Below are 142,690 nucleotides of genomic sequence, written 5' to 3' on the forward strand. Positions count from 1 at the left end.
TCAATTCCTCCCAGGGACGCCAACAGCAACCAAGGCTCAACTACAACAGGACAGTGCACACAGCCCACACAGGGGAGCACCTAGAAGGCCCAGCTCAGGTGACTGGGGAGGCTGAGCCACTGGACCCTACAGGACACCTACTACACAAAGCCACTCTACATATTCCAGAAGACATAGCAGCTCTACCTAATACATAGAAACAAACACCTGGAAGCAGCCAAAATGGGGAGGCAAAGAAACATGTCACAAAGGAAAGAACAGAAGAAATCTCTAGAAGAGGAACTAAATGAAATAGATCCAAGCAAGCTAACAGATACAGAGTTCAGAATTTTCTTTATAAGAATGTTTAAGCAGACTATTAGGGAAATAACTGAGAAAATCGATAACATAATAAAGTACCAATTTGAAATGAAGGCTACAGGAACTGAAATGAATAATAATTTACATAGAATCAACAGTAGAGTAGAGGACGCTGAGAATCAAATCAGCAATTTGGAACATGAGGAAACAAAAAACACCCAACCAGAAGAGCAAAAAGAGAAAAAAATCCAGAAATATGAAAATAGTATAAGGAGCCTCTGGGACAACTTCAAGAGGCCCAACATTCGTATTATTGGGGTGCCAGAAGGGGAAGAGACCAAGAAATTGAAAACCTATTTGAAAAAATAATTACAGAAAATTTCCCCTACCTGGGGAAAGAAATAGACATACAAGTCCAGGAAGCACAGAGGGTCCCAAACAAGAGGAACCCAAAGAGGCCCACAGCAAGACACATCATAATTAAAATGTCAAAGATTAAAGACAAAGAGAGAATCTTAAAAGCAGCAAGAGAAAAGCAATTAGTTACCTACAAGGGAGCATCCATATGACTGTCAGATAATTTCTCAGCAGAAACTTTGCAGGCCAGAAGGGAATGGCAAGAAATATTCAAAGTGATGAAAAACATGGAACTACAACCAAGATTGCTCTACCCAGCAAAGCTATCATTTAGAATTGAAAGTCAAATAAAGAGCTTCACAGATAAGAAAAAGCTAAAGGAGTTCATCACCACCAGACCAGCACTACAGGAAAAGTTGAAGGGTCTTCTTTAAGAAGAAGTTAATGAACAAAAGAATCTGACGAAATCAATAGATCCAGAGACATTGACGCATGCCACAGATGATCATATTTCAGAGGAAAGAGGGAAGGGGGGTGGAGGGTGGGAAGAGATTAACCAAAGAAGTTATATGCATATATGCATAACCCATGGACACAGTTAATAACGGGGTGAAGGCCTGGGGAGGGGGTGGGAGCAAAGTGGAGGGGGTCAATTGGGGGGGAAAAATGGGACACCTATAATACTCTCAACAATAAAGATAAATTTAAATAAAAGAAGAAAAAAAAGAAAATTTCCCAGAGTTAAAAACCATCAGACTGAGGGTCCACAGTGTCCTAATGGAGTGAGACAGAACACCCATACCAGACTCACCTGGGGAAAATGTGGAGCACAGCAAGGAGATTCTATAGCTTGGTAAGGGAAAGGACAAGCTTTGTTAGGTTGTCCTTTGTTAGACAAGCAGATGTTAGATTTCTCTGAAAGCGTCTCTGGGCTTCTGATAATTAGGGTTTTAGAACCCAGAATTCTGTACCCAGCCCAACAGGCCACCAAGACCGACAGCAAAGTAGAGACGTGTAGACATGCAAGTGCTCAGCCACGCACTCCCATCTGACTTGAAACAAAATTTGAAAAAAAAGAAAGACATGGGAACTGAGGAAAAGTGGCCCTACCCTAAAGACAAGAGTGCAGAGAGGGATCTGGGTTGATGGATGTGGCCCAGGTCCAGATGGCAGCACCCACGTGAGGCAGGAGTCAGGGCCTCCCAGCAAATGTCCCCTAATGCAGGCAGAATCCTTTCAACAACAGAATAATTAAGAAGCAAAATGAGCTGGGTGTGGACATATTTCTGTCATCAAGAAAAAAGAAATGCAATTAGAAACTCTGAGATAAACACAACTTATCCAAGTAAGTCGACATCCAAATATGAAGCCAACTCAATGTGGCAAGAGTCTACAGAGCTGTGAGGTGACAGAGCCCGCCTGTGCTCCGGGCTCAGGCATCTGCCTCTTATGACACATGGCCATGTCATGATTCAAATGAAAGCATGAAAAGACGTGAGCTCCTCAAGGTCATGGTCTGAAGTAAGAGTGAAACCAGCCCTCTCTGTGACAACGGACATTAGAACACCGGGGACGCAAGCCTCACTTTCAAAGGCAAACCTGGGATGAATCATTTGGGCCTGATGGTACTTTGTTGTTTTTTTAATTAAAATGTAAATCCCTTTTCTGTGCTGATTAGAGAAGCTATAGGTGAAGAAAGCTTTCTGGCCCAGGGAGCTAACCAGAGAGGTTCTGTGACAAGTGGTCGGGTTGAATGAGGACCTGAATAAATGTGAGGCTTGCTCCCTGCCTGGGCGGCTCAGTTGGTTGGAGTGTCATCCTGTACACCAAAAGGTTGCGGGTTCAACTGGGCAGGGCACATACCTGGGTTGATGGGCTCGAGCCCTGCTTTGGGCATGTAAGGGAGGCAACTAATCGATGTTTCTCTCTCTCTCTCTCTTATCAATGGGAGACATATCCTTGGGTGAGGGTTAAAAAAAAAGTGAGGCTTGCTCTGCTCTGCATCACAGGTGACAGCCTGGCCTCACTTCCAGAATCCCCACCAGCTTCCACCCCAGCCACACTCTTAGGGCTAGGGAAACTCCGGGGTGGTGACTCGCTGGGCAGAGGTGCTCATACCTCAGAGTCACTCCACAGGGGCTGACAGGAGCGGGGCACCTGCCTCTCCTTCACGCACATGCTCCCTCTGGACCCGGATTCCACATTCGCTAGAAAAACAGCCCAGTTTGTGGGCACAGGACGGTGCTGCTTTTCGTCTCCTGGCTGTTGCACAAGTGATACCAAGCTCGGAACAATAAGGATGCGCTGGCAGCTCCAAACCTGAAACGCAAAGCAAAGGTTGGTACTCCTGGACGTACGAAGGAGTGTAAGGAGTGTAAACCTAGAAAATGTAGTAGTAACATTACAGCTAACGAGAGGGGAGGAGGCAGAGTGGGGAAGAGGAGGAGGGGCAGCCTGTCGTGTCCGCACTCAGCATGCGACGAGCACGTCCACAGCTGTCCTGGCTCCGGAGCTCCGGATCCCACGGGGCTCTTCTCTTGCTAGAAATCACCCAAAAGCAACAGGAGGAGATATAAATATGCAAATTCCATTTGCTTAAACTGAGGAACAGAGAATTGCCCTGACCTCCCGATGACAGGCCCACCTGTCTTTTGAGGCTGTCACCAACGTCCCCTTCGCCATGAAGCACCCTTAATCCCCCCGGTCTACACTCTGCTATGGCTCCAGAGGCCCTGTGCCCTCACCCTGTGCCCATGTCCCCCGTATGCCATGCCCTCCTGGAGGGGGTGGGGCTCACTGCCCCCTGCCCCCACCCCTGCAAGGCTGCCTTCCCATGTGGCACCCACGGGCACTTCCCAAGGCTCCAGGACACTGGGGTCACCCTGGGCTCCAGAGGGGACAGGTGAGCCAGGGGCCCTTCAGGTGTGTGTATGGGAATGGGGAGAGATTGGCCTGAGAGTTCTCTTTGAGCTGATTTATATGATGGGTTAAGATTTTATTCAGGAAAAAGGGTGACAGGCCACCTTGTGCCTGGTACACAGTGGGTGTGCGGGTGGCTGAGCGAACAGAGCACAGTAGCTAGAGGTGGCTTCTGGGAGCTGCCAGATTCTTGTCTTTATGGTGACGCCACCAAGAGTGTGTGCCTGTGGCTTCTGTTCGGCACCCAGTACAGAGGCCTTTCTATTTGTGGATGGGAAGGTGGTAATTAAGGTGGAAACAGCCCTCACACAGTCGCTTTTATTTTAAGGCTCCACAAATGTTTATTTTCAGCCTGAAGATTTCTGTCTAAATTCACATTTTAGAGTTGAACTGAATTACTTTTCTTCATTTTAAAATTTATGTAAGGCGATGAAATTCCTTGCTTGCACTTTAAAAGCATCTTATTTTGCCTACAGAGAAATCAAAACAGCCAAGACTTAAAAGTTGAAATTTTTCATTTGTCTGTCTTCTCTGTGAGTCCTCCTGGGGGATTCTGCGAAGAAAAAGAAAAAAATAACAAAATTATAAGTAACTGAAAACTCGCTTGGCCACGGTGAGTTCGGAATCTCACCAATGCCCGAGCTGTTTGTGCTGGTGGAGTTTTGCGGTAACTGTCATGTCCCCTTCCGGAGGCTGACACAACCGATTCGGGTCGGGTCTCCTGGGGTTACAGAGCAAAAGGACACAACAGCCCCCCTTCACGCCTGTCCATCCCTTCCCAGAAATCCACTTTAGGAGAAAGAAACCAGGAGAATTAAACCAGGCTCCGGCCCTGCCAAGATGCTGGACTGGCCCGGGCTGCTGCTGGCTCCTGTCCCAACCAGCCCTGAGGGACTGTCACGGGAACGTCCTGTCGCCTAGAAAAGCACCACGGAGAAGCCGGGAGAGCCCAGTGGTGTCTGGGGCCCGAGGCCAAGGGGTCGGTCACACTGCTCCTGTTTGCGTCCCCTATGTTGATATTTTGTTCTTCAATGATTCCTTATATCCAATTTGGTCTTGTAAAATATTGCATTAAAACATTATTTATCCTGATTCCTGAGTTTTTGGTGCCCCTTGACATTTTGGGCCTTTGCCTCAGCCTAGTCCAGGCCCTAGTGGGTCAGAAGGCTGCACAGTGAACTTGTGTGCATGCATGGTTGTGCATGTATATATGCGTGCACACATGGGTATGCATGTATATGTGTGTGCATTATGGTTGTGCACATGTACATGTGTCCACACATGGGGGGTGTACCCATTTGTGGTGACTACAGTCTGGGGGGGAGCAAAGCTGTAGGAAGATAAAATTGGGGAAAGCAGTCTGAGTCCAGCCTTTGTTTCCACATCAGTCTCCCCACTTGGGACAGTGCCCTTGGGAGTCAAATGCACAGACGCTGACACAGGCCAGGTGTGGAGACAAGCCGTGGGGCTGGAACTAGAAATAAAAAGGCTGCCTTATCCTGATCAAGTGTGTCTACCACGTGCCTTCAGCAAACATTACACTCAATGAACAAACACCTTCCCTTTCAGCTTGGGAAAAAAATAAACCAAGGATGCCCAGTGTTGCTGCTTCTGTGTAACACGGGCTACAGGTCCTGGCCCACACGTGGAGAAAAAAGAAAGGAAATGAGGTAGGTAGGGTTCAGAAAAGGGACTGAAACTCACTATCTACAAGCGAATGATCATCTATGGTGGGCAGCTAACAGGACAGACACACGACAGAACTCAAAATAGACTGCAGCACAGTTACCAGATACAAGACCAACTTGCAAATGCAGTAGATTTTCTCTCTGCTAATAAACTAGAAAGTACACTAGACAGAAAGTAATAAACTAGAAAATACAAGTTAAAAGATCCCATTCAAATAAGCAGCAAAAATTATGACAACTCTAGGATTTAACCTGATAAAGAATGCACATTTCATCACTTGACAGTCTCTGGGAGGCCTTTGTGGGTGTGACGGCACCACTGTGTAATCCGTGTGAGCCCACTTAGCAGCTAATGTAAAATCGCCTGCTCAGCCGCTTCTCGGGCGGCCTGGTTTAGATGTCAGGGTCCTGCATGCCAGGACCACCCCGCCCCCCTGTGGGAAGGCAGCGAGGCTGGTCTCCGGCAGGTGGAAGTGCTCAGGCTTCTTCAAGGCCCGTTTCCTCCCCTGAGACTCCCAGCCGACTCAAAGCCAACTGCAAAATCCTTCTGTGTCCCTGCCACACTGCAGTTTTCTGAAGTAGACACACCTCCTTGATTAGGGAGGAGATGAGACCCAGGGGAAGACAGAGCAAAGATGATACAGGCTCTGCCCAGTGCTGGGGAGGCTGGGAGGAGCTGGAAGGGACCAGAATCTCCATCTGTGATCTACGGAGCCTGGGCTCTGGGGCGAGAGCAGCAATGCTGAAGGTGGGGATGTTCAGCTTTGGGTTTTCTTTTCCGTCTTTTTTTAGTGAATTTAACACCCAGCCAAAGGAAAGTGGAAAATAGCAAGTCAGATTTGATGTATCCCAACAGGGCACATGAGGCCACAAAGCTGGTGACTACCAAACACCCCTTTCTGTCCCAGCCATGGCCTCCCTGGGAATGCGGAGCCCTGAGTGGATGTGACAGAGCCCGAGGGAACCTGCCCCCGCCCAACACTTGAGCTATGGAAAGGTCTTTACTGTCATTGATATAAAGATGGGTTAGTTGTCAGTGTAAATATAAGTCAGTCAACTATTTTCAACATTAAAAATAAAATGTCAGCTGCTTATTTGCACCTGGAGAAATTCGGATGTGAACTTATAAAGATTTGATCGGGGACATAATTCTTCTCTGAGAGATTTCAGACACTGGCTGATTTTCCCTCTGATGGTTTTACCTTAACATTTAGAAATATTTTTGTTGTGATCTTGTGAACAAAAGAAATTTAGCAGCTCTGATTTTAGTCCAGGCAGCTCCTAATCTGTCCATCCCAGTCCCAGATGACAACTATAAACTCAGATGATAGATGAAGGCAGCTCCATGAGGGCACCGAGTAGTGACCCAAATCAGGCAGATGTGGAGCAGGCGAGGGGACACTGGAGGAAGGTGAATTTTACAATCCCCAGCCCCAGAGCAGGCCCTAGGTCACAGAGCCTCAGATATATAATGTCATTGATCACTTTTTAATGTGCTTATCCAATCAGAGGAACAGACACAGAAAAAGATTTAGATAATGAAGTGCGTCTCAAGGGCCTGTAGGTAATATTAAAAAGTACTGTATAGTAGTATACATTAATTATAGTCTGAGAAGGAAGAGAAATAACAGCTTATAATTTCTCAATTTGGGTGGAAAACATACATTTATAGATTTAAGAAGCTCAGCAAACCCCAAGCAAAATAAATATAAAGAAAACCACTCTTAAATACATCATAGTCAAATCGCTGGAAACCAAAGATCAATAGAAAATCACAACAGCAGCCATAAGAACACAGCACACTGGTAATAGCAATTCAGATAATAGGCTCAAAAAATGGAGCCTCCATCAGGCAGAAATCACCAAGGTCATTGTTGAACTCAACAACACCATCAATCAGCTAGATACACTTGACATCTACTGACTCCATCCAACAACAGCAGGACACACATTCTTCTCAAGCTCACATAGGACATTGACCAAGATAGGCCACATTCTGGGTCAAGGACACCAAGAGTGAATGAACTCTTATGTAAACTATGGACTCTTGGTGGTGATGTCAGTGTAGGTTCATCAATTGTAACAAATGTACCCTCTGGTGGGGATGTTGAGAGTGAGGAGGCTGTGCCTGTGTGGGGGCAGGGGATATATGGGAACTCTGTATTTTTCATTCAACCTTTCTGTGAAACTAAAACTGCTCTAAAAACTAAGTCTATCAAAAATTGTATTTCTAAGATCTGTGCATCTCAATGTACATACATTTACACAAAAGACTAATCTAGTAATAATAACTGAGTGAGGAGTGAGAATAAGTGGAAGTATAGATTACTCAAGAGTGACAGAAAGTTAGTAAATATTGCAGGGGTGGACAGAGAAGTCTGTTGCAACATCTTGTGTACTCAGACACGTTTGAAATCTCCCACAACAATGTTTCCTTTAAAAAAGCAATTGAAGAGAAAATGTTCAACGTGGAAGACAGTCAAGCGAGATTCAGCATGTGCACAATTAGAGCCCCAAGGAAGAAAATTACACTAATGGGACAGAAAAAATATTGAAGCATGTAATTCATGAACACTCTCCCTAATGAAAGAAGCCAAATGTAGAGATTTAAAAAGAAACATTGGAGCTCAAGAAAAATGAGCACCCCACAGCATTGTCAACACTATGACACCCCAGAAACTTTCCAGACTACAAATAATTAAAATATAAAGTGTTTTTAGCAGCCTAGCAAGAATATAAAGTTAGTTATAGAGAGAGAAATCAGTCTGGCCTCAGACATCTTCACAACAGCAATAGATACCAGAAGGCCGCAGAGCAATGCCCATGAGACGCTCAGGGAAAAACAGTGTGAACACAATTTTATAGCCAGCTATATTGTCATAAGTGAAAGGCAACTACGAACATTTTTCAACATGCAAAACTCAGGGGATATGATTCTTATGAGTAGAGGGTATATTTCAGCCAACTAAAAAAATGAATTTTAAAACATTATCAAAATAACTAACAGTGAACTGTGAATTTGTTTAACTATAGGACTCAGGCCAAAACAAATGTGACTACAATCAATCTGTGAGAACATAAGGTCATAAATTTTTGACCATAGAGAAATTCTAATTAACACTCACAAGCATTTGGAGTAACAGGGCAAGCAGGTGGGTAGGAGAAAGAGTGTGCTGAGGTCCACATCTGGCCAGGGGCTCAAAGACATTATGTGAAGTTAATAACGCAGGTAATGGAAGTGCAAGGATATTTATAGTGAAACATTAGCACCAAAAAAGGTGGCAGAGGGCGGTGAGGAGGGGAGGGAGGCCAGGAATCTACATCCCTCTGTGCACTGCTCAGCGTGTAAGGCTGATGGTGGGAGAAGAGACTCATAAAGTGCAAAAATTAATCACTTACATTTTAAAAGTAAAACAAATATATCCAAAGTTGCTCTTGAAATATTAGGTGTTTATTTTACACAAAATGTGATGAGAGTAAGAAATATTGTCGGAATGCAGATCATTCCATTCCAGCTGGTCTTTTTCATTTTGTATCCAAAGTTGTGGTGGTTAAGACTGGTAGCCAGAAGCTGTAACCAAAAAAAGCCACTTCCATTATGTGATTGCATAATTTTACACTCGGAGGAGCTCAATAAAATAGAAGTCTAGAGTTGCTTTTGTTTCTTTCCTAAAGATTAAGTTTCATAGGCCAACATGAGATTGGATGGTTAACATTTAAGATTTTTCTGCAGAATACATCTCAGCATTTTAAAATGCCTCAGACTGAGGAATTGGCCGCCTGCTACAGTAAAACCAGGATCTGGTTTTCTCCATCTGTTCGTGGACTCCAGGCATTCCACTGGGGAAAAAAGTAAGCCCCTAAAATAGATTCCCATCACTAGATGACATAGCCCTTTGGTAAGAACTAATTTGCAAGGAAAATTCCATATTTAATAGCTGCACTTTAACATTTTTATATTTTGGGGTTTCTCCATATTAAAAATAATGTTGAATGGAAATTGTTGTCAATTAATAAGGTAATTATTATGCTTACAAGCTAAATGTACCTTCTTCTGATCAGGATTTCCCACCTGATGTCCTTCAACCTGAAAGCGGTTTAGATAGAGGAACGGTTTCTTCTCGTCATTTCTCGATGCAGGCTGCTGTAAGGGCAGGAACACCACCTTGCCCCTACCCAGGCCACCTTCAGGAAGCTTCACGACCCTCTGGGCAGGGGTCAGACCCATCCTGCAGAGAAGGCCACATGTCAGCCCATCTGGTGAGCATTAGCCTCGGGACTTCTTGGTCGAGGTAACTTTCACATAGTTTTGGTACAAACTGAAAATACAGGATTCGATTACAAAAGCATTTGGAAAAATAAGTGTGGTCAGAGCAAAGCTGTACGGGAATCAAATTTAAAAAATACCAGAAAAAAATACATTGGAAGAAAAACAGGAAAATGTGTTTTAAAAATCAGAAGCCATTCAAAGATATGTGATGTTCGCCACAAAAGCTCTTTTTAGAAACAAAATCTTCAAGTCAACATTTTTATGATATTTACATTAATTTTGGTTGAAAAGAACCACATAATTAAATACTTTCAGTGATTTTTGAGTCTAAAATCATTGTTTCTCTGTATGTTCATAAAACAATGATACTACTTGTATTTTCTCTTTTAAAGGAGAAAAGTAGTTGATAAATGGCAGATTTGTGGGTCCAGAAATGTCCTTGCTTCTTGCCTTCAGTGGCAGAGTTAAAGTGACCCACTGTGTCTAATGAGAGGGCCTCTCATGAATTTATAATTGTCCTTGCCACATGCAAACTTTTCTTAATTATTTTTATTCTAGAAAACATTGCAACTTCTCAAGTGTCAACATAATCAAAGATGAACTATTAATGCAGGCAGATGCCAACCGCTGCTTCACAGACCCTGTCACCCTTCCTGGTCCGCACTGATGACACCCCAGCCTCCCATGGCCAGTGGGCTGGGATGAAGTTGCAGCCAACACACTGTGGGGAGAAGTGATGCTTCCAGAGGCCCTCGCCTCCCCGCTGTCCCCCTCGAAGCAGGCTGGGGGGGGGCAGCCCGGTGGCCTGGGAAGTCCCTTGTGGCAGACGGCAGCCTGGGCCCTAGACGTCTGAGTGGGGAAGGGGCCCCCGTCCTACTCGAGCCCTCCTGCTGCCTTATCAGATGAACCTCTTTCAACTTTTCCAGGAGCAGTGACCACGCTTGTCCTGTGCTTGAGCCAACGCAGCGCCTCTGTGACCGTCGGTTAGAGCAGTTAGCCCACCCCACTCGCCCAGCCAATTGTAAGGGTTCTTTTCACCCCTTTATCCTGAGATCTCGCGGAGCATTTCTGGAGTTTCCATTCAGCTCGTGGTACCAGCTTCTGTTCTGTGAGTGGAATTCTCCAGAAACTTCATTCCCAGACGCTGAGGTTGTGTTCCCGGCACCGCGTTGTTATCACTGTCGCCCCAGCAGCCATCGCCGAGCTCAGCTCACACTTGAGGTTTCCTACGCGGCCTGTGTCAGAGCTCCTGCTATGACCTGCCGCTGCACGTCCAGCACTTTCCATCCCCCGGGTGTCTGAGCACCTGGCAGGTGCTCCACGGGGCTGAGCTACCAGACTCCACACAGATGTGCTCATAGGAGAGTCTTTAATTAACTGCAGAGTCTTCTAGCAAAGGAATCTTGCAAGGCCTTTCCTTCCCGAAGGCTTGGCTCACTGGCAGAGCTCTGAGCAGGTACCAGGGCAGGAGCAAGACTGCAGAGGGTCTGCTCTTCTAAACCACATTTTCCAGAGACCTGAGACCTAAGAAATGGAATAGCAGTCTGCTCACACCATGGGAAGCACCTCTTCCATGTTTGCTGCATGAGCTACACATATTCATGGCAAAAAAAGGAAAGAGAGACTCACAACACCATCCCACAGAAAAATGCCTCATATACCTATATTTATATGAACATAGATAAATTACATGTTGTCCTATATGAGCATGTAATACATGATCTGTCGTATAGATTTTTCATTTAATAATTACACCAGTAGCAGTTTTCAAGGTCAGTAAATGGAGAGTTGTGTAAAATGGCGTTTGAATAATACAATTTACTGACTAATTCTTCATTGTTGACCATTTAAGTTGTTCAGATTTTAGCTTTTATAAGAAAGCTGTGAAAACACTGTTGTGCATATATTTGGGGACATACTCTTATCCTCGGGACAAATTCTAAGAAGTTAGACTCATTTTTAAGTTTCTGGTAAGTGACATCCAAGTATCCCACAGAGACAAGTGACAAAAGCTCCAGTGTCCCTGAAGTCCCGTCCCCTCCACCCCAGTGACATTCTTTTTAGTATTTGCTAGTCTAGTAACTGAAACCCGGTGCCTGGTTACTCCTTTAATTTCCAGTTTCACAGCAATGTTGACTGATTCTCATGTTAGTTGACCACTTGCAGTTCCTCCAACTGCCTGTAGCCCTCCACCAGCTGTTTTTTTTAGTATGTCTTTTCCTAATGGCCATACTATGAAAATATTAGCCCTTTGCTTGCTGCATATGCTGCAAACATTTCTGTCGTTCGCCTTTTCACTTTGCTGCGTGGTGCTTTTGTTACTGTTGTGTGTCAGTGATCCCTCCCTTTCTGGCTTATGCCCGTCCCTTTGGCTGTTACTGTGAGAGTGTACTGTGTGTGCGCATCGGCCTTCACGGGCTGCTCTGTGAACGCTGGCACTTATTTTGGCTCACGGTGTGAGGTGAATTCCCTGTCCACGGGGAACATGTGAGTGGGGGACCGGCCCCCTGTGCCCAGCCCCCTTCCTGCCCGTCTGGAAGGCTGCTGCTGCAAGTGCCAGACCGGAGCCCAGCTCACCCACTGGCTCCGTGACCCCATGAAATGCTCTGCCAGTGGGAACATAATCACGGCAACCTCGTGGGTTGTGCTGAGGATCAAATAGGCAAGTATATATAAATCATGTACTTCTTTTAGTGTCTGGCACATACTAAGCACTATAGAAACCTTATTATTGTAGAGCCTGGTCTTAATTTAATTAAGATATATGGTTGTTTCATTGCATACAATTACAACTTAATATTTTATAAGCTCTTCTTAAAATTCTCCAAGTCATTGGATCCAAAGAGGCTGCACTGGACACAACTGGAGCCTAATGGTACAATTGGAGTTTACACTTTGATAACCATTCCTTCCAGGGCAAGACCCTGGACCTAGACTGTGGATCGAGGAGGGGACACTCTGAGCTGCAGGTGGGTGGGTCCCCAAGGACTAACTGCCTCTTGGTAGGAAAATGGTTGGCAAAGATGATGTCCTGAGGAGGGGGAAACCTACAAGGAGAATTGGAGCCCTCCAGAGACTGTCCATTAAATAGAGAAATATGCTTTGGGTGCCAACTTGGCTCTGCAGTCCGGATGGTAACAGACTAGAGCCTTGAGCATAACCAAGCAGGCGGGTGTCCAGGGGCCTTAATGCAGCCACCGCTCATCGACCAAGGTGGACACAGGCCACTCAAGGAGTTGTTAGGTTGTAGGATTTTGTTCAGTTTGTCATCTTAATGCAATGAGCTCAATTCATACAGAGCTGGCAGGAGTTCGTATGCTGTCAGATTCCAAATGAGCATGCCCTGCCCTCCTGCAAGCCACCGCTGGCAAAGACAGAGGAAGTGGCGTCAGGTCCTCAGGTTATGCTGTTTGTAGAAGAAAGAACTAGAAACTAGGGACAAGCCCTTACAAGACAAGAAAGCATCTCTGTATGCTGATGACGTAGAGGACACTGTGGGCTCCCCCACTCTCCCCTCCATCTGCCCTGACCTCATCCTTCTGTGCACCCCTTTGCTTTTCCTACAGCCACTCCCATGGGATCTCATCTTGCTAAGGTGATAACCCAGGTTTGCTGCCCACACCTCTCTCTGGAACTCCAGGCCAGCACACCTGTATTCCTCAGGGCTCTCCAGAGAAACAGAACCAACAGATGTACATATAGGAAGAGATTTATTACAAGGCATTGGCTCACGTGATTATGGAGTCTGACACTCGTCAGGACCTGTAGGCTGAGTCAGCAGGCTGGAGAATCAAGAGAGCTGATGGTTTAGTTCTAGTTGAAGGCTGGAAAAGGCCAATATCCCCATTCGGAGGCCATCAGGCAGGAGAATCGTTTCTAACTTGGGGGAGGCCAATCTTTTTGTTATATTCAAACCTTCACCTGATTGGTTGAGGCCCACCCACAGGGGAGGGCAATCTGCTCACTCAGTCTACCTATTTAAATGTTAACCTCATCCAGGAATACCCTCACACACACCCAGAGTGATGTGGAACTAAATGTCTGTGCCCCCTGTGGCCCAGTCTAGTTGACCTGTGAAATTAACCATCACAGCTCCTGAGCGGGATGGTGTAGCATCGTCACCTGCCAGTTTGGGAGTGCAGAGGGGAGGGTCCTCCCCAATCTGGACGAGGGCTGTTAGGAGCCATCTAAACCAGAAGTCAGCCTCTGAATCTTCAGAGCTCAGGGTGGCCTTCAGGGAGGGTCCCAACCACAGGGAGTGGCTGGAAGCCACCTTCTTATCTCGTGCCCCACTGCCTGCCCACTACGAAGGGCCCTACGGTCCCAAGAGCAGGTGAAACCAGGGGGCTGCAGGTGAGCAGAGCGTCCCGTCGGGCCCAGCAGCCTCGGGTTCCAGGATAGGAATGGGTGAACATGAGGGTGGGAAGGAAGGACATTTCTAAAGGGGTTGCTGCCAGGGAGGCTGACAGGAAGACAGCGCAGGAAGGGAAGCCAGGCTTATCCCTTCTTCACTCACACCTTGCCTGTGGGTCATGGTGAGGACACAATGCTCAGGAAGTGCTGTGAGCCCAAGCCGACCCTCAGGTCAGGAAGGAAAGTGCACCTGTCGGACGCGCCCCAGAGAGTCCTTCACAGCAATGTGGGCGTCCTAAGCCCCTGGGAGATGTGGGGGAGGCACAGCATAGAAACTGGCCAGCGTGGCAGCCCCCATGACTCTGGGAAAGGAAGCTGCTGCAGAGCTGAGACAGTATTGGAGAATTCCCGGAGCAGAGGGCAGTGCCAGGGGCCCTGATTTCCAGAGACAAGCTGCAAGGGCAGGAATAGTGGCTATGGCCCCAGCAGCCATCCCGGGCTATGGCCCCAGCAGCCACCACACCACAGCAGTGTAGGTACCCACCCTTCCTTAACCAGATGCTGTCAACCTAAGGGCCCTGCCGCTTTTATTGAACAGGAGCCACTGTGATGGGGAGAGTATTTTTAGACTATTTTCTGCCAAGTGGCTCGAGCAGGATTAGCAAAACCAGGCATGAAAAGCCCACACAGCACACAGCAGCAATGCCAGGACCGGGTTCCCACATGCTGAGAGGCCTATAAGGAAACCCCTCTCCAGTCCAGATTTGGCACCCACTTCCATCCCTTAAATAAGCAGGATCTCAGATTAGTCATGAGAAATAAACAAAATAAAAAGCCATGTCTTTGTTGTCAAAAGGAAGACAAAGCTCAAAAGCTGACATGTGGGGCAGAGGCTGCTCCGTTTGCTGACGTTTATCTCTCTTCCTGCACCTTTTGGTCTCTTCTATTCGTGGAAGGACAGAATTGAGCTGCAGCAGAATGAAAGGAAACGCAAGACAAACGGGCAGTCCAGGCAGAGCGGGGCCATCAGCTGCCCCAGAAATCCTGAAATAAAAATGGCTTTCCCATAAAACATTTGCTTGTCAGAGATGCAAAGTAGAGATATTTTTAGGCAATATTAATGCTCCAATTTGCAGACTGCCACTCATGTCTGCCCTTCCCTCACCCAAACCATCCATGTGCTTGGCTCCTTTCTTTTAAATTCTTTTTTTTTTAGAATAATGTTCTCTATAGGAGGGATGCATGCACATGTAGAGTCAAACAATTCCAAAAGTTACAAAAGAGAAAGCAATAAGGAACCAAAAAGTTCACTTGCCAATTGCATGGCCAGAGAAACCCACTTGTGTGCACGCCCCAAGTACACCATGAAGGAAGCACGACCGAAGGGCTCATTAAGTAGGTGGAAGGCAAAGGGAGAGGAAGTAAGGATTTTCCTTGACTACAACAGAAGGAAAAAAATGGAGTGAATTTGAAGACTGCTAAATGTAACATAAATAAATCTTTGTCACAAGAAATAATTTCTGAATGATCCTTCCAAGATAATCATCACTCGCTGAAAAAAAGGCTCTGTGTTGGGACCAGCCCTCCCTACGGCACAACATGCCCAGTGAGGTGCATGAACAGACAGACCTGGGATAGAAGAGGAAGCCGGAAACAGGCCCACGTTTAGGGAGGTTCGTGTATGATAAAGGTGGCATTTTAGGGGAGTCATGTTCCAGGAGCTCCACACCCAGGAAGGTCCATACTCAGGGAGGGGTCTGTGCTCAGGAGGGCCCCACCAGGAGGGCCCTGCTTTCAATTTTAATGCTCTGTGGTTACTGTCTTGAAATTTTAATAATTTTAATAATTTTATTGAATTTGTGTTTTGAAAATGGAGCGTGTTCTGGGCTTGGAGTCTGGCCTCAGAAGTGGCCACATCTCTCACTACCTGCCCACACCCACTCAGTGACCACTGCCACCTCTGCCCTAGCGGAGGCCTGGACACAGGTGTGGGAAGGGGTAGAGATGGGCACATGAACCAGAATACTAAGCGGTAGAGTGGGATCCCTGGTGCCTGTGAGGATCTGTATTTGCCCTGCAAGTATTTCCATGACCCAAGGATTGAGACATTAAATAGCAAATCAAAAACGCCAGGACCTGGAAAGAGAGAGAAAGAGAAAGAGAGGGAGGGAGGGAGGGAGGGAGGGAGGGAGGGAGGGAGGGAGGGAGGGAGGGAGGAAGAGACTTCAAAAGAAAGGAAAGAATTTTTGTCCTGCATTTTGAACAAGGTGCCTACATTTTCATTTTTCACTGGGCCTGCATGTGATATAGCTGGCCTGGCCTCATGAATTATACAAATATGTGATATTCTTCCAGGGTTTGCTCTGTAATGAGAATTGAGAAGGCAGCCAGACCCCAAAAGAAAAATCCTGTATTACCTTCCTCTTGTGGTTTCTTGGGGCCCCTGAGCCATCTGTTCCATTGCCCCATTAGCTCAGTCATGTGGGCACAACAAGAATGCCACCTGGAACCCTTTATCACAGTCCTGGCCAGTGCAATAAGGCAAGAAAAATAATAGGAAGCATGCCGAGTGGAGAGGAAGAAGTAAACCTGTGTCTGTTCATAAACAATATAGTTGTAGATGTAGATGTAGAAAATCCTAAAGAACCCATGAAAAGTAATGGAGCCCTGGCTGGTGTGGCTCAGGGGTTAGAGTGTCCGTTGTAGCACTGAAGGGTTGTGGGTTTGATTCCCTGTCAAGGGCACAAACCTGGGTGGCAGGTTCGGTCCCCACTCCATCGGGGCTCATTTGGGAGGCAACCAATTAATGTCCCTCTCCCCCCCCACCTCCCTCCCTCTCTCCCTCCCTCCCTTCCACTCTCTCTGAAAAGCAATGGAAAAAATATCCTCAGATAAGGATTAATGGCAACAAAAAATGTAATGGAATTAGTAACTGAACGTAGCAAGGGCAAAGATACAATGTCAACATACAAAAGCAATCACACTCCTATGTGCTAGCAAGACGCAACAGGAAAATTACATTTAAAAACCATTTATAGTAGCAACAAAATATATGAGATATTTGGGAATGAATTTAACAAAAAGATATGCAAGACCTCTACTCTGAAAATGCCAAAGATTGCTGCCAAGAGAAAGAAAAGCAGTAAATGAAAGGAGATACATGCCACGACCATGGGGGGAAGATTCAGCACCTTTAAGAGCCTTTCTCCCCAAAATGACCTACCAATCATCACTGTCCTTATCAAAATCCCAGAAGGCTTTTTTGTAGAAATTGAGGAGCTGATTCTAAAAGTGTGATGGAGACACAAAGGGCTCTGAGGAGCCCCGACAATGCTGACCAAGAGCTCCAGCTGCTGCGAAACAGCAGGAATCGAGGCAGCCACGGAGACAGCAGGTCAATGGAACAGAATGGAGCCCAGAAATAGACCCATTACAGGTCAGGAATCGTGAGAACGGCTTCCTCCTGCCTTGACTTGAAAAGGACTTCCTGAGGGTGAAGGTACTTGCTCTAATGCGATCGGGGTTCTGGTTATAGGCTGTATATATGTCACTAGTCATCCAGCTGGGCCTCTGAGGTACTTGTATTTTACCTGTCTGCCAATGCAGTGGGTTAATAACATGAGAGGGTCCGATGGGGCTGGGGTAGGATGCCCGCCAGGCATTGCTGCAAAACAGAGGAGGGGGTAGCTTTTCTGGTAAACTTGCTGCAGGCTCTTTTTGGGTGGAACACAGACTAATTGCTATTTTAACAAATGTGTTAACAAATTTCTGTTACTTTCTAGAAAGGTTTTTAAATAATTAAGCTCAGGTCCTTCTGCCAATCAACTGGCTGTGATGGAGGCTGATATGCTAGTGGGAGTGAGCCAAGCAGGGCACATTTGCTTACACTTGCCAGCATGATGGGGGCTGAGAGTTTCCTGAAATAGTCTGGTAAACTCCCCATCTCGGGTCATAACGGGTGCCCAATGCCCACCACACACGTGTTTAGGGCAGTGCAGTGAGAGGGCAGGCTGCCTCCCCTCCCCCTCCTCTTCTCCCGTCTTCCTGGGGGGCCTGTGACCTGGGGCCTGGAATCCTCACAGAGGGGCTTCCCTGGAATCCTGTTATGCAATGGTGGGCATGTCAGCTGCCCTCTTCCAAAGCCTCCTATTGGTATATATGTTAAATACCGAGCATGAAAAACCAAAATAAAATAAAATTCGGACTTGAGAAAGCCGTCTGTGTGTGGTACACTCAGTCAGTCCCTGCTCAGGGTATCGGGACTGGAGCTCACTCCGTGCCCACTGACTGAATGGGCTATTTAAGGGGCAACCAAGATAATATAAGACAGTCAAAGAAAAAAAGTGTGTTTTTCCATTTGGGGAAATAGTCAAAGCTTTTATATTCCACCAAAAATAGAAGTGGAATTCTAGAAAGCAAGACTAGCTGGGTGTATGCATGTCTGCCATTCAAACGAACCCGCATAGACTACGGATGCTCTCATCTTTCTGGAATGTTTGCCTGCATTTCCCTGAGGTCCTGGACCCTGGATAGAGGGAGTCTGAGACTGCTCTGGGCCTGCACCAGCCCGGCCACCCAGATCCCCTCCATGCCCTCATGTTCTCCCTCCACCCACGGTCCCATTCTGCACCCTGGCATGGGTCCACTCAAGGCTTCAGTGACCCTGCCTCCTCACTGATGCGTTCTCCCCAGGAGATGATGACAATAATGAGATTCCTTCCCAAGATGTTTTTGTCACTTGAAGCTTCCCCCTGGAAACAGACTTGCTTCTCTCATGTTCTCCTGTGCCTTCCACTGCTCGGCCTTGAGCAGAGCGCCTGCAGGACACTATGGGTGAGGGGCAGAGCACAGTGGGGTTTCTGGAGGGATGCTAGAAGGATCTCAGGACCCCCTGGAAGTGTTGGGCACACAGGCCTCAGAAACGCAGGGGAAAGGGGGACACCAGGCCCTAGGCCGTGGTTTGGATGCCATCTCTCTGGGGAGTTCTACCACCAAAATAAGCCTCATCCCAGAGCACTGCACCTGTGCATAGGCCTCATGAAGTCTCTCTGGGTCTTTGCTGAAGAGGGTGTGGAGCACAGGGGCTTTGGCCAGCCAGCTGGGGACAGCAAAGAACACATCTGCTCAGTGACTCAAGCCCCCAGGTTCCCGCATGCCTGCTTAGTTCTCATGCCAAGACTACCGTGTTATCAGTCTTGATACCTTGCTGGGGACTTCCCCTTGCCTGATTCTTGTCTTGCGAATTTTTCTTCTTCTTTTAAAATTAACATTTTAAAATATACTTAATATGCTACTTGACTTACCAAAAGGTTACGTGTAAATATACGTGACTTACAAAGCATTGTACAGGACCCCCCCTTCCTCAGGACCCAGGCTGTCTTCAGTAACCTTGGTCTGCAGGCCCCTCCCCCATCCACTCCACGCCATCCTGCCAGAGGCCGTCTCTACCTGCAACGCCGATCACCCCCTTACTGGTACACGTATTATGTAGGCAGATGTGTGTACACATGTGGGTACATATATACATGTGTACACAAAATAAATTATATATGTAGACATAATAATGTATACTTAGGTTGTGTGTGTTCGTGTGTCCACGCCTTCTTTCTCATGCTTATTTTTCTTTGTTCTTAGGCTCTACAGAATTGCAGGTTTCAGCCAACATTTTATTTCCAAGATTCACCCTTGTTGGGTGTTGCTGTGGCTGAGTCATTGAACGTCAGTCACCATTTCACAATGTGTGCAGTGCATGGATTTATCCCAATGCGTTTTGTCTTTCTTTCCCCAGTAAATGGGTAGCTGTGTATTGTGAATACGGCCATTAAGCACAGCTGCTGCGGTCTCCTGACCACACGGAAGTATTTTTCCTGTGTGTGTACTTAGGAGAGGGGTCGTTGGCTAGTGGGGTACACAAATTTGGAGACAGGTGTTTCCCAAAGTAGCTGCAAATTAAGCTCCCACAGGCAGTGTTTAAGAATTCTGGTGACCCACATCCTCTCTAACACTTGATATTGTCAGTCTTTTAAATTTTTGCCAACACGGTAGGTGTAAAATAGTGTTATTGTGATCTGAGCCTGCATGTTCCCATTCCTGATGAGGTTGGACATCTTTCCTGTGCTTACTGGCCATTCATGTTTCCTCTGCGGTTCAAGTCTTTTGTCCATTTTTCATTAAGTTGTTTGCCTTTTCTTAGTGGATACGTAGTTCTTTGCATATCCTGGATACAAGTACTCTGACAGTTACGTGTATTGCAAATCTTCTCCCTATTTGTTGAGTGTCTTTTTACTTTATTACGTCTTATAATGAACAGATGTTCTTAAGTTTAATATGATCGAATTTATTAGTCTTACCTCATACAGTTAGCACTTCTTGTACCTTAAAAAATCTTCCTTCCCCAAGGTCATATTTGCCTGTATTTTAAAAGTTTAAAAGTTTTCTCTTCCTTAATTCATCTGGACAGAGTCTTGAGTAAGGTATAAGGTACATACCTAATTCCATTTTCCCCCCAAATGGAGAAACAAGTGTCCTGGCATCACTTGCTGAAGCCGTTCCTTTTCCTACTGATCTGCAGTGCCTCATCTGTCATATAAAAAGATGTGTGGCCCAGCAGTTGAGCGTCGACCTATGATCCGGGGGATAAGGGTTCACTTCCCGGTCAGGGCACATGCCAGGGCTGTGGGCTCGATTCCCAGTTGGAGGTGTGCAAGAGGCAGCTGATCAATGATGAATCTCTCATTGTTGATGTTTCTGTCTCTCTCTCCCTCTCCCTTCCTCTCTCTGAAGTCAATAAAAATACATTTAAAAAAAAAGATGTATTAAAAATAAAGAAGATGTGTGGTCTGTTTCTGGACTTTCTATTGTGTTTCATTAGTCAATTTGTTCATCCTTGAGCCAATAACAAATGGCTTGATTTACTATAACTTAAAGTGTATCTTGATGTTTGCTGGTACAAGTCCCATACCTTCTTCTTTGGAGTGTCTTGGCTCTTCTAGGTCCTTTGCCTTCCTGTTGTATATTTTAGAAACAGTCAAATTGCATAAAAGTCCCTGTTGGAATGTTTGTCAGAATTCCATTGACTCTATATATAGTTTGAGGGAGAGGTGACATCCTTGTGACACTGAGATCTTATCTAGTCAAATAATGTGTCTGTACATTCTCTTCCTCTTTCAGTAATTTTTTAAAAACATTTTTCTCCTTAATGATCATACACTTTTGTCAGATGTATTCTTAACTCATACTTTTGTTGCTATTGTAAACAGGATCGTTTTTCTAAATTACATGCTGTTTAGTGCTGATGTATAGAAATTGGTTTGTGTTGATTTTATATTCAGTAATCTTGCTAGATTTTTATTAAATCTAATAATTTAGCTCTAGATTATTTTTAATTTTCTGCCTACGTAGTCATATTACCTGTGATTTTTCTTTTTTCCCTCCCAATCTTGATACATTTTATCCCATTGCTGTGTGGTGCTCTGTGTGTAGGCTCTATTGCAATGCTTAAAGTCCTTGTTCTGTTCCTGATTTCAAGGGCATGTTCCTAACGTTTCACCATTGGTTTGATGTTTGTTTTGGGTGTTTGTAGGCACCCTTGATCAGGTTAAGGAAGTTTCTTAAGAGCTTCTTTTTTTTTTTTTTTTTTAACATGAGTGGTGCTGGGTTGTATTAAAAGCTTTTTTTATTTTTGCATCTGTTGAGGATCACACAGGTATTCTTTGATCTCCTGATGTGGCAATTCACATTCATAGATTTTTCAGTGTTAAACCAGAGTTATATTCTTGGATAAAGCCAACTTGGTCAGATATTCTTGTTATCATTTTATATATTACTGGGTTTTGGTTTGCTGCATGTTGCATGTTCTGTTTAGGATTTTATAATTTATTTAGGTTTATGGGAGTGGTTGGTTCATATTTTTTCTCCTTTAAGTTCTGAAGTCAAGGTTATGTTAGCCTCACAATATGTGATGGGGAGTGTTCTCTCAGTCAATTCTGTCCCCAACATTCCACTGAATTTTTCAAAGTCACCATGACCTCTGTGTTGCCACATCCAGTGGATTTTCTGTCCTGACTTTATTTCGACTCTTATCATTTTACTAACTCATCTTTTCTTCTTGAAACACTCCTTCCTGTTGGGTCCCTCACACCTCCCTTGGTTCTCCCAGTCTCCTCTGCTCACTCCCCGTGTGTACCACACTCTGATGGTTGACGTTCTTCAGGTCTGGGCCCAAGTTCTCTCTTTTTCCTCCTCTCTATTTAGGTGACTGCTTCTATTTTTATGGCTCTCAAACGTGGGTCCCCAGCATCATTCTTTTCCCTGGACACCAATCATTCACAGCCAGCTCTCTTCCTAACACAGCCATTTGATGCTGAGGGGCATCGCAAACTTAGCACAGCCAGAAGGGTCTTCTGGCTTCTCCCCAGTCATGTCTCAGTCTTCTCCCACCTCGTTATGTAGCACCGTCAACTCCAACACGAGCGGCCAGAATCCTGGGTGAGTCCTGACCCTTCCCTCTCCATGCCCCTTCACCCAATCTATCGCCACGTCTTACTGAGTCTATTTCCAAAACCTCCTCTTTCCACTTCCAAGTTGCCACCTGATCTAAGCTACCAGCATCTCACCTGGATACGTGCATTAGCTTTAGAGCAGACACTGGTGAGGTGTAACATGCCACCAGCATGAAGGGCCTGATCACACCACACCTGCTCTCTCCTGCTGCTGGGGAGGAAATGAGATTCACACCTCCAGCTCCGACTGAAGGGCAGTCGCATGACTTTCCCTGAGTTAGATGACACTAAATGAAGGCCAGTGGAAGATGGCCACAGGGGTGGCCTTCTGTGAGTCATGTGTCCCTTTGCGACTTGCTTTGGCCAATGGGACTTTAGTAAGCATGGTGCAGAGGCTGGAAATGCCCTGTGCACTGAGCTTTGCCACCATGAGAACAGCCCTGGCCAGCCTGCTGATGGTGGGTGAGACATGGCCCACTAGTGGTCCCTGATCCAGGCCCATATGAGAAGGCCCAGCCCACACCCCTTGAAGCAAAGCTGAGCCCACCCAGCTGCTGGTCCACAGGATTGTGAGCAATCAAATGACTGCCTGAAGCCACTTAGTTTGGGGGGGGGGGTGTTACACAGACATAAAGTCCTCATGCACATACTCTCTTATTCAGGATGACACCCCAGTGGGTGTCCCAGGAGTCTTCAGTTTTACTTAGCTGTCAACCAGTGGCCCTTGAATAGTATAGCTGGCACTTGGCCCTCAGGCAGGGTCATGGGCTTGCCTGTTCTCTGGCTGACCCCAAAGACAGGTTTTTCCTTTCCCTCACAGCAACCTGAAGCAGGTGACTGGCCTGCTGCAACACTTTCCCTTGTGGTTAATTTATGCTCCTGATCACTGAGCTTCTCTGTCACGTTCAAATGTCACACGACTCCTGAGTAAGAGAAGCTAACACTGATGGATTACTGACCACATCCCGGGCTCTACACTGGGCTCTCTACCTGTAGGTCTTGTCTTCTCCATCTCACACCCGAGGAAACAGCCAGAGTTCCTGAGAGATGCCTAAGGCCCCTCAGCTGAGACGCGGCAGTTGGACTTCACTTTGGAGTCTAGCCTCTACACCCACTGCCCCCACCTGGCACCAGGCTTGGCAGGCCCTGCCCACTCTCTCCACCCCTTGTGAAAATGGATAAAGGAAATCTCCTTAAAATCAGGATGGGGAAGCCCAGGAGGGGGGCCTCTCATGTGCCACACTCACTGAGGGCTGCAGACTCCAGCAGTAAGAAGCCCACTTTGCTAAGGAGGCAGGAGGAAGGTTTTCTCTTTGCCCAGCAACAGCCCAGCCAGTAAGAGACCACCCCACTCAGCCAATGAGAAGCCACCACCCCGCTCTCCTGCAATGGACTTCCGCCCATAACTGCCCCACCCAACTCCCTCCTTCTCTGTAAAGTAACACTCGCGGCCTTGGTTCTCTGTACTTGCCTATGGTTCCCTGAAATTTGCGGTCCCGAGCAGCAATACCTCTGCTATTCTCGAATAAACCCATTTTCCTGGTAAAATAACTGGCAGTTTTTAAGGTTTACGTACTTGCGCTCTCCTAGTAAATCACCAAATAATGAACCGCTCACGCCTTGTTACCCGCTCCTCCGCTCTCAGCGCCCTTGTTCAAGAACTATAGTTTTTCCTTTATTAAACTTTATTTTCTGTTCTGAATAGAATTGCAGCCGAGTTATTCTGGCCCTCGGAACGCATTGCCACATATGCTTGTCGCACGTAAACGTTTCTTGGTCTAACCATATAATTTAGATACAGAAGTAAGGCTTTAAAATGCCTTTACTGTCAAAACCAACCAATTAACTTTGGTAATTTGGACTTGCCTCTGATGTCACTGAGAGTGCTACACAGAAACGGGGGAGCCCCTCCGGCGTTTGGGGACCCCGATTTCGTACCGCACACCCAGGGCTCTCCGGAAGGTGGACCGGCCGGAATGCGTTTGAACGTCCAGTTCGCAGCGGGCCCCCTCCGGGTACCTCCGGTCCCCTAGCCCCCTGCCCAGGTCACCCTCCTCCCCGCTAGGCACCCCTCTCCCGCCCCGCCCCGGCTCGGCTAGCGCTCCGGGTACCCCGCAGACCCGGAGCGGAGCTCGCCTCGGCGCTGCGCCGCGCGCACGCGCACGCCCGGCGTCGCGGCGTCGCCCCCTGGCGTGCGCGCGGCCTGGGGCAGGAGGGCGGAGCCGGCGCCGAGGGCGGAGGCGGAGGCGGAGGCTGTGGCGGCGGCCCTGTAGGGCGGCGCACGGGGGCGCGCTCGGGGCCGCGCCAGGCCACGGCCCGCGCGCCGCTGCCCCGGGCGGCCGAGCGGTGCGAGCCCCGGCGAGGCGCGCCGAGCGGAGCCGCCAGCGGCTGAGGTAAGGCGGAGGCGGGCGAGGGTCGGACGCGGCCGGCGGACGAACGCTGTCGGAGCCGCGTTTATGTAAGCGCCGCGGGGCAGGTGGGGAGGCCAGGCCGGGAGTGCGGCTCCGGCGGGACCCCGTGCTGCCGGTGTCGGAGGGGCTGCCGGGGGAGGGAGGCTGCGCCCCGGGATGAGGCTGCGCCCCGGACGGCCCGATTCTCCTCCCCGGGGCGCCGCGTCTGCCCCGGATGCTCTGCGCCGCGGGAGAGGAGGCTGCGCCCCTGCTTGGAGGGGATACTGCCTCTCGGGACGAGGCTGCGCCCCGGGAAGGGGAGTCTACGCCCCCGGAATGAAGGGGAGACTGCGCCCTGGGATGCGGCAGTGCCCGAGGGGTGGGGGTGGCACCCCTGGATGAGGCTGCGCCCCGGGATGGAGCTGATCCCTCGGGGAGGGGAGACTGCACGGGGGACAGACCCGTCCCCACCCTGGGAGTGCCGCGTTTGCTCCGGATTCTCTGCCCCAAGGAGGGAAGCCTTCGCGCAGGGATGAGGCTGCGGCCCCGGGATAAGACTGCGCCCTAGGATGGGGCTGTGCCCCCAGGATGAGGTTGTGCCCCCAGCACGAGGCTGCGCCGCGGCTGGCCCCGCGTCCCCTCCTTAGGGCTCCGCGTCGGCACGGGATGCTCCGCGCCGCGGGGAGGGGAAAGGGACCCCCCCTAGAGAGGGGACGCGGCGTCCGGGTAAGCCTGTGCGCTCTGGAGGGCGCCCTGTCCGCGAGGGATGCTCTGCGCCGCGGGCTGCCCCGGGCGGGGAAGTTCCCGCCGGTGCCGGACGTCTGGAGCGATCCGGAACAATCTGGGGCGATTGGGGGCCCGAGGTGACTTCTGACGTGTTCACATCTGCAGTAGGAAAATTACCGGGTTGTGGATGGGTCCGAGGGAAGGTGTCAGATTGGCCTGTGAACGCTAAAACGTGTTGGAGTCCCGATTTACATGTTGGGTAACCTAAAATGTGTTCCCGCCCCAATTTATCGGTGGGAGTCCTGTACCACTTTGTTTGGTTCGCAGTTAATATTTTTAGCCAACCCGTTTTGATTTTACTTATGATAAAGGCATTTTGTTTCCTTCTTACACAAACCATGATGGTTAGTGGTTCCATTCTCAAAGTACATATAACGAAAAGTGGCTTGATATCAAACTTGCTTCTTTACTCTTAGTGCTCTAATTAAGATGATCTATCTATCATTACATTTTGGGAATAGAAATATTTAATATTTTTTGTTCCCTCTTAAATTTACCCATATGTATTATGCCTTTGAAAGGTGCCATCCAGAGCTGCCTTTCCCAGAACACTGGGTTGTCTTCAGAATATTTCCTGGGTAATGTCTTTTGATTACCACCTTTTCGTTGGGGCTGAGGGCTTGCTGAGGGCTCCCCAGAGAGGAAAGAGAGAAGGGAAAAAAGGTTAAAGCTTGGGTGATACTGCTCTGCCCTGGATAAGAGAATTAGCTGCCCCTCTCCGCAGGGTTCTTTCAGAGGGCAGGATCCTCTCTCATGGCACCCACAACAGTGGCGTGGTAAATATTGATGAGAAGCACTGAGCTGGGTGCCCCATTCTGCCCAGAGGTGGAGGCCAAGGACTCAACACCAGCTTTGAAAGGAATGCATTGTCTTTGAGTAGTGCCTGTTAGATGTTTGAGGGTTCCTGAGACTGAAGGCTGAATTCAGCTACATCTTCAACAAATTTGAAGATACAGTTGGAAGGGAAGAGAGGAGGCCTTTCTGCAGGGGACAGTCAGGGAAAGAAAACTGGTCCATCTCTGAGAAATTCATGACATATGTGTCTCGAGGTGCGATGTGCTCAGGAAGTCAGTACTGGGAGTGAAGGAGAATTAGCTAATGACATCATTGGAAAAAACTTCTGGGCTCATAGCTAATTCATTCCTTTGTGAATTTATATGTCATAATAGTAGTTCAACTGCTTTTTGATTTTTGGAATGAGGAAATCCTTTAAATTTATATTTGTCTGTAAGTGAAGAAAACAAACTTAATTCTTTTGATAAATACTTATCCATGGCCTGCTGTGTGCTGGGCCCTCCCTGTTTTTGGCCAGGGGACACAGTGATAAACAAGATAGGCAGAGCTCAAAAAAGCTCAAAAGCTGGCAGTTTGTTTTATTAATCACTTTTGTAGCATTCCATTTTAAAAATAAAATTTATAATTTTAGTTATAAAAATTTTAAATGTCTAGCATTAAATATATTTTGCAGATTTCAAAATATAAGCATGTACACAGTACATTCTAAAGGAGGTACGAAAAGATAAGAAAACCTTCCAGTCCATACTCGGTCACTTTGTTTCCTCTACCTGCTGTGATTGTGTATTCTTCCCACAGTAGCCAGAATAGTATATACACAGTTGTGTATGTGTTTTAGTGTCATTTTTAGTTTTTGCTATAACAGACAGTGCTGTAGTGAACATTTTTATACACAGGTGCAAGCAAAACTTGCCAACTGTTTTTTATTAATCATCAAAACTCCTTAGCTATAAGGATTATTAAGAGCTGGGTTTTATTCCTTTGAATGTTGTTACAGACTATGTCAGTACTTGGGACCAAGGCATATTACTTAAATAGGTAGGAGACAGCTAGAAAGTACACTTTGGAGATTAAGAGGTGAACTTAGACACCTACCATCCTGTTAAAAACTTGAAGAAAAATTATTGTTGTTAGTATGAAACTGAAAAGAGCTTAGAGTGGTCCAATTTTGTTGGAAAACTTGCTGGGTTGTTTTGGTGTTAATTTTCTAAAATGCACATTTCCAAATCTATAATTTGGTGATAGAAATGGTGGTGTTTAAAAAAACCCTTTTAAAAATATGTTCATACTATGTGAGGTAGGAAACGCCAGTGGTGAGAATCTCATTTACAAATTGTACCTTGGAGTCATTAAGATTTCCTTACTCCTTGAGTGACTTTTCTCTGCAATGTTCATTTCATTTAGAGTGTGGAGAGGGAATGTGCAGTAACCTGCAGAGGTCTTCACGTGGCCTTGCTGCAGAGCTTACTGTTGGGCCCAGACCATTAGCATCATCACCTATTTGTGTGATCTGGTTAGTGTGCTGGCTGCTCTTCTCCACCTGTACATGTGTAAGGTGTTCTAGGAGTGTACAAAGAAAACTCACTTCAGTGTTAGGTTTCCCATCCTTGTGATGGAATTAAGATGAAGATGTGCAGGGAGGGCGTGGAAGGAGCTGAGGTGCCTAGTATTTTTATTGGCGGTGCAGTGAAGCCCTGCTTGCCTCTAGGTTGGTTTTGGTTCACTTGCAGGGTAACCCCACAGGTATTTACCAGGTGCCAGGTACTTTTCTGGGTGCTGGAGGAGTGGGAGCTAGCACAGCAATGATAGTTCCTGCCCTCATGGGGTTCACATTATGGGTGAGGAGGGAACATTAAGCCGCACCTAAAGTCCTAAGTGCCAGGCTGGACAGTGTGGGGGGAATCTGAGAGGGAGCTCAAAGGATGGAGGAGCTGGGTGCTGCCCTGGCAGCCTTGTTCAGGCAGCAGGAACTCTGGAGTCAAAGCTTTGGGCTCAAGGTATTGTCCTGTGCTGGTGATAGCAGGGAGGTCAGTGGCAGGAAGTGAGACTGGGGGGCACCAAGGACTGAGGTGAGGAATTTAGATGCTCATCTCAGTGTGATGGGAAGCCTTCGGAGGGCTGCCTTCCTCCCTGCCTTCCTGCCTCCCTCCTTCCCTGCCTTTGTTCAATTCCTTCCTTCCTTCCTAGTTGACTTAGAGAGTTTTGAATGAGTGACATGATCTGATCTATCTTTATAAAGAATCGCTGTGGCTGTTATGTAGCTAACGTTTGTTAGCAGCTTTCGACATGCCAGGCCACTTAAGCACTTTGCATATATTAATTAATGTAATTTTCATGATAGTTCAAAAAGTAGGCATTATTGTTTGTCCTCCATGGGTAAAACTAGGCAGAGAGAGGCCACAGATAAGCGGTAAAGGCACCTGCCCCAGGACTCTTCCCACCTCCCTGCCATAGGCAGGAGGGGAACAGCAAGGTGACCACGACCATGCAGCGCTCGGACCAGGGCAGAAGTGGCCAGATTCGCTTGCTGTGTCTCAGCACATGTAAGATGCCATCGTTTGTAAGATGCAGCATTACTGTTTGTACTATCAGGAAAGTGTTGCCAATTAGACTGACACTTGCTTTCTTATCACTTAGCTTTTACTTCTACTCACTGGAAGTACAGACTTTTAAAGTTAGACTACTCTTGTGCTTCCATAAAAGGAAAATATGAATGAAATAAAATAAAATAATTCTAAATGCCTTCATGTTTAGAATCCGAGTCTTCCAAGTCAGCCTTTGATGCTGCGCTTTGCTGCCCTACGGTGCTGTCCACTGTGCTGTCACTGAATGTTTCATAGTGCAGCACTGCTATCCCTGAGGTGTTGTCCCAGCTGCCCAGACCCAGTCAGCAAGTCTGGATGCTTTCTTGATCTCACTGGCAGGTGTTAAGGAGACGTATGTGGTCCTGAAGTGACTTGCTGACTGACTTGATGACAGTTACGTTGTCCTTCATACCTCCAAGAGTAACAGCTGAGTTGAGTGTGCCCAAGCAGAGCAACTGCACTCACCAGCACTGACAGCCTTGTGACATACCTCCAGTGCCAGGCACTCCAACTTCCTAGTGGTTAGGATGGGGGGGGGGGCTGCTCTTAGCACTGAGGAACGTGGACTTTTAGCAGGTGGGCCCATCAGGATTGCCAATAGACTGTGAGATAGAACATTCCAGAATGACCCTGGGGTTGTTGGTGGGACAACTGACTGGCCAGTTGTGAGGTGGGGAAGTCTCTGGTGGAGATGAGCCAAGTGCCCGCAGGAGTTTCAGACTCTGGGAGGCAGTTTCTCAGCTGTCCCCGCTGACCAGACCTGCAACGTCTGAGGGCAGGCGGGCCCTCTTCCCACCCCGATCCAGATGGATGATCTTGAGCAGGTTTGTAATCTTCCTGGGCATTGGTTGTCTGGCCCATGAATTAGGAGGAAGACTAGCAGCTTGTTTCCTAGGGTTGCTGGGTGGGATAAACTGAGCTCATGTAAAGCGCCTAAAATGTACCTCACCAACAGGACTAAAGAAGGTTTACTTTGCTTGTTACATTTATGATTAGTCACCAGAGTGCAGGTGTTTGGATAATTTAAGGTTGACTTCAAGAAGAGATTGGGGCCAAATATGAAAATGTGGCTGTGATTGCTTATTGCTGGTGTTTGAAACCGTAGGCTGGGCGGTGGGTGTGGAGTCAGGAGAGCAGAAGGTTGAGGAGTGAGCCTGGGGGCTTTGCCAGGCGCCCACTGGATGAGAGGATATGGCAGCATCCACTGGAAGGGGTCTGCTGAAGGAGGAAACCCGGAGGGTCTAGTAGCCGGAACCCAGGGCCGAGGACTGCTAGTTCCATCCCTTTCAGTGAGGTATTGCTTGGGTTTGAGAAGAGGCACGTAGCCCTTGTGGTGGGGAGAGGGGGTGGGAGTGAGGAAGTGAGACATCCAGTAGAGAGGACTCTAAGAGTTTTGTTGAGAGGGGATAGAGTAATGGGACAGTAGCTGGGTGCGGGGGGGGGGGGCTCCGGAGTTATTTTATTTTATTTTAAATGTTTTTATTGACCTTTTTTAGAGAGAGAGGAAGGGAGAGGAATAGAGAGAAACATCGTTGAGAGAAAAACATCATCTCTTGGCTGCCTCCTGCACACCCCCTATTGGAGATGGAGCCCTCAACCCAGGTAGGTGTCCTGACTGGGAATCGAGCTGTGACCTCTTGGTTCCTGGGTTGACGCTCAACCACTGAGGCACACCAGCCAGGCGAGTGCTTTTATTTTTGAAATGAGAGCAATTATAGTGTGTTTATGGGCTAATAGGAACACTCCCATAGAGGGGGACAAATCTATAATACACTGGGAAAGGGGCTAATTGCAGAGCAAAGTCCTTGAGAAGGTGAGAAGGGACAGCTGGAGGAGCAGGGACACGCAGCCCCAGGAGCCAGGTGGGACTTTGCGCATGGGCACCTTGATTCACTTAAGATCTAAAATGAAAATAATTGGTGCTCAGGCAGGAAACTTGGGCATTGTGCTCTAGGATTTAGGATCTAGAGTCTTACTAGTTTATGGTGCTAAACACGCCTTGGGGCGCCCTTACAGAAAGATAACATGTGGAAATGGCATTTTCTTTATGTAAAAAATTCACATGTCCCTAAAAGTATCATTATCTTAACTAGAACTTGTCACCTTTACTCACCAAATTTGGTACTGCTCAGAGGACTAGCAAAGCTTGTTGCTGACTTATGCTTAATTTGTCTTAAAGATCTGGCAGGAGCCTGTCCAGTGTGGCCAGCGCTTGAGCACAGACCTAGGATCCAGGAGATCACGGTTTGATTCCCGGTCAGGGCGTGTGCCCAAGTTGCGGGCTCGATCCCCAGTAGGGTGCATGCAGGGGGCAGCTGATCAGTGAATCTCTCTCATCATTGATGTTTCTATCTCTCTCTTTCTCTCTTCCTTCTCTCTGAAATCAATAAAAATCTATTTAAAAAAAAAAAGATCTGGCAGGAAATGCCAGTGTTGCATCCTGGACAACTCCCCCACCCCCATCTCAGGGGGGACAGGTGCTGCTGCTTTAGGCCAGGGATGTGTGAGCGCCTTGGGGGTAGCAGCCTTCACTTCAGATTGTCTGTTGAAGTGATAAAATACCTTCCTTGCGTGTTGGTTTGCATTGTTTGTGGTTATTTTTTTTTAGGTTGGGAGTTTCGAAATACAGTTTTCCCAGTAGTTCCACAGATGTGATGAAATGTAGAGGCCCTTCCTTGTCCTTGCCTTCAGTCCACTGTTGGAGGTGGGAGAGGGGTTTGCATTGCTCTGGGCACATGCTCACTTCCCTCTGTCCTGCAGTGTACAGGTTTCACAAGTGCCTTCTCTCTGTGTCACCGTGGAAGGACACAGGGAAGGTGGAGCTCTCTGCCTCTTTGAGCCAACATTCCAGCGGGGGAGACTAAACAAGGACGAAGTTAGATAATATACCTTAAAATTAATGTCTGTGGGATGGGTGAGGAAATAGGGTGGAGGTGGGTGGCGTCAGAGGGCTGCTCTGACTAGTGGCCTGGCGTTCCAGGAAGGCCTCGGGATAGGGTGCTGTGCTGCAGCCTGAGAGACAGAATGACCTCTTCATGTCAGGAGAGGAGACAAGGACATTTCAGGTGGAAGGGACAGCCTGTAGGAACCCTGCTTGTTGGAGCAGCTAAGGGCGGGGCCAGTAGCCTTTGTCCAGTCCGTCATTAATGGGGGATGCAGTGTTAGATGACATTGAGAGACATGTGGCCTGGCTGTGCAGCTCCCATGGGCCACAAGAAGAGTTTGAAGCAGAAGGATGAGGGTTGGGGGAGCAGGGCAGAGAAGCTGGGGACAGAGCCAAGTGCACTATTTCTGGTGGTCCAGTCAGCAGGGCTGGTGATGGATCGGGCCTGGAGAGGAAGGGGCGGGGGGAGCAAGAGGAGCTACCCTTAGGACTCAGAATTGTGCTGATGCTGAGGACCAGCAGTGGGTCCAAGGGCAGTTCTTTGGTTATGGATGTTTCCATTTTACACTGGGTTCTGTTTGGATCTGGAGATCACTTGTTCCCAGTGTGTGATGTGCACAGTATTTATCTATGCCTAAATATGATCTATAAGCTAGATAACATTGTTTGTAAACACACAGACAGATACAAACGTTTAAACCTCTATTAGGTACAGCGGGCGCTAACTGGGAGTCCTTGTGCCCACTCCATTTATTACTCATGAGCATTATGTGGAGGTTTTGTTACCCACTTTTCGGATCAGGAACTGATGTTAGAGGTTCAGTAGCTTCCTGGGAGAGTTGGACAATAGTTAGCTACATTTATTAAGCTCTCACTCTGTGTCAGGCATGGTGGAACCAGTGTATTCTAGTTTACTCCTCTTGCTAACCTTTGATAGTCACTTTATGTGGGACCACCACCATCTGCTCTTACTGATAAGAAGACTTGCCAGGTTCACCTGAGTCGCCTCCTCACAGGTCTCCTTTCCTCCTGTCTGTTCTTGACCAGCAGCCAAAGCCGAGGCTTAAATGGAGGGCAGATTGGTCACCCTTCTGCTCAGAACCCTGTAACTGCCCCATGTCAGAGTCCTGCCAGGGGCCCCCTCTCCTGCTATCCCCTCAGCTGGCTCCTGGGCTGCACTCCTCTGCACCCGCACCTCCTCACCCACTGTGTGCCCTGCTGTCTTTACTGTCTCCCTTCCTCCCATCAGCCTGCCAGGTGGCAGAGTAGAAGCCCCAGGAAGGCAGGGGTTTTGCTCTCTCTCTGTCCTTAGGGCTCAGAACAATTCCTGGCAGACAGCAGGCACTCAGCTGTGTTTGTTAAATGAGTGAGTAACTTTTTCTTACTTTTTGTGTTTGTAGTGAATGGTGAAACCCAAATTGGGGCTGTTGCCTCAGAAAACGTGTCCTTTTGTGCCTTACCCCCCCCCCCATTGTGCTGGTGCATCAGGCATATATTTACGCCCATATGTCTGTGTTATCGCCAGAGTTCCATGCTTTCATTTGTAGAACAGAAACATTTACTAAGCACTCAGAATTGTTCTAAAACCATAAAGTGCAGTACAGTAAATGAATCTCTTGAAAACAGTAAATTAGTCAACCTGAATAAATGGTTTTCTCCTGCCACCATCATTTTAACCCCTTCTGGGTGACATGTAATTGAAACACATTCTCTTAAGTAGTAACAGTGTCCTTAATAGTCAGAAGTAACAGTTATAACTACATCTTGATAAAAGTGAGAATAAATAATTCTGGTAAGTTTCAGAAAAGCAGCCAAATAAAATGAAAAATACTTGATTCAACTATGGAGGCTTAAAGGATTTAGACATTGGAGAGAATTCGGCTTTATAAGCTGTGTGGTGGAGGCGCAAACAAGAATGTTCCTGCGTTTAGGAACCTGGGGATTTAATCCCAGCCCTGCCCTGAACTTGCCCGCGGCTCTCCTTTCAGTTCTGTCGCAGGTTCCTTGAGCGTTAAACCAGGCCGTTGAGTTGTTGGTTTCCAAGCTTCCTTCCATTTTTGGAAGACTGTTGTATGTAGGAGGAAAACAGTAAGTATTATGTGTTTTAAGGGTTATGTAGTCAATTGTTCAAGAAATAGAGCCCGTGTACAGTCCTTGGCTAAATGCAGTGATGCCACGTCACTTCATGGCTGCTTAAGATCCAGGAGAGGCCCAAGCGTCCCGTCCCCTCCCTGTGGACCCAGTGGCTCTGCTGGAAGAGGTGAGGTGCAGGACCGAGGAAGGTGGGTCAGAGGCAGGATCGGGGGGGTGGAGTGATGTGTCTGACTCTATGAGAAATGGCAAGACTTCGGGGGAGTCCAGGTGATCCTTTTGTGTTTCCAGGCTTAGGGCACTGGACTGTTAGTTGCCGTGAATTAAATGAAGCAAGGATTGTTTTCAGTTTGTAAGTTTAGAGCATATCATAACTGACTAACGATAATTCAGTGGTAGGTGACATTTAGTTGGTTCCCTCTTCCAACATTATAGAGTTAGAGACAGGTGGTCATCAACATGTCGGTCAGGCTAGAAAATAAGTTTGAAAGTTGCATTGTATTCTGTGCCTCACGGGCAGCGCAAGTACATCTGATTCCTTCTGGGAGTTTTTTTGGTTAGTCACAGTGCATACAAGTTCTCTCCCTCTCCGAGTGTCAGCGCACTTAGGGTGAGTTGATTTCTGTAAGGACAGGAATTTACCAAGGATGCTGGGAGGCTTCTCATCATGTCCGTGAGGCTGAGAGCCGGCCACAATGGCCGGTTTCCTGCGGGATCACATGCACTAAGCGTGGGAACTACACATGAGTGCCCTGCCCACTGTCACCTTCTGGTACCCAGGTCTCCGTCATCTCAATTTCCTCCCTTTTCAGGAATGGATTCTGCCAGGCACCCGCTTTCTCAGGTTTCTCTTTCCAGGCAAGATCTCGTGTTTGCCTTATGCGTGCCCTCGCTGAGGGGACAAGGATTCCATTTCTGGCCTCTGCCTTAGGAAGGGGGACTCCGCCAGGGGATGTCCCCAAGTAGAGGAAGGGAGTCGGGGTGCTGGGTGGCCACCAATGTGAAAATGATGGAAAACAAACTTCACTCAGTTGCTTCACCTGGTTCAGGCCTGAGCACAAACAGCCTGAGGCTAAATCTAAATTCAGGAAGCAGTTTCAAGAGATGCACTTGGGCCATAGCTTATATAGCAGTGATGTGACTGTTTATATCCACTCTAGATAGATAAGAATGAAATTAATTATGTCAAATGCATATTTATTAGTCTTGATCATTTGAATTTGATTCCTTTTCAGAATAAGAATCTACCCAAAATAACAGTCAGAGTTTTTATTCCTGAGTCAGTCATTGGCCTTAGGTTTTACAATATGCCTGTTATAATACAGTGTTCTTTGGCGGGCTACTTTAGAGGATTATCTTTCCTTTCTTACTGTATTAAAACTTTTTTTCATTAAAAAGTTATCTAAATGTTTAAAGAGCCTCAGGTAATAATGTTTTAAATGAACAGCTCCAGGAAATAGTGGCATAAGCAGTAAACAATGAAGAATTATTTACTGTAGGTAGAAGTGGGCTTGGGGGTTGAGGCTGAAAGTCTTAATCTAGGAGGATGTGGAAGTCATAGGACAGAATCTGAGGACTTCAGGGCTGCAGTAACCCAGGGTTGTCACCAAACCCTGTGGAGAAAGTCACTTACATCAAGTCTCCACTGGTTTTCAGAAGTGGTGAGATGAGAACCTCTGTGTCAGGACTGTGAGCTTGTGTCCCCTTGACTGTGAGGCATGGTGTCACTCAGACACAGAGCAGACTTAAACCTGCACCTTCCAACTCCTACTCTAGAGTTTTCTCTCTTCATATGTTTTTGGTGTCATGAATAGGTGGCTTCTGCCCACGTGCGCATAAGTGAGCGACATATTTGATGATTTCACAATGAAGCTTTCTGATCTTTAATTTTATGCCTCTAATGCAGCTGTGAGGGAATTGATGGTATTTCCACAGAAGAGGCAGGTCCTGCATAAACCTACAGGATATTTCAGAGCACAAAGCATCATGCTCCATGCCCCTTGTCCCACCCCACCATCCTTAAATTCTCCCCACGTGGATCAGCTCTGGGTGAGCAGGGCACAGGCAGGAAGGGGGGTGCTTGATTAATGGAAGTGTTTCTCACTGAAAACCCTTGCTGTAGGGAAGGGAGGCTGTAACCTGGGAAAGGTGCACAGGGTTCGTGGGACAGAGCACCGCTGTGAGTGTCACAGGAAAGGGCAGTGCTGGGTGACTTACCACGCTGCCCTGTGTGCAGTCACAGAGAAGAAAGAGTCCATCTGCGTGTTTTCCCAGTCTTACTGAGTGTTGAAAGAAACACTACGGATTGAATATACGGTTGATAACGGTCTGGGTGACCATCTTCTGAGTGCTTGGGAAGATGTAGGCAGAGACAAGGTGGGAATGGTACTATGAAGAGGTTTGTTTCTTGTGTTTTAAACAGCTACCATGGGGTTCACTCCCTGTAAGTAGGTAATTCAGACACTTTCAAGAATTTACAAGTTGTGCAACCATTACCACAGTCTAGTTTTGAAAACTCTCCGTCACCCCAAAATGTTCATGGGCTTGTTTGTGTTTAACGCCCATTCCTGCTGCAGCTATAGGAAACCTCCGATCTGCTCTGTCTCTGCGTTTGCTTTTTCTAGGCATTTTGTATACGTGGCATTAAGCCACATGCAGTCTTTTGTGTCAGGCTCCTTTCACTTCAGGTGTTTCGAGCACACCCATGCTGTGGCTCTGATCAGTCTTGGTTCCTGTTAGTTGCTGAGAGTATGCCAGGGCGTTGATGTGGCGCCTCTTGTTTATTTCCTCACCAGGGATGGACATTTGCGCCATTTCCACTTTTTGACTGTTAGGAATAATGCTGCTCTGGACGTTAGCAAACATGTCTTTGTGTGGACGTGAGCTTTGAAGGGGGAGTAGGATAAAAGCATTCCTTTGGTATTGTTAATGCTGGTAAAAATCATTGGTTAGACTTTGCGTCTGTCTCTAGGATGTGGGTGGAGCTTCCCGGATGGTGTGAACCTCTCACTTCCAGGACGAAGTGTCATGGTCGAAATGTCACACATAGCCTGTTGGGGTTTCTTATGATGATGCTCTGCATGTGGTGTGCACTGTTAGGTCACCAGCAGGTGAACCCTTGCCCAATATTTGATTCACTCATCAGAGGAGAAATCAATGAAATACTCTTGGGCATATTAGAAACCACGTCCAGCCTGCGAAACCACATATGCACTTAGGCAGTGATCCAGCAGTTCCATTTCTGGGAATCTACCTGAGGACACACCTCTGACACTGAAAACACACGTGGAAATGACCTAATCATCTGTACAGGAGAGTGAATCCACTCTGGTGGGCAGGGAAAGAAGTGGGGATGTCAGTGTGTGGACATCCACGTCTTCTGGCTCTGTCCCCTGAGCACACCCAGGTGTCATTCTCCAGTGGAGAGGAGCCAGGCTCCTGGAAGAAGGTGGGGTTGGAGCATCTGCTGGTGCTGCAAGTAAGGAAGTGCTAGAAAGGACAGGGCATGTCAAAGGCACAGGGGCCAGCCGGAAAGAGGAGAGATGGCTACACTGGACCAGTCTGAGCACAGAAGTAAATAATGATAGTGTTGGTTTGTAATCCATGGAATAAGTGGACATCCATCACTCTATGCTGGTATAAGTAAATAATTGAATAAATCAGTAAATAAATGGGGGAGATGGAGCAGTTCTTCCTGACAGAAGAATTTCAGTTAATCAGTATAGAAGGAATGAGGAAACAGAAGATCACCATCAGGCTGACACCACAGTCTGGTTACTTTAGGCGAGACCCAGGCGATGTTAAGATAGTGGGTGCAATTTTGAGGAGAAACAGGATATTTGCCTAGGCTCAAAGTTTCTCTTGCCCAAGTTATTTATTTATTAAAAGGGGAAAAATGGTAACTTTAGAGTGGAGAAAGCCAGCAGACACTACCTTCCCCAGGTGATCCAGGTTAACACCACCTGTGATAAGACAGGTCGCTGTCATGTGCTCCCTGATACCACACAGCACGTCACCTCCCTGGTATTCCTGTCATAGAGTCACTATCACAATGTCATCTCAGGAAAAAGCTGCTGGATTCCAGTAGAGGACATCCTGAGAAACGCCTGGCCAGTGCTTGGAGAGCACCCAGACAGGCGGGGATGGAGGGACAATCTCGGCTGGGAGGAGCCTAAGGAGAGAGGGCCCGGAAATGCAATGTGGATTCTGGGTGGGGTCCTGGAGACACGGGGGACATTGCTGGGAAGCTGGTGAATGAGCACTTGGCGCTGATGCTGTTGTACCAGAAGCTCATTTGCTTTTTGTGGTAACCTGTCAGTGCTTCTGAGATGTGAGCACTGGGAGAAGCTCGGTGAAGGGGAACGGGAACTCTACCATTTTCCACTTTCTATTAGTCTAACATTAAAAAACAAAGGGTTGAAAAAGAAAGCACACAACAGAGCATGGCTAGATATCTGTGGAATCCAGGTGAGGGCGGGGCCACAGCCTCGGTCTCCTAGTTAGTCTGAGGGAGGGATCCCAGTTGTCTTCAGGGAGAGTCGTTTCCTACGTTCATCCTGGACATTCTGGCTACCTGGAGCCCCAAGTGGTGCCTTCGGGAAAGTGCTTCCCCCATCTGTGTCGGGGAGGGGCACATTCTTCACAGGGGCCCAGGAATGACCTGGTTCCAGTGGAGAGGGGCACTGTGACTGACCAGGAGGTTCCAGATTGGGACCTCTCACATGGCTACCGGTGTTTTCTTGGGTTGCCCGTGGTCTTTTAATGTCATTTTTTCCCAAAGAGAAATTTTTAATTTTTATATATTCAAATTAATCAGTCTTTTCTTTTATGACTTTGTGTTTGCGTCCCATCTAAGAACATTTCCCCACCTCAAGGGTCATTCTTTAATTTCTTCTAGCAGTTTCATATTCTGTTTTCTACATTTAGGTCTATGTGAAATCTTTTTTTATACAGCTTGAGGTCAGGATCTAATCTTTTTCCCCCATTATCTAGCCAGTTGCTACTATCATTGTGTGTCCTTTGCCCAGTGGTCAGAAATGCCACTTTTATCATGTACTAAATTCTTTCTTCAATTACATTCTAATTGCTTATCATTGCTGTGTAGGGAAGCTATTGATTTTGTATGTCAATTATGTCCAGAGCTTGTCATATGTCTCGTGTTTTCAGGTAGAAGATCAAGTTTTGCAAATAATGCCTCTTCCTTTCCAATCCTTGTACTTTGCCCCTTACTCATTGGCTGGAGCTTCTGCTGCCGGCTGAATGCAGCATTTAAACAGTAGTGGTGATTAGCGGTGCTTTTTGTGTTCTAACTTGAATGCACATGCCTCTCAAGTTTCCTCGCTAAGTGTGATAGTTACCATAGGTGATTGACTGTACACACCCTTTGCCTAGTTAAGCAAGTTACCTTCCCAGTTTGCTGAGAGTTTTAAAATAAACTTTATTATGAATAGCAGTAGAATTTTACTCTGTGCTTTTTCTACATATAATCTGTAGAGATGATCCTGTGGTTTTTTTCCCCTCCAATCTGTTAATATAGTAAATTTCATTAGATTTCCTGATCGTAAACATTTTTTTCATTCTCAGGAAAAACTTTGCTTTACTTCTAACATACTGAAAATTAAATCTGTTATTTATTTTAATACCTTCTTCTTTTTAAAATTTGAGTGTCCCCCCCCCCCCCCCCCCCCGAGCCCCAGCCTTTTCTTTCTTGAGACGTAGTTTGCATACTATAAGGTGTCCACAGTGATGTGCAGGAACATGAGAAACACCGGCTTTCTCGGGGGTGGAGGTGTAAAAGCCCTCATTTGTAGCGTTTGCCAGTTTTTGTGGCAAAAATATTCTTACCCTTGCCTATTTTCAGCTGCCAATGAGCTACGTGACAGCTGCTTCACAAAACTCCTAAAAATGTAACAGTCCTTTCTCCTGAGCTGGTGCCAGCTGCCACTGGAACCTGGTGTGCAGCCTGGTGACTTCCTGGCTCAAAGACGTAGTTTATTTATTTTCAAGTCATTCTTGTTTTCTACTCGGTGCATTGACAGCTGTTCATTTTCCCCTAAGAACTACCTTGGCCACTTCACTTATGGATAGTAAATATAGTGCTGGAAGTGATTTTTAGTGACGAATTGGGCATCTGACCCCTAGGTGCATGACCCACAATAGTGTGCAGAAAAATGATGTAGGTTCTGTGATAGTAAATCCTTAACTCTGAGGGGTTGCTAGCATCTCATATTCATGTAGTTCTTTGTCTTCCTTAATATAAATTAAACAGTTTCTCATTCATTATTTATGCAGTCATTTGACAAATATTTTTTGAGCACCTATTGTGTGTCAGGCACTTTGGATCCCAAAGGTATAGCAGTAAATAAAACAACCTCTTTCTTCGTGGAGCACAGGTTCTGGTATATCTTTAAGTTGTATGTTTTCCCAGTTTGACTGTCCTTGCCAATTTTCTCCTCAGACATCCACTTGTCTTTGCCCTTGGTATTTTCATGAATCAACCCAAAATTAATCTGATTTCTTCCACTGCTTCAATTCTGAACTTCCTTGTTTCCATACTAGCTGGAATATAATCATATAACTAGTTATATAATTATTTCTGCTTTGACTAAATTTTCACAATGAAAGGCAAAGGAATTGAATATGGTGATTTTTGCATTAGAAATGGCTAATGTTATAAAAGGGCTGTGACAGCAGAGTAGTTGGAAACCTTTAGTGAAGTGACGCTCTTTCTGATGCATGGAGTGTCATCTGATGCATGCATGAAGGAGCTGTGGACAAGCTTATGGTCTTCCATGGTAGTCGCAGGTGTCTTCAGGCTTGTTCCCAGCCAGCATGGTCTCTGGCTCTGGAGGGCCATAGGATACATGGTCTGTGCCTTCTGGCAGCTCGGCAGCTCCAGTGGGCAGAAGCCTGGTCCCCAAGCACTGGACACCATAACTAGCTATTAGCTGTGTGCTTTTGAATCAGGTGGAGGAGATCAGGACTCAGGCCCCCATTCTCCTGTGGGCCACCGTCCAGGGAGAGTGGCAGGTCTCCCTGGGGGTGAAAGAGCTGAAGGACATGGTGGAGTTTAGTGTCATGGTCCATAGACTGGGAAATGTGGATGCAGGCCAGTGGACCTCAGAAATCCATCTGTTCGTCTTTCTGCCAAACGGATTTGGATTTCTGCTTTCTAAATCCTGTGCAAAATTAATGTCTTTAATTTAAAAGTCAGTATTTTATTGAAAATAGTTCTAATTTATTTAGGCAACTTAAAAGACCTTAAAGGGCAACTTTCCTCATTCCTTGAGGAGGATATGGAAAAACAGTGTGAAAAACAGTCTGGGTGGGGCTTGGCTCCTGGTCCCTGAACAGCCCGTGCGCAGAGAAGAACCTTCTGAGGAAGGACGGGCCACTCTGCTGTGGGGCTGTCAGTCCAGAAGGTGTGCCCTGGCCCCCAGCCGAGATCCAGAGCCAACAACACACTCCCTTTCCTCGCCCTGACCCTGCATGACTCCCTTTCACCAGCTGGGTTTCTGTTGAAGATGGAGAGACACTTCTCAGGCCTTTTGTTTATCAGGCAGTGTCTGCCCTCTCCTGAGTGAATGCCTGAGCTGGCCCTCCTTACCCTCTCCACCATCTTGCCACTGGCTGATAGAGGGATTTAAAACATAAACACCGAAGAAAAAATTTTAATGGGAATAAACATCTTTTTTTGGGTATAGTTATACCTTGGAACGTAACCTTTGAAAGTAGTAATTATTGGGATCAGGTCTTAACCTGAGGGTTGAATTCCCGTAAATTACCGTTACATTTTAGAATCAGAATTCAGGAGCCCTCGTCAAAGTCATTTTTCCATTGTTGTGCTCCTGTTGGATTTAAAAAAATAGATGCATCTTATTTATCTGCACTTAAATGTGTAAGTCAGGCTGATGCTAATAGTATCACAGAAGAGGAGAATAATGAAGAAATTAGGGATTGTAGCAAAACACGGAGCGGATGAGGTGGAGGAAATCAGTGGAGCTCCTAAAAGCTTAAATCTAATCCTTTACCTGAATAATTATTTAAAAAGTGTTTTAATAAGTAGAGCCTCCCAGTCCTATAAAATAGACATAATTAATTCATCGTCACGTTTTTATTTTTTTCTTCTTTTTCTTTGAAGTAGGTCCTAGGTCCTGAAGATGTCAAAGCTAGTGTCACTTCTAGTTTTCAGAAGCCAAGGAAATCATTGTCCTTTTCTCTGGGGCCAACAGGGTGATCTGTTACTGGCTGCTGAAACCCTTTTGATGAGTCTGGGATCACCCCCACCCACTACTGTTTACACAATAGGCTCAGTAAAAACCAGGAAATCAAGGCTTCAGATAAGCAAATCTCAGGAGGAAGGAAGCAGCACAGCACTGCCCTGCTGCGGGGCCACACATTCGCCTTCATGCGATTCAGGCCACGCTGGCTGGGCGTTGGCTGGGTGCTGAGGTGCCACCAGGGGGCTGTGCTCTCCTGGCTCTCTAGGCATGTGGCAAGCAGCTGTCCCTCGCAGCTGTAGGCCCAGGCACCAGCTGTAGCTGTTCGAGGTCGGCCTAGCGCTGTTGTTGACAGGTTTCCAGAAGTGCCCACCGACATCCCTGGTAATGGGAAGAGAGAATCGGGCATCCCGGGTGCTGAGACCTCAGAGCCCTGTGCTGTGGTGCTCTGATTCAGTGGCATTTTCCGGCTACCTCTTGCACTGTCCTGCAGTTCTGGAATGAGTTCTTGTCCTGTGTATGGCAGTTCAGGGTCTTCACAACCTGAGGCTGAAATCTGTCATTGATGCACACAGCTGTGTCCCAAAGAACCTGCCCGTCTCTTGGCCTGGCCTCAGCGTCCTGCATCTGGGGGAGGCCAGGTAGCTACGTCTACAGGGTATGGAAGGCTCCAGACTCTGGGCAGGGTGACGATGCCCTGGCGGGTAGGCCCTCGTGGGAAGGCTGTTGGCAAGGCCTTCTGATTTTTAAATGACTGTCCAGACTTAGTGAGTCTGTGCCCTCCTGGCTCTAACTTTGGGCACATACCTTATCTGCCCCATTAAGCACCTCAGGGTTGGGCTTCGTGTCCCTGTACAGCTGTAGCACAGTGGCTGCTCAGGAAGTGTTTGATAATGTGGAATGAGATTACTTCTCCACAGCAGTCTTCTCGACTCATAGCTCCTGTTTGTTTGTGTGGCTCTGCGTGATTGTGACCTTCTCATTCATAGAATTTTAAGAGCTGGTTTCTAGATTTTGATGTAATATAATGTTTAATGTTCTCTCTCAGAAGATGGGTTTCTGGTGATTTTATGTTTAAAAAGTGAGGCTCTTTTGAGAGAGAAAATACATCAAGTTATTTGTGCAGAAACACAGGAGCATTTTTTACAGTTCTCTGAGCGGTGGTTCTAAAGACCCCCATTCAGCCCAGCCAGGCGTGGATCAGTGATTGAGCATCGACATATAGGATCCAGGAGATCGCGGTTCAATTCCCCGTCAGGGCACATGCCCGAGTTGTGGGCTCGATCCCCAGTAGGAGGTGTGCAGGAGGCAGCCAATCAATGACTCTCTCATCATTGATATTTCTCTGTCTCCCTTCCTCTCTCTGAAATCATAAAGGTATATTAAAATAAATAAATAAATACTCCCATTCATAGCTCCTGTCAGGCCGCTCGTCCTGTCTTGATTGAGGGCAGAGCCTCCCAAATGTTGGGAGCCATTCAGGGCCCATGCTAGCTTGTCATCTGAAGTTACCTTCACAGTCAGAAGTCTTTAAGCAACATTTTGGAAAGTATTTGATGAATCCCCCAGGATGCTTTTGAATGTTAGATTTGGTGGGAAGGGCATTTCTGATGTTTTGGCACCACCACTCACTGCTGCGTGGGTACTGGTACAGTCACCTGTGGGGACACACCCTCTGTGCATGGAAAAGCAGTATCCAAGCGCTCTGTGTCTGTCTGTGTCTCAGCCCCCACCTGTGGGCCCTCTGCCCACCTTGGGCCATGTGGACTCATGGACCCAAAGGATGCAGTCCTGGGCTTTCTGTCCACATGACCCGCCTGGTTTTCCTCCTTCCCGCCCCCTCCTGTTCTTGGCTCAAAGGCCACACTCCCATCCTGCTCTGGGTGCTCAGGTCTCACCCACCGGCTTGTCCTCCAGCCCCATCTCCGTACATGGTCCTCGTGCCAACTCAGAGCTGCATTCATGACCCCTGTCCCCATCACTCTGGCCCACCCCTGCTTCCATTGAGGCTGCAGCCGACCTCATCCCTCTGCCTCACCCTCACTCCAGGGTCTGACAAGGCCTACCAGCTCCTCCTCCCATGTTGTTCCCAGTCTTTTCTTTCTAGAACCCGCTCTAAGTCACAGGGCTCCTCATTGGCTCTCCTGGGTCCAGACTTGCTCCTGGGCAGTCCCACCTTCATGTGGTCACTGAGTCATCTTTCTAGGGCACATCCCCTCAGGTAAACCCTGCTGACCCCTCTAGGTCAATTCCCATCACAACAGGGGAAGTAAATTTCCTCAGGAGAAGGTTCACAGCTCCTCCCTGGCCTGTTCCTTCCATTGTCCCTAGTTGCTGCTCTGTACAAACCTGCCCCACCCCAGGGCCAGCTGTCTGCGGGTACTCCCTGGGGGACAGTCACCCCCAGGTGTTCATCATTCAGCCGTCAGTTCAGATGCTGTCTCCTTGGCTAGGCTGTCTCTCCCTGCCTCCCTCTGTTATTGTTGTCCATGTCCCCTGGTTAATGAGCACTTAGGTGGCCCTGTGTTCTCTGTCCCTCTTCCTGGTGCCTGAGTGTTTGGAAGCCAGGGCAGCCCTGGTCACTGTGTCGGCTCCAGGTCTGTAGCAGGCCTGGCCACAGTACCTGCACCTGGGCCTTCTCCTTGTCTTTGTTTGACTCAGGGTTGACTTGTCGGAGAAATCCTGGCTGGTGTGGTTGGCTTTCAACTTCTGGGTCCCTCATACCAAGAAGTGGGCAGTCTGGGGCTAGGACAGTGGTTTCAGACCCTTCCATCTCCACTTTGCTGTTCATCCTCATGTTTGGCCCCTCGGGTCTGGTGGCAGCTGCTCTGACTCCAGCCTGATGTCCCAGCAGAAAGGAGGGGAAGCAGGAAGGGGCGATGTCTCTATTGGGAAAGTGGTTCAGGAAACCCTCAGCTTCTGTCTCACTGGCTGGGCAAGTGCAACACAGCCACCTCTGCCGCCAGGATGTCTGTGCAGAGTCTGTGCTCCACAACGTAAGGATGTGTGAGGAGGGTGAAGTGCATGGTGGACAGCACCAGATCCCATGGCCACATCAGCAGGAGGTCTTGTACAGCACTGCTGGAGGCTCTAGCAGTGTTGGGGGTCTTTATTTAGCAGCCATTTCTTACCGTCTCGAGTTCTGGAGCACTGGAGAGAGCCCCACTCCCCACAGACAGGCGAGTGGAGAGCAGGTGCAGGCCCTGTTTTACATAAGAATACTTAGAGCATGGGGCTGTCCATGGCCTTATGGACCTGCTAGTCTTTTATCCCAAATAGGACAGACTTACCGACCTGGTGATAAGCACAGCTGGGGAGGAGTGCAGGGTGCCCTCAGCAGGACAAGCTCCTTCTGTGCAGAGACCTGAGTGCATGGTCGCTGTATGTGGGCCTGATGACAAGGAGAGCAGGAGGCTGGCTGGGCAGGTCCTGCTTTCCTTCCAGCAGTGACCTGTGCTCCCTCTTCAGGGAAGAGTGACCGAGCTGGATTCTCTCCACAGGGCACAGAGAGGCAAGACTTCAGGAGGTGGAGGCTGAGGGCAGGTGGAGACTCAGGAGGTGAAGGTTGAGGGCAGGTGGAGACTCAGGAGGTGAAGGCTGAGGGCAGGTGGAGACTCAGGAGGTGAAGGCTGAGGGCAGGTGGAGACTCAGGAGGTGAAGGCTGAGGGCAGGTGGAGACTCAGGAGGTGAAGGCTGAAGGCAGGTAGAGACTCGAGGTGAAGGCTGAGGGCAGGTGCTGGGGCTGTGCAGTTGGCCTGGGCTTTGGCCAGTGAAGTGGGGTGGAAGATGGTACTGTGCAGGGAACCAGCATGGTGGTAGGAGGGAGAGATCTGTAGGTCTGATTTGGACATAGAGACTGTGACTGTGCAGGCATTTGGATGGGTCACTTGCTTTGGCTTTTCCATCTCTAGCTCCCGTGGTGCTCTGGGCCCAGGCCCGCCAGGTGGTGTGTTGCACCTCCCTCTCCGGGCTGGCATTTCATGTGTGTCCCAAACTGAAATAAAGTGGACCAACCACTTTATTTTCCTAAATTTTGTACCCTTTCTCCTGGCAGTGAATGTCACAGATACTCCTCATTTGCTAGAAACCTGGCAGGCATCCTGGACTCGCCTCTGTCACATCCAGTCTCCAGCACTCTTTGTGTGGCTGTCCTACATTAACCCTCCACCTGGGGTGCCTGTTTCTCCACATCTCCCCAGCTGCCTAGCAGCCTATAGCCCACCACTATCTTTCCTTTGGCCTCCACAGAAGCCTCACAACCGGCCCTGAGTCTTCCCTAATGCTTTCAGCGCCCTGCACACAGCTCCAGAGGTCATTATCTAACCTCTGTGCTTACTCATCTGTGTCTGCAATAAAACTGTTACTTCTAAGCCACCAGCACCCTGCTTGATCTGGCTCTCACCTGTCTCCAACCTCCCTCTGACCACTCTCCCCATCTGTGCCCCAGGCTACAGCCTCCTCCCTCTGACCACTCCCTCCCTGCGTGCCCCCGGCCACAGCCTCCAGGTGGGTCAGAAAGCTAAGTGTAAAAGATGGAACTAGCCAAATGTTAAAAAAAACAGGTGTTTTCCTGTGTGTTGGGAAAGATTTTTAAAAGTATAACTCAAAATTCAGGTTCAACAAAAGAAAAGATGGTCAGATTTGACTACATTAAAAAATACTACAACAATGGAAGACTTCTGACTGACCAAAAACAAAACAACAAAACACTATAAGTAAGGCCAGAAGACAAAAATGTCAACTGTGAGAAAAATCTTTGCAACATATATAAATATTTTTTAAATTGCAAGGGGTAAAAAACCCACCAAGATCCTGTAGGAAAACAGGCAAAGGACATGAACAGACAGGCACATGTGCACACATACACACACAGCCCTTCTCTGAGACACCAGTTCTCACACATTGGATTGGCAGAAACTCCAGCGCTCTTTTAAGAGCTGTAACTATCGTACATGCTGAGTTGGAAAGGACATGTTAAATGCAGGTGTTGGGGCCTTTTCAGCTCTCCAGAGCATTGGAGTTCATGGTTGCTCTTTTCCGAGCTTACTCTCAGTGCGCTTTGAAATGGACTATATAATGATGGGGTGACAACTCTACCCCCCATCTCCTGGGTCCTGGGTGCTAATCTTATGGAGTCAGTGGCAGTTGGGAGCCTGTGTGCACAGTGGCAGGTGCCCTCTGAGCCTGTGGGCTCCCTTGGACACTCTAGGCTGCTTCTTCTCCCTCCAAACCCGTGCCTCACCCTGGGGCTGTCGGATTGAGGCGTTTCCTCTCTGCTGCCCATTCTCTTCGGGCAGCTAGGTGGTCATTATGGATTTCACACTCGGTATCTGAGAGAGGAGGAAGTTCAGGGGAAGGGCAGTGCTCTGTTGGTGCTGGCCATGTGGTCATGGTCACCAGGCCATCCATGGGTTGGGTCAGCGGCCGGCCTGCCCTCGGCAGAAGATGAGCCCTGTACACAGCATGGAGAGGGTTGGCTTCTCTCGGCTGAGTCTGTCTCTGGAATTTGAACTGAAGAAGTCAGACGGAGATGAGGAAACACACAGACGAGGAGATGGAGACAGCAGAGCTGCCTGCGGGGCCAACTTCATACTCAGGACTGTGCCAGAACCTTCTGTTCCTGAGCCACAGGCCTGGCCCCCAGCCGCCACCTCACAGCAGACACCCTCTGCTGACAGTACACTGTGTTCTCTGCTGCTGGGTTCTGTTAAAGGCTGACTTGTTGATTTGATTTAAAAAACAAATTTTATGGTTCCTAATGTGGACTTACGAGCACACGGTCTTTCCTCTGCTTGAGTGGCTTCTGCACAGAGATGACAGTGGGACAGGGGATACTGAAACAGAAGGAACATTGGTACTGCTTCGAAGCCTCCTGTGCCCATGGGGCAATGCGGGGTCCAGGACAAGGCCCCCTTCCCGGCTGGGAACTGCTCACTTGCTTGATGATGGCTGGACAGGAGGCCCAGTGTAGGTCCTGCTGGTGCCAGTGGGCTCCTAAGGCCTTGGTTCTCACTTAGGCAGGGGACAACTTTGCCTCAGGCAGGTCTCAGCAGTGAGACAACTTGAGGTGCAGTCAGTGCCTGGCACCCGGCAGGGCCTGATGCTGCAGTGCTCACTTTGACTACAAAGTTACACATACTCAGCCCCCTTTCGTGATCTCCCCGAGCCCCTCTGCTGACGAGGCCCATCAGGAGTATTTCTGCATAAGAGAAAGCCCGTCATTGAGATGTATTAGGGCCCTGACTGGCAAGCACCCACCTTTCTCCTCCATCTACTGGGCTCTTAAACTATTTAATAGACACCCCTGCCCTCTGTGGTGCTCATCCTGCTGCCAGGGGTGGCCCTGGACAGGGCCGTTGCACCTTGAGCCCTGACTGCCTTGAGTCTGGTCATCTAGGCCCACAGGGCTGTGCCACCCTGGAATGAATAGCCCCGTTCTTTAAATACTGTGCTGGCATGAGCCAGTCAGAGCTGATCAGTCCCCAAGTTGCTTTAAGAACTATAGTAACATTTAAAGTGGTGCCTTTAACCACACATGACAATTTACATTGAAGTGAAATAGAAGTCCATTTGCTCAGCTGCATGGCCACAGTGATGGCTGTGGTAGGGGACAGCACAGGGCCACTAGCAAGTTGTTGGCACCAATGGAAAGCGAGAACACTGATCCCGGGCAGGGTGGCGTGTCCCCCTGGCTCTCCTCCTACCTTTCCTGCATGTGGCATTGCTTCTCACACCTAAGCCTTTCTGTTATGAAATTGTGTGTTTCAGTGTAGAAAATTCAGGCAGTAGACACAAGGAAAAGAAAACAGAAGTCACTTCAGCGGTCAGGTAATCGCTGTAACTGTCTTGGGGTGGTGACTTCATGTGTGCGCACACACGCAGCTGGACACACAGGCTGGCATTTGAGGGCTCACAGGTGCACTTTCTACCTGTGATCTCGTTCACTCTTCAGCCACAGGGGCAGGGCATTGCTGGTCCCCTGCTCTGGTTTATAGCTGAGTGAACTGGGGCAGAAAGATTAAGCAGCTGCCTGAGCTGGCACAGCCCTCGCTGGGACTGTGGAGTTCACGTGAATAACAGGCCTGTGCAGCTCCCACCATGCATATGTGTATGCATGCAGGTGTGGGCGTGGGCATGCGTGCGTACATGTGAAGACTGCACTCCTGGTTCCTGCTGGACGGGGCTCCCTCCTGGCCTGCATGTGTACACACTGGTAAAGAGCTGGTGGATGAACACGGTATTTTTAACCTGACAGTGCACCTTGAGGTTGTTTCCAGGTTCACTATAAAGACCAGTGTTTCAGGAAACTTTTAGTATGCTTTTTGGCTATAAGTGACAGAAAAGCCAACTCAGACTGGCTTAAGCAAAAGTAGTTTATTTATTACTGAAGTTGTCACTGTGTAGTTTCCAGATGTGCTCTGAGCAGTTTCTCTCTCTCTATTTTTCTGTCTTATAAGATATTTTAGTGGAAAGCTGAGAGTAGCTGTGGACGGTTATAACTAGTCGCTTGGAAGTCAGATGTGAGCATATATTATTACTACCCTGCAACCCTTTTTTTGAAAAGTTCAGACAGCTCTTATTTTTAACTTTCTGCTCTATTAGCTAGTGCAGGGAGAAGCTCAAATTAGCTTGCTTTGTATTTATTTTTACTTGACCTTTTCTCTTCCAAATTTTGAGAAGAAAATGTGAGATTCTTTTTCTGCATAATTTTCCCCCTTGACAAGAAGCCACTTTCAATAACAGACTCTGAAAGAGGTAGGATAAACCTCAGGGCAGCACGGCTAGCATTTTCCATTCATGAAACAAGTTTTAAAATGTTCATCTGTTTATTCTATGAAATGACTATTAATTCCTTATTCAGCAGTTTTGGAAAATAGTACATATCTGTCCTAAGGAATGGTTGTGTTTTCCAGACAGCCCCTGCCTGTGGTGCAGCAGGGGTGGTGGGTTGGCCTGCCTTTGTTTGAACTGTAAGAATGCGTTTTTGTATCTTTTTTTCCCTGTTCTACGTTGTATCCGTGAGGCTCCCTGTGGGGTTAGAGTTTATGTTACTGCTGTGTAATATTCCACTGTTTGACCATATCATGTATTTATTCAGTCTGCTGATGGATATTTAGGCATTTTGGGGCAATTATGAGTAAAACTGCCATGACCATTCTGATACACAGTTTTGGATAAAAAAGTGCAGTCCTTCACAGGGTGGGCCACAGGTTCGTGTATCTCCACACCAGTGGACTGTGCTAGACCACAGCCAGCAGGTGCTCCAGGCACCCTCAACACGGGCACCGATTGTCGTCTTCTGTGGGTGCTTGTGGGTTTCTCTGCAGTTCCAGTTTCCATTTCCCTGACTGCTAATGATCGAGCACTTCCTATATGCTTACTAACCACTTGGACTTTCTCTTTGGAAGTGTCTCTTAAAGTGCCCAGATAAAACCTTGGTCACCGGGGAAGAAAATGGGTCTGGGGGCAATGCTCTCTGCCACAGCTCACGTCATACCTACATCTTTTCTTTTTAAACAAAACCCTTTTCCCCCTTATAATAATTAAAGAAATTGGCTCATCTCTGAATTCTATCACGGGTATCTTTTCTGGAGTTACCTGTTTTAGTTTGTCTTTAAAAAGGCATAAATACTTCATAACCTTAGTATTTGTGTGGCAAGTTCTCTGGAGACACTTGGAGGCTTTTGACAGCCTCTTCCTGCTCTGCCCCTCGGGGACTCCCACAGCCTCCTCTCCTCCTGCTCCCGGGCATCTGGTTGGGGGCCTGGGCCTTGTGCTGGGAATCCAGCTCTTTTCTTCCTGTTTGACCCTGTGAAGAGCTGCTCGGTAAGATAAGATTCTGTTCTCAATGCAGCCAGGCGGAAATAAGGAGCGGGGTCGTGGATGGCCCACATTCTTCTGGGTGATCTGCGAAAGATGAGTCAGCAGCCTCTGCAGACCCTCTCTCTCCCCTCCAGTTTGGCCACACAGACTGTGTTAAAGTAGGTGACCATGCAATTTGCTGCTTGAACGGGGACATTTTTGAGAGTGAAAGGGCCTGTGATTAGTAATTACTGTCAGGCCACATGGTAAAAAACTGGATGTCCTGGGCAGACCGGGTCATGACCCAGTGTTACGATCCCAGTCTGAGAGTGTCCCCGGGAGAATGAAGGATGAACTGTGAGTTGTAAGGGGCCAAGAGTATCCCCTAAGCCACAGTCCAGAGGGGGCCTTTGATTGTTTAGTTTATTCCTCCGTGAAAAAGGGAATCTACTTGCCTTGCTTGAATGCCTTCCCTGGGCTATTTGGGGAGGAAAATGTGATGATAAAACTTGAAAGTATTTTGTAGAATGTTAATTATTCACCTTGCCCTCAGCTCTTTCCTTGCCTACTCTTTAAAAAATTTTTTTTAATCTTCATCCAAGGATATTTTTATTGATTCTAGAGAGAGAGGAAGGGAGAGAAATATCAGTGTGAGAGTGAAACACCTATCGGTTGCCTCCTGTACCCCCCCGTCCGAGGATTGAACCCACAACCTGGGTATGTGCCCTGATGAGGAATCAAACCCACAACCTTTCGGTGCACAGGAAAATGGTCCAACCAACTGAGCTACCTGGCCAGGGCTCCTTGTCTCCTCTTTAGTGTGTGCCGAGAAGAAGAAGTGCCAATAGAACTTGGTCTCTTAAGACTGTTCTCAGCTGGCTGGCGTGGCTCAGCAGTTGAGCATCAATCTAGGATCCAGGAGATCGCGGTTCGATTCCCAGTGAGGGCACATGCCCGGGCTGCGCGCTCGATCCCCAGTAGGAGGTGTGTAGGAGACAGACAATCGATGACTCTCTCATCATTGATGTTTCTCTCTCTCTCTCTCTCTTTTCTCCCTCCCTCCTCCCTCCCTCCCTGTTCCTTCCTCTCTCTGAAATCAATAAAGACATATTTAAAATAAAAAAAAAGACTGTTCTCATTCTGCCAAGGAAGCGCCAGGACAGTCAGATTTGTCTAACAGCACTGACTCAGAGGGTTCTGCCTGCAGGAGCAGCTGAATTATTGTGAGTTCTTTAATATCAGTCACTGTTTAAGTGAGCTCCTTACCACTGACATAGTTATAGCCCACTTAGCCCTTCCTAGACATGGGCAAAGAACAGTTTAGCTTAGCCATTTTATAAATTTTTCAAAGATTTCAAAGTGGAAGTCACAATTGGCTTTTACTTTTATAAGCCACTCACTGTTGTGCTTAGTCAGTCATATACACATATCACATACAGGAAGACTGATAGTTAGTTAGTTAACAATACTTTTAGCTCTAGTTGGTTTGATTCAGTGGTTAGAGCGAGCGTCGGCCCACGGACTGAAGGGTCCCAGGTTCAATCCCAGCCAAGGGCATGTACCTAGGTTGCCGTCTCGATCCCTGGGCCCGGTTGGACCACGACGTGTTTCTCTCACATCGATGTTTCTCTCTGTTTGTCTCCCTCCCTCCCACTCTCTCTGAAAAGCAATGGAAAAAATATCCTCTGTGAGGATTAAAAAAAAAAAGTACTTTTAAACACCGGCTAAATTACCGGAATTCTTTTGTAAACAGGAGAACCATGACCTAGCACAGTGGTGGCATAAGGTATACTTTTAGTGAAAATTGGGATTAGGCGACATGGCTTCCAGACAGCCAGAGGTTACTTATTAGGCATGTTTTTATTAGACAGCGGCTTGGGCCTTAGAACACTGGGAGGTTTTCCTGGTTCCTACCCTTACAAGGCTGACAGCCTTTGAGAGCCAACACACAGATAAAACAATGACAGTAATTAGAAGGAAGCTTCATTTGTCAGGTATCGTCACTTGCAGTGCTGGGCCCTTGGCAGATAATGGAGATCCTTTGTGATATCTTTTCCACGGAGGTCACAGATGACCCCAGGATGCATCTTAGGATGGCACTCATTTTACTCAGAGGTAGGAGGCTGCAGTCATTTCTCTTTAAGGGGCAGAGGGCAGCCTGGGTGGGGGGTGGAGAACTGGACAGGAGCACTCTAGTGGGTGTTATATAAATGGGATTTCTGGTACATACATGGGACCTCGGGTGCATATCTGAGACTCCTCTGTCACACATGGGCCTAACCTCTCATCACTCTGTGACACACCCTTTCATCACACATGGACGTTAGTACAGATGGTACTTCCCTCATCATAGGACTGACACATTTCATCTTTTTCCTTTTGCAGTAAAAAAAGTTTTGTTAAAAATTCTTATGTTATATGACTAATGTAATGCGTGTACCACCTCACTAGTTATAATGAGTGCATCTTAGTCTGTCCTGTGGACACATTTCAGTTACTACAAAGTCCCCACTGGGTGAGGGCGCCCTTCATTCCACTATTTAAAGTAGCTGCTGGGTAATACCGCACATAGTGTACAACATATTTTGGCCCATCAGGGAGCATAAGTTAAGGTAAAGACTCCCTCTCCTTTGACCTGTCCCCAAACATAAACAGTTTTTAGTCCGTGTCTTCTCCTTGGTCTTCATTATTCTTATCATCGTCACCATAACTTTAAGTCACACTTCTGTTTATTAGTTCATGTGGGGACTTGAAAAATACTGCCTCTCCAGCTCTCAGTCTTTGTGAGTTATATTTTGAGATTTATACTGTCAAGGTTGAAAACATTTGTAGTCTGCTTCTCATCTATCATTAGGCTTTCTGTGCTTTTTTTCTTTTTTTTTACAGCTTTAGTTTAAAAATGTTAGCACATGGAAAGTAATATTTATAGTGTCATGATAATATAAATATAATCCACTGCAGAACTAAGTAGTGTGACTAGAGAAGGCAGAACATGTAATTTTGTATCACAGAACCCTTGCCTAGGGAAAGAGAATGTCCGACTGGCACCCCTGTTTCTTTTCAGGTTTCTGTGCAACTTCTGGTTGCTCTGGCTACCATGGTGTCTCATTCCCACCATGTCTGTTACTTGGATTCTGTTTTTGTTCTGCACCTTGAACATCTCTAACCATGTGGTTCTTTCCAGTGGAAAATTGCTCAACATTATCAAACAGTTGGGAAGAAATTAAATGAGCCACTTCCAATAAATTTGTCAACAGCATGTATAAAATCCTTAATGGGACTTCATTTTATATTATGTCAGAGCACTCCATAAACTTCAAGAGAGCTGGGTAATTTTGATGCACTTTCCTTGATAGTGTGTTGTAAGTTAGTTAAATTACATATACTCTGAGGCAGCTCATTGCCAATAAATGAAATGTTACTACCTCACAGAAATTTGGCAGTGGGGAGGGGTATTCTGGGCATCTGTTTTACAGTAAGGTTGGAGATGATTTATGATACTGTTAAGTTTAGTTTTTGAAAAATTATGGTTCAAAAAGATGAAGTTTTGTCACTGTGCATACAAACAACCCATATTAAACTGTGAAATGAAACAAAACTAGCAGTATAATTATACAAACAAGAAGGTGGCAGTTGAAACCCACAATAAGCGAAAGTAGCCATTGATAAGGAACCATCCTTACTGAAGCCGTGGGCGTGTGGCCTCCGCATGGGCCAGTTGTGGAGCTCGCCCTGCTGCCGAGCATGGAAGCCACACTTACTGAGATTGAATTAGACCTCTGTCAACCCTAGTAACACTCCAAGTTTAGGTTATGGATTCTGAATTTTAGTGCCCCTTAATAATTCACTAGTCAGTTTCCATTGACTAGCCATGGTTGTATTGGAAAAAGAAAGGCTGTGAAATTTTGTTGGTTAAGCAGCAGAGAAAGGACTGGGTTTGGGGTTAGCTCACAGCCCCTGGGGAGGGCTGACTTTGCTAACCCAGCATGCTTTCAGCATCTGATGAAAGCTACATACATTTTCACTAGAAAGATGCCCCTGGGCGTATAAACACCATTTTGTATATAATTTTACTGCTTTCATGGACTTCATGACCCCTCGATGAGTACCTGCTCTGGGAGCAGCTGGGAAGCAGCTCTTTCTCTCCTCATGGAACTCACCCAGGAGGTCTTTCTATAAGTGGAAAACAAACTCAGAAAGGCTGCAAAGGTAGGTGTCCCGCACTGGCCTTATCCTTTGGCTCTACTCATGATAACTTCAGGATGGATAATCTTCTGAGGACACCACCTCTGGCTGTCCATGGCTCTGGTCCATCTTCTAAACTCAGTCACCTTTCCTCCTCCCAAAGGCAGGAAGGCGTAGAAACTTTATGTGCTTGGTCTTTATTTTCATGATTGGCAAAACGTTTCATTTTATCAGCTTTTTTATCGCCCTCCTCCCCTTTTCAGTTATTTCCTAAAGGTTGAGTGTGTTTCTTAAGAAGAGTGTCAGGCTCATTGTACAAATGGAGATTTAGGAAAATATCAACTTGAATTATTGAGGAGTCTGAGTTAAAGCACTCTTGAATGGAGATGCCACTGCTGATATGGCACATTGATTTATTTCCAACTCTCCGGCCAACTGCACATATTTATGTACATATTTAACTTGGTTGCGATGTGCTATCTCTTATTTATCACTAGATTTAAATTTCATGTCTCTGTTCATGAGGGAAGCTGACCACTGATTTCTGACTTCTGTGAGATCATTGACAGGTTTATTCCCAAGGTTATCCTGGTCTCGCAACAAGAGTCGGGCAGTGTCCCCTCTCTGTTTTCCCTGAGCAGCGAGTGAGGCCTTGTCCCGTGCACCACTTGCTCTAATCTTCACTCTTTTTGTTCTGATTTTCTCTCCAAGATCCCACGTTCCTTCTTCTGTATCCTTTGGGATTCTTCTAGCGAGGGTCTGCTGCTGGCACAGTTTCTCAGCTCTTACTTGTTTGAAAACATCTTTATTTATTGTCATTGTGAAGAGACTTGTGTTGGGGCCAGAATTTCAGGTTGGCAGTGTTAGGATCTCACTGCCCTCTGCCAACTTCTCAGCTGTCCCTTCACTTATCTAGGGAAGATTTGTCATTATAGAAGTCGAAGTAGCAGTGACTATAGCTAGCATGCCTTGGAGGTCTTTATAGTCAGAACAGTTGAAAGCCGCCCTCTTCTACAATTTCCTCTCTTCATTTTCTCATGTTGGTTGTCAAATTCTCTCCAGCGCTTCACAAGCCTAGATCCTCTGAGTCACCCAGGCTTGGTTCATTCATCCACCTGGGCTGTTAGTCACCAGGTCCCGCCTATCACACCTTCAAGATTTTTCCAGTCTCTACCCTCCCTCTAGCCCCAGATATCTTCCCGGCCTCTGGTCGCAACTTTCTAGCCATTGCCCACAGAGCTGTCTTTTTGAAAGCAGACTGGATTTTCTTTCTTACACAACATTTGTCTACAGTGCCTTCTGCCGAGAGGCCTTCCTCCCTCCCTCACACCAGGCATCTCAGCCAACGGGCATCTGTCTACCTCCCTGCGCCCCCAGGCTCAGTGACTCTGGCCCCACTTGCATCCCCTCACTGATGCCCATGAGCATCCATCCTTCTGTAGTGGGTACCCGTCCTTAGGACTAATTAAGCACTTAAAATAGAAGCCACTATGAGAAATTAGGAAGAAGGCTTCTTTGTCTTAGCATCCTTCAATCAATTGATTATTTACCTGTTGTTTGCTTGTCTTGAGCCTATCAGGCCTTTGTATATTGGAATAATTGGTATCTCTAAGCATCAGAGAATCTGCTCTGTTGAAGTCTTTGTTTAACTGTACACTCATGTAATCGATTTATGCAGCTACAAGGTAGAAAATGAGAGTACTTATTTTTTGGCAGAGTGAAGCCATAATTTCCAGTCTAGTTAAATTATAATGATAAATATCACTTTCAAAGGAAACACAATTGCTTCATTTAATCAGTCTGATTATTACTAGCACAGCCAATCCATCCAGTGCTGAGTGGTACATTTATTTTAGTACAACTAGTTCTGTACTTGCCATCAGTGCTGGGCGTGTTAAATCTTACACAACCCCTGTTTTACCAGCGTGGCTGTGGTGTTTGAATTTCCTTATGTTAGGAGATAGTCAGATGGGAACCTGTGGTAGAAGCCCCTCCAGCTTGACTAAGTTGGGGTCACACTATTTTCAGGAAAGGTTTCCTGAGCCTGGGGGCACTCAGCAGTAGAAGGCTTTGGAATGGCATGGGGCTGGGCCGCCTGCCTGAGCATGTCAGGAGCTGAAGGTCACAGAGCTGCCCAGCTGTTAGGGCTTTTTCTTTGTCCCACCCTGCCTCCGTTTCCCCCTTTTCAGATTTTTAGGTGGCTGCAATTCCTGTTTGTTTCACCTGGTGGATCCAGGCAACTTGAGGAAGAGGCAGGATCAAAACTCTCAGCCTTGTTCACTGACTGGCTTCCTGCCCCCAGACCACAGCTCCCGTGCCGCTTCCTCCTCAGCTTCTCTCTACTTCTCTTTTGCAAGAAAGATAAATCCTCCCCTGTCCTGACTTTCTCACGCTCCTGTCACCCTCTGCACCTGCAGAACGTTAGCTCTCCTCGTCTATGGGGCATGGCTGGTAGCCCTTGTCAGTTGTCACATGGTTAATCGTGTAGCAACTCCTTGGTCCCATCACTATTAAGATGGTCCTAGTAGAGCCCAGACCCACAGCGCAGGTAGAGTCCAAGTAGTCATAGCCGGGAGATGCAGGAGGGTCTCAGAAACCAGTCAGTTCTCACCCACGAGGACCAGTAGTTGTGACGGGCCCCGTGGCCTGGGGAAACATCCTGGTGACTGGACTGTTTGCACAGTAGGGGCTCCTGCACACTCAGATGCACCTCGGCTGCGCTCCAGCCTCAGTCTCCATTGCCCACTGAGGGACCCACTGGTTCCTGCCATGGATATTAGAGCACAGCTCTGCCCCGAGGACTTCCCTTCATTTGAGTGTCAGTTTGTTTTTCAAAAAGAAAATATTAATGTTATTTATATAGGTTTTGGAAGTGTATCCGCATGTGGAAACCGTCTCTTTAGTGACTGGCTGGTTGAAACCAGTCTTACGTGGAGAGGGAATGACTTGCCGATGTTGTTTCATGGCCTTGTGGCGCCTGTGCATAGATGGCCCATGGCTCCTCAGCCTGGGCAGCAGGGGTTGGGAGATGTCCGGGCCTGTGCGGTTCTGTCTGTGCTCACGCACACATTCACCTTACAGGAGGGAAGCTCACATAGGCAAAGCCCAAGGCCATGTTCCTTGGCAAGTGGCCTGGTGCCTGTTGGCTCTAGTATGTTGGGAGCAGAAATGGATTGTGGGTGTTCCCCATGAGTCTGCCTGTCCTGGCAGGTGGGATGAAGGCGTGATCAATTATTGTGTATCAGCTTTAAAAAAAATCATAAGACTATATTAAAAATAATTTACACTTGTATTTAGGAAGATTTTTAATTATTATCATTAGAGTTCACATCTGAAAGGGTGGAAAAGCATCTAATATTGAGTTAAATTCATGTAAATAATTGAATCTTTTTATTACAGAGTGATGTCTTTTGAGTTGGGCGTGGAGACCTAGAGCAGTAGCCGAAGAAACGCACTTGCTAAGCACATGTTCTGATGATCTGTCCTACATGTACTGACGGAGGCCTGGCCCTGGGATCGGAGCAGACATAGGAACTGAACTAATTCCAAGGTAGGCAAGAACCTGCAAACATTACTAACATTTGCCTGATAAAATACGACTTCTGTTTGATGTAAACTGATCATGCCTCCTAAAATGTGCTTTATTGAGTCACTCCCAGCAGAGTTTACTGTCGCCGTGGATTCCTTTGCGATCCCCGCCAGTCCCTGCGGCCCCTGCAGGCTGGAGCACTGCTGCTTTCCAGGGGCTCCAGAGCCTGGGGCTGCCTCTGGCCTCAGGTCACTGGGCAAAGGTTGGTGCCTCCTTCCAGCCTTTTACCATAAATCATTTTCTTTGAGGTGATGAGAAGAAAATTTCTTTCGTACTTATTTTTGGTAATTATTATGTGATTTAGCATCTGCTTTTGAGAGAAGCTGTGACAAATATTTGGGGAGTGAAGATGCACTCGTGTCTGATCACTGGGTTGAGTTTGTGCCGGGAAAGGCCCCACTGGTCATTTCTGAGTCTGTAAATGTCAGGAATGTGGGGTAACTGGTTCCCAGAGAGACTGTGATGGAGATTCTGCATGATCCTCAGCTGATGCTTTGATTTGGCACCCAGGTAGTGAGAGTTGGGGAGGGCACCACAAGGTGCCTTTGTCCATGGCTTGTGCCCCTGGGTGGAGCTTATCTTGAGCCTCAGATCTTTTAGCTTGATAGTTATATGAAATCAGCTTCTCTGTAACTGTATTTATTGAAAGCTAGGATCCCCAGGCTGGCGTGGGTCTGAAGGGGACACTGTGCTTGGTGCTGCTGAGTGAAGTGTGGTCTTGACCACCTACGTGTAATAGGCCGCAGGCGTGAACGATTGCTTTAGAGATGCTGCTTTTGTGGGAGAGCAAATATTTTTATACAGTGTAAGCAAATGTTGGAGAAGTGAAGTGTTTATAATCTTTCGTACAAGTAAATTGTCCTTAAAGCCATAGAAAAAAATAATCAGGCCAAAGGAGGTAACTGAAGTACACGCTGAGAAAGGAGACGAGAGGCTGCAGCTATAAGATGTTACAACATTATGAGTCATGTCTCCTCCTGACTGCGCTAACAGATGACTGCACGATAGAAAGTTTGTATTTCTTTTTCACAAAATGAGAGCTAATTTTGGCAACAAATAGTCTGATATATATGCTTTTCCTTTTTTAGGGTGGCTTGGAAAAAAAGTAAATGAACATGAATTTTTTGGCTAAAAAAGTCTGTTAGTTGAGGCCCTCATCCACATAGCCCCGCATGCCGTCCGGCTCTCAGGACCCTCTGGCGTGTCTGTCTGACAGAGGCACTGCAGGTGCACGGCCTGATGGTTAGTGTCAGGCACAGGTGCAGCTTTTGCCTTGCTTATTCCTTAAAAAGACAAGTTGTTTCTGGTCTTCACACTTGCGAGTGTCCCCTGAGGTTGGGGCACCTCAGGGTTGACCGTGGCATTCTTGCGATATTTGCCCAACTGTGCACATCTGGAGAGGGGCCCAAGAAAACTTTGACTCCTATTTGAACCTCAAAACCTTCTCAGTGTTTCTCAATGCCACCACAACCCAATGTTCTAACAAATATTCATTAACTCCACTCTGTTTTATAAACCATATAATTTTAAGAAATGCTATAATGCCCAAATATAATAAAAGAGAAATTTAAAATTCATAATAAAATAATGTTTATGCCACCGTGTAAAATCTCAGGCAGGTGGAGCCTGGTGCTGGGTTATGTAACCTGAGCCATGCTGCAGAGCTGAGTGGTGGCTCGTGGATTAGCTCTGAAAGAAATAGGTGCGGTCCCCGGTCTTCTCACAATGGTTACGTTTCTGGAATGTGAGTGGGTATTGAAAGTTCGGGAAATATATCATGTTGTATGTAAAAGTAGGGTCTGGGCTTGGGGATGGTGGACTGCCTCTCACCTGCACATAGTTCTTTGGCACAGGGCAGTGTTTTGTTCCTACCCACAAAGTGCCGGGAGCCCCCACACTATGATGTGTAGACCACTCCACACATGGCCACCATGAGGCACCACTGCTACCTGCTGTGGCCACCTACCGGTGGCCATGGACTGGCGAAGCTAGTCAACACAGATCAACAGGGAGCATAGAAATTCAGTCGTCTATGCAGTGTTGGGTACAAATCATATGCGTGTTCTTAGGAGTCTGTTGGTAATTTTATTCTAGCTGTTTTGTTTCTGATTGTGCCTAAACATAAAATAATAGATTCACATACCTTCAGACTGATTTACATACCTTCTTTGTAAACAGCAAAGAGATTGGTTCACAGATGCAAGAAAGTCTGGCATCCTCCTGCCGCTGTTTCTTTTCAGTTTTTCCAGTCTTCCTCTGCAGAAGGTACTTGTGGAGACACCGCAGTGCCCTCTTGTGGACTGTTCCTGTGCTCCTAGTGTGCATAGTTATGGAGGATGGTCCTGACCACCCTGTCACCCCAACCTAGTTGTGCCCAACAGCCATGTACCACTGGTGGTCACAGGCATGCCTGCCTGGTTTAATAGCATGGATGACCTTCAGACATGGGCAAGGGCATTCGATCTGGCCTCTCCATCACTCCCTCGCATTGTGATGAGTAGAGATCCGTGGGCCCCATTCTAGAAGAAAAAGGCACAGAGCTGCTAGAGGAAGCTGCAGGGTCTCTTCTTTCACCAGCACTTCCTAGGCAGCACTGGGGAAGGAACACCATGGTCTTTGGCCTCAATGTGGACAGTCTGGTGGACTCAGGGTTGTTGTGTCTGCCGGTGCTGTGACAGCAGTGGGGAGACAGGTAGCCTGTTGTGGAGGCAGGGGTGGCAAGCTTGGTGGGGTGAGCTGGAATCAAGTCTTGAAAGGTGAGCCTCAGTTATCCAGGCGGTCGCATGCAGAGGTGGGCACAGGGCAGGAGGGGCTGCGGAGCACAACCATGTCAGCAGTCTGGGCCAGTGTCTGCATTTCTCTTAACCAATCCCTCATGGTTGCAGTGTTGCTGTCACAGCTCCTTTCATCACATCCACATTCAAGGCAGGAACACCTGGGAAGGAATCGGCAGTACAGCCCACGTTCGTCCTTTTTATGGGGGCATTCAGGAAGCCTCCAGCATATTTTTACTTGTATCTCTTTGGCCAGCACTGTGTTGGGCGTCCAGCAATAGTCACAAAGGAGACAGGAAATGTGTATTTAACTCTTGTAGCCTCCCCCATAAAGTGGGCAGGGGCATCAGGCTTGCGGAGGAGCACTGGGCAGCCAGCCGGGAGGGCAGCCTCGTTCCTCTGCTGGTTATCAGAGCTCTGCCTGTTTACCCGCCCTGCTCCCCACCATGTTAGACATATGGCAGCACTCACCTTACCATGCCTGAGTCCCCTCTTCTCACTCTTTCCGCTATTCAGCTTCAGTCAGGTTTGTTTTTCTGTTTCCTTTCACATTATAGAGGTAGAAAACTTCATTTTGTTCTGTACCTACAGTTCGGTTTCAGATCCAGAAATGGCATTTGTATTGTGTATTATCATGATCAGTAAAAGTTGTTCATTACAGAACCAAGTGAAATGCATGTGATTGTATTTCCTTCTCCACGTCCCACACCAGGACTTCTTCGCAGGCAAAGGAAAACATTAGCGTGACTTCTCTTTTGCACTCTCTGATTGCCAAAAGTCACCCATGTTTGATTTCCCATCATTGGGTCGTGCCTTTGGTTCGGTTTTCTCTTTTCCTGCATTCTCACACTGCTTGGGTGATAGAGCAGAGGGTGAGAATGGCTGCAGACCTGACCCTCCCCATGAGCACCGGGTCCTGGCCAGCTGCCTGGTCTCTTTGTCTGTACGGTGGGGGTGACCTTGGTGACAATAAGCATTAATTGAGTTAACCTGTGTCAGTGAATATTAGTGCTAAGCCTTTGTTTTCTCATTGAGAGAGGAACCACATGCTTCCTTTACTTTCTCCCCAGTCTTCCAGCTTTTTCACTCTGCTTTCTGGAATACATTCATTCATTTTTCTGGAAATCCCTGTGTTATCTATTTCATTTCAAATTGATGCTATGACTTTCTTATACAGTATTTTTTGGGGAATTTTTTTAAAGCTGGATTTAAGGTGTAATTTACATACACCTCACCCTTTTTAAATGGTAAAACTCACCCTTTTTAAATATACGGGCTGATGTGTTTTGACAGATGTGTGTAGCGAGCACACGTCTCTTTCATCCCAGAGGTGCCCTCTTGCCCTCACAGATGTCCTGATCCCTGTCCAGAGTGGCCTGCCAGACGTTACTGTTCTGTGGCATTGTGTGTATGCAACAGGACACCAAGACCCCTGGATGAAGGACAAGCCAGTGCCCACAGCAGGCCCAGCCAGGCACTGAGGGCATCTTTGGGTCACTTGAGTGGACAACTTCAGACAGTAGATGGCGCTGTAGGATCATGCTAAGACGATGAGGCCGCTACTAAGAAAAAATTCATTTTTAGGTTTTAGTACCTTTCCCATGCCTCCCCTCTGTGCATCCAGATACCACTTTCCTTCAGAAAACTTTTTGTTCACTGGCTCTTAACCATTTTAAAGGGCCCATGAGGCACTGTATGGAATACTTACAGCTGGGTTAGTTCAGTGAGTGATCTCATTTGTAAATTAAATTTTATCAAATAACTTCTAAACTTATTTATTATAAATTGAGTCTGTGGAGGGGGCTGACTGCATTATGGAATTGGAAGGTACAGTTTTATATATCTGTTCCCATCTTTAAAAATTATTACTTTGACTTGGGGTGGTGAACACACAATGCAGTATACAGATGATGTGTTGTAGAATTGTGCACCTGAAAGCTCCATTTTGTTAACTAGTGTCACCCCCAAAAATTTCAGTAAACAGGAAAAAATATTACTTTGTTTATATAGTTTATGTGTAGCATAATTTTATGGTTCTATTTCAGTTCACTATTTCAAATAAGAAATAAGATAAAAGGCCAAAAAAATTAGCCTATCAAGTTATAAATGTGTGGTGACAGATTGCCCATTTTAGTAAGTGTACAGTAAGATTGTCAAATTTAAGTGTACAGTTTGTAAATTAACCAAAATTTGTGTGTTTGGTCTTCATTACCAGTGTAAATAAAGCACAGGAATAATATAAATATTGACATTTTAAGATCTGTCTTCCATAAACCCTACCCTGCATCTGTAATTCTTTACTAACCTTGTTGAACCACATCCCCACTTTTGTCTCCTGCCCTCCCCTCCCTCACCTGCTTTTCTCCCCCTGATTGATCTGCAGTGTGGGGACAGGGTCCTAGACGGTAGGGTCTGGCTGGCATCTGTCAAGACCACAATGTAACCCACGGGCTAAAAATCTTTACTCAGATTCTGCCCACAAGATCCCAGGATGCTGGCATTTTAGAGTGAAGGGAGACCACAGCCAGTAGGATAGGACCCTCTCTGGCCAGGGTGAGTGAGGGGCCTTCCACAAAACCTCCCTCGTAGTACTGGCTCAGGACAGTACCCAGCTCACCAGGGTGATTGTCTCCCATTCCCACAGCCCCCCAGGGCTCTGGGCAGTTTGGGGCTAGAGATCTAGGAATGGGGTAAATCTCAAGGCTATGCTGTACACTTGGGTCTGAAGAGATGGTACGCGATGCTCCAGGACTGCATTTGGTGGTGAAAGCCTCCTTAGGATTTCATAGGACCCGGCCCCTGTAGAGGTGAAGAACAGCTTGATGGGAACCAGCTTGGGAGTCACACTGTCCTTTTCTTAGAACTTGGTAATATTCCATTGCTGCCCTCCTGCCCAACTTTACCTCTGCAGCCTTGCTTTGGTTTAGACACCCTCAGGATTTGTTCACAAATTTCAGTGATATTGCTGAGAACACTGTGCATTTCCATGCTTTTTGTCACCTTTTCCAGTGTCTGGCTGGTGGCACATTGGGACCGTCATTTCTGGGGAGTTTCTTCTGTCCTGTTTCCCTGCTGCTGTGTTCTGGCCTTTAGACCCACGATGTGCCTCACTGTGCACCATGTAGGGCCAGCTGTCAACGTCCCTAATTCCTGTTTCATTCTTTTCTTCACTTGTTTTAGTTTTCATTTGGATCCGAACATCTTGCCCTATTTGTACTTCCCTGTACAGACGTCTGTTTATGCTGTTTCCTTAATCTACACATTTCCCTTTAAAAAAGAACAGAACCTGGAATTGCTTACACTGGATGAACTTGGCCAGAGGCTTTCTGCTTTAGAACGAGCAAAATCACATTGTTGTCTTTGAAGGACCAGCTGCCATCCTTTTACTTTATATTTCAAAAGATTTGTGTTCTATTTTGTTTTTAATAATCTGTTGTAGTAAGCATTGTTTTTAAAGGATAATTCAAAATTAATCCTTAAAAAAATACCCACGTAACCTCTCTAGCTGCTGGGCTCACCTTCAGAAGTGGTGGTGCTGACTGTGTGACAGCAAGTAAAGCCCAGCGGCTGCTGTGCCCTCACTGGATTCTCCCAGCAAGCCTAGGGTGTGCCGTGACTGTCATCATGAGGAATCTAGGGGTCATGAGGGTAAGAGCTTTCTCAGGGCCCCCTGTCCAGTAGGAAGCAGAGCAGATATTCCACCAGGAGGACCTGCTCTGGGGTCCCTGCTGGTTACCACAGTTCTATTCTCACAGCCACATGGCACAGCTCCCCTCACAAAACTCAAGTGTTGTGAGACAGATGGTGGCCATGCCAGCCTGCCCATTGTGCAGTCATCTCAGAGTCTCCTTTACTGCAACTTGGTGAAGTCTAAGCTAATACATGTGTCGTGATTCGCTGGTCGCTTAATAAACTCACACTACACACTGTGCCCCATGGCTACTCCCTCACAAGCTCCTTGCCTGTCCTTCCCCTCCTGACCTCCCAGCAACAGTGCACTTCCCGGTGCACTTCCCGGCAGTCTTGGTCTCTCCCAGCTCTGTCTCTGCCCATGACTCATGAATCTCACCTCTCTCACCTCTGTGTAGGTGAGTCCCACACCTGACTCCCTAGCCCAGAGCTTCCTTGTGCTGTCCAGACTCAGACCTGGGTCCATCCAGCTTCTTCTCTTAGGGATCCACAGGCAGCTCCAACCTTGCACGGCAAACCCAGCTCCTGACTCCCCAGCCCACTGGCAGTCTCTGTCTCAGCAGCTCCGTCCTTCCAGTTCTCAGCCCCTAAGCCAAGGCCATGTGTTCTCTCCCACCCCACACCTAAGCCATCAGGATATCATTAGAACCTATCCAAAGTCTGGTTATTTCTCTCCTTGTCCACTGCCTTCTGTGCTCTGAGCCACCAGCTATGTTTGCACTGGGCTCCTAATCAGTCTCTCTGTGTCAGCCCTGTCCCCTAGCCGCTCTTCCCCAGGGACCTCAGGCCAGAAGCAGCTTAAAACTCCTGGGCAGAGTGACCACCATGTCCTGGCACTGGCCCAGGAGGCCCCACGAGCTGAGCCCCCAGGACCTCCCATCCTTCGCCTTTGCCATTCCAGCCTCCTGGCTGTTCCTGGGGCTGCTGGGCACTGCTGAGGTTTTGGCCCTTCTGTTCTAAAAACGCTCTTTTCAGGCGTCTCAGCAGCTCCCTCGCCGCCTTTGTCTTGGCTTCATTATGGCTTTCCTCAAAATGCAAAGCCCACCCCTCTGCTTCCTGCCCCCAGTCATTCTTCTCCTCTGACCTGCAGCCCAGGTCATGTACTTGCTTAGACACACTACTGATTGTCCTCTTCATCTCATTAGGACGTAGTCTCCTGAAAGCAGACGTTACTGCCCTTTCGCTCACGGCACACCCCAAGCACTAGGGCCAGTCCAGCACCTCACTCTTAGTGGGATGAATGAATGTTCGCTATGTTTCTCATTAATAGATATTTCTGGGGTACTTTAATGTTAAGTTAAGTAATGTTACAGTTTCCGTATGTCGATTATATATAAATAATTGAATGGCTCATTTAGAGAGTTTAGAATTCTAATGAAATAAACTCCTTTTTTCATCTTATAAGAGTAAAAAAATAGTTTTTAAGAATTTCATCCTAAATTAATATCCTAAGAACATTAAATTTTGGAGTCTTTAGTCTGAGGACATAGATAAAAATAAAATGAATTAGATACCAGGAATGTCAGATGCTAAATGATTTAGCATGTGGCTATTTATGACATTCTCCTAGAATTCTGTAGTTATTAACTTGCAGAGACGTGACAGCCGAAGTCGGAAATTGATATACTTTTTAAAATGTGGGGAAAAGCTTTAAAGCATTTTTTTCAATTATAAACTGTCAATTTAATGGTTATAGAAACCATATCTGGTGCATTAAATCATTGCCGTTCGGCTGTAGTTTCTTAACTCTTGTGAATTCAGGCATCTATTTTTACGTCTCTCTGAAATAGTCCTAGCGGTAGAAGCAAGACTTGGAAAGGAAGAGAGGAAGAAAATGATGGATGCAGAGTCAGGGCATCACTTTGACTCTGGTAACTTTCTGTGTCTGCAGTCAGTGTCTGCGGTCAGCGGATGCTCCAGCCGCTGTCTCTAGGCGACGGCACAAGCGCGCTCCAGCCAGGGCACTGCGTACCTCGTCCTGCTGTGGGATTCAAATCGCTCTTTCAGGAAAGCAAAAAATGAGGCATTTATTATGTTTGGAAGATTTACTGTGCATTGGGTTGTGTCATTTGATGAGGGAAAAAGGAAGTGATCACTGTATGAGATGAAAGCAAAGTGTATGTAACTGGAATTTTTATCTGACTTACTAGATGAAGGTAGAGCAGATATCAAGTAAGACTGCACAGTGTGCTTATCAGGGAACTAGCTTGTCTATGTGTGTAGATGGTTACACGCCCTTCAGTTAACAGGAACCTAAGTGGACTTGGCATTGTCAGACCCAGCAAGTCCTAAGAACTGTACTGCGGTCTCATTTGTACCCTCGGAGCTGGAGCTCTAATAGAGGTGCTGAGTGACACCGGGGAGAGGCCTGTCCCATTGGAAGAACACTTTGCTACTTCCATTTCCCTGGAGGAGGGGGCACGCCATGCCACACAGGGAGCACCAGGTGTGGTCAGGAGGCAGAAACGAGTGAGGGGAATGCCCGGGCCAGAAACTTTATTGGGGCTTCCACGGGGAAAGCCAGGCAGGGCAGGGTACAACTTTAGGATTGGCCAGTTTGAATAATTCTGGTGGGTTTTGGGCTATAAAGGTGGTCCCTGGGTGCCTGGTACCTGGCCCAGGTTGATTTAGGGCAGGGGAAACATTGGCTTGGTGTGTGAGAGTTAGATTAGGGGAAGGACACACTCCTGGCTGAGCCCTCTGCTGTCCCTAAGAATGGCAAGCCCTGGGAGGGATGGTTGCCCTGGGTGTGCAAGGCCCCCAAATGGCTGAGCATCAAGAAAAAGAAAATAGAGTGAATATAATCTGCCTGTGATGACTAGATGCCAAATAGACAAATATAGAGCCTAAGAAGGCACATCTGGAACAACTGCCTCCACTGACAACATGGCACATGTCACCTGAGACAGACACCTAGATAGCAGGACAACCCAGCAGAAGGTCTCCTATCAGACTTGCCATTGTGTCTTTTACAACATTAGCTATAATCCCCAAGTTAATTTTTGCTGACAGCATCTCTCTTAGATTGTGGTTTTAGTGTACTTTCACTTCAAACAGTATCTTAGTTGATGGGTTCCTGAGAAGTACGAGTCTATCAGGTTTTCAGTGGTCACGTCATGAGCTTCCTCCCCCACGGTGCAGCCGGGAGCCTTTGAGTCAGTCCATTGTCCCTACTCCTTGACTTACCAGGTTTACCTACACTTTGCAAATTTTTCTTTTTATGAATATTCCGGTTATAAATTGTGATATGACTTGATGTCAAATGTTTTGTCTCTTTTAGGTCAGGGTTATGATGGAGATGGAGAAATTATAATTTTCTCATCTCAAGGAAGCAGATAGGAAACCTGTGAAGTCGCCATGGCAACTTGGTCTTGGCTGGTGGTGGCCTCACCCTGGGTTGTGCCTGGGGAGACGGGAGCAGAGAGCATAGCCAGTCCCTGGCAGTGGCCAGGCCTCTTTGCTACCTTGTCCCAAATGGGGGCTAAACTAGAAACTGAGCTCAGCTTCCTGGAGAAACAAAACCCTAATGCAAAGAGACCATGAGGTTTATTTTTTTCAAAAACACGAGTCTTCAGCAGCTGGGAAGATGTTCCTTATTTTTCTCTGACTTCTTTAAGCATATTTTTTTTCCAGAGAATTCCATCATAAAGAATCTAGAATCCAGACAGCTTTTCACCATCTACCCTTTTTAAAAATCAGTGTTTGTTTTGCTCTGGACTGCACAGGACTCTGGTGGTATTAAACTCTTTCTCCTGGATAAGAGAGCTCTAGAAGTTCTGGCTTCATTTCTCAAATTGTTTCTTCCTTGGTTCGGTCCCCATTAGGAGACCCCCGGGGCCAGTCTCAGCAGCTGCGTGCTCCAGCCTGTGTCTCCTCAGAGGCTGCAGACCTGACTTCGAGGGCTCTTCTCAGCGGCCAGCTCACTGCTGCAGAATTTAGCTTCCGGCTCAGCCTCTGTCTCCAGCCTGGTTAGGCACAGTGCGTGGCAATGTTCATGGTTAAGTACACAACTTGCTTTGATGCGTGGCAAGGGTACAAGTAATAAAGAAACCCGTGGAAATCCCCATGGGTTTTTAAATACAGTGACTGTATTCTAAAAGAGGTTTTCTTGTTTCTAATTTGAAATAATTGAAGAACGTTTATGTTTTTCTTTTTGAGTCTCCTTTGTGGTTTCTTGATTCTAATTCCTGTGGTTGCCTTTGGGTTCCTCTGTTGGGGATATTCTGTGCATCCCAACTTGATCCTGAGGGGCAGCAACAGGAAGGCCAGCCCAGTGATGCTGTGGGGAAGGATTTTGCCCAAGGTGACCTGGAGCAGAAGGTGTAAAGCGTGCTATGTCAGACTGCAAAGAGGAGGGGTTATTGGTGTTCAAGTGCTGCTTTTACCAAAATGGGGCATCTTGGATACCTCAGGCCAGTGCTTTGGGGGCACAGTGAAAGCACAGCAGCAGTAGGAGGGAAGTCTCCAGCCCACCCGTGGCCGCAGAGCTGAGGGAGCTCCACCCACCTGTGGCATTGGTCCCTACACACTGTGGGGACAGTCAGGGTGTGATGAGAATAGCCCAGACCTGCTGCCCCAGGGTTGTACGCCTGCTCCTTCCCCACTTCCTTAGGCTTCCATTTCTTTGTCCTGCCCTCAGGCCCCTCCCTGTGTCTTTGAGGAGCCTGGTTCAGGGCTCCTCTCTGCCCCACGCCTTCCTCCTCCTCCCTGAGCGTGGGCTGGGGGCTCTGTCCCACCAGTGCTGACCACCTGGGGGCTTCATAGGGTGGTCTGCAGGGCTTGCAGCACAGGTCTGTTCCTGCACTGTGGAGTGTCACTGTCACCTCTGGGCCCAGGTCACAAGCTTAGATGCTGTAAGAAAGGCATTTTTCATTCCCTGAAGGAATCCATCCAGACACGGAGGTAGCCTTTGCCAGAAACTTCTCTCCCCTCTCCGCCCTAAGGCCATGCCGGGCTTGTTGAATTTGTAAGCAATAGAGACATATGGCCACCAAGTCTAAAAGACTTATCTGGCCCCTGATCCAAAGGATTAAAGATAAAATATGTAATTGAATTTAAAGTATACAAAATTTGAATACATTTCTGTTAAAAATGTGAATTTAAGTAAATAAAGCAAAACATTATATTAATTTTTCATGTTCTTAGAGAATACTTCTTCAAAATTATGTATTAAAATATATAGTATCAAATATTGAAATCAAAATTATTTAAAGAGAGCTGAATTTTTAATTTAACACTGAAAATTTAGTTAAATCATATTAATGATTTTATCTAAAAAATCCAAATGTGGTAATTCTGGTGTCCAGCTTCCATCTGGTTGCATAGAATGTGAGTGGCTCCATCTTGTTCCATGTGTCTGGACACACACATGCACAATTGAAGAGTAAATAAGAATCGTTAGCATGATGCCATGTTCCATGGGGAATGTTAGTTCCTGTGCGCCTTTGGGGAAATAAGTTGGGAAGTAGATGGTCACTGTTGGGAGAGGAGTTTCGTTCTACAGGACACAAGTGCTGTTAGTTGAGAGAAGTACCTGAGTACTTCTTCCACTCCCATCTGCCCATAATCCGATTCCTCCCAAGACAACCCACAGTCTCTGGGTTTTTGGACATCGCTGCCTTTTCTTTAAGGACCCAGGGCCCAGGTGTGGGAGAGTGTTCCCCTGGGGCCTGGAACGAGTCTCTCTGGACCAGAGGATGTGAGGGCTGTGGGCTGTGCTAAGTGCTGGAGTCTGAGTTACAGGCACCATGTGCTATGAGATGTGTGCATGTGTGAGAGCTGATGTATGTTGTGTGTGCATGAATGTACATGTGTGTGAGTGAGCATGTGTGTGCTTGTGCATGCATGTGCAAGTGTGTGCATGCCCGCATGTGTACACATAGCCTGTGGGCCCTGCTCGGGCTGGCCCTGGCACTGTGCGGGTCCCACTAGCTGTGCTGTCATCCCCCAGGCTTGGAAGCCAATGTAAAGGGGTCAGAGTCTGCTCCTCCCTCGGCAGTTTAGCACACAGTGGGGGGCTATGCTCTGTACAGTAGTGAAGGAGCCATCAGCGGAGCAGAGTGGCATCTGGGAACAAAGGTGGGAGGAGGCGATCCAGGGGCATGGTGGGCAGGTGGTCCCGGGTCCATGCTGGACCTCATCTGTGCCCTCACTCTCAGCAGCACCTCTGGACCCTGGCTGGCCTCTGTGAACTGTGCCCTCTCAGTGACACTTTTACGTCATTATTTCAGGCACTCTGTGTCTTTCGAAGATGACAGAGGCATTTTACCTAGGACTTTGGAGATTCCTGTTTCCCTGGAAAGCGTCCCCAGCATGTCTTTCCTCCCTATGCACAGTGTTGTGCCTGTGACAGCCCTGAAGGGTTAACTGTCACATGTCACTCTGGGTGGTGTGCTGGGAGTCGCTGTGGTGTTGGTGTGCTTGCCCTGATTCTGTGGTTTGATGAATGAGCCTGGGCTGAGCAGGAGCGGCCCCATGTGCCGGCAGGGGGCTGGCATTGTCGCAGCCGCGCTGCTGGAGCAGTTCACAGCGACGCGGGGCACAGAATGAGGCTGGGCTGGCGGCTGGTGTTGGCTCGGCTGGATGGCCTCGCTCGTCACTGGGACTTTGACCATGGGGACGTTCTTCAGCATCATGGGACGTCGGTATAAAAGGAGACGCAAGAAACGCTCCGAGAGGAAAGGTGATGTGTTCACTTCCATTCTAAATGTAAAGTATTGGACTCTAAATGTGATGTAGGAACATATGCTGGGGTTGCAGCTCTGGAATTAATGTTGCTGCCAGTTACCTTATATTTTCCCTTTTAAAGTGCCTCCTGTGGGCATTTTGTAGAATTTTAGACAGGGGCTGGCTTAAAAAAGTAGATTTGAAAACATGTCTATAAACTTGTATAGAAGTCATTTTAGCTTCAAACTCTAATGGATATTTTAGAAAGATATTTGTGAAACATAGAAGTTCATAGCTTTGTTTTATAATTGTTTACCGTTGGCTGCCACCATTCATTAATGACTTTTCTCACATTAAATGTACTTTTCCTACTGAAGAAATACAACTGTGGCAACCATTGTTAAAATATTTTCCTTTTAAAAACAGGGGCAGCAGATTCCTTACATCCAACACTCCAGGTGACTTCAGTCTTTAATTCAACTTGATGTTTTAAGCCATTAAAATCTATATATTTTTCTTAACACCAGACTCAAAACATTGTCCATGACTATAAAAATTAGAAACTACTGGCTTTGGGGGTGAATTGTTGCTTTAAAAGGTGTTGAGAGTTTGCTGTCTTTGTATAAAATGCATTGAGTAGAAAATGTCTTAGGTGCAGAGATACTTAAGTGAGGGGAACAGCCGTTGTGCAGTGAGTGAGCCTCTTTTTCTGGGCGTCCCCTTAGCCACCAACTGATAGGACAAGACAGTCTTTTGCCACGACAGCATCCTTGGGATATTCTGTGGAAGGAGATAGTCATCCCTCAGGAAATAAAATGAGCCACAATTTTTAGTACAGCTTCCTATAAAGAAATCAGTTTCAGAGTCAGCAATCTTGGGAAAATAGCATCTTGCTAAATATAACAAAGAGGATTGTGCCTAGTGGCACCTGCGTGTGGGAGTAGGGAGAGCGTCAGGACCCCTAGACCTTGATGGACACCGTGCCCACTGTGTGCCCAGGACAAAAGGCACTGTCCGGAGGGCGCCTGGGTGTCTTCTGGGTGACTTCCCCAGCCATCTCTTGGATTCTCTCGACTCTTCTCAGGTTACAGAGTTGATATGTTTTGTTTCCTCGGTTAAGCATTAAAAAGCAAGATGTCATTAAGACAGGCAACAGAAGAGTAAGACAAAGGCAAAGCAAAACTGCAAGAAATTTTGATCAAATACCCTAAATTTAGAATGGCCACCATTTTTTACATGGCCTCTCATCACTGCACATTTAATTTGGAGTAAATATTGAGAAGTACAAGAAAAATTCTGTCATCCTTCTTTTGGAACTTGCTGTAATGCCACTGGTTTGTCGGTCCCACTATATACAGTCTCAGAATGTCTTCCTGCCCTGGCCGGTGGCTCAGTTGCTGAAGCATCATCCTTTCACCTGAAGGTTGTGGGTTCGATCCCCAATCAGGACACATATGGGAAGCGAACTATCAGTGTTTCTTTCTCATTTCGATTTTTCTCTTTCTCTCTCTCTCTCCCTCCCTTCCTCTCTCGAAAACCAATTTTTTAAAAATGTCTTCACACATTCTAGAACAGCAAGAATTTTTAAAATATGCTGCAAGGATGTTTAAAACATGCAATTTCATCAGGGTCACTGACCTCTTTCCCCTTAGATTGTCAAATAAAAAAATAACAACAGCCAACACAACAATGGCCGTCCAGTGTGAATGAATCAAAATTAGATCTACTTATTGTCAGATCGGCAAAAAAATATACTTTTTGGTGTACTGCAGAATTTTAGTAGTTTATGTGTGCCATGACATGGAAGAGGGTTGAAAATCGCTGTTCTAGAATCTTATTCTTCAGTAGGTAAACCTTTCTCAAATAGGTTGCATTTTGGAAACAACATCTTGAGAAATTGATAGTGTTGCAAGATGTTAACATTTAAGCCCATGTACTAAATGGTGAGTTCACTGGACATTCCTGTGTGTGTAAGTTCAGTGTGACTGTCATTAAACAGTCTAATGTTAAATGTTAGTACCTGCTCTTATCTATAATATGCACTTAGTAAAAATGCCTTTGAAAATTACGAGTTTTATTAAGACTGGCTGTCCTGTTTATACCAACTTCGCAAAGGTTTACAAGATATGAAACATAGTCTTCTAATTGTATAATTTTAAGGTGCTCCAAATCATGCGTATTGAGCTTTTCTAAGACTGGTATAATGTGAGCCTTTTCAAGTTTTATTATTTGCTGAGGGCAGTGTCTCGGCAGGTTACTGTTGGCTTCAGTAGCAATACATTTTCAATGATTTTCATCACTCCTGAGTTATCCATGCACCACTCCCTTCCACAGGGCAGGCAGTTGGCTGTTGACTGTGTGAGACACAGATGGATTAGCTGAGTCATCAGAAAGTTACAGTAGAAAGAAAAATGTGCAACCTAAGTATTGGTCATGCCCTCTGTAGCCAATGTGCTGCCCTGGCAGGTACTGCCAGCCAAGGCCTGAAGCGGGCCCGGAGCCCAGGCCACACTGCCGGGGACAGTGAGACCGACACACCCCTTCCCTGGTCCCAGCCTGTCCAGGTGGTTGCTGCTCACCTTTCCTCAGGACACTGTGGTGGAGTAAAGGAAAGGTGGGAGGGGTGTGGGGTGGATGAACCGTGAAGGCATCTCCCCACACGTTTTATTAATAAGGTCCTGTATTTTCATATTAAGGGCCTACTCATTGTGCCCCAAGTGATAACGCCCTATCTGTGCCTGGTCATTCTGCATACATGTGAAGACCACCAGCATGTGGGCAGTGACTCTGAACTGTGCTGCAGCCTGAGGGGGGATCCCCCAGTTTCCAGGATGGGAAGTGAAGGTGGTGGAGGGACCTTTTGTAGAAATGGAGGCCCAGGCCCATAGAGGTGTGCTACCTCTGATACTGCTAGAGGACAGTCACTGAAGATTCCGTGCTGTCTGTTCTTCACAGAGTAGGAGATGCAGCTGGCTGTGGCTGACCACCTGAGGGAGTAGGTGGCTGTCATGCCAGCCTTCTCCCCTGGTTTGAGCCCTGGTTTCACCGTGCTGAGAGAATGCATCTTTGTGAGGTGCAGAGCATGGTTACATGCTAGAGGTGTAGGGTGGGATGTTATTCATGTCTCCACCCAACCATCCATCCATCCATCTATTTATCCATCTGCCCATCTACCCATCCACTCATCACCCATCCCTCCAGTCACCCATGTACCCAGCCGTTGGTCCATCAACCCATCCATCTATCCACCCATCCACTTCCATCCACTCATTCACTCATCTACCCATTCAGCACCCCTTTATCCATCCATTCATCCAATCAGTACCCATTAGCACTTTCTGTGAGCCAGCACCAGGGATTTGGGCATGTTCAAGACAGGTGTGGGTGACAGGATGGCCAGGGATTTGGGCATGCACAGGACAAGTGTGGGTGACAGGATGGCCATGGCAAAGGGACAGCCTCAGCTTTTAGACTTCGGGTTTGCTTTGGAGTGGACCCCCTGAAGTACCATTCAGTGGATGAGCAGGTGGACTTGTGTGATGTGTTGCTTCCATACTGTGTGCATCAGTGAGGAAAGGATCTTTCCCAGTCTCTGGCAGGAATGGAAGACACCATGTCTGTCAGGAGAGGGTTATGAGTCAGGAAAATTGCCCCCTCCCCTCAGTGAATAGTAGGTTTTGGATAAAGGCCCAGGTTTGGGGTGGGTTTCATTGCATTTGGGAGGAGCACCTTGAGCTGGAGGGTGTGACCCAGGGGTAGGCAGAGCTCCTCTAGGTGGGCAGTTGAAATTATAAGCAAATGGGTAGAATTAGATGTGTGAAATTATACTTGAAATACTACAAAATTGGATCAGTACCTGCTCTTAGTGTAACTATTAGTGTTCATTTTGAAAATACATTTCATATTTTTTCCTTGATTCCAGGAAATAAAGTATAATTTTCAAATGAATGGGACTTTAATTAGGCCATGTTACATAGAATAAGCTTGGACAGTACATCTAATGCATTGTTCCTGTGTGTCCATTTTGAAGGACAGACTGTGGTTATAAAAATGTTTTGTGGAGTTTTTTCTTCTCCTCAGTCTCCTCTGAGCTGGTGTGTTACTTCATTGTTCTTCTGTCAGGCTCCAGCAGTCTCTGTCTGGTTCTAAAGGCTGATACTGCCCAGGCCTGCTGTGTGGGGGTGGGAGGTGCAGCAATACGAGAGAGCTTGTGCACACTCATGGGTTTGTGTGCATGAGTGCACACACGCACACACACACGCACACAGGGATTGGGGAGGGGACGGGACCAGAGGGGCAATGACTGAGTAAGCAGCAAGCCCAGTGCTTTGACACAGCAGGCTCTTGCTGGTGATGGCCCACCAGGCTGGGGCTGTGTCTTGGTTCCACCCCGAGTCTTCTCTTGGCAGCATCTTGCCCCTGTCCACCAGAGCCCCGCCTGAGGTGGGTGTGGCACAGATCATAGAGAACAGGGGACCATCTGAAAGTTGGACGGTGGGCCTTACAAATTATTCTATTTTAGGCCAGACTCACTTCTGTATATTTGTTAGTTGTAAAAGATGCATGTTTAGAAGGGTGTGTAATGGTGATAATTGAATGAAATAAATGCCTCCAATTTGCAAAATTGTGTCAGAGAGTTGAGAGTCCTTTGGTCCCTTTGTACCAATGTCACTTTATGGAGGCTCATGGGGCTTGGGGGACCTGCCTAAAGTTGTCACACAGCAGCCTCACAGGCAGGACTAGATCCAGGTCCCGTCCTTCCCCCACTGTGCCCCCCAGGTGCCCTGAGCTGTCGCGCTTTCCCTGGGGTCCCACATCACTGGTTTGTCCTTTACTCAGCAGATATTAGTTCTGCCTCTGTTTTGGCAATTGTGCTCTCTGTAAGATCTGACAGCCTGATCTAGTCTAGAAGGTTTCCAGTGTTTGGTGTGACTTCAAGGCAAACTGGCACAGCGGTGACTGCAGGTGGCAGAGACAACTGCTGGACAGGTGTCAGCTCCAGGGGCAGGTTTACACCTTTCCAGACCAAGTTCAGAGTTCTCTGCAGAGCACTCATCTGTGCGTACAAGAGGATGGCTTAGAACAGAAAGCCACTTTTTCTCATTGTGGAAGCAGTGTTTATTATAAGAATTAGGACATACAGATGCAAATAAATTGTGTGAACAAGCAGAGGTGATGATCCTTGTAGCTAAACCTTTGAATCTGAGCAAAGCCTTGGTAATTTTCTTTCAGCTCTTAGAAGTGGGTTTCGAGTTGGAAGTTCAGTGACTGTTTAAGGTTTGTGTTTGGTATTATGATCAGGAACACAGTGAAGCCTGACTCCTGCCTTGGGTCCCCTCCTGGGGTCCCCATGGAGAGAAGCCACAGGAGGAGAGGAGTGACTGTGACGCCCCCCCCCCCCCCATTGCTAGTTGCTGAGGCCTGATGCCCAAGGGGAGCTTTGCTGGACCACCTCTTGCAGCCCCAGCTTCCCAACCCAGCCCCTTCTGATTGCTGGAATATTTTCTACTCTGGGTGCAGCCCGGAGAACGCCAGGCAGGCCATGGGTTTGTTCCCCATGAAGAGTGACCCCTTCTCTGGACCGCAGCCATCCGTGACTTTGCCATCAGTTTGATTACTAACACCTTTCTTTGCTTACTAGCAAGTGACATAAAGGTTTAAAAAGTAAGCTTATTAAAGCCCATTTGTGTTTATTTATTTAGGAATTTTGTTCATATTCATCTACCATTTTTTAAGTTGAGTACTTGTCTTTCTATTATTGACTACAGTAGGCTGTTGAAAGGTTGACCAAGGAAATGTGACTCATTCAGATAGGCTGGGCACAAGGAGGTCACTGGGTGCCCTGGGTCAGGTCAGGCTCATCTGGAAGGTGCTGCCTTCTGACGCAGGGGCATCCAGGGCCCCTGAGACATGCAGGGGACACATAGGCCTTTATCTAGTGGACTGGGGTCAGAATTGACCAGAGACGTCAGTCAGGGAGGCTCTCTGCCAGGTTGAGACCTTCATCATTCCACAGGGTCACAGGGAGCAGAGGGAGAGGCAGGGGTGAAGGGCGAGGGCTCAGTCCTGTTTGGCTGTTTTAACCCAAAGAAGTTGCTTCTTGTGTTTTCACTGTCTCTATTGCTGCATCAGTCTGTTCACTGTTTTATCTAACTCTGTGTCACTTATGGCATATCCAGGCCCTGGCTCCACGCTGTGCCATTGCCTCGTGTTTGTGTGTGTGTGTGTGTGCGCGCATGTTTGTGTGTGGTATGCTGATCATGCTTCATGAAGATTCCCGGTAGCTCAGTTCTGTTTAGTTATCTCAGTGCTAAGTGTAGTTAATTAAATATATGCAGACGTTTCTAGATTTTGTGTGTCTAGAACTCTCATTTACTAAACATCTTTCTGGGTGTGACTCTAACAGTATTATGGGTTTTATCGTAGGTAATAAAATTTTGTTTGCTGCCTAATCATGTGGTTCCAGTAGATGTTCTGCCTGGAGAGAATGTGCTCAGTTTGGTCTTCCTTCCTGTAATATTTATTGCCACGGACTGAGCTCTGGTTTATTGTCCCATCTTTTTTGTGGTCATTGTATTAAGTACAGAACCCACCAGCCATGTGCACCTGGAAGGTTAACGTCTAGAGGACAAGTTGAAACATGACTTTGAAAATGTATTTAAGAATTCCTTTAATTCCCCTGAGATTATAAATACCAAGGTTTCTAATATCTGCTGTGGGGCCTACGCTGCAAACAACTTGGAATTAATTAGCCTGCCTATGTTTCCTGGGGTCGCACCCTCCAGTGTTTCAGTCAGTATCAGTTTTTTGTACTGCCAGCTGAGCCTGTAGTTTTGATTTATCAAGAATAGCCACATATGACTAGGAACATCGAGAAGCGTGTGGCCCTGCTACGTGCTGTGGTCATGATGACAGCTGATGCTCAGGAGCGCTTGCTATGTGCAGAGGCTAACCCACTCCCCATGCTCCCCCCACCCCCGCAGCCCAGCAGACCCACCGACCTGTAAGATGTGAGAGTTTCTGATGAAAGCATGGCGCACAACCCTTGAGAACCTTGCCTAAGGCCACATAATTAGGTATTGAAACAGGCTCACCCAGGACTGTTACCCCCCACCTCCGCAGGTTCATAACCCGTGGGAAAGGAGAATAGTCATAGCTGCTGGGGAGACATTTCTTTATCATGAACTGCACTCAGCAGGTAACTTACATCAATAGTAACCAATGCCAAGCTGCTTTATTTACAGATGTTTCTGATTTAAGGACTTGAGAGGTAACTTCTTCCTTCTCCTTCAGCACTGTGTTGCCTATTCCGGGTCTTTGTGTCTCCATATACTTTAGAAGCTGTTTGTCAATGGCCACAAAATAACTAGCTGGATTTGGATTGGGGTTGCCTTGACTCTAGATCAAGTTGGGAAGAATTGACAGCTTGACAATACTGAGTCTTCTATCCATGAACGTGGACTATCTCTACATTTATTTAGCTCTTCTTTCATCAGTGTTTTGTAGTTTTCCTTATATAGGTCTTATATATTTTTTATCTAGTATTTAATTTGGGGAGTGCTAATGTAAGTAGTATTGTGTTTCTCTTTCAAATTCCACTTATTCATTGCTCATATATAGGAAAGCAATTGACTTTTTTATATTAACCTTGTATTCTGCAATCTTGCTATAATTGCTTATTAGTTCCAGAAGTTTCTAGTCGATAACTATGCTTATTTTAATTATTCTCTGTTGCATTTCACTAGAAGAAGCATGTTTGATAAAAGTAATGCATGAACTTTATTTGCTGTGCACAGTCTGCTATATCTTGTTCCATGTGTACAGTCTCTAAAGGGTAATAGAACTGAACATCCATTACTTAGATGGTTTCCTAGAAAGAAAACTATTTCATTGTAAAATATAATAAATTGATAGCTTTGAACACTTTTGTGATATTTTGTTTAGATAATAAAAATGTTATTATCTAAGTAATAATAACGCTTCTCCTCCATAGAGATAAGGGGGTCTGTCAGAAGTCATAGGAACATGATATTTGTATAAAATTTTTGTACTTTGCTTTATAACATAAGCACCTACAAAGGTATAAAGAATAATACAACAGATAACATTTACCCACCACCCACATAAATATAAAGCATTCCCAATGAATCCTGTTACTTGAAATGACAAGTAACTGTGGAGAACCGAAGTGACACTACAAGGACACTGTGGACCAGCCTCGTTGTCTTCCGTGGGATCCCACAGATCCAGTCCCATCCATTACAAGTGCCTCCTGATGTCCCTGACTTGGGATGCCACCTTGGACGAGACAGTGTGGTTCTGAATGTGCTCTGTTGCAGTCTGGGGCTTGACACCTTTGGTCCACAAGCCCACGCACTGTTTTGGGTGTCAGGGCCCTGTGGTCTCCGGTCTGGAGCGGCAACCCCACCTCATTGCTTCTTTAATTCAGCGTTTTTCCTGAATATTCAAACCTGTAGGTTTTTCCACATAAACCTTAGAAGCAGCTTGTTTAGTTCCATTAAAACAAGAAAAGTTATTTTCTATCTATGAGCAATGAACAAGTTAAATGTCAGTCCCAGGTCTTTTGATGCCAAGTTTAATGGTCTTTCACACTTTGCTCCCTCCTGAGTTTAGCTGGCTTCTTCCTGCTTCAGGAGCATCCTGAAAAGTGAAGAAATAGTCTGAATATTGCTGCCAAATAAAGCTTTCCTTTAATTGGCCCTCCCTGGAATTTGGTTTCATGTGGGATTTTTGATGGGGTTTTAATTCTTAGGTGTTTATAGTTCAGGCTGTAAGGGGTGCCTTCAGAATGAAAGAAGAATGGTTCTGTGAAATGTTCTAAAGCGCCTGCATCTGCTGTTTTGCTTTGTTTTATAACCTTTGGTACAAGAGTTGGCATTTGTAGAAAGTGAAAATGTTGGCTCCTGCTCAGCGAGAGCTTTCTGGCTTCCGTTCCCCACATGCACGACCCTTGCCACTGTGCACAGCCTGGTTATTTTCTACTGTGAGACATTTCCGTGCCTTTGTAAGAACGTTAATGTGTAAGAGCAGGAAAACCAGGCACTCTATAAAGCGGGTGAGCTTCGCTAGGGCCACGCTCCTGCCGTGGCTCAGACTCAGTCACTGTTGCGGGCAGCGTGCTCTTCCTGGTCCTGGGCCTCCAGGTAAGCCGCCTGCTCAGCACAGCTGTCGCTGATGAGTCGTGTGCTCTCCAAGCCTTCTGCCTACTTCTAGTTAACTCTTTATTTGGAGATAATGTGGATTCTCATGAAGCCGTAGAAATAATACAGAGAGAACCACGTTTGCTTTACGCGGGGCAGGTTGGAGTCCTGTTTGGGTTCTGTGGTTGTCTGTCTTCAGTTCCTCCTACAGGGGGGATCTAAGACGTTGATGCCATCACCTTTCTCCCTGGTTCAGAGCCTCCATGGCCCCCACCCCTGGAACCAAGGCCACCCTCCTTAGAGTTGCCCTACATCTTCCTTGCTGGGACCCGTCCCCACCTCGACCATCCCTCCCTGCAGCAGAAATGCCCAGAGTTCTGCGCTGAAATGTGCTGAAAAGGTCGGAGCATCCAAACGTCCAGTCCTGATGGCAGAACACCCCTTCGTCATTTCAGGAGTTTTTCCTGTAGTTCGTATCATGTTGGTGGTGTTTCTGCGGAGGAGACTGACCTCATGTTACTCATGTGATGGGCATGCTAAATGTGGTTTTCTTGCTGTCTTTCAGACAGAAACAGCCTCCGCCAGTCAAGAAACCCTCCAAAGTATTTTGCCATGGATCTAGAAGATGAAGAAAACCTGAGTAAGACCTAGGCCTGCCACGTAGTATCAAGTAGCTGGTTTTCCATTAGTCTTAGTGTTCCTGGAAGTTTTATATCATGAGGCCAATTTGGGGGAAATGATCTCCCTATGACCCAGGCTACAAGCAGTGGCATGTTTTTAATTTTGGGTTCATTCTGTCTACTGTGTGCATCTCCCTTATAGCCACGGTGCGAGGCTGTCGCTCCTGGTTACGTCCTGGGCTGCGATGCTTGCTTAGAAGGAGCGCATCCTCTGGGTGCATGTCTCATGAAGCTGCACGCTTTGTGCCATGTTGGTCATGATGACCATGATGACGGTCAGGTTTCTACCGTCGTTTATTTATTCTAAGATAACCTTTGAGGTGGATTGAAGTACCTGGCCATTTGAAATAACAGTTCATACGTTTTCTGCTCAAATGCAGTGGATTCTCCCACATTTTAAGGGCAAGGGCGCACAGGAATCTGCTGATCTTAACTTTCTGGACTTTAATTAGCCTTAGGACTGGTGAGCCTGAAACACCTGGGGCCCATCTTTCCACGCTGTCCTCCCTGGGGCAGAGGGCGGAGGGCGGAGCAACTCAGGCTCTGCCAGCTTCTCCTCTCAGCCTTCTTCTTTATGAAAAGTTCAGTGAACACACTTCTCGTTTGTTTTACCTTTTTTTAAAATCCTCACCGAAGGAGTGAGGATATTTTTTCCATTGATTTTTTTTTTTTTTTAAGAGAGAGTTTAAGGGAGTGGGGGAGGGGGGAGAGAGAGGGAGAGAGAACAAGATCAATGTGACGAAGACGCATCGATTGGTTGCCTCCCACATGCATCCCAGACCAGGAGTGGGGATCAGACCTGTAACCCAGGTACGTGCCCTTGACCCGGATCAAACCCGTGACCCTCCGGTGCCTAGGCCGACACTCCAGCCACTGAGCCATGCCAGCCAGGGCATCTTCTTTTTTTCCTTTAATCCCAGAGAGCAATGCATTTCTTTATTTTTATTTTTAATTTTTTTATTATTTTTTAATCCTTTCCTGAGATAACAGCAGTGCATTTAAATAAGACTTAAATGTTCCCACAGAAGTTGGGAGCTTTTAGTAGGGAAATTGCAACAATGCACCCTTTTTCTGATACACATGTACATGTACATTCTTACTTGTCTGTATTCAGTTGCTCCTGAGAAAGAACGTGCAGGTCTAAATGATGAGTGACATTTTCCTAAGAGTGGTCATCAATGACCAGAACACAGTCCAGTCCATTTCTCTGTGACTTCACCCAAACCAGCCAGCTGAGGCCTGGGAATTGGCTTGTCTACGTATATAACCCAGAAGTCCACGCAGCAGACCTCCCTGCCTCGCATGCAGGCTTCTCCATGAGTTTGGTTGTAGATAATGTGAGGTAGTCTGGGTCTTGGTTGTATGAACCACACAGTAGATGCTTTTTGGCTGGTCAGTCCCTGTGGGGTGGACACCAGCATGAGCAACTGACCAGTCACTGTTGGAGAAGCACGTGGCATTGTGCCCTTCCCCCTGCTGACCTGTGCGTGGCCTCTGGCGGCCAGGCAGAGGCTTTCTTCAGGGTGCTGCCCCATCAGAGCCTACTCCCAAGGTCCTTTTAGAACCAGCCATATGTTTTTACTGGTCTGTTTACTAGCCATCTCCAGTTTTGCCTGTGCACCATTTCCCTTGAAGAGTGTGCACACGAGTGTCCCGCAGCCTCCCTTTTGTCGGCACTGTGGGCTGTCGTCTACAGCAGTGGTCATCTGGTTTGTGTGGAAACGTCATGCAGTATAGATATGTACAACTGTCCCCAGATTGATCCTCTAGCAACCTAGATGAAGAATCCTTCTGAATAATTTTTTTGAAAAGATAAGCTGCTGGTTCAAGTGCTGAAACCCAGCAGTTCCAGTCTTATTTTCTATCATTTGGAAAGCAACAGAAAGTGCTAGTAGTCACATTTATGAAACAAATAGCAAGATATGTAAAGAGAAAGTGACTAAGAAGAGTTGTGATGGTGGGGGTGCCTTTCTCCAGTTTTAATATTTTCTCTTCACGTAGTAGCATCTTCAGTAAGATGGAATGAGAGTATCTCAGTGCTTCTGAAGCAAATAAGAACTTAGAATTCACGCAAACTGTGTTATAGACAGTGTACTTGTCCTATAATCTCAAGTTGTCAATCCAGTACTGATTGCTTCATTCCTTAAAGGAAAGCACCTGGCTGCTTGAGGTTATGAATATTGGATTAAACGGACGTCAGAATGTATCAGTGATGCTCTGAGTGTCTCCACTGCTGGTCCTGTTTAGCAGAAACGCCAGCATGCCAGCAGACGTCCTCGCCGCTTGTTCATCTAACCTGTCTTGCTCTGCCCTTTTCACCTTTTGTTCCCTCTGAGCACCGAAAGGAGTAACCTATCAGAGCTTTTGCTGGAGGATGTTATAAATGAAAATTTAGTGTCTATTCCGTCAGCTTTGTCAACTGGGAGAAGTGGTGTGTGTGTCAGGACCTGGGAGAAGCTGTCCACAGAGAAAGTGTACCTGGCTCTAGTCTCTACTGCAGGGCAGAGAGCTGTGTTTAAACCAGGGCCATACTTTATATACAGGCTAAATGCTGACAGCTTGGGAAATGTGAGGCCTTTCACTGTGGCCTTGCAGCCACTGACCCAGACTTTCTGTCACATGAAGCCCTCCCATGGGGAGAGCTGGTGAAGTTTGCTTAATGTGATGAGAGTCTGCTTTTACATTATGTTGATGAAATAGACCCAGGCTGCCACACTGGGCACCTGTAAATTGGTTTACATTGTAAAAAATATTTTGGTTTCTTAAAAGATTTATTGTGGATTTTTGAGAGCTTGTGGGAGGTCTTTAATACAGTGACATCAATATCCTGATGCCCTGTGATCGTTGCTACTGCGCTTCATGCGCCAGACGGCCTAAGGGAACCAGCCAGGAAAACAAGGAATTATTTCTTCTCTTTTTTAAAAAGCTCGATAAACTTAAAGAGAAGAGTAAATACATTTTTATTCCCTTTTTGAAATTAAAATAAAATTTTTTTGGCCACGAACATATGGAGTTCTAAAATTATCTATTAATTATAAATATTAATTAACTACCTTTAAAAGGTAGAATAACCAAGTTATTCTGTAAATCCATCAAATGTTTGTTTGTTTTAAAAAAGACCAAATTTCCAGCTGTAGTTAGGAAATTGTAGCTTTCAATTTTATATTTCCTTCATATATATGTTTTTTTCTATCACGGAATGTGTTAAGGATTAAGAGTTAAATCAGTCCCCATATGTAGTGATAAAAACATTAAATGAATACTGGAAATGAAGCTGTATCCTTCAAAAATCATTTCTAAATGGCCTGAATACTTTACATAATTACATGAGCAGATTTCTAAGATTGATTCATGAACTAAATCAAATTGCTGCACAAGTTGGTTGAATATTTTGAACCTGGAGAACTAATAAGCCTGTAAATGCTGCTCTTAAATATGTTACCTCTTCTGGGAGAGGCTGCAATGCAAAGCCCAGTGTGAGAGCAAATGCCATTGAAAAGGGGGACAATGCCAAAGTAAATGACATTTGTCAGTACTGACATTAGACTTATTCACGTAAGGTCTTCTGGACAAATTTATCGTCCCCCACTTTGATGCTTCAAAATATTCTCATAAAAATTTATTTAAAAAGTCACCTTTTAACGCAAAAGCAGTTGGTGATACTAAATAGAAATGGTAGGTAGGAGCCATTATTCAGTTGAGGCCCTGAGCTAGTGGTAAATGTGCAGTCCCTCCTGTGTGCAGCAGGGAGTAATGCAGAACACACATCACTTACCCAGTTACAAAGAGAGATAAAGGAATCTATAAATTTTGCATTTACAAGATCCTGCAACGAAGGCGTTGTAAGTTGCTCTTTCTGGGCACCGCAGGTTCGAGCAGCACAGAGGCTAAGGACAGCTGCAGTGTGGACCATGGGCCCCTTGGGGACGGCGGTGCGCCGGGGCCGGCTGATAGCTGCCTGTTCCCCAATGGGGGCGGTGGCATCCTCGGCAGGAAGCGGCCCCTGGACGAGGGCAGCAATGGGCATGCCAAGTTCCGCCTGAAGAAGAGGAGGAGGGCGCCGGGGCCAGCCCTGCCCAAGAACGCGCTGATGCAGCTGAACGAGATCAAGCCCGGCCTGCAGTACACGCTGCTGTCCCAGACGGGACCCGTGCACGCGCCGCTCTTCGTCATGTCCGTCGAGGTGAACGGGCAGGTGTTCGAGGGCTCCGGCCCCACGAAGAAGAAGGCCAAGCTGCAGGCGGCCGAGAAGGCCCTGCGGTCGTTCGTCCAGTTCCCCAACGCGTCCGAGGCCCACCTGGCCATGGGGAGGAGCCTGTCCGCCAACACGGACTTCACGTCCGACCAGGCTGACTTTCCAGACACACTCTTCAACGGCTTTGAGACGCCGGACAGATCGGAAGTGCCATTTTACATGGGCTCCAACGGAGATGACTCCTTCAGCTCCAGCGGGGACCTCAGCTTGTCAGCGTCCCCGGTGCCCGCCAGCCTTGTCCAGCCTCCCCTCCCGGTCCTCCCACCGTTCCCACCACCCAGCGGCAAGAACCCTGTGATGATCTTGAACGAGCTGCGCCCGGGTCTGAAATACGACTTCCTTTCAGAGAGCGGGGAGAGCCACGCCAAGAACTTCGTCATGTCTGTGGTCGTGGACGGCCAGTTCTTCGAAGGCTCGGGAAGAAACAAAAAGCTCGCCAAGGCCCGGGCCGCGCAGTCTGCCCTGGCCACCATTTTTAATTTGCACTTGGATCAAACACCATCTCGCCAGCCTATCCTCAGCGAGGGCCTCCAGTTACACTTACCACAGGTGAGGAAAGTCTGGTCGTGCCTTGATCATGATTTTAGATAGGACCTGGTTTTATTATCATGTTGACTTTCCATCTCATGTCACTCTGTCCTCACCACCAACAGTTACCAGTAAGTGTGGCTGCCCAGCAGCCTGTCCTAGATTTTGCTGGCCATGTGGTCCCTGGCCATCATGAGCCAGTCTGAGGCCATCACAGCATAGGTTGGGGACACCAGAGCAGTGCTGTCATCCCTCTCCATGCTGAACCTCACCTCAAAGGATAGTTCACAGTTCCCTCCCTGTATAGCTGCCCCTGTGGGGGGTGAGGCAGGCATCCATAGCAGCCTTTGATGAGAAGGGAAGGGAGCCAGACACCGGAACCTGCCCCAACCCAGGGTGTTTTCCTAAGTCTCACTGGGATTCTGGGCACAAGAGGAGGGAGTCTGGCCAGTCAGCTGCTAAAACCCAAGGGTGTCAGGGCTCTGGCTCCAGTGGGACTGGTTTGCAGCTGCATTCCTGTGCCCACAGCAAAAGGGAGCGAGTGTCAGAGGGACAAGGGGCATAGGGGGCCCTTAAGCAAGTGCTCCAGGTCCACCAGGCACCCGGGTCTGTCTGTACCTGGTGGGATTCATGCAGGCTTCCTTTTTCCTGGCCCCCTACACCCATTAAAATCAGGGTGAACAGAGGAAACATTCAGAGGGACTCAGATAGGCATCTGTGAAGGAGGAAGACTGAAGGAGGAAGACTTACTGTCATTTCCAAATCCTACAACTCATTATTTATTGCTTCTTTTCTTAGAAATCCAAGATTCTCTCGTCTACTGTAAAAATCAGTCTTTTAGGGAGAAAACCTGATCCTCTTCTCCGTTTATTCCTTCTTGTCAAAGTGCGATTCAGTTTGAAGATAAATATATAGTGGTTTGATCAGAAGAATTGAAGGACTCGATATTGATGGATAGGATGGCCTGTGTTCTCTTAGAAGAACTCAAGAGCGCCAGCTCCCTTTCACCTTTGAGCCAGTTAGAGTAACCTGTCCTCTGAGATGACCAAGGTCCTCAGTTTTAAAAGAAGGAAATTTATTTTATTTTGCCTAAAGCAACCGAATGCAGCATCAGTATAAAGCAAAGGTGGGGAACTTTTGGCTCATGGGCCGTATATGGCCCGAGAAGTCATTTGGTCTGACCCTGCCAAGGCAACTGTAGGTGGGACTCAAAATTCAATAAATCTAGGCATTTTTTTCATAGCTAATTTTTAAGTTGATAATTTTGTATGGTCTGAGAATGATGTTATGAATATCCAAATGACCCTTGGCAGAAAAAAGGTTCCCCACCCTTGGTAAAGTAACATGCTCAAAGTAATGTACTGATTTTTTTTCATGAACCAAATAATTGCTTCCCATGTTAAACTCTTGCTATCAGTCCATTCATAGTTTTACAAATCGGTGGCACTAGTTCCCAAGTCAAGTGATGTTTTATTTTCAAGCTTACTATATGCTAAACCTATTTCAGCCTGAGTTCAAAACAGTGTCTGACTTGGCCTGTCTTCCCTGAACATGAACAGGGTCATATGTAAGAGAATGGAAGTCGTACTGAATGCTCTGCCTCCCAGATGCCAGGTTTCACAGTGCAGATGGGTAACACTGCGGAGGGGAGGCAGAGGGAGGTCTGTGTGTGTGCCTGTGCATGTGTGTGCATGCATGTATGTGTGTGCACTTGCAGCCTGAGCCCCAGGCTGAGCTCAGTGGAGCAGTGACCAGAGCCCCTGGCCTGGGAGGGTGGGGCCTGTGCAGCCTCTCTGGGGAGGGTGTCTGTGGGAATCCTACAGTCAGGGGCCGCCCCACACCACTTACCCAGATTCTGCAGGTGCTGAGTAGTCGTTTCTGGAGCTCTGTGGTCTCTAGACAGTGAGGCCTGGGGGAGTGGAGTTGTATCTGCCCCCTAGTCTCTGCCAGCAGTAGCCCCATCATGTCTCCAGAGACCCCTGGTGGCTCCGGTAACCATGTTCTCCTGGAGGACCTGGGGGTGGCTTCACAGAATCAACCCAGGCCTTGTTTCTGGGCTCCATTGTCTTTCCCCTGGGAATCTCAAATGCTTCTAGAACAGTGTAAATTCCTATGTTTCCCGCAAGTAACCCATGCAGGATTTAGGTCAAATGTCCCTGGTCTTATGATTGTTTGCCTTCATGGTGTTCATACTGGCACTAGAGAGTTTAAAAAGCAGGTGATGTTGACCATGTGATGAGTGTGAAACACCCTGTCAGCATTGAGTGTTATTTAGCAGCCTAGCCGGACCTCCCTGCCTCTCTGCCCTGAGTGTCGTTGCAGGAGGCAGTGCTGTGGGGCCTATAGTGGTATGGGCTTGCCGTTTAGGAGCTTGTTACTTTGCCATTATATCTGCCCCCTTGTTTAGAGGGAGAGGTGCTTCATTACCCATAAAGAATGAGGTAGTGACCCCTTTAAGGGGGGTGGAAGAATGTCCATGTGTGCAAATGCTGGCACCACACAAGCAAGTGTGCACAGGAATGCTGACTTCCACTCAAGGGTCTCCTAACTAGTGAAACTCCTGTGCCTAACCTATGAAATGAAACTTTTATCCCCTCTGGCTGTCCTTAACCTTTCATTATTTTTTCCTTCTATGTAAGTTGGAACACGTTGTCCTTTATCTGTGGTGCCCTTGGCATCGTTTGGTTGCACATCTGTTTCTGTCTGTGGTCTGACTCCCTTCCCTGTGCTCATACCTGTAGCATCAATGCCTCTGCCAAGGTGCCAGGTGAGGCCCGTGGGCCCCACCTGGGCCTTCTGCCCACCCACCACATGGCTGGTCTTGAGCACTGTCCCCTGGAATTTGCTGGTACAATGACAGGAGGAAAACTTCCTGATAACTATGCTTTTTCCAAATAAGTCATTATTTAGGATGAGTGACTTTTCTATTCATTTTAAGCCTATTTTTTTAAGGGCCAAGCTGGGGACACTAGATTTGGCCGTTTGTCAAGACAAGTGTGAGATTGGGGGGATATAGGTCCAATGTGGCTCTTTACACATACACATACACGTTAGCACTGTTTCCCAGAACACTATGGGTTCACTTTATCCATAACTCATGAGCCATAAAAATAAGATGTGTCCCAAATCTAACAGATAGTTTGCTTCTAAGAAGCAGTCCCTGGAGGACAGTGCTGTCCGATCTGGTCACATTCCAGTGAAGTGTTCCAGGCATCAATGAGCACCTTCCCTTGAGTACATCCTACTGTCATTTGATCTGAGGGATAGCTGCCCCACAGGCTCTGCTCAGTGCTGGATTTGGAGAGAGTGACTGAACCAGGGTGATTTGTCTTAGGTGTTAAAATAACTGAGACATATTTGATGGGCGGGGCCTTTGAGAGGGAGGTGCTGTGCAAAGCTCATGATTCTTCGATTTGACCGCCCCTTTCTCCTGCCCATGCTCCCTAGTCTTGCCAGGCTGGGCTGGATACTCAGAGAGCCTGGGCAGCAGAGCAGTGGAGGGGGGAGGCAGGTGACCCCAGGAAGGCACTCTTGCCACCCTACACCACCGTGCTCTTATTGGAGGGCAGGGCTGGTGCGCTGTGAGGACCGGAGGGGCAGCAGGGCATGCCCCATCTGCACCAGCTTGGGCTCCCATACAGCTAGACTCTGGGCTGTCCCTGCCCTTAAGGCTCTGGCAAAAGATTCCAGCCATGGCCTCGCATGTTCCTTGGATGTGTGTTTCCAAGGAGTGCTTTGGAGGAAACACACACATACGCACGCATGCATGCACACATTTGTTTACCCGATTTACTCTGGGATTCTCCAGAAGAGAAGCCATCTGAGCCACCACCCTGGCATTTGCAGGCAGGTGCAGGCGCCTAACCCCCTGCTGTGGTCCTCAGGTGTTAGCAGACGCCGTGGCCCGCCTGGTTCTGGATAAGTTTGGTGATCTGACAGACAACTTCGCCTCCCCCCACGCACGCAGGAAGGTTCTTGCTGGAATCGTCATGACAACAGGTAAACATCTTGCCCTATAAAAACTTCTGACTCTAACAGGAAAATTGTGTTTTCCCTCTTCAGAATGTCTGCCGTCTGCAAATGTGGGAACTACTTACTTTTTCCCCCAAATGTTCATCTTTTCAACCTAAGTTGTTTTCATTTGGAGAAGCACCCTATGTTAGTGTTGGATTCCCACAATTGTGGGTGAGTGGTCTGGATCTGCTCGGGAAGCTGCAGGAGACGTGTGAACTCCTGCTTCACAGGAAAGTAGGACATATCTGATTTACCAGTTAGTGTTCATGCTGCAGGTAGGGTTCTGTGTGGCTTTTGAGGAGAGAGGAAGCTCTAGCAAGAGTTGAAAATATGTGGGGAAAACACACTGTTTGGGATGGCAGGAGGAACCCTATTAAATTTGTAGAAGTTCCCAGTCATGGAAGGAACCCTTCCCCAGATCCTCTTCCCACACCAGCGAGTGGGACAATGTGCTGCAACTCCATGGGGTCTCCTAGGAACAGGAAGCCACAACCTGACCAATGCCCAGATCCTGTGGTGGGGCAGGCAGGTTTTGGAGAGAAGACCCCCACACCCTGTCATTTGGGCCTCTCTCTGCTGGCAGCATCCACAGCGTGTGCAGGGAGCAGGCCTGGAGGCCAGGGAGCAAGGGGCTGGGAGCAGCGTTTCTGTCTCCACTAGCCAGGAGAAAACCCCAGCTCTATGTAGGTGGCTGTGTTGTCCTCTCCAGAGGGAATTTTCTGTCCAGCTGGGGAAAGGACATGATTCTGTGATCCTCACGTTGATCCCCCCAAGCCCTGGAGTACGGGACGACTTTTTTTTTTTCTTTTCATTCATTTTTTGTTTGTTTATTTTTGTTTAAAATATTACAGATGTCCCTTTTTCTCCCCAATGGCTCATTCTACCCCATCCCACTCCCCTCCCCGGTCCCTCTCCCCACCATTGTCCATGTCCTTGGCTTGTGCATATATGCATATAAATTCTTTGGTTAATCTCTCCCCCTCCACCCACCCGCCTTCCTCCATCCCTCTGACATTTGTCAGTCTGATCCATGCTTCCATGTCATTGAATCTATTCTGTTCATCAGTTTATTAAGTTCTTTAGATTCCACATATAAGCAAGATCATGTGATGTTTGTCTTTCGCTGCCTGGCTTATTTCACTTAGCATAATTTTCTCCAGGTCCATGCATACTGTCCCAAAGGGTACGAGATCCTTCTTTACAGCTGCATAGTATTCCATGTGTGTGAATGTCCCACAGCTTTTTATCCATCAGCTACTGATGGGCACTTGGGCTGTTTCCAGTGGGACGACTCTTGAATCGCAAGCGTCCTCCCTGCAATGTTAGTGCTTTGGCACAGCTGAGCGTGTGTCTGAGGGGCAGATGATGAACTCTGAACTTTAACAGGGGTTTCATGTTTTCTCTGATGTTGGTGCCTGTATTTTCCCTCCTCTTCTCTCTGTACACTTACATAACTGAAAGGTGAGCTTTTCAGCTGCTGACACAACAGTTCCCTGAGAAGGCTCTGTGGCTCCAGCGGCACCAAGGCGTGGGCAGGCGGTTCTGTCATCCAGCTCTTCTCACCACTGTAGAAGGGGCAGATAACCGCAGGGCAGCATTTGCACCTAGGCGTGAATTCCACTTGGGATGCTGCTCAAAGCCACAATTCACATCTGCAGGCAGGACTGCACAGCACAGGCCATGTGGTTCTGACCTCAGATGGCCTCCACTCGTTGAATGACCTTGGCCAGGTTATTGATCCCTCTGTGCCTCAGTTTCCTGGTCTGTAAAATGGAGGCAATGGTAGCCTGTACCTTAAGGATGTGGGATGAAGTGAGAATACCTGACCTGGTAGAGCCTGCACAGTGCTGGGTGACACAGACATGCAACAGATGGTGCAGTTTATACCTGGTGACGTTTGGGACCTTTGCAGTACGTTGTCTGTCGACAGATTTACCATCAGTGGCCGCTCTTCTGCAGGTTCCCCAGTGCTGAGGGTTTCCTTCCAGCAGTTAGTGGGTGACAGGGACTCCTAATGAGCATGCTGCAAATGGCTTGTTTTCCTTCTTACCCCTTCCTCATCGCCTCTTTAGTGCTTTGATATTAATTTCAAGATTAATAACCAGACTACCTATCTACCTTCACATAGTGCTTCCTCCCTGTATCCAACGGGACTGTTCAAGAAAAGACGATTACATTCCAGAGGAAGTAACTTCCCTAAGTGTAGAACCTTCACACAGCAGAGTGAGGACGGTTGGCTTCCAGGAGTGTTGCAGAGCCCATCCTCTGGGAGGCCTGCAGCCGTGGCGGGGGGTGGGGTGGGTAACGTGCGCTGAGTTCTCTGCCAGGTTCCGTCACCTAGGACACATGTCAGGCCTGGGGGCTCAGGTAGGCGCATGACTGTGACTAGAGGAATGGTCTCTCTTGTTTTTCAGGCACAGATGTTAAAGATGCCCAGGTGATATGTGTTTCCACAGGAACGAAATGTATTAACGGCGAGTACATGAGTGACCGTGGCCTTGCTCTGAACGACTGCCACGCAGAGATCATATCTCGGAGGTCCTTGCTTAGATTCCTTTATACGCAGCTTGAGCTTTACCTAAAGTAAGTCTAGTAAGTAAGTAAAGGAAGCTGTTTTAAAAGGTTTTTCTCCGTCAGGAAACACTGCACAACTTTCACTGAAAAATTCTCAAAATAATAACTGTCGGTAACAATGAGGTTGGACCCCATTTTCCCATGATGCTCAAGCTACAAATAGAGTTGGCTAATTTACAGCACACATATGTATACACACACGTACATATGTGCACACACATGTATGCACACATACATAATAGCATCGCAGGTTTCAGGTCTGTGCTCAGACCCTGTGCTTTTGTTTTCTGCAGTATGGCAGCAGTCGAACGCCACTGCCTGGTAAACACGGTCATTTTTATTCCAGTCACTGTGCCTAAAATCAGCCCAGCATGGATCCAAACTGCTTTTCTTTACCAAGCCATCTCTACACAGTCATCCTGTTTGGAGTCAGAAGTGAGAAGGAAAGGAGGAATACTTGCATTTCCATGGCATGTCCATTGTTGAGTGGACAGGAACTGTGTGAATTACCACAAAAATGTAAAATAAGGATTCCAGTTCCAGCTTCTCTTTACCCCGTTGAAAATATGGGCCTCTGAAAATCACTGGGAGCTGGGGCAGACTGGATTTTGACTGCACGCAGTGGAAAGTTTACTTTGCGACTTGTTTCCTTTCAGTAGCAAAGAAGATCAAAAAAAGTCCATCTTCCAGAAGTCCGAGCGGGGAGGTTTTAGGCTGAAAGACACCGTCCAGTTCCATCTGTACATCAGCACCTCTCCCTGTGGAGACGCCAGGATTTTCTCACCACATGAACCAATCCTGGAAGGTACAGCCAGGCTTCTTGACAGTCAGCAGTTTCTCAGAATGCATGGTCACGTGGTAACAGACAAGAATAAACGTACATTAGTATCCTTTGTTTTTTTAATATCAGCCTTGAACGTGGATCTGAGGAATACTTAAAAGCATGAGGTTTTACTTTTCCATGAATAATTAACTAGAAAATTTTAATGAATGAAAATGTTGAATCTAATAAACTATGAAATTGGAATAGAGTGAGTACATCAAATCAGAATTGTTTTCAGCACCTAAATTTGGACAGTATATGTCTCTAAATCGGAGAGACATATTTCCTCTCCCATATTTCTGATGAATCATAACGTAATAAATGCGTAATTGGAGTGTTTGGCTGAAATTCCAGAAGCAGGTTCAGACTAATGGAAAGGGAGACCCTGTTTCTATCACATCTTCCCACCCTTCTCTGCATGAGTTAGTTCTTTTGTTTCACACGAATTTGTGTCCACATCTCTTCTCCCAAGCTTAAACATTATTTGTTCCTAATAGAACATTTGATTGTGTAATTTTCCTTGATTATGAAAGCAACACACCCACTGTGGAAAATTGCTAAGTATTTTTAAAATAAGAAAGAAAATTTAAATCACCCATTTTCGTATGACCCAGGGGTAGTCTCTGTGGACGTTTGTACATGCTTCCTGTGGGCTTATTTCTGCTCCCTATGGATTTCTTTATAAAATTTTGAAAATACGGGGGAAAATATAACACCCAAATATCCAACACATAGAATTAACAAATGTTAGCATTTTGTCCTATTTGCTTCAGCTCCTTTTTAACGATAGAAATCAATTGCTTTGGCTGAAATGGAAGCCCTCTTTTCCCCATCCCTGAGGAAGGCACTTCTGTGAATTTGGTTTGTATTATATCCTTCCTGTCCAATTTCATATACTTATACTGTACGTATGTGCTATAGATACACAATAACCGCCTGCACATATTGGCGTAAACTGTTGTAAATTTGTAGAGTGTAGTTAGATGTGCTTCTCAGTGAGTGGAACACATGGTTTCCTGCCGGTGACTTCCTTCTCCTGTTTCTCTCTTAGAACCAGCAGACAGACATCCAAATCGAAAAGCCAGAGGGCAGCTGCGGACGAAAATAGAATCTGGGGAGGGGACCATCCCGGTGCGCTCGAATGCGAGCATCCAGACATGGGACGGGGTGCTGCAGGGGGAGAGGCTGCTCACCATGTCCTGCAGCGACAAGATGGCTCGGTAAGGCCCCTGGGGGCACCTGACCCTCCCCACTGCGACAGTCACCCCTGATGGCTTTCAAAATCGTGAATTTTGTCCCCACTCCCTACTCCAGTGTTCCCTGCATTTTTTGAAGGACTAAAGCTCTAGAGAGGCTCCAGGACCCTTTGACAGGGTGAAGGCGGGCCTTTACCCAGGAGTTCCAGGCTGTCCACTGCCATTCTGCAAAACCAGCATCCCGCCCTTTATTACTATTGTTATTCGTGGGCTTCTGGGGTGAACCAATGTGTTTCACTGGACGTTTTAAAATGATTTGCTCCCAGAGAAAGCAAAGAGGTTCCTTGTTTGTCAGAGGTGTAACTTTAATGGTTATGTTCACTCTTCAGTTAGTATTTGGGGTAATTGGTGTTTACATTTAAAAAATAATGTGACACCCGTCACAGGCATTGTGCTCTGAGTACTGGGAGCACCCACTGGTGGTCAGGGTGAGGTTGGGGTGCTGCAAACACCCATCGAGTTTCAGTCCCCTGAGAAGTGTTATTCTTTCAGGAGCCTGCATCCCAGGCAGATTATAGAAAACCCCATTTCTTCAGATGCTGGTCTCAGTTCTAGTAGTTATTTATCTTCTAACAAACATTAAAGACTTCTGTCTGTCCTCACCCCCTTTTCAGGCTCAGTAACTTGCTAGAACAGCTCATAGAACTAAGGGAATATAGTTACTTAATTGACCATTTTATTGTAAAGGACACAAGTCAGGAACAGCCCCAGGAAGAGATGCCTAGTAAGGGTGGGGTGCAAGTATCTTCTGTGCTCTCCGGCCCCACTGTCCTAGCGCCTGAGGTGTTCACCAGCCTGTCAGGTTTTATGCAGATTTCCATCACATAACCATGATTGATTAAATCATTGGTGATTGGTGATCAACTTGATCCCCAGTTCCTCTCCCCACTCCATCTAATTATGTGGTCAGTTTCCCTGGCAACCAGCCCCCATCCTCCTAGAGTCACCTCATTTTTGTAAACTCGGATGTGATTGAAAGGGGCTTAATATTAAATATCACACCAACAGATGGCCATGGCTTGACAGCCAGAACAGCCATGGCCCAGAAACCATGCTGGCAGCCGGAACACTGCCCACTGGCTGCAGTCCTCCTGTCCTGTCCCGTCCTGAGGGAATGAAATGACAGCCTCTTGAGTGGCCATCACGGATGAGAGGCAGTGGGCAGGTGCTGGGCGAGATGTCCTGTGTCTCTCACAGAGGGACAGAGCAGTGTCCTATGTGTCCCAGCCTAAGGGGCAGGAAGTGGGGGAGGGGCAGAGGGCAGGCTTAGGGGTGAAGGCCACAGTGGGCTGGGGGAGGGAAGGAAGGTAGAGTGCTATTGCTGGGATCACCAGGTGTTGTCTGGTGGGTTGGTGGGCAGTAAGGCTGAAGGCAGCCACCACCCCTCTCAAGACTGCATGGGTCACAGTGATGCGAATGGAGTTAACCATCTCATGGTGAGTTGCGTCTCATGATGGGAAGGCGCCAGGGTCTCAAATCTGATGACCACGGCCTCTGTGGTCTGGGCTGCATGGAGCTGTGGGAGGAAGCAGAGACCACCTTCCTGAGGGCAGACAGCTTGGCTATTCGGAGCTGCTGTAGCAGGCAGGGTGAGGGGAGCTCTAGTGGACAGGGGAGGCTCAGGTGTGTTCCATGGAGGCTGTGGGTGAGCTAGCCAAAAATGGGGCCACTTCTGGGGCCACTCTGGGTGGTCCCAAGTTGGAAGCAGGGACAACAGTTAGGGCAGCTGACCAAGTCCTGTCTGCTGTGGGCCAGGTGCCATGGGGGCTGTGGTTGGGTCAGAGCTTTCCTGTGACTGGTCTGGCCATTGCCCACTTGTACACTCAGCCTCTCCGAGCTGGGCTGTGCACTTTACAGATCCAGGGACACACCTGCATGACAGCGCTCTGAGCCCTGCCCTCTAAGAAATGATGTAAGGAAGACGAAAGACAAAGAGGCCTGGACAGCGAGCATGGCGGGTCCGAGTGAGCCCCCCTCAGCACCTGTTGGTTCTTCCAGTGCCACCCCAGCAAGTGTCACTGGCAAACTGCTGTAGAGGCGGCTCCCCTATGGCCACCCACCTGTCGTCCCACCAGACCTTCCCCACACTGCTGACAGGTTACTTCCCAAAATGCAGACCACATCAGTCCCTCTCAGAAAAACACTTCCATTAAATTAGGTGGTGCCACCACCTCCCCAAAAGGCCTTCAGGAGCTCCCGCTGCCCTGAGGAACAGCCAGTCCTTGTGGAGGTGGCTCAGGCCAGTCTGACTCTGCCCTGTCCCCACCCTGTCCCTAGGCCTGTCCCCTCACTGGATCTGGGTGGGGCTTCCCTCTCTCTGCCTCATACCCCGCTTTGGGTCTAAGTTCAGGGTCACCCTCTCAGAGCCCTCTCTGGAGTCAGCACCCCTCTTCTGCTTTTTCATGGAACCATGCTCTCCTTCAAATTGATCTCAGCTCAACTTTTAATTCTTGATTCATGTGTTTGCCTTTTTACTGCTTGTTCCCATCCAGACAGCCCACGGACTCCAGGAACATGTGGGCTATGTCATCTCTGCACCCTGAACTTAGGCCCAGCACCAAGGGTGCAGACTCCCCAGACTCCCCAGGCTGTAGAGTGCTTCTCCTGTTTGTGGGGCTCAGAGAGAGAGAGCAGCGGTGTGTTTATGGGATGGTGTGTGAATTAGAGTGCAAACAAACACCTGGATGTCAGTGATGTGAATGATTGGTTTAATAGAAGTCATATAGTCACTCCCTCTCCCGGTGTGGTTCCAGTATCACTGCTGCTGTCCATGGCAGGGCAGGCCTGGTGACCAAAAGGCAGTGGGGAGAGCATACCTCTCTCCCTGGCATGGCTGATTCTCACCTCCTAGTGTTAAATGGAGCCTGAGTCAGAGTTGTCACCAAGGAACAGGAAATGATGGTTTAATGTTTTGAGGGACTCCAGAGTGATAATTTTTGTTAGAAGTGATAAAATATTTACTTTCCCTTTTGATTTTTCTCACAAAAAATGTGCCTCATGGATACCTTGTTGGAACTAACCTTTAGTAAGTGTGCCGTCATTGCAAAGGTCGTTCGACAGCTCAAATGATTTTTACATAGCTTTTTCTCTTTAAAGTTCTAAACTGCTAAGTCAGCTATTTCTAGCTGCTGTCTCTTTAATTGGCTGACACTGGTGCCGAATTAACAGGCATCTGTACATGCAGGCAGGTGGCATCAGGTCTGTGATAGATGCTGCACCCCTGCTGAGGCCCGTGTCTCTCTGCCGGCAGGTGGAACGTGGTGGGCATCCAGGGCTCCCTGCTCAGCATCTTTGTGGAACCGATTTACTTCTCGAGCATCATCTTGGGCAGCCTCTACCATGGGGACCACCTCTCCAGAGCCATGTACCAGCGAATCTCAAACATCGAAGACCTGCCCCCTCTGTACACCCTCAACAAGCCTCTGCTCAGTGGCAAGTATCCCCGAGCATGATCTCATCCCTTTCAGATTAACTTCTTGTGCAGTGTCCACATCGTGTGGATAAAAACACCTCAGGGAAGCTGCTGTAGAGTACCTTTCTTCAGAGGACAGTTGGGGCCACTCTGAAGGGAGGGGGTGGCTATTGCAGGGCCTGTGAGAGTTATTATATGAGTCCTGCTATAAGGTTAATCTCTCACTGACTGAAAACTTTGCCATTCGTAAAGGAGCAGCAGCCCAGATTTGGCACCTTCGCATCTTTCATATGTATGTATTCAGGCCCTGTCTCTGTAGAAAGACTAACAGATGCTGTGGAAATTATACACATCGGCTGTCTGAGATCAAGGTGGACTGGGCCACCAGAATATGTGGTCATAGTGATGAGCTGCCACCACAAAGCCAGCCCCTGTGCAGGTGGTGGCAAGTCCTGGCTCCTCACGCCCAGCTTGCTCTTATGAGGTTGGTCATGTAATTCAAATGTACCCTTGACACATGGGATGTGATGGTGTGGACCCGGACAGGCCTGGGTGTCAGGGGTGTGATCCTGTGGACCAGGACAGGCCCGGGTATAGGGGTGTGATCCTGTGGACCAGGACAGGCCCAGGTGTCGGGATGTCTTGCACTTGTCCTGTGCATCTGTTGTTACTGGTTTGTTTATTGTTTTTCTTTTAGAATTTCAGTGGTTAACAGCAGAGTGATCAAGAGCTTTTGAATTCAAGGGCTCTAACTTCTCAGTTCACCCTTATTTTAAAGGACACAAGGTATTTTTATCCTGTTGAAAACGTCGTTGTACTTATTTTTTGATCTCAGAACTAAAACCATAACCTGAACTAACCGCGTGTCCTGGAGTGCGTGTGCGCTGGCCGGCAGCACAGCCGTAACAGCAGCGCGTGGGAGTGTACTGACAGCATGGCTCTCAGAGCACAGCCATTCGCACGAGCGGGGAAAACACTGGTTGTCTCAGAGCTCCCAAACCTTAGCCATTACTTTTTTGAGAAGAAGTAGAGTTTGATAAAACTTGATTGTGGGAAGGTTGAAACTGTAGCATCCACACCCACGTAGCCTCCTGGAAGCTATGAAGTACTTGTCAGTATTTCACTGTGTGTTGGCGGACAGATGTCTTGTGCATCAGTGAATAGTTTTTCCTGTTTACTCTCTCTGTTCTATGTTTGAGTGCTTTGCTTAATTTCAGCTGTCACTTGTCTCCTGGCTTCACAGACACTGAAAACACTGTGTGTGAAACCTGTGGCACAGGCGCAGCTCAGACCAGTTACTGACTAGCGCCTGGATGAGAGCCATCTGAGCAGCGTCGCAGCCCTAGTGGGGGGCCGAGAAAACAGGATCATTTCACTAAAGGAATATTCTAAGATACTGAAACGAGAGCTCATTTATAAAGGCAGATTATTTTTATCATATCAGATGTACATGAAGGGCATGGATGGCTATAAAAAGATACTGAAAAGTAGCCTTTGCAAGACAAACCTTGAAGTCATCGATGCATTCCACCTGTTTGTTAAAAACATAAAGGAAATAACAAAATTGAAGAATCCACTCTTCATTCTCCTCTCCCCAGTATCACCTCAAATGCCAAAGCCTGAAGCCCCCGCCATGCTGTTTGGGCCTCACTGAGCCCACCTGGCAGCAGCAGCCTAATCAGAGCCAAGGCCGCCTGCTGTAGCTCCACCTTGTTGGCTGCTCATTCCTCGGTTTCTCCCTCTGTCTAGTGATGGGGACAGACCAGATGCCCTCTGCGATCCTTTTGGGCAAGTGTTAGAATTCTGTGAAGTGTAAGGACAACACTCGAGTTTTGGGAGACAGGCCGTTTCTTGAATGCTGAGCCCATGGCAACGCATTCTGGCATCACCATCTATTTTGCAATGCAAACTGTTTGAAGTATTGGTCTTTGGAGAAATTCTTGACTTTGGAAACAGTGGTGTTTTGCTGTTGTTTTTCTTGAAGGGAGCTCAAATTGGCACAGCAGGTAGTTTGGAGAAGACACCTGCAGACAGGGCCCTCCTGTGAGGCCAGCAGGGTTGGTGCAGCAGGACAAGACAGCTGAGGGCTGAGTCGGGGCGGAGATGCTGCTTCCTCATGGGCTGCACAGGCGCTGCCTGGATTGTGGAAATCACTGTTACCAGATGGAGGGAATTGAGTGAGGGGACCTAGAGGGGAGAGTTTGACATCTCACAAGTGGGAAGTCACACGCCTATAGATGGATGTGTTTCCTTCAGTCCTCTTTCTGTGTCTGCGCCGTGTTTCAGTCCTCTTTCTGTGCCTGCGCCATGTGAACATGTGTTTGTTGCAGTTCATGCCACGCTTGCCGTGCTGTTTCACTGCACATTTTATCACAGAGATCATCATATCCATGTTAAAGAGGGAGTGACATACGGTGGCGCCCATAGAATTGTAGTGTCGTAAGGGAGGGACAAAAATGGACATAAATTCAGAGAGGATAACTAAATCAACTAAAACAAGATCACCTAAAAACCAAAGCCAGTCAGATAGACCTTTAATGAAAAATTTAGTAGACTATTGTTTTAAACCCTGTCTAGGTTAAAGTGAGAAGAATTTAATTTTATTTCAGCATACAGAGCATATTTGATTCTAAGAGAGAATCCTGGTAGTGAGCTGTGAGCCATCTGAGCCTTTACCTTGAACACTCAGGACTCCCTTCCCTGCCATTTTGGGAATGGAAGCCTCTCCAGTGCACATGTGTCTCCTTCCCAGGTTACTTTCAAATCCTGTACCTGCTGGTTTCAGGACAATTCTAGCCTCTAATTCTATCCATTGGCCCCCTGAGCCTGTTTCTCCACTGGCCCAGTTTGCTGTCGGGGCACTGGAGAGAACTCCAGAGGGAAGGCCAGTAGTCTTGACTGTCCCAGTGCCTGCACACCCTCTGCCAGGGAAGAGCCATGTCACCATTTATAGTAGTCGGTAAAAAGAGCTGACTCTTATGTCAGGATAGGGAAGCCTTAAATGAGAGAGAGAGAGAGAGAGAGAGAATATAAATATGAATAGGATGAGAGAGTGTGTGTTTCCCAGGCAGGAGTAGGCCCCCAAGTGTGGTGACCCCTTTTCTCGTGCCCCAGCTTAAATGGTAGGTTATTTCACAGCTTTTGGGGCCCTAAGGGTCACTGACACAGGGGGCTGGGAGGCCCGAGCAGATGGCCTCTGTCACCATCACTATGAGGTGTGCCATACACTGAGTTCCTTATGCCTTAGCTCCTAAATACCTGCTAGTAAGCATTATGCATACAGTTTCATTTCTGATCACTCACAGTAGTGAGCACCTCTTAGAGAATTCCTGTTAGAGGGAAAGAAGAAATACCAGCTCTTCGGGTTTTGCACTCGTACTTGTTATTAAGCCTGTTCGGTTTCTCTGTATTTTTGCTCTGGAAGTTCTGAGTCAGCACACATCTTTACAACAGCAGAGAGATTCTCATTCCCAGCCGTGCAGCTCCTGCTGTCTCTGGCTTCGCCCTGTGGCCTGTGATTCACTCATTACCCTAGTTCTTGCTTTGCAGCCCTGGAAAGATAAGCTTTCCCTGGTGTCAGTCCTCACGGTAGTGTTGGCCCCCTGGGGCTCAGAGAAATACGTTGTCCTCACCTTTGGGGACATTCTGCGCTAGAAAAAGCATATGGTCAGTATTGGAAGCCCAAACTACCTGTTTTCTTTTTGCCTTATTTTCTCCATTTTTGCTAAAGATGGCACCTTATTTAGCTTAAAATATAAAAAATATGTGTACTGTGAGAGTCTTGCTTTTTCAGGTAATTGACCATTTCTAGTTTTAATGCAAAATGTTGTAACTCTGAGGTTTAAGTATCATTCAGCAGTAACCTTTTATTTTGACCTTATCACGGAGGAGTAATAGACTTGTAAGAAAGATAAGCATTACCCATCTATTCATGAGTGACACGGTTCCATTGTGATCAGAGATTCCCAACAGTTGTGCCTACACAGATCCCCACCTGTCCACCCCCAAAACTCCTCCCTGGCTCTCACTTTTTGAAAGGGTGTGACCTTGAATAAGTTCAGTGTCAGTGTGGTGACCTGTAGGAACACCCTGCCTGCCAGCAGGTGCTGGAGATGGAGCAGATGCGGCAGCAGCCGCTGCAGACCCACCCCCTGACAGCCATGCCAGTAGAAACTGGAGCGTAAGGAGGAGTGTCCTGGCCGCAGAGATCAGTAAAGCGGGAAAATGGTGATGTCAGGACTACGCTTGACCCCTAGCAGTGCTGTGGTGTCTCCTGGCTTTGTGCTACGGGGGAGAAGCCAGCCTCTTTCTCTGTGGGAGTGTCCCCTGTGTGGTCAAGGCCCCTGACTGCCCCAACAGCCAGGCAAGGACCCGGCTGGACCTCTGAAAGGCTGCCCAGCAGCCTTTCAGAAGGAAAACAGGAAGAAATAATAGAAGAAAACTTCTTGGCTAAGGGAACCACAAGTGCTAAAACTAAGTGTGTACTGAGTACTGAGCATAATTAATTTTAAAAGAGACCATTCCCAGTACATCTTTCTGAGATTCCAGAACATGACATACTCATCAGTGCACCGGGAACCAGACTGAGTGATGAAATGACTCCCAATTCTGAGGAGAAAATGTGCTTATTGTAGAATTTTTTTATCTAACCAAATATTAGGCATTTTGATAAAGTGATACTGTTCATATATTCAAGGACTCAGAGGATCTATCTCCACTGTATATTTTGGAGGAAAAAGAGTAAGGATGCTCTAGCAAAATGAAGCAGACATACATCTAAGAAAGAAAACCATGGGATCGAATTATCTTATAAATCAGCATTGCAATGACAGGATAACCAGCAGCAAGCCTATAAGAGTTCTAGTTAGAACAGGGAATCATGTCAAAGCTCGAAAAGGATGTCTTTCAGAAGAAAGTGAGTGTATGTTCACAAATAACCTGAGAAGCCGCATGGCCTTTCAGAGGTGAAAGCACATGCTTCTTTTACGAACAACAAAAAAACTAAGGAGTTGGAAACTCCAGGAAACCTGAAGAGCTGTTCAGGAAGGGAGTGGTTCACTATAAACCACAGAAAACTAAGCTCTGTGATACTTAGTTTTCTGCATCATCTGGCTGGCCAAGGGCGCTAGAATACTTGTTCTTTCTGGGGGTGTCAGGGAGGCTATTTGCAGGTGGGGTTAGCATTTGATGGGTGGATTCAGTAAAGCAAACTGCCTTCCCAGCGTGGGTCCACCCACATTGCATCCACTAAGGCCTGCATCAAGGAGTCCATCCCTTTTTCCTGCCGGGCTGGTTGAGCTGAGACGTCTCATCTCACCTTCTATTGACTGGGACTCACACCATTGGCCCCCTGGTTCTCTGCCTTTGGACTTGGACAGAGCTACACCACCAGCTGTCCTGGGTCTCCAGCTCACAGACAGCAGGTCATGGGACTTCTCAGACTCCACAACCTTGGGAGCCAACCTCTCATCATAACTCTCCATACACCATACTGTTCTGTCTCACTGGGGACCCTGCCTGACACAGGTATGGTTTAGAGCAGTCACTGGAAGTTGAGACAGAGACTCCATTTGAAGTTGGGGCTCGCAATGCTCTCCTTTCAGTTAATAGACTTGATAATGAATTAACACTTTTTTCCCTCGAGTCTGTCATGCTGCTTAGCTCTGCAGTGCATCACATGGTCACTGTCACAAGTAACTGAACCGAAACTTATTACCTATACTGGTTACTTTGATTGCATGGCACTAAAACTAAACACTGGCTACACAGGGAGAGTATAAAAGGCCAAGTGCCTCTGCCATGTGGAAGTGGGACTCTTCAGGAACTCTCAGATCAGAGAGGAAACCAGACTAAACTTAGGTACACACATCAGAATTGACAGGTGGAGCCACAGGTACACGTCATAGAATCGTGGCCTTGAGTGGATGAGTGAAAATGAATGAAACATTTGGTCCTAGAAATGGTTGGAATGTGGTAAGAAGACATGTTAAGAAGCCAGTTCTTGTATCGGGTATAGGGCATGTGAGGCGGGGTGGCTCCAGCATCAGGGTCTGAACACCAGAGCTGGCTGTCATCCACTAAGGAGCACCCAACATGACTTTGTGCGGCCCTGAGCTACAAGGTGGCTGCCATCTGCACAGGCTTCCTGGCCACCAAGCTCTGTTGCAGAGTGAGCCAGAAGTGCAGTGAAGTCCCACAGTTTTAGGTCCTGAGGACCTTCTGCCCCCCTCCCACAGCAGTGCGTTTCTGGGCAGCAGGAAGTAGCACTGGACTCATGGGAGCCACCTGGTTCCGCACATCTGTCCTGTGGGGCTCTGTGTCACCTTGCCTATCTGTCCCTTCCAGGCATCAGCAACGCGGAAGCACGGCAGCCAGGGAAGGCACCCAACTTCAGCGTTAACTGGACGGTGGGCGACTCGGCCATCGAGGTCATCAATGCCACAACCGGCAAGGACGAGCTGGGCCGAGCGTCGCGCCTGTGTAAGCACGCGTTGTACTGTCGCTGGATGCGTGTACACGGCAAGGTACTGAGGCGCCCCACAGCGATGCCCGCCCCACTCCCCACCATTTGTCCATCCTTCTGCAGCCCTGCCACTGTCCACACAACCCTTCCAAGCCTGTTCCTTCTGGTGGTGTCCAGTCTAAAGTCTGGCCCTGGCTCTTCAGGTTCATAGCAGCTCAGCATCAGAGGCAGCTTTTCCTTCCCCATCCCTTCTGCTGGGACCCTCTGTCCTCAGACGAAGAGCCAGACTTCCAGTAGGATGGGCATTGCTGGTCCCAGTTAAACTGCCAGGAAGGATTTTAGACTTTTTCCTGCAGTAGCAGCAGCAGGACCCTTTTTCCCCCCAAATAAAATCTTATATAGTAAATCAGTATGTTACTAGTTTTCATTGATTTGTGAGTCTGGTGTGTAGTGTTTGTTTATTGTGAAGCTGGCATTGAACTTGATGTGGAGGAACAAACTAGTTGCAGGAGCGCACACCTGAGGTAGCCAGCTGGTGGGGGGAGGGGGGATCCAGCGATCAGAGGTACATGACACTGTGGTTTCCAAATAGCCACAGTGTTGAAAATGGACATTTGAATCGACTGTTTGTGGGTGGCCAGAGCACTGCCTGTGTATCCACAAGGCTGCTCCTAGGGGTGGGAGTGCAGACCCTCAGAGGGGCACCTAGGCTTTATTCCCTGTGAGGACAGTCCCTCTGCGGGAGGCACTGTCACCTGGTGGCCCACCCCCAAAAGCCAACATAGTATTAAACACTATTTTTTAAATATCTTCTTGAGTTTCAGCTTCTACTGTTACTTCTTAAATGGTTGTTCTTGTTTTTTTATCTTCACACAGGTTCCCTCCAACTTACAGCGCTCCAAGATCACCAAACCCAACATGTACCATGAGTCCAAGCTGGTGGCGAGGGAATACCAGGCAGCGAAGGCCTGCCTGTCCCGGGCCTTCATCAAGGCGGGGCTGGGCGCCTGGGTGGAGAAGCCCACAGAGCAGGACCAGTTCTCTCTCACGCCCTGACTGTCGGTGGGGACATGGAGGTGCCCGGTGTCCAGCACTGTCCCTGGGTCTCCCATCTGACCTGGGGACGGGCGTACAGCTGGGGCAGGTGTGGGGCGGGGCCAGTGCGGCAATCTGGCAGCTCTGGGGCACCACCTCCCCTCCCATTGGCCCAGTGACCCAGTGACTGCTTTCAATCTCAGTTTACGATAGAAGTTGAGTTCTACTGAGTAGGGCTTCCTTACGCTTAGGAAATAGCAATTACTTCGTGTGAAATTATTGAATAAATAATTTATTCAGAGCTAGAAACATGATTTATAAAATGAGAAGTAATTATGCCAAGTCAATCTTATGCCACATTATTTTAATTGCAAATAAAACATATATCTATGGAGGAAGTGAGAAAGTAGAGGTAGGAAGTAGCAACCTAGAGAAAGCCCCCATGTCCATACTCCCCACACCCTGCACCCAGACAGGTCCCTGTAGCCTCAGCTGCTCCAGAAGCTTCTGTGCTCTCGTAGGATCATATCACAAAAACCTTTCTTGGTTTACTTCTAAGTAATGAGATATAAATGGGGCCATTTGTTTGGGTTTTGAAGCAGTATTTAACTTTTAGGGACCAGCAGGAGTGCATCGGGGCTGCTGCACAATAACCAGCCTGACCTGCTCCTTCCTCTGAGTCTGACGGATGCAAATGACTGTCCAGAGGTCTTCATGGGTCAGAAAGAGAATTAAGTTCCTAGATATTCATCTTGGAAAACACCACTTAAGGCACATTTTAAAATTATTCTTTCCAGCTTTATCAAAGACGTGTTTGAAAAATAAGCATGCAGGCGGAAAGCTGGCAGCACAGCGGGCCACGGGCAGAGTCACGGCAGGGAAGGGGTGCTGCTGGCTCTGGGGGCACCCAGGGGTCCTGCCCAGCACCCTACAGCACACAGGACGGCCCAGGGCAGGCTGAGCCAGGGAGTCAGGTGGGTCAATGCCCTAGTGCCCCCACCCTGTGCTTAAAGACCCATACCAGCTGCCTGTTGCTGCCACTCAGGGTCAGAGAGGAGCGGATGGAGGAAGTGCTCCTACACTTGGCTGATTCATGGTTCTGGAGGGACCCATGGGTTCCATGGGGAGAGATGGGGCACACCCCACTCCACAGTGAAGTCCAGGGTGTCAGCACCTGTGTGGCATCGAGCTGTGTATCCAGTGTCCTGTGTCCTTAGGCTCAGAAAGTGCAGAACAGGAGCAGAGCATGGACTCCTGCAGTGATCACATCTGGTGGGGGGCGTGTGGCACATTGCTGGGACTTCCCAGGTTCAGGGACAGCGTCGCTCGCACCAGCATTCTCCCCTTGTATAAATTGGTCGCTCATCCCAAGCCAGTTGGAGGGCAGGCCCAGATCCCCATTGCGCAAGGTATGGTCTGGTTATGATTCGCTGGCATTTTCTTTCCACATCCCAGGAAAGTGTCCTGTGGTGCCAGCCCCTCCCTCAGAACATTGTGGGAGGCCCTGCATCTTTCTTCTTCTCTCTAAAAATGGTATTTTTTCTAATGGGGATTGGGAGATGGACTTAGTTTTTAAAAAAAAGATGTGATTTGACCACAAAGCCCAATGAAATACATTCCGTAGACATGGTCTGTCCTGTGTGTCTAGCCTTCCCTTCTGCCAGATGCTGGTTGAAGTCAGCGTGAGTCTCCCTCCTGCCCCAGGTGAATGGATGCCTCACTGTGTGCTGTCCCTGTGGACCCCAAGCTGAGCACTGTTTCTGGGCCAGGTTTGTGCAGCCAGCCAGGGCAGGCCAGTTGCGGGGCTCTGCCCTGAGAGCACCCAAGCCTGGCCCATGGTTGCCAGGGAGGAAGGCAGGAGGTCGGGAGGGTCAGGAGGCCTGCACAGCCCCTGCTCCTGGGACAGGGCAGCCCCTAGGACAGGACAGCTGGAACCACCCCTCTGTGAGCAGGAAAGGAGGGCAGGTTGATTAACCCCTGCAGGACACAGACAAAGCAGGAAATCCAGCACTTTACACTGTCCCTCTGAGCTCAGTCATTAGACACACAACTGTTTCCTTGAGGTGGTAATTTGCATCCAGTGTCCTCAAGCTGGACTTTAGAGACTTCATAGAAAAGTTGGCACAACCAAGGACTTGGGTTTTTTGTTTGTTTGTTTGTTTGCTTGTTTTTTTGAGAGGAATGTTAAGTGTTGAGGACTTCTGACCAGTGGGGGTCAGGGCGGTCTCTGTTCTGTTTTGTTAGCTAAACCCGAGTCATAGTTCCACGAGAACACTGGTCATTGTCCAGGCCGCCGGGCAGCCATCCTGCAGGCGGGAAGGTGGGGTTGAAGGGAGGTCTCAGATGGGGCAGCAGGGCTGTGACGTGAGCCAGGGCTCTTCCAGGCTGGGCCAAGGTCGGGGGACATCATCCCAGCCACGTGGCTCAGCCCTCATCACCTGCTCAGGGTCAGCTTTCACCTCTTCTCAGGCAAGGGACACCAAAGAACTGCGCTTCTGATTCCGGGTCTTCATGTAGCTTTTCTTCATCTTTTCCTATTTTGGGGATTTTTATTGTCATCAAAAAACAATTGTTTTTAAATGTCTGAGCCAGCATCTCAGAAGGTATTGATTTCTCTGGAATTTATTTTTATTCAGATCATTTCATTGGTCTCCTGACTATAGAATCACTTGGTGAAGACGGCGCCTTGTGGACAGTATTTCAAGTAGCCACACTGACGAGCCACGGCTCCCACCCCTCGCCGCAGGCCTGCGGAGGGGACTGGTGGCTGCTGTGCGAGGCTGCGGGCCCTGTCCTCAGAAAGCAACACGAATACAACACGGATGACTTTTTTCATCTGTAAAACATTTACACCAAAATATAGGGTCTGCCCCAGGCATAAATTTGATTTCAGCAAGAGAAATAAAATTAGCTGCTTTTCCATCTCTGTATTCTATGAGATCTCTGAGAAGGTTTCATTTTATTCCCCGACCGTGTATGTGGGAGGGCAGGCGACTTGTGACCATGTGTGTCCAGTTCTGTGTGCCCTTGTCCCTGGCGTGTCCTGTAACCACCTCTCCTCCCTGCAGCACACAGTATGTCCACACACGGGGGGTGGGGAAGGGACTCTGGCTGCGTGGGCTGCAGTTCCTTTCACTGTTGGAGGGATGAGCCCCCGCCCCAGGAGCACCTGTTCGGGCTCCATCGTGGGCCAGGGGTGCGTGAGGAACTGAGGGCGTCCTGGACATGACCAGGGGCAACAGAAGGCCCAGTATGTGGACTGTTGGTGGGTGAGCCCCAAAAGCTCTTGGCTTCTCCGGACTTTAGGTTGTATGCTTTTCACTTGATTCAGAATTTGGACATTTATATGAATGTAATTCAGCCAAGGAACCGTCGCTGACACACTCAGTGTTCTCCTTTGTATATTGTGTACATACCACACCCGCATGAGCTCCTCGCGCTGAGACCGAGCATGAGACGCTGTCTGTAGACAAAGGGTTTCAACATCCTTAATAAAACAAAGCGTTTCACCACCGCAGAGCGGCTGCGAGTTTCTCTGCTCCCTGGCCCTCTCCCTGGCCCGCGGGCCGGTTGGCCTGGTCGGGCCCCGCGAGCATCAAGCATCGGGTGGAAGGTGCGAGCGGCGGCTGGGGCGGCGGCTGCCGGCTGGTGCAGTCAGCTGTGCTGGCCCCGCCCCGCCCCACTTGGGGACAGGCTCTCTGGGCCCCCGCCCCTCAGATTCTTGCTTTTTCACCGTCTTCCTGAGCAGGTCGGCGGCCCCCACGTGTAAGGTGTGCAGAGGGCAGTTAGAGCCGCCCCTGCGCGGCTCCCTGCGCAGGGTGAGGGCGGGAGCCGTTACCTATGGGCATGTGTGGGCAATGGGGGGGGGGCACAGGACGGGCTTAGACCCCGACGACAGGCCACAGTCCACATTGTCCATTCGTGCTCAGCGGGGACCACACAGAAGGCCTTTGGGCCCAGGAGGGCCGGGCAGGTGGGGCTTTTGGGCCAGTGAAACAACACAGCTACCAAATGACAAGGTAAAACTGTGTTATGTAGGCCTAACGTCCCAGAAAGACATTCGTCGTAAACCAAGTGGAAAGCTGGCCACAGGGCAGTATTTAGACGCGGTGGTGGAGAAGTCGGATGCTTTGGGTAAGTGGACGGCAACAGGAGAGCCTGGAAGGGACCACGTCTGGTCACAGTGCGTGGATAATGGGATTCGGGTGGTTTTTATTTCTCTTCTTTGTCAATGTGTCTATAATTAAGTGAGAAACAAGAAACTGTTCTGAAAAGTCAAAAGCCCCATACAAATAAAAAGCCCTGTTACAAATAATTTGTTCTGTTGCATTAATTCTGAATCTCTTCTCTTCACACAATAAAAGCAACATTAAAATGAAAACACATTGCATTAAAAAAAAAAAGAGAGAGATTAAGCTTCAGAGAAAAGACAGGGAGGTGGGGGTGACATCTTACAAGTTCAGTCCAGGTTCCCATGGTGTCTTCTGTGGCGTCACGTGGCATCAGACTCCGTGTCTGGGGCTTGCTTGTCCAGTCCCGGAGATCCCTGAGCTCGACAGACCACCACCCTCGAGCAGCTGTGTTCTCCTGGGGAAGGGCTGAAGTGGACACATGGGACAGACCGATGTCCAGTACAAGCTCGGGGAAGAAGGAAAGGCAGGGAAGGGTGGGGTGGGCCTCTCTAGGAAGATTTGGAGGCTGAAAGAGCAATTGTGTCATCAGTCATTAAATTCTTTAATAATTGTTAGCTAAAATGTAAAGTGAAACAAATGTTAATTACTTAATAATTATTTTCAGTAAATTATTAAGCAAAGGCAGAGGGAGCTGGCAGGTTGGGGTCTCTGTCCAGCGTGAAGCGCTGAGGCTGAAGTTCCAGGAATTTGGGAGCGGTATTTGGACACAGCCACTGTTTAAAATCACCTTATATAAACTCATATTAATGACGAAGGCAATGACTGAATGCTCAGAACTCATCACTTCTCACTCTGCTGCGTCTCCCTGCCATCTGTGCCCTCATTGTTCACAGGCCACAGGATGCTGGCCACCCCTCCCTGTCCTCGGCACCCTCCCGTCAGCACCGGAACCAGTGCTGGAACCTTGCACGTGCCGCTCAGGGCCTGGTCTCAACCTAAGAAGGTGATTCAGAAAACAGGTTACATTTAAAATGCCCCAGTGACACTGTGAATGGCACAAAACCTTGATGACATTCTTGCAGCATCTGAAAACTATCACCCATGTGAGCAAAAGAGCCACTGTGGCCCCAGCAAGGCTCCCACACGTGTCCTGTGGCTTTGCTGGCATCCGACTCAGGTGAAACGTGTACCGACGTGAGAACCACACTGGTCCATCGGGCTCGGCCCCGTGCTGGCTGCGGAGGCCAGCGTGCGACAGAGCCACAGAGTCTCCGGGAGACTCGGGCCCTGATCTACAACAGCGTGTCGTATGTTTCATTGTTACTTATACAGTGTGTGCTGCGTCTTCATATCTGTAAGCTTGCCAACAGCCGCGTGTACTCAGGCGTGCATATGTGGGGGATGGGGTTAAGCAGGTACCAGCGCCCCCTGGGTGCAGGCGTCCTCCAGAGCCAAACCAGGGCACTGCCGACGCCCTGTGCAGGTGCAGGGCCGAGCCGGGGTCAGGCGACCTCTGGCAGTTCCTGCCCCTGCCTCATCCCACCTCCCAGGGCTGGTGAATTTGTCTCCTCCTACAGCGGCAGAGGGTGACGCCGGGCATGAAGGGCGAGGAGTGACTGTGAACAGTGGGTGCCGAGCTTCCACCCTGGGCTCAGCTGTCCTTCCTCCCCCTGGCTCCCTGGGCACTGAGGTCTCACATTCCCCTACACACCACCTGGGCAGGTAACTAAAACCCCGGGGAAATGACCTCATAAGGAGAAATAAGACATTTGAAGAGTATAACTATTTGAATATAAAAATGGCAATACTGAATTAGGGATTGCATTAGAGTAGATTCTAATATTTTGGAACAGACAGTAAGAATTTAAAATGAGCCCAGCTGGGTGTGGCTCATCGACCTGGGATCCAGGAGATCTCGGTTTGATTCCGGGTCAGGGCACAGACCCGGGTTGCGGGCTCGATCCCCAGCAGGGGGCGTGCAGGAGGCAGCCGATCAGTGACTCTCATCATTGATGTTTCTCTCTCTCTCTCTCCCTCTCCCTTCCTCTCTCTGAAATAAAAAAAGATACATTTAAAAAAAAATTTTTTTAAATGAACCTCACATTCTTTTCTTTTTTTTTAAATATGTCTTTATTGATCTCAGAGAGAGGAAGGGAGAGGGAGAGAGAGAAACATCAATGATGAGAGAGTAATTGATAGAGCCCACAACCCGGGCATGTGCCCTGACCAGGAATCGAACCCCGATCGCCTGGATCCCAGGCTGACGCTCAACCGCTGAGCCACACCCGGCCGGGCGAACCTCACATTCTAAGAGATAAGAAAACAAGAGAACTAAGCAGAATTTGAAACAGCACAACAGGTGAGCCGAAAGAATGAATTTACAATCCGAAGACCAGATGGAAAACGAAGGGGCAAAGAAAAAGGGAATAAAAGCCAAGTCCGAGTGTTTGGGTGCTGCAGCGGGGGTGCTGACATCCCGCCAAGAGGGCGCTCGGCGCCTGCGGCCCCCGGGGCGCTGTCAGACACGGCCCGAGCGCCCAGGTGACACACCGTGCCTGGGACTCCTTAAGAGAAAAACACACACCTGATAAATGCAACAATCCGGGCCAACTGTAGACAATCGTTGGAGCTGGTAAGTGGGAATTCATTATGCTGTTCTCTCCACTTTTATGTTTAAAACTTTTCATAAGGAATTTAAAAAGTTTGAGCATAGGCTTTTTAAACACCGTTTTCATGGTACACCAAATGCTCATGGGGTGGTTTTTTAACACAAAAGCAGGTAATGCAACTCAGAAAAAAACTGTAATGCTGTAAAGTGTAAATTTTCCAATTTAAAAAAATAAGGGAAATACCAAGCAGGTTTTTCATTGCAATCATTTGCTTCCTTAGAGAGTCCTCCGAGGCGCGTGTTCAGGGGCGTGAGCCCTGTGTGCATCGCCTGACCTGCCGTTGCGCGCCCCGTTTTGTTTTTTCTCCTACATTAGTCACTCTGACATAACTGGCATTTTCGTGTTTGTCCCCCATGAAGCGTAAGCTCTGTGGGGTAGGAGACATTGGTCTGCCACGGCTGCTCCCGTCACGTGGCACCAGCCTGCCGTGCTGCAGACGCGGAATGTGTCCCGAACTAGTGAAAACAGCTCATCGCCTCCGAGCTTTGTCTCACCGAGAGCTGTTTTGATGAGATGTTTAAAAGGAGAAACAACATTTAAGAAATGTTGCAAGAAGTTTAAAGTAAAAGTGATCAGTACGTTGGCAAGTTCGTGGTGGTTTTTAAAAAGTTAAGCTCCAATCAAAAGAACACATGCCCTTAATAACTGGAATTTAAGGTCTGGGTAACATCAGCGTGACAAAGGCTGGCGTGATGGGGACATGATAGCATCTGAGAGTATATTTAGGTTTCTCTCTAATTGGGGTGGAAATATAAACATCCATTATTTTTATAATAAACACTGTTAAAGATTTTATTTAATTCTAGCTAATGAGGAAACTAATAAGATGTTAAAACCCATTCCACTGGGAATTTGACTCACTCTGCTAGGTTAAATGCATTTGACCTTTACCTGCTAGGTTCAATGCATCTGACCTTTTCTATTACTAAAAACTAGGCTGCCTAATTTTTCGCAATATATACCTTTCTTTTTCATGAAACACAGTTCCACCGAAATGGATGCCAAAAACTGGTGGATAGTGTCAGGCCTCATGAATATTGAGCACTATTCATGAAAATTGAGCACCGTCTCATGAATATTGAGCACAGTTTATGAATATTGAGCCCCCCCGGAACTGCCCTCCACGTCAGCTGACTGACATTTAATTTAACGCGTCAAACAGGCTCTCTGCTTCTCTGCGCGTTTCTAATTTTCTACAGGTGGATTCAATATTCTTAACTAATGCCGCAAACACTTTGCCACGTGCTAGCTACCAGGCTGCCTAGTTTTTAGCAATATATACCTTTCTTTTTCATTAAACGCAAAGGAAACTTTGTGATGCATAACAGAATGGATGAAGGGGGGTTTTGTAAGATGATTTTTATACCCAGTTCTCATTTATTCTTCAGCTGCTGGGAATAGTGTTCAATACACCCATATATACAAACTCTTATCATTCCTCTCAAGTGACAGTCCCTCGCTTAGCACAAAACCTGAGGGTTTACCCACGTATTTCATTTCTGTCACACAGAAAAGCAGCATATTATAAAGTGGGTCAATTAGTTATATCAAATCTACACGTTTCAAATCTTGACTTCACTGACATCAGTAATTTATCAGGAATGTTCTATAATTTTATTTCTCAGGGGTTTTATTTGTTAGTGTCCTAAAAATCATGTTAACACTTTTATTTGAATTGAAAAAGTGAGTGAGGCCTTTTCTGACAGAAAACAAGCCCACTATGGCTCACTGGCCAGGAGGTCAGGTGACAGGGAGGACACCAGCCACAAACAGGATGAACTAAACCAGTGACTCCAAAGGTCGATGAAGATACATTTAAAATAATAATGTGACCAAAGCCTTTTATTGGAAAATGTTGAATTGGGAAAATCAAGCTAACATTTCAGTGTTCCCAACCCCCTCAGAATATATCAGGTTATATTCTCCACTAAGTGACGGAGAATCACGGATAAGTGACAGTCCCGTGATAAGTCCAGGTGAGGCCTGTCCTGTAAATGTTCCAAAAATCGAGAATGACAGGATAGCAAACTCTTCATAAGTCAACTACTTTCCAGTCCTTTGCTTTGAAAAGATCTGAATCAAAGTCTCACTGAGTTGACAGTTGATAAAGTATTAAAATAAGTTTTACAATTTTTCATTTCAGATCACCTCTGATTTGGGGGATATTAAGAGTTCTAAAATAGTGCAGGACATTATTATATAATATATAATATATAGCATAATATAAAACATATAACATATTTTATATATGTATTAAGGATATATACTAATACCCTTATTCGGTGTCCATGCCATGTGTCCTGGCATTCACGCCTATAACGTGGGACTGTTGGCACCGAGGGCAGAGCAGAGGCCCCCGATTCCTGCCTGACCCTGGGCCATCTGGCCGGAAAATGGCCCCCATCGCTTTGAGAGAGGTGCTTACCCGAAGATTCTGTTTTCGTGTGTGACAGATACCTATCCATGTTTGTAACTTGTTTATGTTGGTTGAGAAATTGTGAACCTAGAGTACTTGAGACAATAATGTAACGCAGGGAATATTAAGAACAGTTCAAACGCGGGGATGGGGGTGGGGAGGTGGAAGGTGGTGCCTGGTGCAGAGTGAAGGGGGGAGGGTGCTGGCAGGTGGGGCGGGTGCCGGATGGAGGAGGGCGCCGGCGTCCGTCCGTCTTTCTCCTCTAGAACCCGATGAAGGTCCTGTGATTGTGGTCATGCTGGTCTCCGGAGTTTTCCCTGATCCCATCTTGGTGGGGGTGGGTCTCGTTTTCTCTGGGGACTTCAGACGGTAAAAGCAACAGGGGAGTGGGTGCTCAGGGAGCAGGTGACCCAAAATGACAGAGTCCCATGGGGAGGGCTTGGGAGGCTCCCGTGTTGGGGTGGGGGTGGGGCAGAGAAAAGGGCTGTAAGACTCGAAGGACAGGTGGGGCACAAGGGCACTGGGCTTGTGGGGGAAGAAGGCGGGGGTTTGGGGTTCATGGTGGTGAAGGGAGACATGCATCTTGGGGGTCGTGGGGCCTCGGTGTGTGGGGACATGGAGCCAAGGTTCACAGAGTCATAGGGGTGTACATGCAAAGAAGGAATAAAAAATTTATTTTAAATCTTTAATATTTACAATTGGCCAACAATTGCTGTAAAAATGTATAATCAAAAGATTTCATCATAAACTAAAAAGTATATGAGTTGACAGAGGTTCAGAAATCTTTCAGAGATTAAGAGTGAAACCAAAGCTATCCCGCGAGCCTCTCCCCAGCACCCTTGCCTTTGCCCGGTGCCCCGGGGCCTTTGCTCAGGCTCTGTCTGCAGAGAGGTTGGTCACCCCAAACCCGAGCGCCTGGTGTGGGCTTTTCCAAGTCCGGGGTCCCTATCTCCAGGCCCGTGCAGGCCCTATGAGCACAAGAAACCCCCGGATGTCGCTGACACTGGCACCTCCCTGGGCTGCCCCCAGTCCGGGTCAGTGGGGCGTCCTGCTATGAGTCCTGAGTCCACTCCCCATGGCCTCATTTTGGGGAGAATGAACCCATTTCTTCTCAGCAAATGAACTGCGCAGTTGAGCAGAACAGGCTTATGTGCAGCTGGCAAATTTTAGAGCAAACTCGGATAAGGGCGACCTTCAAACCCATGTTTGTCTTTCTGCTTTTGCCTAGAACTAATCAGCTTACCGTGGATGCCTGGGCGACCAGGGAGGTGGGGACCGTGGCACTCAGGTTTACTTTTTATTAAAGAAAAAGCCCGTTCTCACCCGTGCCTTCATTTACTCTAGAGCTTCCCTCATAGGCAGCTCATGCTCGATCATTAAAAGGATAGAAACAGTGCTGGAGTAGTCAGATTGCTTTATGCTTAACTATTCTCGGCAGAAATGCAGACTGTGGGTTGAATATTGTCACCTGCCAAGCTGAGCTGCCAGCCCTGTCACCCCTGTTTCCATCCGTGGTCGGCGACTGGCGTTTGGGGATGTGCCAGCCCCTATCGGCTCCCATCACCTGTGCTGGGAGCAGTGAGGGGCAGTAAGCTCTTTAGGATTACCTGCCTGTGTGTAAACTGGAGACACAGACAGCGTGGACAAAGCCGCTTCCCGGTGGCAAAGAGGGTGACCTGGCCCGTGACAATTAAAGGGATGAGATTACATTTCAAAAGTTGTTATTGTCACTCAGTTTGCTGTGCTCACCTCCGCAGCCCCCCTCTCCCCACAATAAAACGAAGGGGGAAGTTGGGGAGGAGGGGTCTGCTGGAGACGCTGGTAAGTGGACCAGACCTGCCTGTGTTTAAAGAACTGCAGAATTGCTTTGTGCCCCGAAGGTCAAATGCTATCGGTAATTTGCTCATGAATCAGCCACGTGTCTGGAACAACCTGTGGGTGTGGCTGCAGCCACCAAGGGCCCCCCGAGTCCCCTGCTCCATCACTTTCTCTCCTGCCTCCACCCCTTGCTGGTCCAGGGATCCCCTGCATCCCTTGGGTGCAGCCCCTGCCCAGACCAGCAGGGGTGGCTGGCACCAGGACAATGTCATATCAGAGGCCTGTGCGCCCTGACCCACCCAGCTGCAGACCTCTTGGAAGGTGACAGAAATTCAGGAAAGAGGTTGCAAGAGAGGGACACAGGTGGCTATGTCCTCGAGCAGTGACACCAGAGGCTTCACACTGCAGGGAAGCAGTTCACTTGCTCTGTTTTCGTATCTCAGTTTCTTTAAAGAACATAAAATCATATAAAGTAACATATATGTAAAATATATACTTGGTAATAATAACATAAAAGGGGAAGGGGGACTATCGCTATGTGGGACTGATGTCCTCGGGCATGTCCACCTCCTTACCCGCCCGTGGGAAGGTCGCAGAACCTGTCAGACTCCTGCGCAAGCCACCTGCTTATCATTGGCACCGTCACGGATGCCAGCCGTTAGCCGGAGAGAGGGCGCCCGCAAGCCGCATTCATAATGCCCGTCGCTCGAGGCGGCGCTACTGACCATGGACCCAGCATCCGGTGGACAGGAGCTTGGGCAGCGTGGCCGGATGGTGGCCCCTCCCCTGGCCTGGGGGACCTGGTCCAGGTGAAGCAGCATGACCCTCAGGCGTGTGCCTTGAAGGGGGCAGGGCAGGAGGGGCAAAAAGATACTCTGGAATTAGAGCAAACCAGGCTCCTCCCCAGGCCCCCTGTGCTTCCGCTGACCCCCCGTGCAGGGGCGTTTTGAGGTGACAAGCCAAGGCAGTGAGGTGGCCATGCTTGGTGTCTTGTCTGGCCGACAAGCAGGAACTTTTGGGAAGTTAACCAACAGGAAAAGTTCCTTGCGGCACTCAGCGGACCTCGCGATGGATTAGTTGCAGGGGAATCTGTTATTTAAGGGACTTTAGATGTGCAGTGAATCCTAATGGTGCAGGTAATGGGGCGGACAGGACGGCTACAGCCCCACTAATTTCTCTCTGGAGCCAGAGTTAATTGTGTGACGCTGCAGGTGGCAGCGGCTCTGCCTTCCTGCTTTTTTTCAGGCCGACATTGTGAGTTTGCCTTTCCCCGGCCTCTTACTCTGCCTGGGCCGGGGGCGGCTGCTGGGTGGGGAGCGGAGCCTGCACCACGCAGATCTCTACGGATGAGCCCATGGGGTCGTGGGGGGCAGGGGCAGGGTCCTGGGGAGTCCTAGTCCCTCTAACCCTGAGGCTTTTCAGTTTTGTGGAAGCGTCTGCACTGCCCACTCCACGCTGAGAATTATCTCATGGACGTGTCACCGCAAATGACAATGGAATCACAGGAAAGTGTTATTAAGTTTCTTGAAACAAGAAACCAGAAATATTGAAGACAAGCTAAAAATAGCTCATCTTCATAACCGCCCCAGACGAACCATCTTAGGGTTTTGCCCACGAGTTACACGCACCGACTCAGGTTGTAAAGACAATTTATACTGCTCTGATGCCTTCCCTTGTCACTCCCCTTCAAATCCAACGCTTGTCTCTGTCCTTGTCATTCTATTACATTTTCAGTGCTGCCTACATGTCTATGTAAGAGAAATACTGTAATTCACCGCAGCTCACCCAACGCCCTCCATCCTCACCTGTTCAGCAAAACCCTCTTTTTTCATGGAGATGACGCTGCGACAGGCGTGGGCCCCTTCGCTCCGGGGGGTGCTTCCCCGAGTCCCTGCCGGCGGGGCTGCTGGGTGAAAGCACCCACATCCTCATGACTTTCGCTGCATGTTAGCAAAACTGACAATCATAATAACGTTAAGTACTATTTGCCAAGGGGTTGTGTTCAAGTCGGTTCCAAAAAGACTCCTGACTTTTGGGCCATCCAGACGCTTGAAGAGTAAGCCCTGGGCCCACGCAGGGAATTGCGGATCTTGTGAAAGAAGGACACGGACCTGTGTGCCCCCGAGGGGCACAGACACCGCCCGCTTTGTTCACTGGTTAACTGTGATTTTTCTTTTTACCATAGCTGACTTGTTTAAAAGCTAACTTTCAGAAGATTTATTATTTGTGATAATAGTACCCACTCGCTGGCACTTACTGAACTCTTTTTTTTAAGCTCCTGGCACCCTGGGAAGCGCTTTACATGATTCTCATTCCCGTGACAGCCGAGAGGTTTGGAACCTGGGTTTAGAGACACACGCGGCCCCCATGTGCAGCTGGCGGTAGCGAGGCCTGGCTGTCCTTTTCGGGTCCACCCTCTTCTCTCCGGGCACAGGCCATGTCCCTGACAAACAGCCATCTCCTCACTGGGGCGTCCTTCCCACTCCCCACTCGTCCTGGCAGCAAAATATCACTTGTTCTACAAACCCCCGTCTCCAGAGGCCTCTGGGTCCTTCTCTGACTTAGGGTCACGTTGCTGACACAGCATCACTCGTGTGCTTGCTTGCTGGTCCTTGACACCCCAGGAAGCTGAGGGACCAGGAGGGCAGAGAGAGGGGCACTTGAGCCCCGCACCCCTGGTCCAGCCTGTGCCCACCACTAGTGGGCTCCCTGAGGTGGCATGGTGCCTGCTCTTCTGGCTCTGGACACGTGTGGGCTCACTACCTCCTCCCAGAGATGGGCTGAGGTGTCAGGGGCTCTCTCATGCTCACTCGGGGGACAAGAGTCCACGGCACTGTGGTGTTCGCATACTTGTCCACTTGTGCACAAAGCTGCCCGCAGCTGCCCAGGGCCCAGCCGTGAGGGACACAAAGCCGTCCTGGTTTGTCCTAAAAAGGCCTCTTAATCGAAATGAGAGATTTAATTTGTCACGGGCCATTTCTTGCAGCATCAGCCTTCATTAGTCAGCTAATGTGGCCACGAGGAGCCATGAGACGTCCTCGGGAACAGATGGCGCTGGGAGCCAGCAGTGCGATGTGACTTCACGACTGCTCCTCCCCCGGGGCATAGAAACCGGGTTACTGAGTCCACGGGCCATCTGCTGACTTCCGGGGGGCACTGCGCCAGCTCTCCCTGGGGACCCCTTGTCTTCCTCCTTTTGGGTGCCAGGCCCTCCTCTGCCCCCACCCGTGGTTTCTCTCACACGCCTCCACGTGTGGGCCAAGCTCTGCTCTGGGAGTTGCCTCTGTGTCACCCTCAGGCTGCGCAGCCAGGGCTCAGGATCTGGCTACGGTTCCCACCGCCCTGCCCAGGACAGGGGACAGGGCACAGCATGAGCAAGCCAGACAGCGCCGCGGTGGCCGGGCCCAGGGCTGATTTCGTCTGCGCGGCAGTGAGGGGCTCCTGGGGGCTCCTGCTGCCCACTGGGGCGGGGGAGGGAGCGCCAAGAATGTTCTGGGCGTCGGGGTAGAAGACGCTGTGTTTCGTATCACAAGGCTGGCAGGGCTGCCAATGTCACTCCCACAGGAAGGAGGCTGTTTATCGCCAGGTCACATTCAGTGAACCTGAGCCTTATTTGTGTTTTCGGGGAGGGACAGGGATCATGGGCCACACGGGTTGGCCAGCGGCAGCTCTGGGGTTACAGCCATAGCCTCCTGTGCCCCCTCCCCCTCAGCCCTGGGGAAGAGTCTGGGAGCAGTTGCCACTGCACCCCATGGGTCTGGACCCCAGAAGTGCCCTGGGCACAGTCACCTAGGATGCCCACATTTTTTCACGTCTTGTTACTGCTCTTGTCTAGCAACGTGAGCACAGTGTAGATATCTGTTGCTGTGTAACAAATTACCCAAAAATTTAGGGGTCAAGCCAACATTTGTCATCCCAGCATGTTGGGTCAGGACCTGGGGACAGCAGGACCTGCCTTCGAGGTGTCATCTTGGCCAGGGCTGCATCATCTCCAGGGTAATGGGCTGGATCTGGTTCGAGCTTTCAGTGGATGTAGCTGGGATCCAAATGCCCAGTTGTTGGGCTGGGGGCCCAGCTCCTTGTGAGCCGGTGACTGGCCTGCGGTCCTCCCCACATGAGCCTCATCAGGGGAGCAAGAGGGAGGAGGGGGAGGGAGGGAAAGGCAGGTAGACAGAGAGACAGAGACGGGGTGGGGAGAGACAGAGAGACAGAGAGGTCAGAGTCTTTTGGAACCTTGTTTGGCAGTAACATCCACCACTTTTGCAGGGTCCTATTGTCAGCAGGAGTCCCAGCCCGGCTCATTCTCAAATGCAGGGGATGCATGAAGTATGGAGATAGAAGGAGGTGTGTGGGAGTGGGGCTGACGACAGTCTCCCGCATTTGGAGGAAGGGCTGACACTGACAGAGAGCAAGCCACTTGGAGGGGTGCGCGGCCCTGACCAGCCCTCCCTCGGCCTAGGCTCCCGTCTGAAACAACAGCGCTCTACTCAGGGCCTGAAGCCCCAGTGAGCCCAGAGGGCACTGTGGTCACAGCAGGAGTCCCACCACCACAAGGCAAATCCACTGGTGTGAGGACAAAGGCCCATGTGAGAGAGCAGAGCCGGGTCCTGTGTCCCCAGGCCTGTCTGTCAGCAGAAGCTTCCACACAGCGTGGCAGGTGCCCATGGGCCCAGTGGCACTCCCCCCAGGAGGGCCCACTGTGACCTCAAAGGATCACAATGTGGGATCCCTTTGAGGTCCCTCTGGCTCAAGGTCAAGACAGTAAGGTCTGTCCCCCAACCACAGTCCACTGTCCTTGGCTGCCCCCTGCTCCCCACACAACTTCAAATGCTTCTCAAGAGCAGGGCCTCACAGCCAGACCACCTTGACAGAAGCCGCAGCTGCAGAAAGCCAAGGACACCAACCGTCACTATCAACAAAGGGATGGCTTCCTTCACCTTCAGCTCCAGGAAAGATCTTCTGAGATGCAGGCCCTGGGGGCCAGCCGGGCTCTAAGAGCAAGTAGACTGTCATAGGTGCCCTGTCACAGGGAGCAGCACCGATGGCCTCGTCCCGAGATGAAGAGCCTGTCTTGCCACACTGACTGCCCCTCCTGGGGCAGGGCCACTAGAGCACCACCTCACACCAGCGAAGCTGCCCACTGCTCAGCGGGATGTGGTGCCAGGCGGATCACCACTGGCCAGTGTGCTGGGGACCATGGAGTGTGGCTGTGTCCCAGGTCCTCGGGGGACTTGGCCCTGGGCTCCCCCTCTGCCCATTTTCCCGAAGTGTCTCCCGCCCTCTAACATGGGTGTTTTCTCGCTGCTCCTTCCACCAGAACACAGGCCCAGGACAGTGCTGCTGCCTCCTCGGGCCTGCTGCCTGTCACTCCACCCATGGTTTTCTCGCACGAGCCAGGCAGCAGGTGGGCCAGTGGACAGAGGTGCTGCCTCTGCACATGGGCGCACACCCAGTCACGCTGGTGCATCACCCCCGCGGCACCTGCATGGTAACACTGCAGAAGCACCACAAAGCACTTTATTTTCCTTTCAAAAGGTGATGGTCACAGCCCACACTGTTTTGTAAGCTCGCAGCCAAAAGAGAATTCAAGGGTAAGAAAAGGTACTATTTATAGGATTCCAGCTTTCTAGAAAATTTATTTTATTAATATTTGAATGTATAAATGGAAATAGAATAAATATTTCACCATTTCACCCTGCATGGACATGACACCACTGGGCCTCTGCACGTGTTCAGGGTAGATTTCAGAAGCTTGGGAAGGAAGAGAACCTGGGGTCATGGGCCTCGACCTTGCCACACCTTGGCTGCCAGGCTCAGCAGTAGGACCCCACGCCCTGCGCTCGCCATCATGGCTGTTCACCCTGGTATCCCTGAAAAGTCAGGGTTCCCAGTTAGAGGGGACAGGGTGGGGCTTCCGTGGCAGTGCTCCACAGCCGACCCATGTGGCTGGTGGCATCCCTCCCAAGTGGCAGCATTTCTGAGACCTCAAAAAGGGCTCCTGGAGAAGAGCAGGGCCCAAGGACAGCAGCTTGCCTGCCATGCCCCTCCAGGCCACACCCCTGCCCTCGAGGGGAGCAGTGCTGAGGCTTCTTGGCCAAGCACTGCCACCCCTGGCATGTGGCACTAACAGTCACGACTGCAGAGGCAGCCCACTAGACATGGTGTGGGGACGGACCAGTTTCTCTCCACGTGAACAGTCCGAATCACTGAAGACCTGCCGTGGAACTTTCCAGCACTCTGACCAGAGCGGGGAGCGATTATCTCACAGGCCCCCTCCAACCCGGCTCTGTGAGGCTGCGGTTCACCTTCCCTCCAATTTGCATGAGGTCTTGCCCAAGGGGAAGGGCAGAACTAAGGCTCTGCTCTAGGGCAACAGAGGAGTTAAAATGACTGACCTACAGACCAAATCGCACCAAGTCCAAGGGCACCGCCAGCTGTGCGGCCTCCCTGGGACGGGAGCTGCTCACATGCCACGCCTGCCCTTGGCTTGCTGGGGAAAGGCCTCCAGAAGGAGGCTGAGGAAGACACACCATGGGCCTCGCCGGCGGCTGAGACGTGGTTTCAGGTCCTGACAGAAAACACAACCAGAGTCCCCAGAAAGCTGCAGTGCCTTTTCACAGGCGACAGCTGGAGGAGACACCAAGAACGGGTGCAGCACCCGGAGCAGTGCGGCTCACGCCATGGCTCACGTGGCCATGGACTGTGCCTGTATGTGGCCACCTCTGGGCTGAGGCCCTAAAATGTGACGGTCTGCCTGTCTAGCTGCGGGCTGGAGACAGCCCCACAGTGATGTGTGTCATCAGGGGAAGCCCGAGAGCCCACCACATGTAAATGGGTGCAGGGCATGGGGCAAGGCGCCAGCTCAGTACACAATCTTCCAGTGGGTGGGCTGCTCACACTCTTTCTCTTTGTCTCCACAAAATCGGTTGTACGTAGTCTTGGGGTCCAACCCTAGGATCTCTCTTTCCTCATGAATCCGAAAGGAGAACGTGGAGACGGATGTGCCGATGAAGAACCTGCAAAGAAACGGCAGAGGTTGCCAGAGCCGCACAGAACCGGCCGCCTGCTCGAGCATCTCCGACACCTGCCCACCCAGCCTGGGGCCCCAGGCTCCCTGAGGCCGTCGCCACAGCCGAGTGGCCAGGGCTGGTGGGACGGAGCAGAGGCTGGAGGAGCCCAAAGGCCAAGCTGGCGGGGCCTGGCTGAGTCTTGGGTACTCAGGAGACAGCTCTGCACACGGGCAGACACAAGACTCCTCTAGAGTCTGGCTCCAAGAGGCAAGGGCTTGGAACCACAAGCAAGGCTGGGGCGGTGGGAAGAAATCGCCTGCAGCCCCCAGCCCCCTCCAGGATGGCAGTCTAGGAACAAACGCACCAGAAGTCTGCTCCGCAAGACGCCGGCCAGTCTGGGTCTGTGGGAAGTGGGTCACGGAAGTGCTAACCTCAAAATCTCCACAGAACTCAGGGCTGAGGACACAGAGCTGTCAGGCTCTCACTAAAAAACGTGGGGTAGCCGGCTAAGGTGCAAGCTGAGTCTCTCGGCCCCAACCCACCTCCATCCCCACCACTGAGGCAGAGCCTGCCCCCCAAACCCCCTGCTCAGGGGACGCCCCTCATCCTGGAGGAGGGCGTCCCCTGGGCCTTGCCTACAGTGCTCAGCACACACAAGGAGAGATGCACGTCGACCCATTAAAACCAAACACGTGCATCCACCCAGGAGTCAGAATCCTGACAGAAGGAAAATGAGCTGCTCCCTTCACTTTCCATTTTACTAGAAGTATTCTTTCTGACCTTTCCCCGGCGCCAACAGGCAGAGGAGTCCTTAGAGGGACCCACGGGCAGACCTAGGACCCGCTGTCTCCTGGGCAGGCTGCCTCCCACAGTGAAGTCCCAGGAAAATGAGATCGGGGGCCTGTGCGTTCGGACTCTAGGATACCCTGTGCACACTCAAGGATGGACTCAGGGCACTTCCTGGCAGGCAGGTGGGGCAGGTCTAGGAGTTAAGTCCTTCACTGCCCCACACTCATCCTCCTTTGACAACATCAGACAGAAGAGAGGTCTGGGGGAAGCAATCATGACAGTGCACCATGGACCACAGGAATGAAATGAGCAGCTGACAGTGGCTACTCAGAACCACTGAATGGAATGTTACAGGGAACATTTTCTATTTACTGAACAGCAGAGCAGATGGCTGGGCAGTGACCAGCCAGTATGCAGAACTCTGCCTGTTTTGACTATCAGGAATTTGAGACTCATGGACCTTGTGAAACACAAGCAAACGCGCCCTCGGCTCTGAGCACCTGGCATGCGAGCAGACCCACTGGTCGATAATGGCCACGCCTCCATCCTTGTAGAGCTCCAGCTCCTCCCACGTGGGCTCAAACCTCACCATCTCGGGTAACAGCTTTTTCAGCTCCTCATATTCTGCAAAAGAAAAGGAGGGGCCGTTGAATGGGGATCTGCTACCAGGGTTACATGTATACCCACGACACCTTCATCCTCAGGAACTGGCACGGGTGAAGAGGCCAAAACTGCAGAATTCGGGGTTCCCTCCCAGCATTAGAGCTGAGGGTCAGTACGCAAAACCAGTTCTGCCCAGGACACAGTGGGGCAAGGGATGGACAGAGCCAGAGCTGCCTACCTGTTCTGACGGCATCTGTGGCCACAAACACTTTGCCCAGCCCGTGGGTCTTCATGAGGCTGCGTATCTTCTTCACAGCTCCACCCAGACTGGGCACGTCCTCTCTGTGGCCCCAGATGAAATCCTTCCTTCTCAGGTGGACGGCGAGGTACGGACCCCCCAGCGAGGAGCCCAGCTTGACCTGGCAGAGGACAGGGACATGCTGAGATGGACCTAGGAGCTGGGTCTGCGTCCAGCTCTGGCCTTAGGGAGACGCAGAGGGGACAAGCAAGCATTCCACACTCAGAGCCCTGTACTATGAGTCTGTCTGAGGGACTCTCAGGAGGACAGGATGTTTTCTAAGGCCATACCTTTGACGTTAGTGCCAAAAAAAAGGTAAATGAACACTGAAAAAAATACGAATTGATTAAAGATAAAAACTTTCCACTGAAATACATTTTTCCAATAAAAACTATCCACATATCTACTATGAATTAGTCCTTGAACAATGTCATTCCACTTGAAAATAGCCCAATGTCCCATAAAGGAGTAAACAGGTAAAACGGTGTTCTTCTCTATGAAATAGTTTGCTGTTAAAAACCACACTGAAAGAACTACTAAATTATACTGAAAATGCTTAAACACTAAGTCCAACTGAAAAAGCAACATAATGTTTCTTAAAATTAAGTTATAAGAAAACCAAACCTTTCAGAAAAGAAAATTTTTAAAGGGGTGACCCCAGACCAGAAGGGTAAGTGGTGCTCTTAGGTAGTCTGGATGAATCTTGCTTTTTTTATCGCTCTCATATTATAAAAAACACTGAACATAAGTGATAATCTTTTTCTTTCTGCTTGCACATCTGTTAGCTGTTTTTACTCTAAGAGAACTGCCTGGGCAGCCGGAGCCTGCAGTAATGTCCCATTCCATTTCACTGAAGCGATTTCCCTAAGTTTGCACCAGGACCGTGGGGTGGGGTGGGAGGGTTCCTGATGAGCAGCATCCATGGTAATTACATAATGACTGTGGATGGCATTCAGGGGGGTGACACTGAAGGTGACCATCATCCACCCCCACCTGCTGTAAATTAAGGGGTTCATTATTATGCATCTAAAGAGACCATTAACATTTCCTCCAATTAAAAAGAAATAGAAACTACCTTCATCTTGGTCCAGTCCTCCTCGTAGGGGATCCTGTCGGCCTCGTTTGTGGAATTAAGATATTTACTTCTGAACTCGTCGCCCACAGCCCGCAGGTGCTTGGCAAACACCATGCTCCGCCGCGTCTGGGGGCATAGAGACAGTACAGCTGAGCGCCCCACCCCATATGCCCACCACAACCCACCCCCATCCCAACCTCCACCATCTGAGATTTTCAAAAACTAAACAAAACAATGTGAGAAAATCTAAAAAGATGCCGCGTGGGCAGCACTCACATCCCAGTACTCCTTTCCTCCGTAGCGATCGTGAAGGAGGTTCTCGGCTCTGTCTAACATCACGGACCTAATTTTTCCACAACAGGAAAAGTGTTTAACTTTATAAATGATTACTTTCCCAGGCTCCAGAGAGCAGCATCAGAGTGGAAGCCCTGGGCCAGGGACACATTCTGGGAGGGCACTAGCCTATGTCATCAGGGTGCATGTGGGCAAGTTCCTGCTGACCCTCTAGGCGGCAGCTGCCTGGCCCTCCACGCCATGATTCAGGCAGGATTTTAACTTCTAAGTGATTCTAAGCATTCATAGTCTCAGCTGTCCTAGCCACTGAGCTGGGTGTTGCCAAGCCCATTTGTGATTATGGATGCAAAAAACAGGTGTGACCAGCAGCGTGAACCCGGCCGTGCAGTTCAAAAGAGCAGTGGCTCCAAGGAGCACCCTATGGGGATGACAGACTGCACCGCAGCAGAGCTTCAGGGTGTGGGTGCTGCTGAGCCAAACCTGGGGCCCTTTCCTGGCCTCTCCCCAAGGGCACACACAGCCTCCACCTGGAACCCAATGCCTGTCCCACCTCACTGCAGTGTGGGGATAGGAACAAGGTCTAACTTTCCAGCAACCGCACAAGGGCCACAGCTAGGAGGCGTTCTGATGCCACCAGGACACAGTGCTCATGTGCATGTACACACATGCACACACCCACATGTGCACACTCACACGCACACATACATACCCCCTTCACTGAGTGGATGGTGCAGGCACCTACCGTGCTGATGTGTTTCTCAAAAGCACAGGCGCAATGATAGAAGCTGATCCTTGAACGGACAGACAGGAAACGTTTAAACCCCTTGTCTCTTCATAACCCCAAAACCATCCTCTGGAAAAGAAGAGCCACGGGACCCCTTAGTTTCGTTTTTCACAGGCAGTAAGTACAATCTGGACACACGTGCATACACCTCGACCTTGGTAAGCGCAGGGTTCCTCGTAGTGGGAGCTTACTGATCATGATCAGAGGTAGTGATGTTCCCGTGAGCATTTTTAGAGAAACTGTAACTTTCATCTGACTTGATGAGACCACTATAGCTCTTCCTAGGAATCGGGACGGTAGTGATGGGAAAACAGGCAGGCCAAAGGAACATGATGGAAACAACACCTCCTGCTTCAGGGCCAGAGTCGTGACGGTAACAGTCCCTAAACAATGCTCCTCTAGAGAGCTCCTGTGCCACTCAAGTTGCAAAAGCCACTGAGTGACAGCCCTTCCACAGGAAGGTCTCCTGATGGCAACTTACGATTGGAGTGACAAGACTATCATTCCCAGGACCTGGTTCAAACACAATAAACAATGTGGGAAAAGGTAAACATCAGGTATTTTAAATTGCCCTGAGGCACCTGTGACCGGGGTACAAGGAGGCTGGCCGCACCAGCAGGGTGGATGAAAGGAGACCTTCCCCTCAGGAACCGAGCAGTGGCTGGCAGGTGGGGAGTGAGGTCTGTGGTCACACATGCACTCCAGGTGCTGGGGGACCTCAGGCCCATCACAGGCTGGTGGAAGGCTCACCACGGTCGTACCTGTAGTACTCGTGCTTGTCTTGCGAGTACAACAGCGGATCAATGCAGGGTCGGTCGTCAATCTTCTCTTCCCAGGTCCCCTCTTTCCACCCTTCCACGTAACTTTGCAGGACATAAACCTGGTCAATGAAGGGCCCACCAGACTCTGGAAGAGACCAAGAACTGACAGTAAATAGTAACCCGAAGCACACACATGGCTCGAAGCAGGCTGCCAACGATGCAGATTGTGGCCTTTTATTTAAGGCCACAATCTTTCCAAGGACAGGAGGAAGCTTACAAAAGTGGAGCTAGGACAGAACAAAAGACATCAGGGCATAGACTCCCTCAAGGGGGTGAGTGGGTGAGCTTGAGGGTGGTAGAGCTCGTTCAGGCCTTGACTGCTCCCAGGGACCAGGCCCTTCCTCGTGCTGACCTCCTCCAGGATCTGGGCCTGCCCTCAACCCTCTTCTCTTCATCCCTGTACCCCTTTCCCTGGAGCAGGGCTGGGCCTCGTGCTGGCCACAGGCCCCATCCGCTCCTTTACCCTCCCCTCCCGGGCTCCTCCACGGCCGCCTTCCCACTGTGCCTTGGTGCATCAGCGCGCTCCCTCCCTGGGGCCTCTCCTCAGGGCTTGCTCTTGACTCTTTGAGGCCATTCAAACTACACCTCCCTGGGACGCCTTCCCAGGGGCATGGCCACCTGCCCCGCCAACATTGTGAACCCCTTCCTGCTTTCTTTTTCTCTGTGCACTCTTCGCCATCTCAAACACTGTATGTTTCAATGACTTATTTACATTCTTTTTTAAAATCCTCCCCTGAGGATACATTTCTATTGATTTTAGAGAGGAAGGAACAGAGAAACAATGATGAGAGAAACATTGATCAGTTGCACACATCCTGAATGAGGATTGAACCCACAACCTAGGTACATGCCCTGACCTGGAATTGAACCCACAACCCTTTGGTGTACAGGATGATGCTCTGACCAACTAAACTACCCACTAGGGCAACTTACTTATATTCTTTATCTTCTCCTCCGCATTCCCACAGGGGCTCCAGGAGAGGGGGGGGCCTGTGTCCCTCTTACCCACTGCTCCCACCCATGCCCAGGATGTGTTGGCCACATCTGTGGTGGTCAAGGTTTTTTTTCAAAGACAGAACAAACGAGCCCAGTGACAACAGTGCCACAGCAAGTGAAATTCTGGTGTCTTTCCCACATTCACTCTCACTTGGGCACTGACATCTGCATGGTAGTGGCAGGGGTACCTGATGCCAGAGCTCCAGGGGCTCCTCTTACAGTGAGGAGAAAGTGATGAGGCACAGGGAGGCTGCTATGTGGTCAGGTGCTCTACTGCACACCCCCAGCACCCCATCCTAGGATGGGCACCCATGCCTGTCCCCCTTTGTAGGGGAGGAAACAGCTGAGCAGAGCCAGCCAGTCGGACAGGGTGGAGGCAAAGCCGTTTTGCCTGCCTCCAAGCACATCATCCAGAGCACTCCCTTTTCCCTCCCCCCGGGCTGCTCCGGCTCCGGGGAACATCAGAGAACAGCAGGGAGGACACCTGTCTCCTATACCCATACACCCACAGTTTCCAGTCACTAAGCACGATTTCAAGTGGCGAAGGCCCAGACCCATCACTGCGCCTACCTGTCAGGAAACCCACCACCCCACCCCGCAAGAAGGTGAAGGGCAGGTTCTCTGGGAGGCTCTGTAACCCGGGTTCAGAACCAGGGCAGGCAGTTTCCCAGGCTAAGTCAAGTCGACTAAACACTTGGCTACATCTCCTCTCAGGCTGCAGGAGAAAGAGCTCCAAGAATGCTTTGGAGTTTGTCCAAGAAAGGCAATCTCAGAGTTTGCCTTTTTCAAGAAGATACTATGTTGTTCTGGGATTTCAGCGTTCACAGTGCTGACTCTGACTCTGACACAGAAACATATCAGTGAGAGGGTCTAAGATGCAGCGACAATAATACTTGAAAAATGAAGATGTACGAGCCACCATCCTCAGTGTGAGCACCAATTCTAAGCTGTCCAGGTCCCTGAAGAGTAGGAAGTCAATCAGCGTTAGAGTATCACCGGCTTAGAAACCATGACCCACCAATGACTGTTATAGACTATCAGTAGCTTAAGAAATTGTGACTCATCAGTAAACATAACAGTGTATCAGTGGCTTAAAGACTGTGACTGGCTCTTCTAGGCCTCTCTAGGGAAGCGGAAAAAAAAAGATATCACTGATTTGTTCAGTTTATGTCTTCTAAACAAAGTAACAGTAAGCTCTAAATACCTTTATTCTAAGAAAATCTTCAAGCAGGACTAAATAACGCATCGTTACAAGTCTTCACCAGCACTGCAGTGGACGTCACAAGGTCAGTGCCACACACGAGTGGTGTCGTCCTTCAAGTAAAATGGCCTCTTCTGCACAAGGAGCTGAGTCCCGCTAGGACAGTCCTGACCTCCGTGGCAGTGGCTTTCTCATAGTAGCTCTAATTGCACTTCCCTGACTCCCCAGGCTGCCACAGTTGTCAGAGGTGAAGGGGCAGAGAGTTCATACACTTCAGATCTACTTCCCTAGAAAAATTAAGGCAAGACCAAGATCACAGATAGTGTGGGAAACGAAAGAATACAGGGCCCCTCCATAGAGCAAAGGCTACGACAACAGGCCCAATGGGACAGCTTGCTGGCCGAGCTCTTGGCCTGGCCTGCCATCCACACCAGAACCACCACCTCACCTGCAATGAACTGCTCATATTCAATGACGGGGATGTTTCTATTGAGACTTGGAAGATCAAAAAAGTCAGACCAGGGAATCCGGACCTGGTGAATGTCGGGGCTCTGCCAGTGGTAGAGGCGGCCCCATGGGGGCAGCACCAGCACCCATTCCTCAGTCTTCAGCAGGGTCTTCAGGAGGGAAGCTATTCGAATGTAGACATCCCTGCGGAGGTTGAAACCCTCTGGGGGGTTGACGTCATACAGAAGATACCTGGCAGGGAGGAGCAGGACAGCGGTGTTTCAGGGAGGAGGCCTCTGGACAGGAAACCCGGATACACCAGCAATCCACAGATGATTGCCCACCTTGGGGCTTTCAATAGCTTCTAGTGTGTAAAGTGGAGGCAGCTGCCCACCCACTTCCATCTGACCTAAGACTTACAGAGCTCACAAGTCAGAGCAACATTTAACAAGTAGCAATAATTGACAACTAAGGCCAACAGTCTCAGTGACCAGAACCTGAGAATCAGCCCTCCAGTGGTTCTCAAACTTTTGGGTCTACAGCCCACTTTACACTCTAAACAATTACTGAGGACCCCAAAAGGCTGTTGTTTGTGTGGCTTAAAATAAACAGATAATTCCTGCATTAAAATACAACATAGGAACATTAAAAAGTATGTAATTAATTCACCTCAAAATAACAATAAACCTATTCCGTGTTACTACCATTAACACTTTTAAATGAAAAGTACATTTTTTAAAACAAAAATAATTGGTGAGAAGAGCGGCAGTGTTTGTAAGTTTTTCCGTCTGGTGATAGCGGGATGCTCATACCTCCTGCTGCATTCAATGTGTTGGGATATCACAGGTGGTCTCCGGAAAAAAACCACGAAGTAAAACAGTGGGAGAAAAAGAGTAAAAAAGGCAAATACCATCCTGGTATTACTACAAAGCTGATTGTCCAGGGGCCCTGAACATACTTTGAGAACTGCTGCTCCATGCACAGCCCCAGGCAGGGGTGCCCCGCGGCCACTGCAGCAGTGGCCGCCATCCTCGCCCCTCCCTTCCCCACGCGGGTTTTCCCACGGCTCCCGCTCCCGCAGACGCAGCCGCGCGTAACCCAGCGCGGGGCGTGCGAACAGCCGGGGGAAGGGCCCGTCTCCCACCTCTGCACCCCTCGCCCGGCACAGGGTCTGATTTGTACCAAGATGACCTGCGCCGATCCTTATTTTTCTACGCCTGAGACTTGAACATCCAACATCTGGATGGAGAAACCGAAAGACTCCGAGCAGATACACGAGGCTGCGCTTTCTCATTAGGAACCGTCCCAACCGAACATCTGACCCTGGGGATCCGCGAAACCCGGACAAGACCCCGCATCACCTAACAGGGCCCCAGGGCCCGCCCCTGAGCGCGGACCCACAGCCAGCCCTTCCCGGGGCCTCCGGGGTCGCATCCACCGCCCCCTGCCCGGGACCCACCAGCCGGCCCGTCAGCCCCGCCCCCACCCCGGCACCCAGGGAGCCCCGCCGACGGCGCGGACGCGCGTTTACCGTCTGCGGGACGCCGCCCCCGACAGGATGTCGGCCGCCGACTGGCCGGGCCAGAACTCTTCGCCGGAGGCCCAGACTGACGGCCAGGACGCCGCCCCGAGCAGCAGGTAGACGACGCCGAGCGCCGCCATGGCCCCGGGCGGCCACGCACTTCCGGCGACCCCGCCCCGCCCCGGAAGCGCCGGCCCGCGAGTCTGGCGGGAGCTCTCCACCTGTAGCCACGCCCCGCCCCCGGGACCCGCCCCGCCCCGCCCCGCCCCGCGCTGGCGTGGTGCGTCATCCCGGACCCGGAAGTCTCCAGAACCAAAAGCGCGGGGCGGCTGGGGCTCGGGACATTGGTCCAGGCCCTAGACAGGGCGGGGCGGGGCCGCGCGCCAACCTCGTGTCCGCGGTCGGCGGGGATCCCGGCCTCAGCTCTGCGCCCTCATCCGGCCGGTGAGGCGGCGCGCGGGCGGCGCTCGGGCCTTGCTGGCAGGTGCCCGGCCGTGCTCCAGAGCCCGGGCCCCGCATAGCGACTCTTTCCCTGGAGGTTGCGGTGCCTCCTGCGGCCCTTCCACCAGTTTCTTCCGGGAACACGTCCCGGAGAAAAAGGCCCGGGGCTCTCCACGCCGGGCACCCCCCCCAGTTCGTCACCCGAGGGAGGGGTGCCTCCTTCCCCTCCCCCCTCTGCCAATAGACCCCGGGAGTATGGTCCTTGCCAGGAGTGACTAGGAGAGGTTTTACGCGTCTTTCATTAAGAGAAAAAAAAAAAATCCTTATACAAATAACTGGAAATAGCCTCCTTCTGCGCGGCAGCCTCTGGTGGTGGAGGTTTGCTAGGTGTGCAGTTTGGAGGAAACGTGCTCAGGGGACTCGAGCAGCGTCCACCCGCAGCCACTTGGCCACAAGAGGGCAGGAGAGCCCTTCCCAAGGCTGGGCTCCGGAGGGCGGGACGGCTGCGGAAGGCCAAACAGGGCTGCAGGAGCCTCCAGACTGGACGGGGGAGCTGGGGTCTCAGACCTGGGACCCGTCTTTCCTGTCCTGGGGACACCCAGAGCTACTTCTCTCTATCCTGGCCCAGCTCCCCCAGAGAGGAGCAGGACCCTCGCCTGAGAATGGAGAAGGAACCCCATTTGGCTTGGGGTCCAGGCTGATGCCCTGTGTGAGTTGTGGGGCCACACCTGTTAAAGCAGGTGCTTTGATCTCGTTTGGCCCTGGGGCCTCATCTATCCCCACAGGTCTCAGAAGTTCCCGTGCTGGGCACCTGGACCCCCAAGTCCTGGAACGGGAGAGACATGGGAAAAACTCTGAGCCCTGGAGTCTCTGAAGAGGGAGATTCCTTTGGAAGCTGGGATTCCACAGCAGGGAGGACTGTGTGTGAGGCAGAGGCAGGGCTGGGGGGTCCTCTTTAGAGAGGGGAGCAGACCTTTGTGTCCCAGAGGAGCCCAGTGTCCCTGCTGCTCAGCGTGGTCCAATCATGTCCCCAGGTTGCGGCCACATTCACAAACGCCTTCCAGCCCACGTGGAGGTGGCCCTAGGGGTGGGGCAGAGGAGAGGGAAGGGGCAACCTTAGGGAGGCCTGATCAGCAGTCACAAAGCTTGTCGTGGGGATGGGGGGGCGGGGAGGAGCATGGACTGAGAATCTGAGATCAACACTGGCAAATGTCAAAGAGTGCGTACTTTGTTTCATTAAACAGGCTGCTTATTTATGTTTGGAGAGCCAGTTTCAAGGACTTATCTCAACCCGCTCAGATAATAGCATCAACAGAACCACAAACAGATGGGGGGTGGGGTTGGGGTGTCCCTCTTTGGAATGAAGTGCAGAACAGGGACCTCTGCTGATTCGAAAGGAGACCCCCAAGTGGGTAACAACTCCACACAACTGTTGCCCTCTTTGCGTTCATGCTCTGCATCTGGCCCAGAATTGCAAATTCTTCCAGAGGAGTTCCCAAAACTGCAGGGGCTACCTTTAGACCGAGGCCATGAGAATCCAGAAAGGGGTGGAGGGTCCTTTATCCAGAGTCTCCTCAGCCAAAAACACTGTAGCTGAGTCACAAACTCCCCACACCCCAGAGATCCCAACAGCAGGCATGGCTGGGGACCCTGCCCTCTGTGAGTGGGAAGTCGCCTGCCCATCTCGGGCTGGGAGAGAAGCTGCAGCCACGTGGAAGGGAGAGTGTGAGCAAGGACACTGTGTGTTGGTGGGTGTAAGGTTTTCTTTTCAAATGCAGAGCCAGTTGTCACATCATCATCTAATGAAAAAGATATCCTTTTTCACTGACACGAATTGCTACTTTCATCATAAATTCAATTCCCTGAAATACTCGGTGCTGTCTCTGGTCTTCCAGTCCTGACTCGTGCACCTGTTTGTCAATTTCTGCACAATAACAGTGTTATGATGGCTTTACAGCAGATTCCTTCTCCACAACATTTTCAAAGCATTTCTCTTCCAGATGAAGTTTAGAACCTATTGTTTCAAACCAGTCCTGCTGGGACTTTTACCAGGATTGCACTGAGTATGTGGGCACACTTTGGAAGCTGATGTTGATGTGATCTGGAATCTGGCTCTGGGGTGGGTCTGTCCCTCGACTTATTTAAACCTTAGTAAAGTTTGCTTTTATGTCAAATTCACTTATTTCTTCATTTACTTCTGGGTTTTACTGCTATCATGAATGGGACACTTTTGCTCATGAAACATTATAATTATATATTGCTGTTTTAATAAATGCTATTGTGTTTGTATGTTGACCTTAGAATTGGCCACTTTTCATTCTAATGGCTTGCCAGTTGATTGTTTTAAATTTTCTAGACAAATAGTCATATAATTATGCAAATAATTGTATTTTCATCTCTGCCTTTTTAGTATTTGTACTTCACATATATTTCCTTGTATTATTACATTCTCTAGGATTCAAATATAAAATTGGGCATCTTTCTCTTGCTTCTTACTATAATGTGAATGGTTCTAATGTAGGTCTGCAAATCATGGCTGGGTGCCAAACCCTGCCCACAAAGGTCTCTCTTTGTAAATAAAATTTTATTGGCACACAGCCAGGCCTGTTCCTTTACATGTTGTCTAATTGGCTGATTTCATACTGTGGCATCAGTGTTAAGTAGCTGGAACAGAGACCATATGGCCGGAAAAACTTAAAATATTTGCTATCTGATCCTTTACAGAAGTTTGCTGAGCCCCGTTCTAATGTATTAAGTACAATGTTTATTAGAGGTTGAGGAATTTTCCTACCATTCTTAGCTTCCTGAAGATCTTCCAGTTGTGTGTGTTTGAAACTCAGTAATAAGTACTACATTTTACCAAATGCTTTTGGGGGGACTATCTTTTGAGATGATCAAAGATTCTCCTCTTTTTAATTTCTTAATGTAGCAAATTATACTAACAGATTTTATAGTATTGACTCATCCTTGCATTCCTGAGATGAGCTTTACTTGCCCCTGATGTATTGGGTTCCATTTGTCAATGTGTTTATTTGGGGTAATTGTGTCCGTTATAAATGACATGTCCCTATCAGTATGTGTATTACCCCACCACCAGGATATGCGCTGAGAAAGGTTCATATCATAAGAGACGAATGATCGTGTGACATCTGCCAATCCCGATTTAGAATCTGGGAAACAGCTAAGTGGTGACATTAGCATGCTCTGAAACCTTGTTGCAAACAAGGTCTCAAAGGATGAGGGAGCAACTTGAGCATGGGGTCAGCTAAGGTGAGAGTGCAGGGCTGACGCAGGTTTGCAGACCATGCGGGTTGGCCCCTTTTCTGTGGGAGAGATAACAAGCTTCTGGCCGAAGCTTCCAGAGCAGAGTTGGAGCTGGAGAAGGCGGGCCAGGCTCTTCATGGGAACCTTCCGGACCAGGTAGTCACATCTGGGCAAATATCTCCAAAGGGGCTTCGAATCAGAGCCCAAAGCAACGCCGAAGACATGGGACACTGGGCGATTTCACAATCAAATGGAGTTGGTGTCAAACTGGTTGAATGTTAAGGCACAATAATTAAAGCCGACGTGCTGAAGGCTGCTGCCCACGTGCGGTGGCTCTTCTGAGATGGGCACCTCCATATATTGGTGTTGACCCTTGGGCTGCAAGGACAGAACTGAACTCCCAAGAGCTCGAGGTAAGAGAAGGATGTTCTGGAGTTTAGAGGTAAATAGCCAGAGGGAGAGACAAATGAACCCGGGTCCCTCTGATGCCCCTAGCCCTCAGTATCTCTATCGCCCATCTTCTCTTCACCCCTCCCCTCGCCTCCTTTCCCCTCACCCTGCCATCTATCTCTCTGTCTCTATCTCTTCCTCTGTCCAGCTCTCTATCTCTCTCATTGTCTCTCTTTCTCCACATGTGGGAACTCACTACTCAAGGAGACAGCCACGTAAGAAGACGGCAGAACACACTTCTAGAAAGATGGGGCCAGCACAGGGCCTGAGGCACCAGGGAAGCCCTGGAGCCACATGTTTGGGGCTGCTCTTGACAACAGGTGGCAGAGATGCTAGAATTAGGTGGGCATTAGAAATCACCTGGTTTACAGATACAAAATATTGAAAATAATCAGGCACTTCTAGCTCTGACCCCAGTCCAGTGTCCCGCAAACCAGGCCACTGAGCAAGGCACATGTTTTCTGAATTCAGGAAGATAGAGGGCAGGGCCCTGGACCCTTCAGAAGTGTGGACTCAGCATTTATGCCTGCACCGTCACCACCCAACCCACAGCTGGTCCCGGAATGGTGCCGGTCCAGGTCTGGGAGAGATTTCCCAGAGCTGGCCGGATCATCCAAGTCCCTGGAGGCATGTGAGAATTGTCCCCACAAAATGCAGGATGGAATGTCCATCGTCTAACTGGACAGCTTACGGCAAACCACAGCTTTCTATCTTAATCTTCCGGAACTGGGAAGGCCCAGATCATAACATCAGAAAAATTCCTTTGAAAGCTGGGTTGGCGGCTAAAGGATGGTCAGGGTCCTGGGAACCTCCTTGGTCCCGGGACTCACCACCCAGGCATCTAACCTGCCCTTGTCCCCTGGGATGGGGCCCCTTGAGGCTCCCTCCGTTCCTCATGCAGGCAACCCCATGGCCTCAGCCCAGATTCATCTTCATTCTCACTGTCTTGCTCCCTCCCCGGGGAGCCCCAGCCCTGGGGAATCTCAGAAGAGCTGGCGAGGACACTGCACCCGGGCCTCGCCTGCACCCACACCTGTCCCAGACGCCCCAATACACCAGGTCCCACTCCCTCTCCCACTCCCTCATCAACTGATGTTTCCCTACTGGTTCATCCCCCAGCACGAGTGCTCCCTGATGTACTTGTACCCTAAACTACAGCAAACTGCACGAAGCCCCATCCTGGGGTGGGAGCCACGTGCTGTTCTCTCTCTACCGTCCCTCATGTCCTGCCAGCCCACTCCTGCTGCCCTGGACAAGGTCAGCAGCCGCCTCCACATTTTAAATCTAGGAAATCCTGTGACTTCACCCACTACAAACCCCATAGTTTCCTTGGCCTCTGACACTGTGTTTGGTTTTAGGGTCTCTTTCCCGTGGCCTCCCTCTCATGTCACATGCTAAGTCCTCCGTAGATTTTGTTGAAAATGGGAGGAGCGTCCAGCAGGCTCTGTGGGTCCTGCATCCCAGGGACCCTCTCACTCTGCCCTGCAGGAGGAGTCTGCAGGGATTGTACTTGGGGTCGCTTCCCCCAGGCGTGTGCTGCCCAGAGCATGTCTTCTTCGGTCTGCATGGCAACCCGGGACTGCCATCTCTCCCCAGGTCAAGGGGGCTCGAAGGAGGTTAGAGACGCTGCCTCAACCCCAGCCTCTCACCCACTGTGCCTGCCTCCCTGCCGGCACCCTCCCCGCCCTTCCCGGTCTCTGCACCCAGCCTCCCAGACCTTGGTGTCCTCCTGGCAGACACTGGACCTAAGTCTGGCTGACCAATAGGAGTGTCTTCCTCTGGGTCCTGCCAGGAGCCAGGCTTGGAAGGCAGGGCCCCAGGTTAGGCCTGGCCTGGGTTTCCTGAGGATTCTGAAAGGCAGCTGGCAGTGGAAGCTAGACAGTGCTGACCCTCAGGGGCACGTGGCCTGGCCCAGGAAGGTCACCACATCAGCAGTGACCATGAACACAGGTGCAGGGCATGTGGCAGCAGGGAGCTGGGTCCAGTGGTTGGTAGGAGGGCACCCCGATCCATATTTGCCTGTGGCCCTCCTGGGACAAAGCTGCCGAGGAACAGGCTCGGTACACCCTTCTCTGGACCGTGCCGATACCGAGCAGCCTTTAGCGCAGCCAGGACCATTGTGGGTACTGCCCAGTGCTGCCTGTGACATTCTGGGTCACAGTGTCCGCCAAATGCCCCAGGGCCGTGACATTGGCTCTACTCAGAGGAATCAGGCATCTCTGACCAGCCCTCAGGGCTGTGACCTCTGAGTGGCCAGGCAGCTCGGACACTCGCTGTGGACAGTGCGGGAAGGCAGGGCTGGCACCATCAACCCAGCATGTCTGGCACTTGAGTCCTGCCTCGAGGATGTCACTGGGCTGTTGGGGGGCTCCTCTGGCTGAGGGCGCTTGCCATGGAGAAAGATCGGATGTGCTTGAGTGGGTGGCGGGGAGAGGAATACAAGCAAGACTGATGGGCCGGGAGGGGTGGGAATTGGGGTGTTGACATGAAGTCAAATAAATGATTTCGAAATGAGTCCCAGCAGCGCTGCTGTACTTAGCAGTTAAAATATTTACTTGGAGATGCTGGAGTTTTGAAGTTCAGCTTCCCAACAGCCAGAAAAATGGGGGCAGGGAAGCATTTGTAGGTGATTTTATCCCAAAAATGTTCTTTGAAGCCGCCACCCTCCCACGCAGAGGAAGTGGCCCAGCCCTCGGCAGGCTGACAGGGGAACTGTCCCCCCAGCCTCACCTTGGTGCCATAATGTGGCCCCAGGGATTGTCCCCAAACACTGGCCTCACGCCTGGGAGCCTAGACAGGCCCCTCCAGCATCTGGAGGGAAACCTTTATCTCGCTCTGATCAGAACCTGCCTGTGACAAAATCAGCTGCAGCCTTCAGGGCCGCAGCGTGTGGGGAACTCATTAGCATCTGCGTGGAGTCCAGAGGCTGAATGGCTTTTCCTTCTGGTCCTGCAAGCTCACAGCCATGGTCTTGGCCAGCAGCTGGGGAGGCCAGTGCTGTCTGTGGAGTGCTGGGTGCCCAGCTCCAGGCTGGCTCCACGGGCTCCCAGGAACCGACCCCCCCGAGAGGGTCAGCAGCCTATAGCGCTGTGACGGGTTCCACTTCTGTGCCTCTACCCAGAAGGTGCTCAGTAAATATTTGATGAAACAAGGATAGACTAAAATTGGGCGAAATTATCACCTGGATTATAGAAATCAGGGCCTATGAAATTGTATGCACCCTGTGAAATGTCCCTGGAGACCTTTACTGTGACATGTACTGAAGGTGAGAGGAGTAACAAGCAGCTGACCGGCTCCCCACTCCTGCTGTCTGGTCCTCCAGCCCAGGCCAGACCCCATGGCACTCTCCTGGAGCATTGATGGCCCCGTGAAGCTGGCACCTCTGTCCTCCCAGCCTGCAGTTCCCACCGGCTTTGCAAGCCGCAGCTTCATGCTGGTCTCAGAAGCCTTCCTTCCAGCTCCCACCGCATCCCACAGCCCCACCTCTGCACAGAGTCTTTCCCAGGCTTTCTAAGCCTTTCCTAGGCTCGCTAAGCTTGTCCCAGTATCTCTAAGCCTGACCCAGGCTCTCTAAAGCCGTGGAGGCTGCCACGGTAAGTGGTGCTGGTTTCCAGAGCCAAGTCACAGTTGAGCTGACCCAAAAATAGTGTTCAAGAGCATTAGGAGATGTCCCAAGTCCTTGGCACCCCTCTTTCTCCTAAAGTGCACCTGGTTCCCTTCAGCACACCCAACCCCACGCAGCCTTCAGGGCCAGTTTGAATGACCTGCTCCTGGAAACCTGCGGAGGTGGAACCATGTGGACTCTCCCATTACAGAACTGAGGGCATCTTTTATCTCCGGCACCCTAAACTTAATGAGAGAAGATTGGGGCCAGCTCTGATTACCCACCCCTCCCCCACTCTGGGGCAGGAAACTTCCTGTGGACAGGAACCCTGGCTTAGTCACTGCTGGTTCACCCACAGCGGCAGAAAGGACATTCTTGTGGTCAGTCCAAGGAGACTCATGTCCATGCGGCTCGGGGGCTCCTGACGGTTGTTTGGAGCCACAGTACAAGCATCCAGTTTAACACTTGTCATGATCCCGCTTGTGAGCTCGTTTGAAATCGTTCCATATTGACTCCACGTGGAATTGACTTGGTACTCGACACATAGGACTCTTTGTAAAACATGTTTGATTAGCTGGTGTCTCCTCTGGGCAGTGGTTACAGGTTGTGGTCTCATCCACGAATGGGCGGACTTGGGGTTTGGGGAGAGATGTGGGCCCATGCTGACCACCCACCTGGCCCCAGGGAGGGCTGTCAGGTGTTCCTCCTGGGCCCACTAGAAAGCACGCCCCCGAATGCCCAGTAGCTGCTGGGTGGGCCAAGGATGGAGGGGACTCAGAGGGCAGCCCCTCTTGCGGGCAGGATGGCCGAAGCCCTAGACCCAGAGGTGGGGCCAGGCCAGGACAAGTGCTGCCTCCAGGAGGCAGGAAGTGAGCAGGGCTCAGGCCAAGGTCAGGCTCTGCTGGGTGTGGTTCAGGGGGTGAGTGAGTGGGCTTGGGCCCTGTGACAGAGGACGTGACAGACAAGCATGACCAGAACTTCCCAACAGAGGAGAAGGCGGTAACCACTGGGGCCCCACTTGCCCAGGTGGGGGTCCCTCCAGCCTCCTGCCCATTCCCCAGAGATTCTGGGTCAGGGCTCTGGGAGGGGGGCCTGGGAATGTGGATTTTTACAGTGCTCTGGGGGAATCTGACCACCAGGGAAATGGTTTAAGGGCCCTCCTGGATCTCTGAGGCCACCCCAAGTCCAGCTATGAGCCCCTGGGTCCAAGGGTTTGAGGTGCCAGTGACCCTGGGTCCTTCTCTATTGTCTGGCTCAGCTCAGCTGTGTAATGAAGGCCAGTGGCAGCTGGGCCTGTGGACGGTGGCCCATGTATCCACCTAGCTTTAGGGTGTGGTCCTGGGAGCCAGAACCCAGCCCTGATGGGCAAGGTGGTCTCCAGCTGCAGGGCTAAAACTCACCAGCACCCAGGTCCTGGGTGGGAACAGGGCCCCCAGGTGTTCACATGGGCTCTCATGAGTGGGATGAAAGGAGCAGATGAGGCTAACGGTGGGGCCGCCTCAGTTTCCCGTGTACTGTCCCCCTGCTGATCGGATGTGGGTGAAAGAGCAGCACAGCAGGTGCTGGCCTCCCATGTAGCCACCTGCTGGCTCTGAAGTCCCAAACTGTGGGTCTGTGCCAGGGAGCAGCTTCCTCTCCCTCCTCCGGGTCTGCAGATGCCTGGGGTGGGGTCCCACTCCCACCTCCCTGGGGACCCTGAGAAGACAGGCAGATGCCAGCCAGCACCTCCAGACCACAGCAGCTACAGGACGAGAGCAGAAACCAGTCACATGAGGAACTGGTTTTTTTTAAAAATTTTCTTTTCATTTCAAACCAATTTTGAACATATCGAAAAGTTGAAAGAGTAAAGAGTGCAGAGAATACCGCACATTCATCCGCCACAGCCCTGTTCAAGTTTTGCCAATTGTCCTAATAATGTCCTTTACAGAAAAATATCCAATCTAGGGTCACATGTAGCCCAGTTGCCATGTCCTCATGTTCCCCCTCAACCTGGACCATTCTTCGGTCTTT

At 48.8% G+C, this 142,690-nt stretch overlaps 2 protein-coding genes and 1 long non-coding RNA gene across 9 annotated transcripts; 2 read left to right on the forward strand and 1 right to left on the reverse strand.

The window, feature by feature from the left end:
* Positions 1 to 8,594: 8,594 nt before the first annotated feature.
* Positions 8,595 to 11,331, forward strand: LOC308557412. Its single transcript, XR_013998832.1, has 3 exons — positions 8,595 to 9,116; positions 9,327 to 9,524; positions 10,093 to 11,331. It is a non-coding gene; the product is annotated as an uncharacterized lncRNA (long non-coding RNA).
* Positions 11,332 to 24,683: 13,352 nt separating this feature from the next.
* On the forward strand, positions 24,684 to 109,559 carry ADARB1 (adenosine deaminase RNA specific B1; the record flags this gene model as incomplete). 7 transcript variants are annotated; one of them, XR_013998927.1, is made up of 12 exons in its annotated part: positions 24,692 to 24,781; positions 58,525 to 58,675; positions 81,571 to 81,645; positions 85,555 to 86,489; positions 90,353 to 90,467; positions 92,897 to 93,065; positions 93,713 to 93,861; positions 94,931 to 95,099; positions 98,386 to 98,567; positions 104,893 to 105,071; positions 105,887 to 107,019; positions 108,682 to 108,979. XR_013998927.1 is itself a non-coding variant. In XM_081139029.1 (11 exons), 9 exons carry the CDS (start codon positions 81,618 to 81,620, stop codon positions 106,064 to 106,066), a joined length of 2,103 nt encoding a protein of 700 aa, XP_080995155.1. In that variant the 3' UTR covers positions 106,067 to 109,559. The 7 variants fall into 7 exon arrangements, 6 of the variants coding, with proteins under 6 accessions (XP_080995155.1, XP_080995153.1, XP_080995156.1 ...); XM_081139029.1 differs by having other exon boundaries at positions 24,684 to 24,781; positions 93,716 to 93,861; positions 105,887 to 109,559; XM_081139027.1 differs by having other exon boundaries at positions 24,686 to 24,781; positions 105,887 to 109,559.
* Positions 109,560 to 122,697: 13,138 nt separating this feature from the next.
* Positions 122,698 to 133,104, reverse strand: POFUT2 (protein O-fucosyltransferase 2). Its single transcript, XM_081138794.1, has 9 exons — positions 132,931 to 133,104; positions 131,401 to 131,651; positions 128,696 to 128,840; positions 127,893 to 128,003; positions 127,133 to 127,199; positions 126,857 to 126,982; positions 125,722 to 125,902; positions 125,381 to 125,504; positions 122,698 to 124,097 (listed from the first exon to the last, which is right to left on the reverse strand). Exons 1-9 carry the CDS (start codon positions 133,059 to 133,061, stop codon positions 123,944 to 123,946), a joined length of 1,290 nt encoding a protein of 429 aa, XP_080994920.1. The 5' UTR covers positions 133,062 to 133,104; the 3' UTR covers positions 122,698 to 123,943.
* Positions 133,105 to 142,690: the final 9,586 nt, after the last annotated feature.

Source organism: Miniopterus schreibersii (genome assembly GCF_964146895.1).
Source record: "Miniopterus schreibersii genome assembly, chromosome: 5".
Lineage (NCBI taxonomy): Eukaryota > Metazoa > Chordata > Mammalia > Chiroptera > Miniopteridae > Miniopterus > Miniopterus schreibersii.

Bases quoted from the DNA above. Each gene is read 5' to 3' on its own strand.
- POFUT2 (XM_081138794.1), bottom strand. From the start codon at position 133,061: ATGGCGGCGCTCGGCGTCGTCTACCTGCTGCTCGGGGCGGCGTCCTGG. The intron at 131,652-132,930 runs GTAAACGCGCGT...CCTCCCTGCCAG, and splicing joins GGGGCGGCGTCCCGCAGACG to GTATCTTCTGTATGACGTCA. The intron at 125,505-125,721 runs GTAGGCAGCTCT...TTTCTTTTGCAG, and splicing joins CACAGATGCCGTCAGAACAG to AATATGAGGAGCTGAAAAAG.